This window comes from Enhydra lutris, unplaced genomic scaffold (assembly GCF_002288905.1).
Source record: "Enhydra lutris kenyoni isolate GAN:26980312 unplaced genomic scaffold, ASM228890v2 scaffoldscaffold12, whole genome shotgun sequence".
Classification (NCBI taxonomy): domain Eukaryota; kingdom Metazoa; phylum Chordata; class Mammalia; order Carnivora; family Mustelidae; genus Enhydra; species Enhydra lutris.
Window position 1 is genome coordinate 22,676,232 of NW_019154096.1, and position 144,179 is coordinate 22,820,410.

Here is a 144,179-nt window from a genome sequence, read left to right on the forward strand (position 1 = left end):
ATCTAGGAATATTTTACTCCAGAAATTTAAAAAACAAAAGAGAGGCATATTATAAACACTGTTTTGGAGACTGCTTTTTTTTTTTTTTTAATTTTACATATCACAATTATTTTTCCATGTTAAAAAATGTATGCTGGGGTGCCTGGGTGGCTCAGTGGGTTAAAGCCTCTGCTTTCGGCTCAGGTCATGATCCCAGGGTCTTGGTATCGAGCCCTGCATCGGGCTCTCTGTTCAGCAGGGAGCCTGCTTCCACCTCTTTCTCTCTCTCTCTCTGCCTGCTTGTGATCTCTGCCTGTCAAGTAAATAAGTAAATATCTTTAAAGAAAAAAAAAGTATGCTGTTTTTAATTTTTTACTATTACAAACAGTTATGAACATCCTTATAAATATATTGGAATGACAGTTCTTTTCTTAAGGTGCCTAAATTTACATACGTTAGTCATTGTGTGTTGATTTTCTATTTTAATGTTCAGAGTGTTAGAGGTGTTTGGCTGATGTCTCCATGTGTTTTTTATGATATAAAATTCTTTTTTAGCCCTTTTTTTTTTTTTTAACAGATTTTACTTATTTATTTGAGAGTGAGAGAGGGAAGAGGAGAAAGTGGGAGGGAGAAAGACAAGCAGACTCCGTGCTGAGCGTGGAGCCCCACACAGGTTCTATCTCACAATCCAGAAATCACGACCTGAGCCGAAACGGAGAGTCACCACTTAACCGAATGAGCCACACCAGTGTCCCAATATAAAATTCTATCATATTTATATATCACTTTTATTTTTTATTTATTTTTTAAAGATTATTTATTTATTTATTTGAGAGAGAGAGAGCACAAGAATGGGGTGAGGGGCAGAGGGAGAAGCAGACTCTCTGCTGAGAAGGGAGCCCAATGTGGGGCCCAGTCCTGGGACTCCAGAATCATGACCCCAGTGGAAGGCAGATAGATGCTTAACTGACTGAGCCACCCATGTGCCCAATATATCACTTTTAAAGATTTTTTTATTATCACATTTATTTTTTTTTAAGATTTTATTTATTTGAGAGAAAGAGAGGGGGTGAGAGAGAATGAGAGAGAGAGAGCATGAGAGGAGAGAGGTCAGCGGGAGAAGCAGATTTCCCGCCGAGCAGAGAACTGGATGAGGGACTCGATCCCAGGACTCCCAAGATCATGACCCCAGCTGAAGGCAGTCGCTTAATGAACTGAGCCACCCAGGTGCCCCTCACATTTAGATTTTAAACAGTTTGTATATTATATTCATAATCTCTTAAAACATTTTCCTCATTTTTCAGTAACTGAAAAGATAAATTAGCTGAATCATGCAGAATGATTTGCTCAAGGTCATATAGCTAGAGAGCTGGAGCCAGAACCTGATTTTTTCCTTAGGTCAGTGATTTTCAACTTGTGAGTAACAACCCTGGACAGTCATGAAGCAATTGTAAAGGGTTGACAATCCATGTGTACATCAAGCCTTGTCTGAAAACAGAATAAATATTTTATTTACAGGATAGTATTATAAGTAATAGAACATAAATTTGTTAAAAATAAGTATTAAATTAATGGTTGCTTTTTGTCCTTAAAATTTTTGAATCAATGGATTAAAAATTATATTTATCATCACTTAAGAAATCTACATTTTTTTTTAAAGATTATTTATTTATCTATATGAGAGAGAGAGAGCATGAGCAGGGGAAGGAGGGGAAAGTGGAGGGAGGGGTAGGGGCAGAAGCAGACTCCAGGCTGAGCAGTGAGACCCATACAGGGCTCAATCCCAGGACCCTGAAATCATGACCCAAGTGGAAGGCAGATGCTTAAGCAATGGAGCCACCCAGGTGCCCCAAGAGATCCACAACATTTTTTAATGTGTCCTTGTCCTTAAAAGAATTAGGAAACTGCTTTCAGCCTTGCTGTAGTTCACTGTGTTTTCTTTCAAGTATTATAAAATGGCTTAAACTCTTGGCAAAACCATGCTATAAAAATATAGCCAGCAGTATTTTATCACAAATAAAATTTCCCTTGTGATATGTAAATTGTGCTGTCCTAAGATAATCTTACTGGGGCTCATTCTTTAGCACATTCAAAGAAAATAAAAATATAAGTGGCTAGTAACCGTGTAAAGATGTAAGACATGAAAAGAGGTGAGACATGAAAGGCATGCCAGTAACTCTTTCTTACCATTGTTCGCAGAAGTGTCCTGGGCATTGGCAGGGCAGAAGTTCCAACCATAAACCACATCACAGATGGAGGTCCCGCCTCCATTCTGAAATATGAGCCATTTCACAACTCTACAAACTCTTGAGTACCTAGAATGTCCTCGAAGGAGGACCCCCAAAAGAGAACACTTTCTCTTTTGTAGACCCTCAAAGGAGAACCCTTACATTTCAGAATCTGATCAGAAAGAGCAATTTAAGGAATTTCCCTCCAAGCTCTCTTTAAAAACACACAAAAATTTTTTTGAATGTTCATAATGGGTTACCTGGAACTCCAAGTGGTCAAATTTGTAAGAAAAGAAAGTAAAACGGTTGCCAGGGGCTAGGTGTAGATGGGAATGGTACTTATTATTTAATGGGTCCAGAGTTTCAGTTTTGCAAGATGAAAAAGGTTCTGAAGATGGAAGGTGGTGATGATCGCGCAATGTAAATGTACTTAATGCCACAAAGCTATACACTTAAAAATGGTCAAAATGGTCAATTTTATCTGACGTATATTTTACCACAATTAATTTTAATTTAATTAATCTATATTTTTAAAATAAATACATTTTTAAAAGAAGAATATGTTACCTGGAGATGAGATTTCTAAATAGATTTTTGATGATGACCTTTTCTCAGAATTTGAAAATAGAACAGAATTAGACGTGTTATTTCTTTTTGTATGAATTTGATTCAGAGATGGGCAAAAGATGCTGACACTTTTTTTTAACCTTTATTTGAGAGAGAGAGAGAGCGAGCATGAGTGGGAGGGGCAAAGGGAGAGGGAGAAAATCTCAAGCAGACCCTGCGCCAAGTGCAGACCCTGACATGGGGCTCGATCTCATGACCCTGAGATGGGGACCTGAGCTGAAACCAAGTCAGATGCCCAACTGGCTGCACCACCCAGGCCCCACAAGATGTTGACCTCTAATAATTCCTAAATCCTACATATGTGGACACAGTTCATGAAAACTTGAAGATAAATAAAATAATAGTGATCTATGCCAATAATAACTCAACACTCAAATTTTTTTTCTAGTATTGGGTGGTTGTGTAACTAAGGTAATTATTCTTTCTATATATCAGTTTCCTCATATGGAAAACAAGAGTATTAAAAACATTTGCTGACAGGACTCTGATGAGAAATAACTAATAAAAAAACAACAAAACACACTTCAAATACAGTGTTAATACATAGAGCATTTAAATAATAAGATTTAAAACATCGCTTTTCTTTATATTTGACATCTCACTCTGTTCATCATCATTTCCATTCCGGCATTTACTTAATAGCTCTAAATCTGTTTTATCTTATTCTGCATGGTCTTTCTATGCATTCAACATTTGTCTATTAGATAATTTAGAATCATGGAAAGATTAAGATATTCCTCACTTCCCTAGCTTTCTCCTATCTAAATCACTTAACCTTAACAATTCTTTTGTTACCTAAGTTGAATACCAGTCTTGTGCTGACATCCTCTTTTAGATCAGATGAGAAATAAGATACTTACCAGTACCCTCAATTACTATTTTCTTGTCATAAAGCACATACCATAGAGTGGATATACGGCTCAGATATTTGTCACCACTCTACTTATTTAGCTAAAGAAGTTTCGTTTGATACCTGGGTTGTCAGATCAAATTATAATTTAAATCCTTTAGCTATGTTTAGACCCTTGGCAGTGGGTGAGTTGAGAATTTAGAATTCAGAAGCAGATGGCTGAGGAGCATGGTAACTAGATATGAAGCTTTTTACCTTTATTTCATTGGTTTGAATCTGAACTTGGTTGATCACTATTAGTGTTCCATACAAGAGGTAAGTGATCTGATTTGAATCTCTAATGAACAACACCCCGTGTTACAAAAACTCATCACTCTTGGCACTAATTAGCATTCTTGTTGTCAGTGTCAGGAGACAAGCCAAGGACTGAATCAGTCTGGAAACCTGAACTGCACTATGTCTGAGTCATCAGTCTAGGTGGCCCATTCAGCCCTTGGCCTTTCCTTAGGGTTTATAGCTTAGTGCAACTGCGTCTCCTTCATTCCCTAGGACTTCACAAAGCTAGATTAACAGATAAATACTTAAAATAATCTTTTGATAATAAAGATGGTAATAATGATGGCTAACATTTATGGGCCAGTTGCTAGAAGCCAGGCATTATTCTAAGAGTATTAATTCCCTTCATTCTTGCAGCAGTCCTATGATAGATACTATTATTTTCCGCATTTTTCAGAGATGAGGAAACTCAGATTAAATAACTTGCCTAGGCTTCTCACATAGGAAATGGTGGAGTTGGAAGCCAACTTTCCATACAATTATTCTCTGCTTAATTATAGCGCTTATTTGATTTTTTTTACCATATTACTATACCACTGACATAGTTTTTAAAATTCTGTGTTTAAACCAACCAACATATATTAATGTCTCAACTTTAAAATTGTTCATCTTTCTGAACTAGATATTATTATTATTGTTTATTTCTGAAAGAGGTGATGAATCTTTCTTAAATTCGATCCATGTGCATCATTATTCCGAGTTTAAGGGGGGGAAATCTTGATTTTTACAATGGCTTTTCTGCCCACCTATTTTTTCACTGTTTGAGCTAAATATTACCTGAACTTGGAAACATTCTCTCACCTTATCTTTCTAAATTAATAGAGAAGAGATAATCAAATAAAATAAAACTCTGCCAACCACTCCATCGCAATTGCAAATGTAGTAAATGATCATCCAAATCTCCCACTTACTATTCACACAAAATAAAAAGGCAGATAAGAATTTTTTTGAAAAGCTGGATCTCAGGTGCCTGGATGGCTCAGCCAGTTAAGCATCTGTTTTCAGCTCAGGTCATGATCCCCATGTCCTGGGATTGAATCCTGCATGGGGGCCCCTGCTCACTGGGGAGCCTGCTTCTCCCTCTACCCCATACTCTACTCACTCTCTCTCTCAAATAAATAAGTAAATAAAATCTTTAAAAAAGTAAAAAAGAAAATCTGGGCCTCTGTTTTGTGAGATTTCCCAGTAGTTAGGGAGAAAGGTTTTAGTACCTTGAAATGAATGACGATTAAATAAAATTCATAAGCAATTAGATCACTTTAATGAACAAAATAAATTCATTGGTTCTCACAACTAGTTTTCTTAAGACTTAATGAAATATTATTTGCTATAACTATCAGGTAGAAATAAAAAAGTATAATCACTTTTTTTTTTAAAGATTTTATTTATTTATTAGAGATCACAAGTAGGCAGAGAGGCAGGCAGAAAGAGAGAGGAAGGGAAGCAGGCTCGCCGCTGAGCAGAGAGCCCAATGCGGGGCTTGATCCCAGGACCCCGAGATCATGACCTGAGCCGAAGGCAGAGGCTTAACCCACTGAGCCACACAGGCACCCCTATAATCACTTTTTATGTTTCTTTTAGTTGTCATCTACAGTCAGTTACTCAAAGCATGTTGTCTCATTTAGCACATACTTATTGTTCCAATTTTGCTAACAGATAAAGCTTGGGGTATCCCCCAAAATAGCTGTTATTGAACTAAATTAAAAATGGAAACTTGGCAACTGGGGTTTTACTGCTAATATATATCTACATGTAGTATGGGTATCCTAGTGTGTAACGTTCCTCTGTACAAAATAATAATAATAAAGACTTCAAGCACAGTACTGTTGTTTTGTTTTTGTTGTTGTTTTTATTAAAGCCTAATAACCAGTATGCGATTGCAAATAACTTCAAAAAAGATGAAATGCTAAGTAAATGTCTTCTTAATATATAGTAAACATATGGTCTCTCATGCCTGATTTCACCATGTCTAGTAATTGGCAGATCGAGATGCACAGAGGGGATTGTCCATTATTTATTGTTGCTTCAATTCCTTTAAGTTTTTTCTGTGACTGGTTAGAGATAGTGAGTCATCCAAATGTCTAACAACTTGGAAGGACTTTGGAGCAAATCAGTAAATCAGCATAACCTCCAAATCACTGGAGGCCTCCTTCTTGTTACTCTGCATTGTCTGAGGGTTGTTTTTTTTTTTTTTTCCCCAAATTGATTCCTAAAGGCATTAGTAACAGCGTGGATTCCTCTGAAAGGTAGTGTAATACAATCGAGAAGAGCTTGGGCTTTGGCGTCATGTAGACCTGGGTGTGAATCACAGCTCTGAGTGGTCTTATGCAAATTTTTTCTCTGATCTTTAGTTTCCTCCTCTATAAAATTAGGATAATAATATAGTATACCTTAGACAATCTCCAGGTATACTTCCTGAGACTTTTTCAGATCCCTGAATTTGCAAAACCACAGTACCATATAATTTTTTCAGTTTCATCCTCCATAAAATGGGGGTAATGACCCATACTTCCTGGGTTGTTCTATTAAATTAAATTATATATTGAATATGAACAACAAAGCTTGGTTGATGTGGACACTGGGCTGGGTCAGCTAGGATCCCTCAGAGAGCTAAATAATTCATTCTGGCTTATCTGTCTTTCAGAAGTCCAATTTGGAGTCAGTCACAAAGAGATGAAATCTTAATCTAAATTAGAGAATATTATATGTATTTTAAGTGTATGGTTTATTTCTGTGAAAATAGGGAGCTCAGTCTGTGACTTGAGCTGGAATCCCAAAGACCAGGGCATGAGAGTGGACAGAACCACTCCTCAGTGATGGGCAGTTGGGTCCTGAAAACCCAAACTCAAAGAAGCAGTCTATGCTAGCAAAAAGAGAGTTTGATTTTATGGGGTGAACAGAAAGCAAGGACCTGATAGAAAGCAAAAGTTATGTAAAGGTTAAAAGGGGGGAAGGGGCAGCAAAAATAGTAGAAAGCCAGTTCAAAAAGATGCAAGGGTATGAAAGTGCCTCCAGGAAGCACCTACGGAAAAACTCTCAGGCAAGATTGGGCAAGCTCCAAGCCTTTTCCGAAAGCAAGGGTACCCCATATCAACTAACTCAGGAATTGAGAGCATCCACTGAGCCAAAGCACGTAGCTCCTTACTTGATGACTGGTGCACAATGAGCTCCCTTCCTCAATTGAATTGATTCTTTTTTTTTTAAACTTAAATTCAATTAGCCAACATATAGAATTGATTCTTTTTTTTTTTAATTTTTTTAAAACACTTTTTTTTTTTAAGATTTTTTATTTATTTATTTGTCAGAGAGAGAGAGGGAGAGAGAGCAAGCACAGGCAGACAGAATGGCAGGCAGAGGCCGAGGGAGAAGCAGGCTCCCTGATGAGCAAGGAGCCCGATGTGGGACTCGATCCCAGGACGCTGGGATCATGACCTGAGCTGAAGGCAGCTGCTTAACCAACTGAGCCACCCAGGCGTCCCTAGAATTGATTCTTAATAGTATTTCTATGTTAAACTAATGTCATAACCACCAATGACAAGTCATTTAATGCTGCTGAGAGCTTAGGTCATTTAATCGTTCCTGGAACACAATAAACGCTCAGTAAATATTTGTAGAATTGAGTGAGTAATTTAGGACAACTCAACAATTAATGCATCATCCTGCTATGGACAGATATTTGTGTCATACCATGAGATTAAAATCGATTGGCCTATAGAGAAAAAATTTTATGGCTCCAATTCTCAAGGAGTTGACCTAGTTAAATAGAAAAAGCATAAATACATACATGCAAAATTAGTTTAATTCAGCAATATGAGAAATGTTAGACCACTAGTTAATTATATAATAACGTGAAGAAACAGTGAACAAAGGCAGGGAGGAAAAGAAAAGGCAAGGAAATATTGGTGAAACTTTTTGGAGACAGGATTCTTGTAGAAAAGAAGCATGTATTTTATAGGATTAAAATGATCGCATTTCTGCTTATACTTTACTTGGCTGAAATTTGTACAAAATTGTGAGGCAAGTAGACTATCTACAAATAGATTTATCCCCAGCTCAGTTCACACAGTGGTAAATTTTTCTTGTTTAATTTCTCTATGACATTATATGTGTACTTATCCTTTTTATTGACATTATAACCCATATTTTGAATTAAAGCTTATTGTCTAGGCCAGAAATAAAAAGGAAAGTATGTCTAAGACATGAACAGACTAGGTTTTAACAATCCATTCTCAGTTTGGAATGAAGAGCAATTGGGTGGTGAGCAGAAATGAATAAAAAGGCAAAACAAAAAAAAGATTTCCCAGGTCTTCCTACATTAAAGTATGCTGCCTTTATTTGACAGAAAGTTTACTAAAGCAAGAAACACCAAATGGATAGATCCATATTCAGATAAAAATGTAAACTTGGTTAAGGATGTAAAATAAAAATTCCTTCTGAGTTTTTCATGGTTTGTATTTTCCACGCTCTTATGCTGTACTGTTTTCTACTTGCCAACAAGTTGCTTCCATTCAACATTTGCTAATTTCACGACAGATTTCATGTAATAAGAAGATAACTTCTCAGAAATATGTATCAGCCCTTGATATTTCAGTCAACCAATTTTACTGAATCTTTTTGAGAAAGTAGCCCTGGATGTAGTCACATGTGATTTTTCTGTTCTCCTCTTGCTTCTGTTAAGAAACGTCATAGTCCCAAAATCAAAGTCATAGCTTTAATAACCCTTTGCCCATCGATACATATTAATATAATGTGAATTTCTTCCTTTGGGTGATTTCTGATTCTTTAAATCATCTGCACAATTATTCTTCATGAGAAGGCAGTGGGGGGCCAATAAAAAGAGAATTTTTTTCCTTCAAATTTTTATTTACATTCTAATTAGTTAACAAATAGTGTAATATTAGTTTCAGGAGCAGAATTTAGTGATTCAACACTTAAGTATAACACCCAGTGCTCATCAAAACAAGTGCCCTCCTGACTACCCATCACCCATTTAACCCATCCCCCACCTACCTCCCTCCATCAATGCTTAGTCTGTTCTCTATAGGTAAGAGTTGGGGTGCTTGAGTAGCTCAGTCAGTTAAGCATCTGACTCTTGATTCCAGCTCAGGTCATGATCTCAGGGTTGTGATATCGAGCCCTGGGTCAGGTCCCCACTCAATGGGGAATCTGCTTGAGATTCTCTCTCACCCATCCCTACCCTGCCCCTACTCATGTGCACTCTCTTTCTCTCTTTCTAAAATAAATAAATCTAAAAAAAAAAAAAAGTTGCTTATGGTTTGCTTCCCTCTCTTTTCTTCCCCCTTCCCTGTGTTCATCCATTTTGTTCCCTAAATTCCACACAAGAGCGAAATCATATGGTATTCGTCTTTAAAAGAGAATTTGTCTTAAACTAAAATGCCTAGATTTGCATTTGCCCAGCTGTGCAGCTCACTGGTTAGGTAACTTTGGGAAAACTAAACTTTAAGTCTTAGTTTCCTCCTTGTAACTTGCAAGAAGCAATACCAACAAGAGTTGCTCTGAGTATTAAATAAGAAGTAACTTAGGCTACTCCTGGCTTAGAGTACACTTGGAAGAAATGTTAATTCCCATTTCCTTTCCTTCACATCATTAGTGTTAATGCGATTATTTGGGTCATGGGTAAGAACACCGAACTTTGTTTTTGGCTTTCTGAGATGTCGGTGCTATCCAAAAATAGAATCTGAGTGGAATCACCCAGAGCCTGGCATACTGGCATTTAAGATATTCAGTGCTAACATTATCAAGAGAGAGTTATTTCAACTGCTGTTTTCCTATCCCTAACTTGCAAAATATTTATTGACCCATATTGATGAGCTGAAAAGTAACACCAGAGCATTTAAATTTACTTCCCAAAGAGCAAAGCTCTTAAATTGTCTCAGCAAAATGACTATCATAAATAGAAATAAAAAAAAAATAGGTCTCTCAAAACATTCAGACTGTCTTCTAGTCTTTCAGCATTACTACCCAATGCTTCTTTCTACATAACAATTCATGTTCTCAGCCAAAATATTGCAGGTAGTGTATCTGAAAGCATTTGCTTTTTTCCTTCTGTATTTTCTCTTCTTTTTGTTAATTTGTTTAGTCATCCAAAAAAATCTCAGAGCTGGTTTCAGTCAGAAAAATTATAGACTTAAAATTCTATATAGCATTCCTCTAAAATACTCATTAAAAGAGAATATGTTTTTTGTTCATTTTTACCCTTAAATTTTTTCACAAAGGGGCACCTGGGTGGCTCAGTCATTAAGCGTCTGTCTTCAGCTCAGGTCGTCATCCCAGGGTTCTGTGATCGAGCCCCCACCTCAGGCTCCCTGCTCAGCGGGAAGCCTATTTCTCCCTCTCCCACTCCCCCTTCTTGTGTTCCCTCTCTCACTCTCTCTGTCAAATAAATAAATAAAATCTTAAAAAATTTTTTTCACAAATACTTTAGAAATGTGAACATTTAAATATTTGTGGTAGTTATGAGCACAGACTTAAAGTTAGCCTTATGTTTAATCCTGACTCAGTCACTCACTGGTGTGGCCTTGGGCAAATTTTTAACCTCTAAGTCTCAGGTTCTCATTGCTAGAATTCTAATAGTACCTACTTCATAGACCACTGGAGGAGTACATGAAATAAAACACAATGTCCATAAAGAGGTTAGCACAGTATGTAGCACACAACTAAGGAATGTTAACTTATTTCTACTGAGATGATATATTTATATGTGTGTTAATATAATCATACTAATGCGGTGAGAGGAGAGAATCAATTGTACACCTGAGGATTATGTACTTGATATTAATTGTTTTGAATATCTTCAGTAACTTAATGCTAAATACAGACACTCTTTTTAAAAATTCGGGGAAGCAGGTTTTCTCATTGGAAATAATACTTTCTAAAAAGTGGAAACACTGATACATTCTCCATATCAAAAAGCATAAGTAAAGAAAGTCCTATTGTGTCAGGTGCCTGGGTGGCTCAGTAGGTTAAACATCTCCCTGAGGCTCAGGTCATGATCCCAGGGTCTTGGGATGGAACCCCACATCAGGCTCCCTGCTCTTTTCTAAGGAAGGGCAGCCTGTCACACGTGGCAACGCATTACGAGCCTTGACCTTCTGTGGAGTGAAATAAGCCAGTAACAAAGGGACAAATACTGCAGAACTCCGCTTTAGAACTGCCACAGTAGAGACAGAGCAGAACCGTGGTTAGAGGGGAGTGCACACAGGCCGGGAGGGGGGAAGAGAGAACCTGCTTCGCCCTTTGCCTCTCACCTATGCCTTGTGCATGCCGCGCGCTCGCTCTCTCTCTTCTTCTCTCTCTCGCAAAAATAAATAAATAAATGAAGAAATACCTATTGTGTCTTCATGGAAACCATATAATAAAAGCTTTACTCTACCTTAAAATTGAAGGAGCTCACATTATTATAATAATTGATTGTTTTCCCATATTTATTTTAATAACTGTATTAACCATATTCTTAGTTTTATTCAAATAAAAAGTATTTACACATGTCATGTGCATCCTATGTATAGACATTTTGCCCATTCCTCTACTTTATTCTTAAAAATTCCATCCTTATTATCCTTTTTATCTAAGGAAAGATCAAGAAAAGTCTATTTCCTTAGTCATCTTAGTCATTATCCGCCTCCACCGTCCCTCCAGGCTAAGAACATCGTGCAGACTGAGTTATTAAAGTCGATCTGAAGGAGCAATCTGTTCTAAACGACTGTCCCTGGATCTGCCACAGAACCCTGTAAATACCCTTCATTACTCTGGCGGGGTAGTGTCACATTTCCTTCATGATACTTCTGTGGCTGACACCAGCGAGGCAGTGAGATTTGGGCTTTGGATGATCCTGACTGATTGATACAGGAATGGTGTTTCTCCTACAGGTAACCACAAATTGACTTCTCAGGATAATGTTTTAAAATAGGTCTTCTATGTATAGTTTTCAAAAAATGTTTTTAGTTTTTGAAACGAAGTGGGTTTTGGACGTAGAGCTTTTCTCATGTTTTTGGTTTTAGTTTTAGGTAACCATTTTCAATACCGTTTAGATGAAAAAGAAGTTCAGTAAGGATTTAATGGTATTTCTCAATTACATTGTATCATGGGGTTTGGATAAGACCCTTTATAATCTACCATACATATATCATTTTGGATGGACAAGAACTTTTCTTTGGTGTGAGTACTCTTCTCGTTAACAAAGGTTAGGAAACCCATACATGTCTTTATTCTTTAAAATAACATGTAGAGGAGTTTTTGTTCTTCTCATCTGATACTGGGGGAGGGGGGTCGTAAGTCAATATAAACCTGTGAACTTAAACAAAACTGACTGAAACTTTGGTTTATGTGAGCAATTTCTTTTCAAGAATTAAAATCTACAGCAATATGGAAAAAAAATAGGAAATCCAAAATTTTACGAATCTACTAGCACAGAATTCTTGCATGTTTATCCTCCAAGTGAAGACTTCCTCTGTCATAGATCTTCCAGATTCCTTGATATGCCTGTGGATCACCCTGACGTGAGTAAATTGTTTCTGTAGCTGAGTGACTGAATTAAGAAAACAGCTGAAGGCAAGCACAGGATCATGTTTAAACCACAATAAACACACGTGTTGGATGGGCCACTCAACTTTATGGGGAAGGCTTAAGGCATGTAATCTTGTGTTTACTTGTCACTTCTGAAATTTCTTTTTAACTATGTTGGAAATTTTTTTAAAGTTTAAAAAATTGTTCTTTGTATCAATAAACTCTGGTAAAATCTGAACTAATAGGTGTGTGGTACAATGTTTATATAAGTACTACAGTGATAACCAGAATAGAGGCTGTGGTTACTTGGGAGAAAAAAATGATTTAAAAAAAAAAAAAACAAAAACAGAGTTTAGAATACAAGTTTCCTATATTATAAGCAAGATGTCCACAATTGCTGAATATTATTTATTTTAAATATTTCCACCCAGCTTTTTTCCCCCAGTGTTCAAAAAATTTTGTATACTGTCTTATCACGGCATAATTTGTATGGAAGCTACACACTTATAGCATGTGTATACATTTCCCTTTGGAAAATCAAATTGTAGCACATCTATTTTTACCCAAAATAGAAGTTCCGCTTTCCCATATCCCTAATGAGGAACTAGTAGCAGTTATATTGATTAGGTCTCAAGATCTGAGTGGGATAGTGGGGGATGATGATCTTATATTTATTTATTTCGAAAGGGGACAATGGCTCTTTTCCTCCCTTTTAAGATGTATTTATTATTTATTTTAGAGGGAGGATCGGGGCAAGGGGCAGAGGGAGAAGGAGAGAGAATCTTGTGTGTGTGTGTGTCTGTGTTTTCAAGTTTACTAGTTTTCTATCCCAACTATAGCATTACTACATAATGTTATACCAATCTGCAAAATGTGCTCATTTTTATATATACATATACGTATATACATATATATATGCCCAGAGTGAAGCCCAATGTGGAACTTGAACAAGGAGAAAGAATCTTAAGCAGACCTCCTGCTAAGCACCGATCCCGATGTGAGGCTAGATTCCACAACCCCAAGATCATGACCTAAGCTGAAATCAAGAGTTGGACGCTTAACTGACTGAGCCACCAGGGTGCTCCCAGATCTTATCTTTAAAGAAAAAGAAATTATTGGAGCAACCATATAAACAGAAAGTGTATAAACACAATTAAGTAGTTTTGAGGTTAGTATCAACACAGAATTAGATAAGAGAGCAAAGAAATCCTTCGTTTAAAATCTGGGCTACTGTGGTAATAAAAACAGCCTATCCGCATAATTCAGTTCTTTTTGTACCTTTTTTCCCTCCTCAGTAACAGTACTTTAAACCTGGCTTATTTAAAAGTTTTCCTCAATTTTTTTTCACCTTGCCTGTTTAAATACAAAGCTCCATAAGAAGGGAATAGGGAAACCCCTGATGTGATCAAAATAAACAAAGAAATTTTATATCTATTCAACTTACAATAGGAGTCTCAAGATGCCTAAAAAGGGTAAAAAGATCTCTTAGTAAATTCCATAAGGTTAAGAATTTTGGTATATTTTGTGTACTGCTTTAAACCCAGTACCTGATACATAGTAGGAATCTGGTAAATATTTATTGATTAAATGAATGAATGAATGAGAAGAATTTCTACAAACTGTTGAGTGATTTAATTAAGAATCTAGATACAAGCCAATACATTATTTCATGCTATCTAAATCTGAGAATGACCCTTTTAAAAAATGACCAATGACATTTACCTGAATTTTCAAAATGCAGGCTTCTGCCAAGATTAATGACATTACAGCACACTTAATCTGTACCAAGCAATGGGATTGACTTCTTTTTCCCCAAATTTCTGTTCTGAAAAAGTATGAAATTAATATGAAAGAACCTATACTTTGACAAAGAAGGTTTTTGAGCAGATGGTGGTTTGGTTAAGCAGTCTTTTTTATTGATAATTGGTAATGCTTGTGAAAGAAGACATCTGGCATAGACTTTTTCAAATAATACACAAAAATGTTATTCCAGATACTAATACAAGAATAGGAGTTGTAATCTATTATGTTACAGAGTCATGTATTCTTTTGAACAGTGTCTGGTTGTTTGTTTTTTTTTCTGATGAAGTTTGTTCGAACTCATTTGTTGTTGGGTTTACTCTCAGGCTGATTTTCTTTTCTCTCCATTTTTGGGGGGGGTGTGATCTCTAATTAACAACTTTTAATGTTAGTTATCTTCTCTGCCTTTGCTTAGCCTTTGGTCCAAAACTCTCCACTTTTAAAATGTCAGACCTCAGCTTTGTATGCCTTTTCACAGCCAAATTTCCTAAAATGTATCAGTGCTTAAATGATAATAAATTTTTCCATTAAAATTAAAGTTCCTAAAAATTAAGAATTTTGATGAATTTCAAAAATAATACCATTCTCTTTGACAGGTGGAACATGGTGTCATGAATTTAGTAGTAATTCCAAACATAAATCAATAAACAACTTGGGCCTCCAGCTAGGAGTGAAATTCTGTAGGTAGAAAAACTGATTGACCCCCACCGCCCATAGGTGCTGTTTCGCTATGGAATCCCTTTGCTCAGTTTTCTCCTGTCCAATCAGGTGGAATGTTTCACAGGCACATGGTTTATGCAGCTCAAAATAACTTGGGACCTGTGAGCTGACAAATGCTCTGGCTCCGGTGGTGACAGGTTGTCCAGCTTCTTACAGCCATCTTCACTGAAACTAAGGTTAACTCCTCACTCTCTATGGACGGCTACTCTCGATTTCCAAGGGCGTGAAGAATTTTCTTTTTCTCCTGTGCTTTCATCTAAAATTTCTCCTTGGATAATTATCATCACAGTGGATTGCCTGGGTTGGACATCCTCATCTGGGTCAACTAAAAAAAGAAAGGTAATATCCAGATTTAAGTTCTCAAGTGTGTTTTGATAACAGGGCGTTGACAATGGGAAAAGGGATATTTCAGAGACCTAGTTACTGTGATTAAGAGGGAAACCTAGGATAGCTCCTAATTGTGTTTGATGGGACACAAAATTTTTACAAAAAATAAAGTTTTCTACATGTACAGATTTTGGAAGGGATTGGTGAGAGTCACAGAGATCACAGCCTCCTTGAGTCCTAAGGAAAAAATACCTCAACAGAGGAAGTTGTGACATGATACATACATCATAGGTATTTCCACATGTTCACTTATTAAAATAACAGTGCGTATAGAGAATTTGTGGTGCGATGCCTATTTCCTTTTTAAAGGAAGTCAAATCTAAAATAATATGACTCCGTAGCTAAAAGACTTTCATTTTAAATTTTTTTATCATGTAAAAGGATATGCTTGCTATATTTAGTGTTGGGAGATCTGCTCCCTGGATTAATGTACACAACAGCTGCAAAAAGTCTTGCTCAAAGGACATTGCTCTTTCTTTCTCCTTTCTCTCTCTCTCTCCCCCTCTCTCTCTTCAACTGCATCAAAAAGACACTTGACAGTCAGTGGCAAGTGTTTGGCCTGATACATTGTGCTATTAGCAGTAATTAGAGGCACATCTTGAATTATATTTTAAAAACCATGTAAGCAAAGAAAAAGAGAACTTGGATTAATCTGTATTTCCATTCCCCAAAAGTAAACATTACAGCAATGGTGCTAAGAAATTTTCTATTTCGTCAACCGATTTTTATTCATACTTGTTAAAGATACTAGAATCAATCAGTTTGAAAAAAAAACAAAACACCTATCCATTTTTGTTCTCAAAAAATTGTGGTTCAGTTACTTTCACATTGATAATGATAAAATGAATTCTACAAACTCCAATAAAGAATCTGTGACAACTTTTCAGTCTCTCCTTAATCATAACTCTTAAGTACATGTAAAATCCACAATCCTTTTCTAGGAAATTGAGACTGTTTATACTTAAAGGTGTAATAAACATATTTTTTAAACAAAGGTTAAGATATGCTGTCTGACACATGATTTGACAACAAACAAAATATTTTAAAATCAAGGCCATTCCAGGAAATCTGAAATATATGCACATTATATTTATTTTGTTGGTAGACAAAATTCTAGCCATTACAGAATCTTGTAATAATGGACTATGAAACAAACGGTTGGACACTATCCAAATTCTGGAAGTTTGTCTCTATTCCCAATTATAGAGTATAGCTAATGTTATTGGAACTCATACTAATGTGTTAAACCCCCAGTTCTATAGATCTGTGATTTAGAATACAAGCTCTCTATTACATGTTTCTATTACAGTGTGCTTAGTCCAATAAGTGGAATGGACTCAGAACCACAATTCATGGACATCAAAAATTGAATGAGTTTTTAATCCAGGCTGGGTTTTGTGATTCATAGAGATGGTTTATTCAAATTTACTTTTGACATAAGACAGCTGATAAATCACTTTTCATCATGAAAGGGCTTTAATGAACTAAGATGTCAGCTAAATTTTCAACAGTTAATGCCGTATATGTAATAGGAGTAATGAACTGAGCTTGCTAACCTGAAAATACAAGACAAATGATACTGGTAATCCCAGAATAATTACAATAGTTTCCTTCATTGACATTGAGATTTGACAAAGGCATTGCTTGTCACCCAGTGTCATTACCTATAACAAGACCAAAAACTGAATTTTTTCCTCTCTTAGGAGATACAGAAGAATCAAGCACCATGGAGATCTTTTCTTAAATTTCTACGGTGCTGCATACTTGACAAAGAGTTTTTAAAACTGCTAGGGAATTGCACTTTTGCCTAAAGGGAATAATTCAAGTACAGACAGAATAGTCTGTTTAAAAATTTAGGAGCCTTGGGGCGCCTGGATGGCTCTGTGGGTTAAGCCACTGCTTTTGGCTTGGGTCATGGTTTCAGGGCCCTGGGATCGAGCCCCAATCAGCCAGGGAGACTGCTTCTGCCTCTGTCTCTGCCTACTTGTGATCTCTGTCAAATAAATAAATAAAATCTTTAAAAAAAAAATTAAGAGCCTATATTCAGCAAATACATTTTTGGTGGACACAAAGGTTTGTATGACTGTTTACTTGCACTCACCAGAATTTGTAGAGTTCACGTATAACCAGAGTCACCTTGACCAGTTCTGCACAGGCTGCCTGTTGCCTCCGCTTGGGGTCACAATGCATTACACCCTCTGGGAGGGGCCCAGCACAGCCTTCCCACCAAGTCCTTGAACTAAAACTAGATCTTCAGATCTGGAGCCTCTTGGGGGCACATCTTCCTCTCCCAATCTAGCCAGCATGTTATGTCAGTGTAATTTGGGAAGTTACCTTTTTCAAATCCTTCATCACCTAAAGAAATCTGACAGGCTGAAGAGGGATGAAACTGTTCTACTGTTTTCTTATTTAAAATAATCTTTGAGTTAACGAGATTGACGTTTTCTCGTTTTTGATTTCCTGTTTGAGAGCTAAGTTCCCCACAAATGGTGAGATCTTGAGAGTGATATAAAACCTCATTTTTTTTATGACTACCACCAAGCTCTTCTTACATCCTAGAGGCCTGAGGTCTTTCTGTTTGCTTTTCATTAGCCTTTCCACGCATTGTGGAGTTTACTTTTACACAATTTCTTTGCTGTCAAGGTTAAATACTAACCTTGGGCTCTGGCTTCAGTATCCTTTACTTTCCTACATGTTTATCCTGTTCTATATTCAAAAAACATAGGAAAGTATGCTTCATAGAAGCCAATCTCTTTCCTCCCACTCAAGCTAAATCCTTACTTTCTTTCCCACCTTCCCCACTTTAGCAATTCAATTAAAACAATAGTAAGAGAAGGGAACAGCTTACACGCCCTTGGCCCATGATCTAAAAACCTTTTCCTTCCTTTAACCTCTGCCCTTTAAGGAATGTCCCTAATTTAACAGATTCCTACTCTTTCTCCTATATATTACCTCTGCTCTGTCTCTTTAGTTCAACATTCTCTTTTAATGTATACATTTGTTTCTATTTGTTTTTATCTGCTGTTTTTCCTGTTTCAAACTGAAAGAGGAATTGAGAGACTAGACCTTACACTATTTCCATAGTGTGGGTTATGACATAGGCTACTGACATATTTCTATATATTTCATGTCCTTATTCTGTTAATGCAACATATACTAACTTACTAAATGACTAATGTCATTCACACCAGAAATAGACTAGAGATAAAACTAAGATGGGGGTGATCCCTGTAATAGTAACAGGATGGGAAACTGTAACGGTGAAGAAAGATTTACCTCAAAATGCGTCCCATATGCAGCCAATGTCATTTCTTTTTTTAGTTAATGCCTCTTTGTTTTTGCTTTTAAGATATATATATATATATATATATATATATATATATATATATATATATTTATCTGAGAGAGATTACAAGCAGGGGGAGTTGTAGGCAGAGGGAGAAGCAGGCTCCCCGTTAAATAAGGTGCCTGATGTGGACTTCATCCCAGGGTACTGGGATCATGACCGGAGCCAGAGGCAGAAGCTTAATGAACTGAGCCACCCAGGGGTCCCTGCAGCCAAATATTTAAAAGATGATCTGTACCCACCTCTCCAGGACCAGTTCCTATGTCATGGGATTTGGTTCTTGGCCCAGCAAGTTTCTCCGAAAGTACTGAATTAGATACTTCTATTGTGTGGAACATCATAGGACAGAAAAGGCAAGACAAATGGATCAACACCAGTGAGAGGGAGGCAAATCCCAATTTTGTTGTTGATTCTTCTCCTAAAGAACATTCTGGGTATAATAATTACACATCAGCAGAAAATTATCACCTTCAATTTGTGTTTTTAAAGCACATTCTTAAAGTGCTTTCACAAACGAAACTATGAAGTAAGCAGAGTAGTTCTGCTTATCCTCAGTTTAGAGGTGAGTTACTTAAAGATGTCTTATCTTTTCCTATTCCAGCTCTCTACATGAATAATTATTAAATATTAAGCTATTTTTTGTGTTTACCTAGAAATGAGATTTGTTTTCTCATTTAGATATCAAAATTTGTTTAGGTATCTATCTCATTTAGATATCTTCAGTGTTTATGTTTGAGTCCAAGTTATTTCATATTAGGTTTTGCTAATTCGCTGGTCAATGCCCCAGTTTAAATATTTGTATTATAACCCAAAGATGGGTGTATACCAAATGATATTTCCAATAAGGCCTTCTTAGAGCTTGCAAAAAAACCTAGTTAACATGAGTTGAGAAATATACCCAAAGGTATCAACATCAAATTTTGTTATTATGAACCAGACCCTTAATTTTCAGCAAGTTCTCAGGGCAGATCCTCTCGTCAGGAGAAATCCCAGGGGAAAAAAATGGAGCTATTTAGCAAAGTAAAATAAAGAGCAGTCAATAAGCCATCTATGTCACTAAATTAGTTTATATGATTTACTAAAGTCTGTGTTGATTATTGATGTCGCCTTGTTTCATTTCCAACCTAGGAATCTCACCTTAACCATGATCTGTTTTTAAGGACAATTACTCATTCTTTTTTTTGTTTTGTTTTTAAACTTTTTTTAAAAAAGATTTTATTTGTTTATTTGAGACAGAGAAAGTGAGAGAGAGCATGAGAAGGGAGAAGGTCAGAGGAAGAAGGAGGCTCCCCATGGAGCTGGGAGCCTGATACAGGACTTGATCCCAGGACCTCAGGATCATGACCTAAGCCAAAGGCAGTCATTTAACCAACTGAGCCACCCAGTCACCCTTCACTCATTCTTATTCTGAAAGTGGCATTAAATCTGTTTCAATTTTGTAAGAAACAGAAAGAAGGAAACAAAGTCCAGTGTCACTCTGAACATCTCAGATGAAATGTCTTAGAGAATTCTTAATTTCCTTTCCTAAAACCTGCTCATCCAAGAAAATATTTAGGCCCTAAATATTTAGGGCCTAAGCAATGTACCTAGTTGCTTAGGCCCTAAATATTGGAGTCACCCTTGACTCTGCTCTTTCTCTCTTATCTTTCAGTCTACTAGCAAATTATACTGCCTCTACTTTTAAAAAAAATACCTCAAATCTGATCATTTCTCACCATTTTCCCACTGGTACCATTCATTGATCCAAGCCACCATCATCTCTTGCGTAGCATATGGCAAGTCTCCTAACTGATCTGCTTGTTTCCACACTTGCTCCCTTCAACTTGATTTTTTGCATAACAGCCATGATTAATTTTTTTCAAATACTGTGTCATCCACTTAAAATGTGTCCCCATTTACATGTATAATAAGATTCAAAGTCCTTCCCATGGCCTGCAAGACTTCACATGATCTAACTTTGTACTTTTCTGACTTCTTTTTCTTCTACTCTTCTTTTTCATTCACCTCCAGGCACAATGGGCTTGACTCACACACAGCAAACATTCACCTCCCTTCCCCAGAACACTTACTTCTTTCTCAGTTAGGAACATTCTCCACCCACCCCCACCTCAAGATGGTCGCACGACTAACTTCTCCACTGCATTAGAAGCTATGCCTGATCTTCTTACCTGAAATAGCATACCTTCTCCTTTCCCCCTTCATTCTCTATTCCTTTGTCTTATTTATTTTTCTTCTTAACACTTATGTCTTCTCCACCAGAATGTCGACTCCATAGGATAGGGACTTTGTCATTTGTTCACTGCTGAATCCATAGTGCCTAGAATGGTACCTGGCACAGAGTAGGTGCTCAATAGATATTTATTGGATGAATACATAAAAGCTACATTAGCCATAATAGCATTTGGGCTTTTTAAAAGTACAAATTTTTACAACAGATAGTTTTTACATTAATGCTTGAAAGAGAAAATGATACATTTTAAAATTTCCTATTATAGGTAATATTTATCAGCTTAACAATTTATATATGCATTTTCATTTGACAACCTCTTAAAAGAGAATTGCTATTATCCCATTGGAAAGATGGGAATAATTGAGACTCAGATACATTAACTGACTTGCTCAAGATAACACAGTTATTTAGTGTTGGAGCTGGGATTTAAACCCAGGTTTCTGATTATAACTAGATGTACTTTGATACTTATGCTATGAAAGAAAAGCATAATTCCAGTTATTTTATCCATCATAAATTTTCATTTGAAAGTCACCTTGAAGTGATTACTGTTTTTACCAGTTTATATTTTTCCTTTTTCTCTAGGTTTTTTTTTTACAAATATGATTTCTATTTATCTGTCTTACTTTATCCTGTAATTAGAATAAAAGATAAACAATAATTGATTTAGCAGGAAATTCTAATGAACTAAAGAATTCAACAGATATTGATTGATCCAATTCCATGTGCTGTGTGTGCACAGAGATGGTGGTGTACAAAAACAAACTGAGGTAGACAGAAAAGTAAACAGGCAAATTTAATGTGTTGTGGTAACTGCTGTATTTGGAGAGAAGGACAGAGAGGTTTGGGATCACATTGCAGAGGTACCCAACCCAGAACAAAGAAGAAATCCCACAGCGATGTCTCAGCTAAGAACTGCAGACCATGTAGATCTTGGCCCAGTAAGGCAGTGAGGGAGGTGGCGACAGGCAGGTGCCTAAACAAAGAAAATGTATCCAAGATCCACAGGCAACACAGTTCTTTCGTGAGACTACATTTTTTTTTTTAAAGACTACATGTATTTCAACAAAGTATAGATGATGCTGAATTAACTACAAATCAGAGCTCAGCTGCTTTTCAAACTTTGTCCTAGGGTCAACCACATCACTAGCTCTACTTCCATTTCTTATCATGCTATGTAACTATAGTTGCTATTTAATAATAATAATAATAATAATAGCAGCAACTACCATTTACTGAACATTTACTAAATGCCAAGCACATTTAATCATGACTTCAATCTATGAGATGGCTGTTTTGCAGATGTCTAAGCTGAACCTTATAGAGGTAAAGTGACCTTGTTGAGTTTATACAGCCAGGAAGTGTCAGAACTGGGATCTGAACCACATCTATCTAACTCCAAAGTTTTAGGTAATAAACACTACATTAAAGAACATTAAATAAATTAAGCATTAATTAAATTAAAAATTAAAGCAATTCTTTATTTTTAAAACTGAAAGTTTTTTATCATAATAATTTCTTATAACCATAAGCATCAGAATAGGCATGCATTTGCACCTCAATTGGCTTCCTGTCTTTAAAAAAGAAAAAAAAAAAAAGAAAATTATCCAGAGCAGTGATTACTTTTTACAAGTATTTTCTTTCCTATTTCCACCATAAATATAAAGTTCTTAAAAGTTTTTCAACATTAACATCACCTTTACCTAAATATTGTGTTTTTTAAAAAGATTTTATTCCTTTATTTGAGAGAGAGAGAATGAGCAGGGGTTAGGGGCAGAGAGAGAAAGAGAGAGAGAAGCAGACTCCCCACTGAGCAGGGAGCCCAATACAGGGCTCAATCCCAGGACTCCCAGATCATGACCTGAACTGAAGGCAGATGCTTAACCAACTGAACCACCCAGAAGCCCCTAAATACTGTTTTTTGCTAACATCATTTGAGTGTCTATTACAGGGTTTTGCATTCTGATGCATGTTTTAAAGGCTTTGCAGTCATGATGTTATCAACATCCCAGAAATTAGGTATTATCCATGTTTTACAAGATGAGGAATCCAAAGCTCAGAGAAGTAAGCAATTTCCTCAAAGTCACACAACTGCTAAGAGTTCATGAAACCAGAATTTGAAAACCGATCTGACTCTAAGACTAATAATTCCCATTCCATGTTGCCTCAAGATAAAAGCCATCTTAGAATACAGAGTTAGAGACAAAGTTACAATAAAACACAATATACAGTAATGTCCAACTAATAGAAGATCATTCTGATTTATATATTACTTAGTTTTCCTCTTACATTTTTAGATACAGTTGGCCCTTGAACAACATGGGTTTGAACTGTGTGTGAGTCCACTTATACATGGATTATTTTACATTTAAAAAAAAATACAGTACAGTGCTGTAAATGCATTTTTTCTTCCTTATGATTTTCTTAAACCATTTTCTTTTTTCTAGCATAGTTTATTGTGAGAATACAGTATATGATACATATAAAAACATGTTTTAATTGACTGCTTATGCTATTGATAAGGCTTCTAGTCAATTGTGTGTTATTAGTAGTTAAGTTTCCTAAGAATCAAAAGTTATATGTGGGTTTTTGACTGTGCAAGGGCTCGCGCTCCTAACTCCTGCATTGTTCAAGGGTCAATTGTATATGCAGAAATTCAAATGAGACTAATGAAATAGTTGATTTATAAATGAGAAGGATTTTTTCATCAGTATAGTAATTACATTTTAAAATAGCATTTTGCACCATATTGCATATTTTTAACTCTTCTTCTGTATGTTAATGCAGACATGAGACAAATTTTCAATTGATATATCAATTATACTTTCATATACTATTTGGTATATCATTATGGTCCTACCAGATTTAAAATAGCTGGATAGCTCTATTTAATGAGTATATTATAATTTAATTAACTAATTTCTTATTGAACATGGTTCCAATTTTTAATACTATCATCTATACTGTGATGAATATCTTTGTAGATAAATCTTTGCACTCATCCAGCACCTTTGCATTTTCAATTCATTTTTAAGGCACAGTAGACTTCACCCAAACAAATGACTCCAGTAGTGACAATTTCAGGCTGTAACAAGCATGTGGAAAAATATTTGGCTGTAGGCAATTATTTCAGCCATCTCTAATTGCCCTCTCAAGGTGACCGCTTACTTTGCCAATTTAGAGGTTGGTTTTGGATAGCACTCTAAAAGCTCAAGAATTAGAGCGGTTCCCAGGAAGTATTCTTTGTGATGTAAGTCAGGCTGTCTTATATGGGAAAGGAAAGGAGTGAACTGAAACAAGTTCGTCATAGAATCATAAAGCCTAAAAAGATTTAGATAACTTTCCTCTCCGTCTTCCCAGCACAGGGCCTAGCACATGGTAGCCAAGAATAGCAAGCAAATGGTCTTCACCTCTATGACCATCTTTGATTGGTGGAGACTGAAGGAGTAGAGTGTTAAGAAAGTCAAGATCCATGGGAAGAGCACTGTACTCTGTAAGCTGATCTTTTAAGGAAAGAGAGAAGTAACAGCCTACAGGTCACCAGTTTGCCATCCCTCTAGTAAATGTATGACTCAAAAAATGATAAAATGTTAGTAATATAAAGTTGCTTTGTATTACCAAGCTCTAGTTCAGGGGGGGCTTTGAACTAAAGTTACTGTAATATTTTCTTAATATTTTAAAAATTATTTACTTTTTGAATCAGTAATAGCCTCATATAATTGACACTCAAAAGTCAGGAAAGGGTATACAGTGAAATACAACTTAGGGGTGTCCTATATTGAACCTCATTTCCCTGTCTCCTATATCCCCTCTTCACCAATGTTAATAAAAGAGATTTTTAAAAATCTAGGTTCTAACTCATATCTTCGTAGAAATTAAATTAATTATACCTTATTTGAAAAGGCTAGATCATTACACTTTTCAAGAGCAGATTGAACCTCTAAACAACATTGAATTTAAACAACTTGTCTCCAGTCAAAAACCAAAGCATTATTTATTTTCATGAACTGGATCAAATTGATGTTTTCAGTAATTAAATGGATTATGTTACCTATATCTTTTTTTTCCCCATTTCAAAGAAGAATTTATTCATTAGTTTAACAATTATTTTTTGGGATCAAAGTCCTTGCATTGGTGGAAGTTGTATTTTAGTGGGAGGAAAATGACAAGCTGCTAAAAATGTGCATGCCAGGTATTTCTTATGAAGATAAGTGGTACTGGGAAAACCAAACTGTGTAAAAGGATAGGCTGGAAAGGTATTTCTGTCTTATGTTGGGCCATAAAGAAGGAACCACTGAGGAGAGAATAGGTAGATAATTGAGGGAAGTGAGAAGTGAGTCACATAGCATTGTCAGAAAGAACGCTCCAGGTACAGGCAAAAGCAAGCTAGTCAAATGTTCTGAGGCATTCAGATGTAACTTTAGAATATTTCAGAAATAATAAGAAACCAGTGTGGGTTAAGCTGAGTGAAAAAGTCTTGAAACCATAGGAGATAATGTCAGTTTATGTAGAGCTTTTGATGAATGAAACAGAAAACTGTTGTTGTCCGTATTTTTTAATGCCTATTATTTTATTGCATTCAAGGTAAAGGGGAGAGTATGGACAGCAAATCTCTGTGTAGGAAAGGTCTTTATAACTAAAAGCCCTTTATAGATATCATCAAAACTGTGCTCAGAAATTGTATTTCCTATCACTATGGTTACATCATAGCTTTCACAATTGAACTTGTATTAAAGAACTTAATAGAGTGGTTATTACCCATGTTTTTATTTTATATTTCAGGGCAGTCTCATTCAGTTCATTTTCATTTTACAATTTGAGGTTCATCTTTAAGTCTTTAATGTAATTTTTGTAGAAGTATCAAAATTAGGCAACTTTTTATTTTAAACTTTAAGATCTTAAAACTCCATCATGCTTGTAGACCTATTATTCTTTAGAAATGATCGAACTTTTTGTTATTATTATTATTATTTTGTGACAGCATGCAAGACGACAGCATAGAAGCTTCTACTTCCATATCTCAGCTTCTAAGAGAGAGCTATTTAGCAGAAACTAGACACCGGGGAAACAATGAGAGAAGTCGAGCAGAACCGTCCTCCAACCCTTTCCATTTTGGCAATCCTTCTGGAGCTGCTGAAGGAGGAGGAGGCCAAGATGACCTTCCAGATCTTTCAGCCTTCCTGAGCCAAGAAGAATTAGATGAAAGTGTCAATCTGGCAAGACTGGCCATCAATCACGACCCTTTGGAGAAAGCAGATGAAGCTCAAGCCAGAAAACGTCTTTCATCTGATCAAATGAAACACTCACCTAAATCAAGTTTTGACCCCAACTTCTGTCAGGATAACTCTCGAGGTCCTACCAGCTCTAAAGAGAGTCCCCATGAGGCAAAAAGGCCGCAGTATAGCTCTGAAACCCAGTCCAAAAAAGTATTCTTAAATAAAGCTGCCGATTTCATTGAAGAGCTGTCCTCCCTTTTCAAAGCCCATAGCTCCAAAAGGATTAGACCTCGTGCCTGCAAAAACCACAAGAGTAAACTGGAATCTCAAAACAAACTTACGCAGGAAAATAGCTCCAGTTTGTCAGATATCTCAGAAAGAAGAGAAAGATCTTCTATTCCCATCCCTATCCCTGCAGATACTAGGGATAATGAAGTGAATCACGCCCTTGAAAGGCAGGAAGCTAAGAGGCGCGAAGCTGAGCAGGCTGCCAGTGAGGCGGCTGGTGGAGACACCACTCCAGGCTCTTCACCTTCATCTTTGTATTATGAAGAACCTCTGGGGCAACCTCCTCGGTTCACTCAAAAGTTACGGAGCAGAGAAGTTCCAGAAGGAACCAGAGTACAGTTGGATTGCATAGTGGTAGGAATTCCACCACCCCAAGTAAGGTAAAAAATATCTCATTAGCAATGCTTGGTAACTGCTTTCCATCTACCCTGATCCTCTCACATATTTGTCTTTTAAGTATGTGGTTTCAAAAACTATGTACTCTTTTTGAGGAAAAAGTCAGAGTCTAATGTAGCACTCTCCAATAGAAATATAATATTACCCAAATTATGCAATTGAAATTTTTCAAGTAGACACATTATTTTAAGATTTTATTTATTTATTTGACAGAGAGAGAGATCACAAGCAGGCAGAGAGGCAGGCAGAAAGAGAGGGAGAAGCAGGCTCCCCGCTGAGCAGAGAGCCCGAAGTGGGGCTCGATTCCAGGACCCCGAGATCATGACCTGAGCCGAAGGCAGAGGCTTAACCCACTGAGCCATCCAGGCGCCCCTTCAAGTAGTCACATTTTCGAAAAGTAAAAAGAACTGGGTGAGATAAGCTTTTAAAATATGTATTATTTTATCAATATATTAAAATATTATTATTTCAACAGGTAATCAATATAAACTATTAATAAGATACCCAGTGTGAATCCTACATTTAGAACAGCACTTCTCAATTTGACTGCTTAATTTTCCTAGGAAATACTTAATCTGCATTTAGATTTCATAACGTTTACAGTTGAAAAAGTAGCTTAATATACTCAAGTTGTTCCAAACATACCTCAAAATTCCATAACAGCAAAATTATCAGTTTTTAAATGTAAATTAATTAAAATTAAATGTAATTTGAAATTCAGGACCTAGGTTGCACCAGCCACATTTCAAGTGCCCAATACCACATGTGGTCAGTGACTAAGGTACTGGACAGCATAAGTCTACAGCCTGAAGCTTAAAACAAGAAAGTATTTAAGACTTATACTCAATGAATACCTGAGGTATTTTTTCAATTTTAAAGAAAGCCAAATGATAGAATAAAGACTAATAGAATAAAGATAGAATAAGTTCATAGCTAAGTAAAATCAATTTAAAGATTCATTTTACATGTATTATATTTATTATAAATTTTTTCATAACAGCTTAATGAATACTATTCTCCCTAATGCCCAAGTCTTTCCCTAATATGACTAATGAGTAGAGAGGATATCAATCTTTTTCTTTTTTTAAGATCTTTTTGTTTATTCGACAGAGAGAGACACAGCGAGAAAAAGAGAGAGAGAGAGAGAGAGAACACAAGCAGGGGGACTGGGAAAGGGAGAAGGAGGCTTCCCACTGAGCAGGGAGCACAACACGGGGCTCCATCCCAGGACCCCTGGGTTCACAACCTGAGCCAAAGGCAGCCGCTTCACTATTGAGCCACCCAGGAGCCCCTGATATCAATTTTTTATGTGCCTACCAGTTAGCTTTTCTTTGAAGCAAATGAAGCTTAAGCCTCGGGGCTCCTCATTTGCCAAAATATGCCTAATTTTGTGGTCTTGTTTTATTTCATTTTTTAAAGGGGCCCTTCACATATCTGAGCTTCAGGTCCCACAACCTGGATCTGACCACAGCCCCAGGGTGACATTTGCAAACTCTAATATTACAATGTAATAATATGTGAATAAAGAGCTTTAAGTGTGTTGCTTTTGTAGAGAATTACTAGTATTTAGAGACTTGTAACAATCACTTTGCCTTCCTAACAATTTATTTACTAGTAGAATGACTTCATTACTATTTAACATTTATTCAAGGTGTGTAAATAGGGTCTCGTCTTTTTCTCACACAGTATTCATATTATAGGACAGTAATAGTATTAATAATAATAGTTTTATTTATATTTACCTATTGATTCAAGAGATTTTAACCCAAAGACATACTCATATATTGAATTTTGGTTTTCAAAGGCAACAGAATGCAATGTTAAATATTATTTCTACAATGTCATGTACACTACTATCCAGTTATGCAAATGAGCTCCTTGAGGGCAGGGGTTCTCCTTTGTATCCTGAACACCTTCATATCTCCTTTGTTTATTTCTGGCCCATAGTAATCACTAAGAAATGTTAAGTAAACTAATGCATAAAGAAACAGGAAAACAAGAAACTCAATCAGTTTAAATCAGGATTCGGTCATATGGCCTAAGATATGACAAAGGGGTGAAACTATATGACACAGATCAGTATCTAACCTTCTATTCTAAGCATGCCTGATGACACTCCCGGGAAGTATTGTTGGTAATACCGGTGAGATGTCATCACAGAACCATGATGGAAATCACTCAGTGACATTTGGTCAGGCTAAGTAAGCTGGTGAGTACTCAGTTATAATACACACACAACTTACTTAGATTAGTCTTGTCCAACCCACTAATTTCTAAACATAGAATGGACCCAAAAAACCCAGAAAAACTATACCAGATCGTTCAGGACTGATTCTCCCCATTTCTTGACTGTGACAATCTCAGATACAAAAAAGAATTCAGTATTCTTGTGAGAAAAATCAGCCAGGAAGAATTATAAGATACCCACCCCCCCAAAACAAAGTAATCTAGTGGTCCCTCAAAAACTACTTAATCAACCAGATACAAATTTACAAATTTTAAAGTGAAAAAAATGTACACAGCTTCTATGTAGCAATACTAATTTTACCTGGAAGAATTTCTTTCCTGATAGAATTCATGCCTGTATTCCAACCATTGGTTTGGTGCCAGAAAATTTCTAGGTGTTCATTAAATATTTTCTGAATGAACTAGTATTTAATTTATGGCAGCAATTATATTCCAAAAAGTTTAGAATTTTCTATTAGCTGTCATTATTGTCTTAAGCCCAGAGTTTACGAAACTAATTAATTGGACAGCAAATATATTTTTACTATGTGCTCTGCACTTTGATTATTGCAGTGACAGAGACAATATAAGACGGTGTTCCTGACCTCAAGGAGCTTGTGATTCAATTAAAGAAATCATCCAAGTTTGTATAGTACAAAACCATAAGAACTATCAGGCTTCAGAGAAGGGATGGAGGACTAGAAAGATCAAAGAAGACTTCCGACATGTAGGATGAGAAAGATTGAGAGGATTTAGGGTTTAGGATTTATTCATTCAATCATTCAACAAATACCTATTGAATTACTAAAGTGACTCACTGGGAGTACGAAACAACTGTGAGCTATTGGAGGTCAGGGACCTTGTTTTGAAACCAAGTCTAAAACTATTCTGAGAGGGTAGCTCACAATCGAAAAGGCAATCAGACAGGAATGTAGTAAAAAAGGTGCAACATTGTATAATAAAGGCTATAACAGAAGTATATATAGAACACAACAGCAGCTCAAAGGAGATGTGATTAGTGCAGGAGAAAGGAAGCATTCACAAAGGAGGTGCCTTCAGTTTGAAGAAACCAAGGGTGGAGGAGGAAGCAAGTGCAAAAGTCTAAAGACAAGTGTTTTTTTTTTTTTTTTTTTTCAAGGAACTGAGTTCCCTGGCTATGTGAAGAACATGGGGTAACAGGTGAGCCAAGACGAGAGAAAAGCTTTTGGGTCAGGTCAATTTAACATGTTCATATAAAGGCACAGACGCTGGGAGAGGAATATTTTTATATGACAGGGAGGAGACTGGCCTAACCTGAAAAGAGTAGAGCCAAATGATTTTGCAGAGCCTTGAAAGCAAAACAGAATCGTTCAGACTTGGTTTCAAAACCTCCTAGAAGCCATTACAAGGTTGTGTATCGAGAAGTACCAAGATGAAAGGGAGCATTTAAGTAGAATTAGCTTGAAAGGAGGAGTTCGACTTGAAAAGAATGAAGAGTGTAGGCCACTTAGGAAGCTGAGGGAGATATCCCAGGCATCAGATGCTCTGGTCAGATTTGAATGGGGGTGGGAGCAAGATTTAGAAGAAAAGAAATCAAGCCAAACTTGGTGGCTGACTGGATAGGAAGGATGAGTAAAAAAATGTTACTCCACACGTTTGAAGCCGGGTGCCTGAGAGAATATTGGGGTCACTGCCAAGGACTAAGAAAATGGAAGAGGTGACAGACGAATGGTGGAGTTGATGATTTGAGTCTGAGGAGACCAAGGGATGATTTCCAATAGGCAGTTGGAAATGCACGACTGAAGGTCAAATGAGAGGGTAGTGGAACTGGAGACATTCCAAGGAATGCCCTGGACACTAGGAAATCTGGACACAATATCTCTGTAATTACAAAGGGACTATATATAAACAGATAACACTTGGAACTAACTTCTACTAGTGCCAAAAGATGGTTTCCCAACCTTCTTTTAGCAGTAACTCACTCCCAGTTTTCTCCCGGCAATGAATCTGTTATACGTTGTCCCAACACTCTCTTTTTCTCTCTCTCTCTCTTTCTCTCTCTCTCTCACACACACACACACACACACATTTTTTTAAGGATAAAATTAGAGCTTTTGAGATTGAAGAGCGTTGGAGTGGAAGAAGCCCGAAACTCCTAAGGCATCCCCATAGAACCCAGGAGCACAGATTTTGATGCAGAGAATACCTTAAAAATACATTAAAATAATGAGACATTTTGGCTTGCAGTGTAGGAACGTGGCAGTCAATAAGAAACGTATCCTTTTCACTATTTTTGCAGGAAAATGCCATAAGCATACCTGGCAACTGAGGTCTAATCTTGGATCTGGGCGCCCCTCTGTGTAATCAGTATGTTATCCATGCTCTTGAACTCTGGTTTAGCAAATTGAAAAATTGTTTTTGGTGTATTTGTTGATTTCCAAGTTAATTGGGCAGAAATTGCTTTGTTTTGTAGAGGTGAGATCCCACGTCACTGAAGGTAGTAGCCTTTTGAAAAAGCTTGTTAATCTTGGACATAGCTTCATGGGAGGAGTGGCCTTAGAAAATGAAACACATTCATGCATCACCCACAGATGAAAGCGTCTGTTGGAATTCACAGCAAATGGCTGTGATCCCGTTTTGTATCCTGACTTCAAATTCTTTTCCCAGGAATGTGCAGCTGGGTCACACTAAGTATGTTTGCTTGTGCACAACCTTCTGAAGCAGCACAAATTTACCCTTTATGGCATCAATGCCAGCTTTGGCTGCTCGGTTTTGTTTTTGCTGCTTCTGGACAATAGCCTACAAGTGACATGATCAGGAAATAAATTAGTTACAAAAACAGAGGATATTTTAAATGACACAGGGGAATTATAAAAATATTATAAACAATTGTATTTGATGTATACATATTACACATATCGTGTATAATATGTTGTACAAATATTTGAAATATTACTTTATTTATGGGCTTTTTCTTCTACCTTTTGGGAAAATCTAGATGCCTTCATTCATTTATCCAACCAATACTAAGTGCCTACTATGTGCCATGTATTGTTATAGGCACTAAGATTAAAACAGCAAAAACAAGAAAAATTCCCTGCCTTCATGGAGCTTAGGGTCTAGTAAGGAACACAGATAATAAACAAAAATTCCCAAAATTATTACATAATTGTAATTGTGATAAATGTGATAAAGGAGGGTGCATGTAGTGAAGGCACCAAACCTTATAGGTAGGCTGAAGAAGGTTGTATTAAAAAGCAGTATTTAAGCTGAGAAATAAAAGATTTCTAGGAGTTAGCCTGGCAAAGTGGGGCTTAGGAAAAAGTGTTTCAGAGTGAGGGAACAGAAGATTCGAAGCTCTTAAGGCTACAAGATCATCGTTGACTTTAAGGAATTGAAAGAACTGATGTCACCAGAACATTCAGTGAGAAGGAAATGGTTTGAGATTAAGTCCAAAGAGGCAGAGGAGGCTACGTTTTGAGAGCCTCCTAGAACCCACTACTCAAAGTGGTTCCTGAACCAGCTGGTCAGCAGTAGTTCTACCTTATACCTACTGAATCGGGGTCTCTAAAAATGAGGCCCAAACACCTGTGTTTTAACAAACTGCTGTCTGCTGCTGTGCGGAGAATTTTTGCAATTTCTTCGGAAACTACCTCAGAGGGAGGGATTCCCCACACTCTGTTCCTTGACCCAGAGGCTGCAATCTCCAGGTAACACTTTAGGACCTGTTTCTCAGTCCTTACTCCAACAGAACACTTCTCACACTCTCTCTGTTGGAGTCACCTCAGCCTCGTAGGCGGTTCTTTGAAGCAAGTTCTGTTTTGAGGTGGAACGCCAGGCTAGTTTCTGTGGTGTCCACTGTGTCCATGGGAAAACCCACATCTTCCTCCCATAAAGTTTGGAAATCTAGGCTGCTTCCATTGAAGCTCTTCCTGTTGTCCTTCTCTCTTGGGAAATACTAAATATCCTGTCACCTTAAAAGTTTCTGAGGCTGGGGGCACTTGGGTGGCTCAGTGGGTTAAGCCTCTGCCTTCAGCTCAGGTCATGATCTCAAGGTCCTAGGATCGAGCCCCACATCAGGCTTTCTGCTCAGCAGGGAGCCTGTTTCCCCCTCTCTTTCTGCCTGCCTACTTGTGATCTCTGTCAAATAAATAAATAAATAAAATCTTTAAAAAATAAATAAAGAAAATAAAAGTTTCTGAGGTAAGAATTGGGTATAAACCTCTGTACCCCCACAGACTCCAGAGGCTATAAATCAAGCTCTCCAAGGGCCTCTACATAAGTTCCTGCGATTGCCTACCAACTTTCTTTAATCAGACTCTTGACTTCACATACACTCCCAAAATGGACACGGATCATCAGACTGAATTGCCTGAATTGTTTTCTAAAGTATATTTTGACTAGATACTAAAGAATGTGTGTGTGTGTGTGTGTGTGTGTGTGTGTGTGCATGTGCACACGCATATTTATGTTCATGGGATAAGAATGATAGCACAAACATCTGTGTGCCCACATTACCATTATTTTTAAGACTGTTGTCTTCCTAATCCTCTCCCTTCCTCCCCTTTCAGAAGTAATCACTAGTTCAAATCTTGTGTTTTCTCTTTAAATTTTTCTTAACAATCTTTCTTCATAGTTTTACAACATATTTTTATGTCCCTAAACAATATTGGTATGGAAGCATTTACATATGAAATAATACAAAATCCTGGACTTACATTAAAATAATTCAAGGTGGGAAAAAGTGGAGAACATAAAAGAAATACATATGCCACTTGTTGATAATTTATTGAAGCTAAGGGATATGTGCATGGTGGCCCATTATATAAGTCTCTACTTTGTATATGCTTGACAGTTTCCATAATAAAAAGTTTAAAAAAATAATATTAGTAAAATTTACATATTTAAAATTTTTTTATATAAGTAGGATCGTGATGTTTATATTCTTCTGCTGCTTGAATTTTTTTCTCGAAAAACTATATCCATGATGTTGCATGTAACTCTAATTCACTCATTTTCATCGCTATATAGGATTTCACTGTAAGGCTAGAGGATTGTATTTGTTGATGTACATTTGGGTTGTTTCTAGGTTTTTTTCTTAAGATGAACAATGTTGTTATAAGCATTCTAATATATTCTTCTGGTACATGAATATGTCTAGGCATGGAATTGCTGATGGAGTTAGTACAACTTCAACTTTATAATAATATCAAATTTTTCCAAAGAAATTATTTCAACTTGCATTCCCATGAACATTTATGAGAGCTCTGGTTGTCCTACATCATTGCCAATATTGATATTACCAGACTTCTAAATTTTTGTCAGTCAGATAGGTATGAGGTGTTAGCTTGTTGTAATTTTAATTTTTCATTTCTGTAATTACTGATGAATCTGAGAATTTTAAAAACGGTGTTTATTGGCCATTCAGCATTCACTTATATGAAGGACCTCTTTACATCTTTCATTCATTTTTCTGTCATTTTGTTCTTTTCTTATTGAATTGTAAGACTTCTAAAAAATATGATTAAGGTACTAATCATATGACATATTGACATATAGATTATGAAAATATCCTTTCTTACTTTGACTTGCCTTCTTATTTTTTCTATGGTATCTCTAATAATTAGATATTTTTAACTTCGGTATAAATTTTTTTTTGTAGTTTTGGTTTCTATAGTGTGTGTCTAGCTTAAGAAATTTTTCCTTACCTCAACATAAAATATTCTTATATATTGTCTTCTAAAAGTTTTGTAATTTTGTCTTTCACATTTAATTTCTTAATCCATTTAAAGCTGATTTTTGTGTATGGTGTAAAGCAGAGGATCCATTTATATTATTTTTAGATTGGGTAATCAACTATTTCAGCTCCAGTTTATTGAAAGTGTATCCCCCCTCAATTGATCTATAATGCCAGCTCCATCATAAGTCAGAATTCCATAAATATGTGGATCTAGCTCTGAGCTTTCTATTCCTTTCCTGTGGTTTATTTATCTCATTGCAATAGAGTTTTCATAATCCTCATTTCCAGCTTTTTCATTTTAAGGAATTTTAGTGCTTCTTGGCCTTTTGCTCTACAATATAAATTTTAGAATCATCTTATCAAATTTCATAAGAATTTTTTAATTTATTAAGATTTTGTAGATTGCATTGAATCTGTAGACCAATTTAGGGGGAATTTGACATCTTTAAAATATTGAGGCTTCAGGGCACCTGGATGGCTCCGTCAGTTGTGCATCTGACTCTTGATTTTGGCTCAGGTCATGACCTCAGGGTTGTGAGATCAAACTCCGAGTTGGGTTCTGCACTCAGCAGGGTGTCACCCTGAGATTCTCTCTTTCCTTCCCATCCCCTGCCCCATCCCCTACTCATTTTCTCGCTCGTTCTCAAAAAATATATCTTTTTAAAAATAAAATATTGAGGTTTCATATTCAGGATCATAATATGTTTCTCCATTTATTTAGATTACCTAAATAGTAAGCTTAAATAATTTTTTTATCTCAGTCATACAAATATTTGGCTAGATTTATCCAGCAGTATCTCCTTTTCACTCTGTATAAATGATAGCTTTTTAAAAAAAATTGCATCCTATGATTGTTACATAGAGAAATGCAATCAACTTTTGTATATTTTTTCTTTTTCTTTTTTTAATTTAAATTCAATTAGCCAACATAGAGTACATCATTAGTTTCAGATACAGTGTTCAATAATTTATCAGTTGCATGTAACACCCTGTGCTCATCACATCACATACCCTCCTTAATGCCCATCATCCAGTTATCCCATCCCCCCACCCACCTGTATATTGGTTTTTCTAACCAACAATGTTGCTACATTCTAGAGATTTTCTATATATTTTTGTATGGGTGATCTTCCTTTCCAGTCCCGTATCTTATATTTCATTTTCTTGACTTATTAAACTAGTTAAACCCTCCAGTACAGTGTTAAAAAGAAATGGTGACAGTGGGTATTCTAGTCTTATTTATAATCTTAAAGGGAATGCTTTCCATTTTTCACCCTTACATAAGATTTCGTTGTCGGTTTCTTTTGTTTAGGAAAATTAAGATTTTTTTAAATCATGAGTGGATGTTGAATTTTATAAAACATTTTTTTGTATCTGTTGAGATCATTGTATGAATTTCCCCTTAAATTTTTTGATATGGTGAAGAATATTGATTTTATAATGTTTAGTCAAACTTGAATTCTTGGGATAAACAAAATCAATACCATCAAAGTGGTTCCAAATTGAATGAATAGAAGAATTTATTCTGAAAGAAAATTAACATAGTATAACAGAAGAAAAAAATTATACTTTAAAATATCAATATTGCAAAGATTCAAGTACATTGCATCAACAAAACTAAAAAATTTAATATGTTGATTTGTTCATTCACTCAATAAAAATTTATTCAGCACTCACTATGCATCAGGAACTATTCGAGGCACTTGAAATTCATTAGCAAATAAGGCTAAGTTTCCTGCCATACTCTTTTCTAGTTGAGGTGAAGGAAATAGATGACAAACCATAAATTTAATAAATAAGTAAATTATGTAGTAATTTAGTAATAAGTACTATGTGAAAAAGAAAACGTAAGAGTTCTAGAAGGAGACAACAGAAAGTTTCTAGTCAGCCCTACCCAAAGTAATGTACTCCTTTAAAAAATTATTTAGGGGGCGCCTGGGTGGCTCAGTGGGTTAAAGCCTCTGTCTTCAGCTCAGGTCATGATCCCAGGGTCCTGCGAGCAAGCCCCGCATCAGGCTCTCTGCTCGGCAGGGAACCTGCTTCCTTCTCTCTCGCTGCCTGTCTCTCTGCCTACTTGTGATCTCTGTCTGTCAAATAAATAAATAAAATCTTTTAAAATAAATAAATAAATAAATAAATAAAAATTGTTTCGGAATTGTTTTCATTTTCACTTTATTAATCTTCACTCTAGCTAGATCTTGATATCTTGATATTAACCAAGTGCTTATTTATGTTTCTCTTAAGTTACCAAGAAGTTTCCACCTCGAAGAACTCAGTAAATTTTTTTTTAATATTTATTTATTCCTTTGACAGAGATCACAAGAAGGCAGAGAGGCAGGCAGAGAGAGGAAGGGAAGCAGGCTCCCCGCCGAGCAGAGAGCCCGACATGAGGCTCGATCCCAGGACCCTGAGATCATGACCTGAGCTGAAGGCAGAGGCTTTAACCCACTGAGCCACCCAGGCGCCCCGAACTCAGTAAATTTTAACCCACTTTTTTTTTTAAGATTTTATTTATTTATTCCACAGAGAAAGAGATCACAAGTAGTCAGAGAGGCAGGCAGGGGGTGGGGGGGAGCAGGCTCCCTGCTGAGCAGAGAGCCCGATGCAGGGCTCCATCCCAGAACCCTAAGATCATGACCTGATCCAAAGGCAGAGGCTTTAACCCACTGAGCCACCCAGGCACCACAGAGCTCAGTAAATTTTAATAAAATTTCAAGCATAGACCTATGCCCTTCCTTGTACTCCCACAGCCCCATGATTGAAATACAGCCACTGGTCATGAACACTTGAGTTTGTTAACTCAGTAGCAAACAGGACATACAAAACACCAAATTCTGTTGCGAAAATCCAACATAACTTTGAGTTTTGTTAGAAAATGTCTACTATTATCTTATTGTCCCATAGAGTCCAGAGTCCAGTGCACTCTGCCTAGGGAAGAGTCCCTCTGCGGAAGGGAGAGAGCTGAGGACTCACGAAGTAAACTACTTTCATCTATTTTAGGCCCTCCACCCTCCACATAAGAGATCAGGCATTGTTAGACAAAGCTGGTTAAAGGCAATTCAAGGAAAGTTCTTTTTTAGCCACCAAACCTTCTTGAAGAATGAAAACAAAACAGGCTTGAGGCGCTAATAATCCTAATATGAATTCATTCATTTACCATCCATACAGCAAACATTTTTTGGAGCAGCTCTGATGTGCCATACACTGTGCCAGGAACCAGATAAACAGGTGATAAACAAAACAAACATGATTATCTCCAACCAGTAGTGTTTGCTGTTCTGTCAGAGAGAGAAATACTAAACAAATAAACCTCCAAACCACTGTATAATTATAAGTGATAGATAGGTTTGTAAAGGAAACAAACATGGAGTGGCAATAATAGGAGGTAGGATAGGGACATTGGAAGGGCTGGGACAGGGCTAAAGAAACGCTCTGAGTAATCATTCTTTTAATGAGCATTATTGCTGGTGAGTCAGAATAACACATTCAAATTACATTTAGAAGTCGTTAATGTGCTAAAGCAATGAGTCATAACATTTATCCGAGCCATAGTTATGATAAAATAGTAACCTAACAGCAGTAACCAAAAATCCAGTTAAATCTGAAAAATGTGTTTCTTCAAGTGTCTTCATTCCCAGGCTTGGTAGCCAGCCAAATAAGCAGATCTGGCAAGCTGTCCTGAGCGCACAAAAGCCGGGTCCTTCTTTTTCATTTGGACCTGCCTTATTTTCCCAGATCACTGACTCATTTCTGCTGAGCCATGAATCATGTCTGGCACCACTGTCATTCTGTGTCATGAGGCTTTGGCGTCCTAAAACACACACCTTGGGCAGGGCGTTTCTGTGAAAGCATTCCCTAACATGGATAATGTTTGAAGAGAGTGTGTTTTCCTCCTTATCTTCAAAAGTCTTCAGGGAAGCTGGATAAAGTTTAATACTTTTTGAGAAGGCAGCCTGACCGGTGTGTTATTTCTGAGTGGGTCACGGTGTTAAAAGTCAGAGTGACGGTTACTGATTTTTTCTTTGGGACTGGCTGAAGCTATCCTTGCCATCTGAGTAGCAGCACAAAAACGCTTCTGACAGAGAGTTTGGGCATTTGAATCATTTCACTTATCGCCTTCTGGCTGTCCAATTGCTCTAGATGTTTCCACTCCCATTTTGGTAAGGAAGAAAAACATTAAAGAAATGAGGTAACCTCATAATGTTTATGTAAGGGAATGTACTTGTTTATTTGTCTTGAAATAGTTATTTCTATTTGTTTATTAAATTAATACAGGTACAGGGCTTAAAAAGTCAAGTAACATTAAAGAACAGACCAATTTCAACTCTTTTTTGCAGTTTCCTATCTATTTACCTCTGTATTTCCAAATCATACTCCAGCAGTTCTCATAATTTTTGTTCTCAGGACACTTTTACAGTTTTAAAAGTTATTGAGGCCCAAAAGAGGTCTTGTCTATGTGAATTACATCTGTAATTATCATATTAGAGATGAAAACTGAGAAATGTTTTAAATAGGCATTTCTTATTCATTTTTAAATAACAATAATGAACATGCTAATATAAATAATTTCATGAAAAATAACTATATTTTCAAAAAAATTTAGTGAGAAGAGTAGTACTCCTTTACATTTCTTTTTTTAAAATATTTTATTTATTTATTTAACAGAGAGAGAGAGAGAGACAGAGACAGGGAGAGAGATCACAAGTAGGCAGAGAGGCAGGCAGAGAGAGGGGGAAGCAGGCTCCCTGCTGAGCAGAGAGCCAGATGTAGGGCTCGATCACAGGACCCTGAGATCATGGCCTGAACTGAAGGCAGAGGTTTTACCCACTGAGCCACCCAGGTGCCCCCTCTTTTACATTTCTTATAAATCTCTTTAATGTCTGGCTAAATAGAAGACTGCTAGATTCTCATGTCTCTGCATTCAGTTTATTATAATATGTTGTTTGTGTTGAAGCAAATTTTAAAATTCTGGCCTTATAGATATGTAGTTGGAAAGAGGAATATTTCAGTAGCCTTTTCAGGTAATATGGCTATTCCTGTTTGGTACTACATCAAAATTCAGCTAGCAGTGCTTTCTTAAAGGTTAGTTGCAATGTGAAATCTGAAACCCTATCAATAAATTTCCATACTCTGCTATACTAAAACCCTTTGTCCGTCTTGGACTTTATGAGACCAAGGACCTTCCGTCTTGGACTTTATTTTTTATTTATTTATTTTTTTAAGATTTTATTTATTAATTTGACAGAGAGAGAGAGAGAGAGAGATCACAAGTAGGCAGAGAGGTAGGAAGAGAAAGGGCAGGGAGCAGGCTCCCTGCTGAGCAGATAGCCCCACGTGGGGTTCAATCCCAGGACCCTGAGATCATGACCTGAGCCAGAGGCAGAGGCTTAACCCTCTGAGCCACCCAGGTGCCCCTGTCTTGGACTTTAAGTGGATAATATCATGCATTGGTAATTTGAAAAATGAGTAATACGGATTTTCCGAAAGTTAACACATTTTATTACTTAATAGTAAAAGAACACGTGTTAATATCATCATTTGATTTTATCAAAAAATCTTTTAAGTATTGGGAAGCCCTAAATTCACAGTGGGGGATACAAATTCTCCAAAATTTTAACTTTTCCTTGAAAGCTCCAATTTTTTATTGACAACAAAGGTATCAGCTATTTTTACTTGAAACAAAAGGCTTATTTCTTTCATTTGTAAAAAAACATCTTCCAGACTCCCAAGTCTGAATAACCATAATTTGTTAGTTCTTTCAAGTTCAAATATTGTTCTATGCATTTAATGCTTAGTTCAACTAAAAAAAAAAAAAACACACACACACACACAAGTGCTCTTTCATATCCTATAGAAATGCTTTGTGCTACTTCCCATTTGACCACCCAGAATATGAAAAAGATATAGGCTCAAGGTTGAGGTTTAATAAAAGTAATGATTTGTACTGCTTCACTGAGGACATTTTTAAATGAAACTGAAAATTTTTTTAACTGTGAGCGTGGAGGTGAGGAACACAACGACCACAAGCCAATTTTTGACAATGCCTTAATTTGTCCGGCTAAAGCAGCTGTAACAGTTTTACCTCCTGTGGCTTCTGCACCAGCAGGGTGAATGTCAACATGGTGAAAAGGCAAATATTTTAATATTATATAAAAATAGCTCTGTCTTCACAGAAAGTGAACTATACTTTGAGAACTACTGTAATATACTAGTACTTCTATTGCTTGGCATATTGATGTTAACTATTTTCTTTTTTTAAAAAATATTTTATTTATTTTTTTTTTACAGAGAGAGACACAGCGAGAGAGGGAACAGAAGCAGGGGGAGTGGGAGAGGGAGAGGCAGGCTTCCCGCTGAGCAGGGAGCCCGATGCGGGGCTTGATCCCAGGACCCTGGAATCATGACCTGAGCTGAAGGCAGACACCCAATGACTGAGCCACCCAGGCGCCCCTGTGTTAACTATTTTCTATTGACTTTCTGTTCCAGAAGATGGGAGTTCAGCACCTCTTTAATAAACCAGCACTTCTGTTCCTTCACTGCCTCGCTATAATAATATCACAAAGTTGTTTAAAGAATATTCTATGTGGGGCATCTCAGAGGCTCAGTTGGTTAAGTGACTGATTCTTGAGATCAGGTCATGATCTCATCAGACCCACTCACGTTCTCGCTCTCTCTATCTCTCTATCAAAAAAAAAATATTAATGTTTACTTTCTTCTTAGTATGTATGTATTATTCACTGACAATCCAGGTAGGGTAAAATGAATGTTTCCTTGCGTGTACAACTATTCGTTTGTTTGTTTTGACCTGGAGTTGATTATTATCTTTTTTTTTAAACTTTTTTTTATTAACATATAATGTATTATTTGTTTCAGGGGTACAAGTCTGTGAATCACCAGTCTTACACAATTCACAGCACTAACCATAGCACATAGCTTCCCCAAAGTCCATAACCCAGCCAACCTATCCCTCCCCTCCTACCATCCAGCAACCCTCAGTTTGTTTTGTGAGATTAAGAGTCTCTTATGGTTTGTCTCCTTCCCGATCCCATCTTGTTTCATTTTTTCCCTCCCTACCCCTCACAAACCCCTGCCCTTCCTCTCAAATTCCTCATAATCAGAGCAATGATTGTCTGATAATTGTCTATAATGATAATTGTCTTTCTCTGACTTATTTCGCTCGGCATAATACCCTCTAGTTCCATCCACACCATTGCAAATGGCAAGATTTCATTTCTTGATGGCTGCATAGTATTCCATTGTATGCATATACCACCTCTTCTTTATCAATTCATCTGTTGATGGACATCCAGATTCTTTACATGGTTTGACTATTGTGTGCATTGCTGCTATAAACATTGGGGTACACATGCCTCTTCAGATCACTGTATTTGTATCTTTAGGGCAGATACTCAGTAGCGCAATTGCTGGGTCTTAGGGTAGCTTTATTTTAAACTTTTTGAGGAACCTCCATACCATTTTCCAGAGTGGCTGCACCAGCTTGCATTCCCACCAACAGGGTAGGAGGGTTCCCCTTTCTCCCCATCCACACTAACATCTGTCCTTTCCTGACTTGTTATTTTTAACCATTCTGACTGGTGTTAGGTCTCTCTGTGGTTTTTATTTGTATTCTCTGATGCCCAGTGATGGTGAGCACTTTTTCATGTGTCTGTTGGCCATTTAGATGTCTTCTCTGCAGAAATGTCTGTTCATGTCTTCTGCCCATTTCTTGATTGGATTCTTTGTTCTTTGGGTGTTGAGTTTGGTAAGTTCTTTATAGATTTTGGATGCTAGCCCTTTATCTGATATGTCTTTGCAAATATCTTCTCCCATTCTGTCAGTTGTCTTTTGGTTTTGTTGACTTTTCCTTTGCTGTGCAAAAGCTTTTGATCTTGATGAAGTCCCAGTAGTTCATTTTTGCCCTTGCTTCCCTTGCCTTTGGCGATGTGTCTAGGAAGAAGTTGCTGCATCTGAGGTCGAAGAGTTTGCTGCCTGTGTTCTCCTCAAGGATTTTGATGGATTCCTGTCTCACACTGAGGTCCTTCATCCATTTTGAGTCTATTTTTGTGTGTGGTGTAAGGAAATGGTCCAGTTTCTACATGTAACTGTCCAATTTTCCCAAGACCATTTGTTGAAGAGACTGTCTTTTTTTCCATTGGACAGTCTTTCCTGCTTTGTTGAAGATTAGTTGACCGTAGAGTTTAGGGTCTTTTTCTGGACTCTCTATTCTGTTCCATCAATCTATGTGTCTGTTTTTGTGCCAGAAGCATACTGTCTTGATGATTACAGCTTTGTAATAGAGCTTGAAGTCTGAAATTGTGATGTCGCCAGCTTTGGTTTTCTTTTTCAACATTCCTCTGGCTATTCAGGGTCTTTTCTGGTCCCATATAAATTTTAAGATTATTTGTTCCATTTCTTTGGAAAAAATTGATGGTTTTTTTAGGGATTGCATTAAATGTGTAGATTGTTTTAGGTAGCATAGAAATTTTCACAATATTTGTTCCTCCAATCCATGAGCATGGAACATCTTGCTCGTTCCATGGTTTCTTGGTGTCTTCCTCAATTTATTCCATGAGGACTTTACAGTTTTCTGAGTACAGATTCTTTGCCTCTTGATTAGGTTTATTCCTAGGTATCTTATAGTTTTGGGTGCAATTGTAAATGGGATCAACTCCTTAATTTCTCTTTCTTTTGTCCTGCTGTTGGTGTATAGAAATGCAACTGATTCCTGTGCATTGATTTTATGTCCTGACACTTTACTGAATTCTGGTATGAGTTCTAGCAGTTTTGGAATGGAGTCTTTTGGGTTTTCCACATAAATTATCATATCATCTGCAAAGAGTGAGAGTTTGACTTCCTCTTTGCTGAGTCAGATGCCTTTTATTTCCTTTTGTTGTCTGATTGCTGAGGCTAGGACATCTACTACTATGTGGAATGGCAGTGGTGATAGTGGACAGCCCTGCTGTGTTTCTGACCTTAGAGGAAAAGACCTCAGTTTTTCCCTATTGAGAATGATATTTGCATGGGTTTTTCATAGATGATTTGATGATATTGAGGTATGAACCTCCATTCCTACACTGTGAAGAGTTTTGATCAAGAAAGGATGCTGTACTCTGTCAAAAGCTTTTTCAGCATCTATTGAGAGTCTCATATGGTTCTTGTTCTTTCATTTATTAATGTATTGTATCACATTGATTGATTTGCAGATGTTGAACCAACCTTGCAGCCCAGGAATAAATCCCATTTGGTTGTGGTGAATAATCCTTTTAATGTACTGTTGGATCCTATTGGCTAGCATTTTGATGAGAATTTTTGCATCCATGTTCATCAAGGATATTGGTCTATAATTCTCCTTTTTGATGGTGTCTTTCTCTGGTTTTGGGATCAAGGTAATGCTGGCCTCATAAAATGTGTTTGGAAGTTTTCCTTCCATTTCTATTTTTTGAAACAGTTTCAGGAGAATAGGTATTAATTCTTCTTTAAATGTTTGGTAGAATTACCTTGGGAAGCCGTCTGGCTCTGGTCTCTTGTTTGTTGGGAGATTTTTGATGACTACTTCAATCTCCTTACTGGTTATGGGTCTCTTTAGGTTCCCTATTTCTTCCTGGTTCAGTTTTGGTAGTTTATATGTCCCCAAGAATGCATCCATTTCTTCTAGATTGTCAAGTTTGCTTGTGTGTAGTTTCTCTTACGTTCTTATAATTGTTTGTATTTCTTTGGTATTGATTGTGATCTCTCCTCTTTCATTCATGATTTTATTTATTTGGGTCCTCTCTCTCTCTCTCTCTCTTTTTTGATAAGTCTGGCCAGGGCTTTATCAATCTTATTAATTTTTCAAAGAACCAGTTCCTAGTTTCACTGATCTATTCTACTGTTCTTTTGGTTTCTATTTCATTGATTTCTGCTCTGATCTTTATTATTTCTCTTCTCCTGCTGGGTTTAGGCTTTCTTTGCTCTTCTTTCTCCAGCTCCTTTAGGTGTAGGGTTAGGTTGTGTTTGAGACCTTTCTTGTTTCTTGAGAAAGGCTTGTATTGCTATATACTTTCCTCTCAGAATCACCTTTGTTGTGTCCCAAAGATTTTGAACAGTTGTGTTTTCACTTTCATTTGTTTCCATGAATTTTTTCAATTCTTCTTTAATTTCCTGGTTGACCCATTCATTCTTTAGTAAGATTCTCTTTAGCCTCCAGGTATTTCAGTTCTTTCCAACTTTTCTCTTGTGGTTAGAGTTCTAGTTTCAAAGCATTGTGGTCTGAAAATATGCAGGGAATGATCCCAAACTTTTGGTTCTAGTTGAAACCTGATTTGTGACCCAGGATGTGATCTATTCTGGAGAATGTTCCATGTGCACTAGAGAAGAATGTGTATTCTGTTGCTGTGGGATGGAATGTTCTAAATATATCGGTGATGTCCATCTGGTCCAGTGTGTCATTTAAAGCCTTTGTTTCCTTACTGATCTTTTGTTTAGATGATCTGTCCATTTCAGTGAGGGGGGGTGTTAAAGTCCCCTACTATTATTGCATTATTGTTCTCGTGTTTCTTTGATTTTGTTATTAATTGGTTTCTATAATTGGCTGCTCCCATGTTAGGGGCATAGATATTTAAAATGTTAGATCTTCTTGTTGAACTGACCTTTAAGTATGATATAGTGTCCTTCCTCATCTCTTATTATAGTCTTTGGCTTAAAATCTAATTTTTCTGGTATAAGGATTGCCACCCCAGCTTTCTTTTGATGTCCATTAGCATGGTAAATGGTTTTCCACCCCCTGACTTTAAATCTGGAGGTGTCTTTGGGTCTATTTTTTTTTTAAGATTTTATTTATTTATTTGACAGAGAGAGAGATCACAAGCTGGCAGAGAGGCAGTCAGAGAGAGAGGGGGAAGCAGACTCCCTGCTGAGCAGAGAGCCTGATGTGGGACTCAATCCCAGGACCCTGAGACCGTGACCTGAGCCGAAGACAGAGGCTTTAACCCACCGAGCCACCCAGGTGCCCTGGAGGTGTCTTTGGGTCTAAAATTAGTTTCTTGCAAACAGCATGTCAATGGTTCTTGATTTTTAACCGTTCTGATACACTGTGTCTTTTGATTGGGGCATTTAGCCCATTTACATTCCTGAAAGACAGGAATTTAGTGCCATTGTATTGTCTGTAAGGTGGTTGTCACTGTATACTGTCTCTGTTCCTTTCTGGTCTGTTACTTTTAGGCTCTCTCTTTGCTTAGAGGACCCCTTTCAATATTTCCTGTAGGGCTCGTTTGGTGTTTGCAAATTCTTTTAGTTTTTGTTTGTCCTGAAACTTTTTATCTCCCCTTCTATTTTCAGTGACAGCCTAGCTGGATATAGTATTCTAGGCTGCATTTTCCTCGTTTAGTCTCTGAATATATCATGTCAGTCCTTTCTGGCCTGCCAGGTCTCTGTGGATAAGTCTGCTGCCAATCTAATATTTCTACCATTTTATGTTACAGACCTCTTGTCCCAAGCTGCTTTCAGGATTTTCTCTTTGTCACTAAGACTTGTCAGTTTTATTATTAGAGGAAAGGGTATGGACCTATTTTTATTGGTTTTGAGGGGGACTCTCTGTGTCTCCTGGATTTTGATGCTTATTCCCTTCACCAAATTAGGGAAATTCTCTGCTATAATTCATTCCAGTGCACCTTCGGTCCCTCTCTCTCTTTCTTTTTCTTCTGGGATCCCAATTATTCTAATATTGTTTCATCTTATGGTATCACTTATCTCTCAAATTCTCCCCTCATGGTCCAGTAGTTGTTTATCTCTCTTTTTCTCAGTTTCTTTATTCTCCATCATTTGGTCTTCTATATCACAAATTCTCTCTTCTTCCTCATTTATCCTGGCAGTTAGAGCTTCCATTTTTTATAGCATCTCATTAATAGATTTTTAAATTTCAACTTGGTTAGATTTTGGTTCTTTTATTACTCCAGAAAGGATTCTCTAGTATCTTCCATGCTTTTTTCAAGGCCAGCTAGCACCTTGATAATTGTCATTCTGAACTCTAGTTCTGACATCTTATTAATGTCTGTATTGATTAGGTCCCTAGCCATCAGTACTGCCTCTTGCTCTTTTTTTTGTGGTGAGTTTTTCCACCTTGTAATTTTATCCAGATAAGAATAGATGAATGAGAGAACAAAATACTAAGAGGGTAGCAACAACCCAAGAAAAATATACACTAACCAAATCGGAAGAGACCTGAAACCGGGGCAGAAGAAAGGAGGAAAAAAAGAAAAAAATATATATAGATATAGATATCTGGTGAATAGAACAGAGCCACACACTTGATTTTGGATGTATTTTGGTCTGTTAGAAGAAACTACCTCCCAAAATTAAAAAAAAAAGAAATATAGATATATAGATATAGATATAGATATAGATATAGAAATAAAGGTAAACATGATGAAGGAATGGAATATGACTGTAAAGATGAAAATTTAAAAATATTCTAAAAAAGGAATTGATAAGATAGGAAGTTGGTTGAAGAAAGAAAAAAAAAAAAAAGGAGGAAAGAATGTGATCAGGCTAGAGACTAGAACAAAGCCCTGCACTAGATTTAGGGTATATTTTGATCTATTAGAATAAACTGTATCCCAAAATTTTAAAGAGAGAAAAACCTTTATGTATACAAAAAATAAGGTCAAATAAGGAATAGAATATGACTATAACAATGAAAATTTAAAAAGATGTTTAAAAAGATATTGATAAGATAAAATAGTTAAAAAACATTAAGGTGGGGCGCCTGGGTGGCTCAGTGGGTTGAGCCGCTGCCTTCGGCTCAGGTCATGATCCCAGGTCCTGGGTTCGAGCCCCGCGTCGGGCTTTCTGCTCAGCGGGGAGCCTGCTTCCTCCTCTCTCTCTGCCTGCCTCTCTGCCTACTTGTGATTTCTCTCTGTCAAATAAATAAATAAAATCTTTAAAAAAAAAACATTAAGGTAAGAAAGTGGAAAAAAATTTTTAAATAGAATAAGAAAAAATAAAATTTAAAAAACTTAACTTTGAAAGACTAAAGAGTCATGGGAGGGGGAAGCCATTAATTTTATGTGTTGCTTTCCAATATCAGTGAACTTGATATTGGCTGGATGTTCTTGCTAATCTTCTGGGGAATGGGCATGTTGCTATGATTCTCAAATGTCTTTGCCCAAGGAGGATTTGCACTGCCCTTGCTGGGGGCCAGGCTAAGTAATCTGCTCAGTTTTGCTCTTGATAGCTTTTGTTCCCTGAATGCTTTCCATACAGCTTTGGAGGATGGGAATGAAAATGGCTCCAGCCCTGTAGGAGCCGAGAGCTCAGGGCCCCACTCCTCAGTGCGCCCTCAGGGAAAAGCCGTCAATCATTCCTGTCTCCCTTGTCTCCAGCTGTGCTCTGTGCTCACCAGGCCTGTGACTAAGCATTTCTATCTCCGGTGCACAGCCCCTTTTGTAGTCCCCAAACCCAAGAGATTCCTGCAGTGCAGTTCCGTACCAGTCTTCCCAGAGGAGGAAGGAGAGGATCTCCCCGGATCTGCCACTTGTGGGGTCCTTGCAAAGAGCAGGGGTCCGACTGTGTCTTGGATCATGGTTTAAGGTAACCCCGAGCTGAGAGCCCATTTCTCAGCTTCATCTCTGAGGCCGGCTTCCACTCTCTGACACCTGGCAGCTCTACCATCCTCAGACACCCCTGGACTTTTTGTAACCTCGTGGGTCCTGAGACCACACCACAAGGGCTCCACCATCCCCACCCCTCCACACCCCCACCCCCCACTTAGCCTCTGGAGTGACGTCCCTCAGTGGAGCAGACTTCTAAAAGTTCTGATTTTGTGCTCCACTGCCCCTCTCCCCGCAGTCTTTCTTCCCATGTATCGCCTCAGATTCACTTCTCCACATATCCTACCTTCCAGAAAGTGGTCGATTTTCTGTTCCAAGAATTGCTGCTCTTCTTCTCTTTGATCTCCTTTTGAGTTTGTAGATGTTCAGAATGGTTTGATAACTATCTAGCTGAACTCCTGGGACCTGATGATATTTAGATCTCCTATTCCTCTACCATCTTGCGCACACGCTCTCTCTCTCTCTCTCTCTCTCTCTCCCTCTCTCTCTCTTTATATGCTTAGTTATGTGGTTCTATCATAAATTTGTCTCAATTCTCCAATACATTTGTAAAGTGTTTCCTAAATATTCGGTTTCATTCAGGTGAGCCATCAGGCCCATTTGTTTCTCTCTAGAGAATCTCTCCAGAACCCTCTTCCTCTTGTTCTAATATGGAGCAGCTGCTTATACAGCCAGCAACTCAGTCTTCATCCCAGGGCATCCCCTAACTTTCAGAAGAAAGGATGCCCCCTACTGTGGGGATCTCTATGTGCATTTCCCAAACTTGAAATCAGGTACCCTATTTTAAGTTCTCTTCCCTGTTATTAGCGTGTTTCTACATCCAAACTTGTGTCTCCAAATTCTGAAACTTATAGGGTTGTACAGCACAAATTGGCTTCTTTCACTGACATCCACAGACACTTGATTTTCAGATTTCTTGACTCTCCTGGCTCCTCAATCTACTTTCCACCTTGTAAAAGTTTTCAAGATCTCAGTACTGCTCTCATCTCCCTTCTCAATCTTTTGGTTCTTGTACTTTTATACCTTTTAAAAATATCTTTATTCTCATTTTAGGGGCATTTCAGGAGGGGAGTAAAGGTAAACACACGTGCTTAATACATCATGTTTGACTGGATGTTCACTGTATTTAGAACCACATATGCTCTGAAGGTTTGTTCATATAAGCTCCTCAGGGACTTTTTCTTTTTAATGTTTTATTTATTTATCTGAGAGAGGGAGAGAGAGCGTGAGCAGGGGAGGGGCAAAGGGAGAGAGACAAGCAGATGTCCCACTGAGCGGGAAGCCCAATGCATGGCTTGATCCCAAGTCCTTGAGATCATAGCCTGAGCTGAAGGCAGACACTTAGCCAACTGAGCCACCAAGGTGCCCTGTAAACTCCTTGGGGTCTTATTGAGATTTATGCCTTGGAGATTTACAAACCCAGTTCAGTAGCTACATATAGCACTGTCACAACAGATCAAAAACTGGCATAGAATTTGGTGAATTTAATACCAAAATTCTTACAAAATATTAACTATCAATTCTTTCTATCATTTGGTCTTTCAACACATGCAACACATATTTCCTGAGTGTCTGCCATGTGTCAGGGCACTGTGGTAGTTGTTGGGATTACACTGATAAATAAAACTAATAATGTCCTGTCATGGACACTTTACAATTCAGTGGTGGGGGCCCTCACAAGAGCAAAGTGAACTGATTTCAGATAACAGGTTCTGTGAAGATCCCTGCCTCTGCCAAGACATGCCATTCCCTCTGTGTGTCTCTGTCTTCACATAGGGTTTTCCTCTTCTTAAAGAACCCCATTCATACTGGATTAGGACCCATCCTAGTAATTTCACTGTAACTTGATTGTGTCTGCAAAGACCCTTCTTCCAAGTAAGGTCATACTCCCAAGTACTTGCATTTAGGACTTCAACATATCCTTTGGAAAAAGAAAATTCAATCCCTAACAGCCCACATATTTTAGAAAAACACTCCAAGTTCACTATCCTGTACCTTTCTCTTAAAATTTTAACTATATATCTTGGGGTTCTTTCCATATTGATGCATAGTGATCTTTCTCAATCTCTTTCCACAGTTGCAAAGTGTTCCACTATGTGGCTGTACCATAGTTTATTTCATAGGACCCCTGGTGTTGGACACTCAAGTTCTTTCTAATATTTCACTGTTTAAATGAATAGCATGTACATTTGTCATTTTGTATGCATGCAAGTGGATCTGTGTGAGAGATTCCCGCAAGTGGGATTGTTGGGTCCAAAGATAAACTTGCCTGTAATTTCAGCAGATATTGTCATATTCCTTTCATAGGGGTTGCACCATTTTGCATTCCTACTAACTGTAGATGACACTCATCAAACTTTTAGAGTTTTGTTAGCATGTAACATGAGAAATTGCATTTCTGTGCAGTTTTGATGTCTTTTTCTCTTATTATGCACCTCCACATTTTAAACATTATTTTTTAAAAGATTTATTTGTTTATTAGAGAGAGATGGAGAGAAACAACACATGTGCATGAGCAACAGGGAGGTGCAGAAGGAGATGGAAGGGAAGAAAATCTCCAGCAGGCTCCTGGCTGATCACGGAGCCCATTGCAAGTTTCTATCTCACAACCCTGAGATCATGACCTAAGCCGAAATAAAGAGGTGGATGCTTGACTGGCTGAGCCACCCAGGCACCCCTAAACATTATTATATGTATTATTTTATGTAAATTTTTGGCCAAAAAACTATAATAAAAATTTCTAACTTCAAGTGTGTGGAATCAAAATAAAATACCATAACCTATGGAAACATACTTAGGTTATTTGCCAAAGTTGGGCCACTACTGAAGAATATGACCCATCTTCCTTACTCTGACGACTCAAGTAATCCAACAAAATAATTTTCATTTAGTAGGTCAGATGCAATTTCATAGTAGGGAATGATTGCACTCAACCTCATGAACTTTTAATATCCCTTAGATTGTCTCCAGATAACCAAAGGAGCACTTACTTAATGCATAGGATAGAAATCTGTACATCTTTTTAGGAGAAGCCAAGTTCCACTGCAAAGATCTAGTTCCTTGTGGTTGTCTGGATTTACTTTCTCATCCATATGCTTTTTTTTTTTTTTTAAAGATTTTATTTATTTATTTAACAGACAGAGATCATAAGTAGGCAGAAAGGGAGGCAGAGAGAGAAGGGGAAGCAGGCTCCCTGCCAAGCAGAGAGCCTGATGCGGGGCTTGATCCCAGGACCCTGGGATCATGACCTGAGCTGAAGGTAGAGGCTTAACCCACTGAGCCACCCAGGCGTCCCTCATCCATATGCTTTTAGTTGTATCATTCTTTTTTTTTTTTAAGATTTTATTTATTTATTTATTTTAGAGAAGGAGAGTACAAGAAGAGGGGGAGAAACAGAGCAAGAGGGACAAACAGACTTCCTGTTGAGCATAGAACCTGACTCAGGGCTTGATCTCACAAACTTGAGGTCATGACCTGAGCCAAACCAAGAGTCGGGCACTTGGGGCGCCTGGGTGGCTCAGAGGGTTAAAGCCTCTGCCTTCGGCTTGGGTCATGATCCCAGGGTGCTGGGATCGAGCCCTGCATCGGGCTCTCTCCTTGGTGGAGAGCCTGCTTCCTCCTCTCTCTCTCTCTCTGTCTGCCTCTCTGCCTACTTGTGATCTCTCTCTGTCAAATGAATAGATAAAATCTTTGAAAAAAAAAAAAAAAAAAGAGTCGGGCACTTAACCAACTGAGCCTCCCAGGCACCCCACTCAGTTGTATCATTCTTGATAGGAGCCATTTCTCAAATTTCTTGAATAAAGTGTCAATGTAGTTTGAATACTGCCAACTCTTCTTATTGTTACAATCAAATTAATACCATTTAATGTTCTGATTCTAAGTTGTCACAGTTTTCCTCTTAGGGAACATCTGGAGCATTTACGTTATTAATTTTCACACTTTGGTCATGTGTAATATTCCCTTCTTTGCAGGTGGTACTGTGAAGGAAAGGAGCTTGAAAATTCCCCAGACATTCATATTGTCCAGGCAGGAAATCTGCACTCATTGACCATTGCTGAAGCCTTTGAAGAAGACACAGGGCGCTATTCCTGCTTTGCTTCTAACATCTATGGGACAGATTCAACCTCTGCTGAGATTTATATAGAAGGTAAAACAAAATACTCTTACATCATGGCCCTTATTAGTAAGACATATTTATAATAAATATTTATCAAAGGACTACTATACCACGCATTCTTCTAGGTAGTGGGGACAATAGCAGTGAGCCAAACAGAAAAAAGATCATGGACAGGTGGAATTTGCACTGTAATGAGAGAGAAAAAAATAAATGAAATAAATAAATTAAATATATAATATGATAGGTATACAAAATGGTTCTGATCACCAATTCCAACCTCTGTGTGGTATGTGAGGTTGGGTGTCCTACAATTTAACTCAGTTCTAATATCACTTACCTGGATATAGTGTTAGATCCAACAGGCTAAAGGCTTAGTTCTACAAGATGGCTTCTACCTCACTTCAGATGCCAATCACAAGTATTAGGCCCCCAGATAACCCACAATTTCTGTCTCACTTGTTACAAATTGGAGGTTTCCACAACCCCCTCCTTGGGTTCAATTAATTTGCTAGAGTGGCTCACAGAACTCAGGGAAAAGGATATGATAAAGAATATAGATGAACAGCCAAATGAAGAGATACATAGAGTGAAGTCTTAGGTGGTCTGGGTGCACGAGCTTCTGTACCTGTAGAGTTGGGTTGTGTCACTCTCCCAATGTGAATGCAGTGGTGCATTTGCCAACCTGGAAGCTTTCCATGCTACTGGGATTTTACGGAGGCTTCCTCATGTAGGCATGATCAATTATTGTCTCCATTTCCTGCCCTTCTCCCCTCTTAGGAGGCTGGTGGGGGGGGGGGTGCTGAAAATTCCAAGCTTCTAATCATGGCTTGGTCTTTCTGGTGACCAGACCCCATTTAGGAGCCAACCAGAGTCACTTCATTAGAACAAAAGATGCTCCTGTGCTCTTATCACTTAGAAATTTGTAAGAGTTTTAGTTCTGTGGGGTTCAAAGACAAATGTTAGAACAAGATATGCTCATGACTTAGGAAATTATAAGAGTTTTAGCAGCTCTGTGCTGGGAACTGGGGGCAGAGACCAATAGATATATTTTCTGTATCTCACAGTGTATGTAACACTACATATAGAAGAAATAGAAAGCAATAAAAAGGGATAGGAAATACACATATGTGTGCATATTTGCTTGAGTGTGCACGTGCGTGAGTGTGTGGGTGGGGGAATGGGGGCTGTCGTTCTATAGATAGTGTAGTCAGGGAGGACCTCACTATCCAGGTGACATGAGTGAAGACCTGGAGGAAGGGAGGGAGTAAGCCACAATAATATTCAAGGGAAAACTACTCCAAATGGAAAATCAGTAGTACACTGACCCTGAGGTGGGAGTGACCCTGTGTTTAGGTATAAAGATGAACCAATGTGGCCTGGATGGAGGAAACAAGGAAAAAAGTAACAGATGAAGTCAGAAGTTCAAGATGGGGTAGAGGGAGGAAGAGGCAAGTAAACAGATCATGCTGGTCTTTGTAGGTCATTGTAAGGACTCTGGCTTTTACTCTAAGGGAGATGGGAAGCTGTAGAGGATTCTGAGCAGAAATGTGACATAATCTGACAGCTTTTAATGAGGTCACCCTGGCTTCTGATTGAGAATATACCTCAGGGAGTCGAGGGTAGAAGCAGGGAGACCATTTGGGAGCATTGGACAGGCATTTACATCAGCACCAAACTTATATGACTAACTTCAGGGAAGAAATCATTTCATGTTCCTTACATATTTACCAAATTTTTTTTCCATTTTATCTCATCTCTGAGTTTTTTCAGAGAATAGACAATAGAAAAGAATAAAGAACTATTCTTTAGCACTTTTATCATCTATAATACCTTATTATGCCTTGGTTTTAGCACTTAAATATTGTATTATTTTGGTATAAATGCTCATTCACCAACTAGATTATAAAGCTGGAACTGTCTCATTCCTTTTTATATCTTTAATACCTTATGTAATACCAAATATATAGTGAATATTTGAAAAACATTTATTGAATAGATGCATGAATAATGATAATAATGAGTAATGCATGATAGATATGTGTTGTATTTTTTTTTTTTAAAGATTTTATTTATTTATTTGACAGAGAGAGATCACAAGTAGGTAGAGAGGCAGGCAGAGAGAGAAAGAGGGAAGCAGGCTCCCTGCTGATCAGAGAGCCCGATGTGGGACTCGATCCCAGGACCCTGAGATCATGACCTGATTCGAAGGCAGCAGCTTAACCCACTGAGCCACCCAGGTGCCCCGTGTTGTATGTTTTTATCTGCAAATTTTTTTAAGTATAATAAATACCTCCAGATTTAGCTCAGTTATATGTTCCTGGAATTCACTGTCTTGAGAAGTAAATCCGAGATCAAAGCTTTGCTAGCCGTGCTGAGATTGGATTTTTTAAATTTGTGGCAACAGGGCTTCAAACACCCCCACTCCCAAGATGAAGTATGACTTGTTAATATTAGGGTTGGGCGGAAGAGCATCCACCTACACCTACAATATTCAGAATCCAATGTAATCCCTCCTTTTATTTAATCTGTGTAGGCCAAAAGCAAGAGGATTTATGGACAGCATAAAAGGTCTGCAAAAATGGCTCTGTTAGAGGCATAAGCAGGTGTTTTATATATAAGTACATTTGACATTTAGACCGGTTAATTTGAACTCTGTCACTAACTGGCCATGTGACCTTGAACAAGTCCTTCAACTACATAGGATCTGTATCTCATCTGTCAAATTGGGTGTTAGTGTAGGAAATCAACTGAGTTCATATCTAGGTCTGAAGTGCCTAGGAACTTGTTTAAGAAATTATCGTCTTTAAGATTTCATGTCTTGTTTTTACTTTTCCAGGGGTTTCTTCTTCTGACTCAGAAGGGGACCGTAACAAGGAAGAGATGAATCGGTAATTCTAATTTTCTATCTTATGGCTTTAGCATCCTCAGATCCTGAGAAAGTTGCTATTTGGTTTAGTAGAACTTGAAAAGGGTGGCTCCAGGGTCTGGCCTCAAAAAGTAAATATTGAGTGGATTTAGAGAACTCTACTTCTTTTGCTTTAAGTCTTTCCTAGAAGAAGAATTTTAATATTGCCAATATGTTAAAAATGAGGCATCACCTGTCATCATACTTATATCATCATGCTATATCATACTTATATCTACAGAGTAAAAAGCAAATAGTCCAGTGATTCAAAAAAAATTCATGTTTTGTGACTAGATATTAGCATTCATAAAGACACAAAACCTGGTTACCTTAAATTATATATGTGAGTGATGTAAGTAAGTCATAACCTTTTTGTTAAACAATTATACTTAGTACTGAACAAAGTTATATCTATCCATTCTTTACTTTCCCAACCATCAGTTAAGCACCTACTCTACACCAGGCACTTCATTAGACACAATGTGTAGTAAGAAAAATCAGATGCTTCCTACTTTTGAGAGGTTCACAGTCTACTAGAGGGAAATACATAGCAAATATAGCAAGAGATGTATACCAAGCATATAGAAAGCAAGAGTAATAACGTGTAATGATATAACCATGGGCAGGGTGTACTGGACTTGGCACAAAGGTCTCTTTATTGGTTGGGAAGGGTCCGGAAAGGCTTCACAGAGTTGGTGACCTTGAGCTGAGTCTTAAAAGAGCAGTAGGTGGACACCCCCAAACAAGGAAGGAAAGAGCATTTTCAGGCAGAGGAAACTGTAGACAGAAGGCATGGGACCTGAAACGGATGCAAATTCCATTCTCTGAGATTACCTGAAACAAACAACATTTGGAAGACTGGTTAGAGTTGTTGACTTGTGTTTGCAAATTCTGTCCTCCCCTGCAGAGGGGAAGCTCCTTCAGGGCAGAGATCATGTCTTAGTTTTTTTTTTTTTGTTTTTTTTTTTTTGTTTTTTTTTAAAGATTTCATTTATTTATTTATTTGACAGACAGAGATCACAAGTAGGCAGAGAGGCAGGCAGAGAGAGAGAGGAGGAAGCAGGCTCCCCCCCAAGCAAAGAGCCCGATGTGGGGCTCAATCCCAGGACCCTGGGATCATGACCTGAGCCGAAGGCAGAGGCTTTAACCCACTGAGCTACCCAGGTGCCCCATGTCTTAGTCTTTAAAATATCTTTGTGTATGCTTGCCTTGGAATAGAAATAATAATTTGCTTTTAGTTTTTTCACAGATATGAAAGTTCATAACCAGAGTAAATGACTTCTCCTTTTTAACTCTTCCTTATTGTTCTCGTGGCTTTTGGTCAATTCCTCCTTCTTTCCTGCCTCTTTATGCCAGCCACCTCCTTATGGTTGCTCCAGCCCTTTTCTCCCTCTCATGGCCTCCAAACTACAACCAGACATTTTCTAAAAGATAATTCTGATCCTCTCATTTCCCTAACTTTAAAAAAAAATGTATTATCAATGAGAAAATAAAAACCAAGCACAAGGGGCGCCTGGATGGCTCAGTCAGTTAAATGTCTGCCTTCAGCTCAGACCATGGTCCCAGGGTCCTCGGATGAACCCATATTGCACTGGGCTCCTTGTTCAGCAGGGAGCCTGCTTCTCCTTCTCCTTTTGCCTGCTGCTCCCCCTGCTTGTATTCCCTCTCTCTCTGTCAAATAAGTAAATAAAATCTCAAACAAACAAACAAACAAACACAACATGAACAACATTAAAAAAAGTTAACATGACATACAAAGCCTATTGAGTAGAGTATCAACCAGGCTTTCCTGCTTCCTCCTCCTTTCTGCCACCTCAGGTTCCCTACACTGCTCCTGTCTCATTCAAACAATGTATAGTTTATGTTCATCCCTTTGTTCAAGTCGTCACTTTGCTAGGAATGCCCTATCCCCTCTGCCTGGAAAACTATGTATCCTTCAAGACACAGTCAAGTTCTCTAATAAACTCTTCCTCCACCGCACATTCCTAACTTCTTCCTCAAGTCTCTCATAACATGGTTTACAAGCCTCATGGGTAGGAATTTTGATATACAAACTTGAATAAGTAAGAAATATCTTGGTTGATTATTTTCTTTAAATTTACTTTTGGTAGTTAGGATTTAGCTTCAGTTCTGTGTAATACATAGCCCAAATGACAGTAATGTAAATAAGAGAGATATTTATTTCTCATTCACATAAACATATGGATTTGGCTGGTAGAATGGCTCTACATTTCACTGGGTTCCAGTGGCTTCCAGCTTCATTTCATTCCTAAGGGATAGCCCCATCTTAGTCTTAGATTGCAAGTAATGAAGGGTATTCCCCACCCCCTTCTTAAGGTCATTTCCCTTAGATCAACATACATCACTATCCTTCATATCCCATGACTACAGAGTAGTCATGTGGCCATACCTAGATTAATAAAGGTCAAGAAATGCAGTCTTTATTTAGAATAGCCATATAAAGAAATCAGGAATTCTATTATTGTTGAAGAAGAAGATGGATGCTTTGGGGGCACAGATAGCCTCTGTATCACTACATAATTCTGTTGCTGAGACCCCACCCTTCTAGGCTGGAAAAAAATTCAATCACTCATTATTGGCCATCCCTTTCCTCCTCCACAGATGTACAAAGACAATAGATATATAAATAGACATAGACATTGTGTTTGATATTAAACACTGTTCTAATCATCTTACATGAATTACCTTTTTTAACCCTCACAAAAAACCTCTGAAGTAAGAATTATTTTTTCTACATTTTAGAGATAAAGGAGCTGAGGAAGAGGGAGGTAACAACTGGACAAAAGTGAAGCCCATCTTGTCATCAGTCATCTATCCCTATGGGATATGGGAGGGAGTCTTAATCTCCCAGACCTCAAGGTCCCTTCAAGTCCATCGCTTTGTTGCCTCCTGACATGCTGGGGGACTGATATCTTTAGTAAGACTGGGAGCCTTTTAATTAGAGGGGTTGCCATCCCCTCTGAACTCTGGTTCTCCCTCTTGTCAGGCTCTCTGACAAGATCCTCAGACGTCTCTCTTCTTCACAGCAAAACTAAAATAATCTCCCTTCCACAGTCTTCTTGTGACTACTTCCTGGCTCTCTTGCCCTTCAAATAATCTTTTTAATTTAATTTAATTCGCGTAAACTTGAGCTTGTTGACTCAGGCTACTTCTGCTTTATGCCACGCCAAAATGCCAGAAGCAAATGTTTATGAAACCTGGACTTTTACTTGGAATGGAAGGGGGAGGGAAAATACAGAGGAAAATAGAACGACAACAAAAATCTCAAGTAATTATCTTCTGCAATTGTCTTGCTTGAATCTCCGTTAGTTATGAATATTCTTAAGTCCCCAGCTGAGGGCAAGTAACTCAAGGACAGTAGTGGCAACTTATCATCTTCCTGTTGACATTGCCTATCAACATGTATAGTAAAAAGGGGCACCTGGGTGTCTCAGTTGGTTAAGCTTCTGCCTTTGGCTCAGGTCGTGATCTTGCGCTCCTAGGATGGAGTCTTGCATCCAGCTCTCTGCTCAGCAGGAAGTCTGCTTCTCCCTCTCCCTCTCACTCTCTCTCTTACCCTTCCTGTGCACTTTCTCAGATAAATAAATAAAAATATATTTTTTAAAGTGTATATTAAAAAAGTGTAAGCATTTGTTGAATATTGTTGAACAAAAATTTTTAGTACATCTAACTTGCAAGAAGTGATGACATTACTAGCTTTTCTGAAAGCATTTTCAAAAACAATGACAGGTCTGTTTTAAAATCTATATTTTAATCATTTCTCAGAATCCAGAAGCCAAAAGAAGTATCATCTACTCCCACTACTTCTGCAGCCATTCCTTCAGCAGCACCCCAAGCCCAGCATGTGGTGGCCCAGCCCAGGGTGTCAGCCATCCAACAGGTATAGAGTCTAAGTGAAACACAGGTGCCATGGACTGTGATGAGCAGGCACTGTGACCATGGCCATCTTGTACGACATGATTGTATTCTCCTCTGTGGCAACTTCATGACTTTGGGCAACACACTTCCACGATCATGATAACGGCGTTTCTTATTGTTGTGAGAACATATTCTCTAGCTTCATAGGCAGATTTCACGGGAAAAGTAGTTCTTTACTAAGTAGTCTTGATATTCCAGTTTAATGAAGGGCATTGGTTAGGTATACAAAGAGCTGCCAGCTCTCACACTGGCCCAGGCAGGATACTATCTCATGAAACTCAGTTTCATGGAGCTGCAAATAATTCTACTTCCTAAGATACAAAAACCAGGAAATGATTTTTTTAGAAAGCATTTAATGCTCTCATCCTTCAAGTTAATGATGATGATTGTGATAATGATGATGATTATAATGCATGCATATTGTAAAAACATTCAAAAGATATTAAGTATATTCAATAAAAACCTTGGTCAAGATATTACTCCCATGCCCCAACTCCTCAGAGGTACCTTTTGTTAATAGTTGCTAGCAGATAGTTCTAGGCATTTTCTGTGCATGTATATGAATATATATAATATTTTTAAAATATGAAGTCATACTAATCTAAGTATATTTGTAATATGTTATTGATATATTTATTTATGTATGAGTAAACATATTAATCTGCAACTTTAAAAAAGTTCAAACAGAGTTTCTTATTTAATCCATTTAATAATGTAGAGGGGTCACATTTTAGTTCTAACCCAGGAGTTTTCAAGCTGTGGTATGTGGAGACTCAGGTTTTATGGAACTTCCTCAGGGGTTTAGGGTTTATTATAACCAGTAGAGTTCTCTCTGTATGTTGAGGCTGTGGGGATAGACAGCACTTATTTATAACCACCATGACCTAGAAAGAAATACAATCAATTCAGTATCAAATTTGAAGTCTGTGGTTTACAGACTTAGAAAGGTCAGTCTTTTGGTTTTAGAATAATTGCATATACAAAATGCTATAGACTTGTTTTATCTATCATCTAGGTAGTAATCATGGTGACAATGAATCTATTGTTGGTTCCCTTCTAATAGTGTCAGAGCCCTACCAACTATCTGCAAGGATTGGATGGAAAACCTATCATTGCAGCTCCTGTGTTTACAAAGGTAATCAAAATATTCCTTCTTTCTGTCATGGCTTTTAAACAAAGCACAGTACCCACACAAAATTGTAGGATCCAAGATTTACTGACTTAGCTCAGGATTTTGGTCTTTAATAAGTACTATATAGGGTTTGGGGGGGGTTGGTAGTTGTTACCAGGTCATTTCAAGTCCCAGATTTTTAATACTGGTTTGCATAATGAGAGGAATGTCTTCCACCACTCACCACATTGATCTCTATATGGCCAACTTATTGCCGTTAAATGAAGTAGCCACTCCTAAGGGTCAGGTGATAAGTTTCTAGCCACTCCCTACTCCAAAGGTTTCTCTGAACTTTCAGAAGAATCAGGTTGCAGGCACATGTCTCTAGTGTTTAAGGCGATGGAGTTAAATAATCTTAGGAGGCTTAACATAAAGGAACACTCGAGGACAAAGAACTTTCTTCTTCTAGTCCACCATATCAACTATTGTGGTGGCATCAAATTTTGAGTCTCACAATCTTTGTATTCAGAACTGGAAAATTTACTCAAGCACTTCATTTACAAATGAAAACACAAGGGAGGCCAGGGACTCGAGGCAGTTTATCCAAGGTCAGAAAGCGAGTTAGTGGCAGAATCAGGACTAGAAACAAGTTCTCCCAATTCCCAGTCTATTATTCCTACCTTTAGATAACACGCTTTGTTTATGTATTGCCCGAGACAATAAATTTAAAGGTGAAAATTGAGTCACGTTTTTTTTGGTGTTATGAAGACCACATGGAGGAAATCCATACCTGGATTTACAGCTTATTGTTTATATGAATGCCAAAGGGAGGCCCAAAGAGATTTTGTCCTGTCAGAAGTATGCTTTAGTTTAGAGCAGTGGTTCTCAATCAGAGTTAACTTTGCCCCACAGGAAACGTTTGCAATGTTTGTGGATATTGTTGGTGGTCACCACCAGGAGATCATGCTGTTGGCATCCAGAGATGCTGCTAACCCTCCTGTGATGTACACAATGACAGCCTCTTTGGGGGTGTCCTGATTGGGTGGGGGCCAGTGGGTGTGTGTGGTAAAAAAAATTCAGCCAAGGCTGAGCAAAGGAGATGGAAGTTAATTGACTATCCTGCAAGGGAGCTGCGGGCAGGACAGCAAAGAAGAGACTGTCTACGAGGCAGTGGTAAGGAGCTATAGTTTTAGGGTGGAGTGAGGGTGTATGGAGATGTATGGAATTTTCCCTTTTTTGGTAATCTTAGGAAGTATGCCAGGTAGTAAGGAGCCCATTGGTCAGTTAGGAACTATGGTTTAATGAGCCTGTTTGCATTCAGCTAGGTAGGCCCTTCAACCATTGCTCAAGCCTGTGGCCTAAAAGCAGCTTCTACACCTCCCACAATAAAGAATCATCCAGCCCAAATTATCAATTGTCTTGAGGCTGAGAAATCATGGTTTAGAGCAAAATGGCAAAAATGGCATATTTTCCAAAGAGTATGAACCCCGAAGAAAGAGCTAAATGCACAACTTCCACGGAAACATCAGTTTTAGGAAAGTTCTATTGTATCACCTCATCTCAGATGGTTTTCCAAAGTCAAGCAGGGTCTAGAGTGACGTTTATCCATATCCATATCAGTTGGGCAGACATTCTTATGTGAAGCAAGATGCCTCGCCATGTATCAGGTTCATTTCTTGTAATCTGTTTTTGGAATTTCAGCCTTACTATTTTCAAAGACTTGAGGTAGGAAAGCAACATATCTGTGACTTAGAGAATACAAGATTTTGAAGAAGAGTTATAAGTAGACCTTTGTATAGATGTGTATGTGTGTGTGTGTGTGCGCGCACATGCAGACATATGGGCATGCACATGTGTGTAATACAGCCAACAGAGCTACCTCTAATTATCTCTTATTTCAATTCTAAGTCACCTAGCCTTAAAACAGAGCTTATGTGCCACAGAATCTGGACTTTTAAAGAAGATTTTATTTATTTATTTGAGAGAGAGCAAGAGAGCATGAAGAGGGGAGAGGGGCAGGAGAAGAGGGAGATGCAGACTCTCTGCTGAGCAGGGAGCCCAACACGGGCCCAATCCCAGGACCCTGAGATCAAGACCTGAGCCAAAGGCAGACGGTTAACTGACTGAGCCACCCACGCACCCCAAATCGGGACGTTTTAATTTTTCATGCCCTTTCGTCACACCCTAGAGACAGTGCTGACTCTTCAAAAGCAACTAAACCACAGAATAATTTATACCCAGTGCCAGCTTAAGTGTCCTCTCTCCTCTTCCTCACCACCACTTGCCTAGCCAGACACCAGACAGGTGTCCTTGTCTCCTGCTCACTTTCAAATCTTCTCAGGTGTTCTGTCTTCCCTGCATCTGAATCACCTGGTACATACCTTTGGAACAACAATTAGCACACTAATGAAGCTGTTTGCACACACACAAGCACCTTGAAGGTTATCTCCAATATCTAGATGGAAGTCCATGAAGGAAACAGTAGGTCCAAAGCCATATTATTCCAATAAATCCAATAGGACTTTAGCACTTCTTTACATTTAATTTTCATGGGCTGGTTAAATGAACAGGCTTAGGGGCTTTTGTGTGGTGACTCTGATACCTCCTTGCAATTAGATACTCTCATGGGCAGATTCATATTTGCTTTGACAAATAAAAATGGGAAAATAAATTACTCATTAGTTACATCCCAGTAAACCTAGTAAAACTTGAGAATATCATAGGTCCAAATGCATTGAGTACACCTAGCTTTGCCTAGCCTACTTTAAACATACTCAGAACACTTACATCAGCCTGCAACTGGGCAAAATCATCAATAGAAAGCCTATTCTACAGTAAGATGTTGAATATCTTGTAGAATTTGTTGAATACTGTACTGAAAGTGAAAAACAGAAAGGTTGGATGCTTGCAGAATGGTTGTCAGGGTATCAGTTGTTTGCCTTCGTGATGGCATGGCTGACGGGAGGCTGCCACTCAGCCCTCCTATCTGTCATCACAAGAGAGGAGCACACGGCATATCGCTAGGCCAGGAAAAGATAAAAAAAAAAAATTCAAAATCTTTTGCAGTTTCTGCTGAATGTGTATCCCTTGGGCATCATCGTAAATTTGAAAAATTGTAAGTTGAATAATATAAAGTCGGGGACCATCCGTGTATGGCGTTTGTTAGATAAATCTCCAAAAACATTAGGAAAACAGTCCTTGATACAAAGACCCAAACTCTGAATAGGCTTTCTCAGCCCTCAGGAGATGTGCTTTTGCCTCCATAAATGGGCTCAGGATTGCTCAGAGGTAGGGCACAGGGATAGGATTGGCTGTGGCTCAGATTCCAGACCGACTTATCAGCAACGGTGTGCTTGCGTTAGTTTCCACCAGTGAGGGCAGAATTGAGGTCATAGTCACTGCCAGTGTCAGAAAATTTCTGAGTCAGGGCCACCGATGATGGTAATCACATGGCATGAGCCATGAGAGCTGATCATACGCATCCGTTTGTTTGGGTTATTCCTGCTGTATTTACTTCTTTAGGGACTTCTGGCATTCCAACGCCTATGATTGATTTTCTATACTGCCCAACAAAGCATTTCTTTGCCAGTAATGGCAAGAAGCTATTTTTCTAAAGCAAAAATTAGAGAGTGGAGTTTTATTTAACTCCTTGTGCCTCCTTTGGTGATAGGGAAGTACTAGCATTATCTTCTTTTTAAAGAAGGTTGAAATGAAAAGGAGGGCTGCCCAGCAAAACAGTGGTAGCTTGAGAGACTACCATATCTGGTTCACTGCTCTACTTCTAGGTGATGCCTATATTTTTAAAATATTTTATGGAAATAGACTATCCTCCATCTTGTATACAGTATCAAAAGCACTCTCACTCTATTTATGGGGGAGAAAACAGAGCTCACACTTCTTGAGTGCGAAGGGAGGTAGATGATCAAATTAGATTAGAATCTTAACTGCTCCCGCTGCTCCCAGTCCGGCAGCAGCTGCCCTGGCCAGCTTTCAAGGCTCCAGCCGCCCTGGCTCCAGCTGCTTCAGCAGTAATTTGAAGAGTGCAAGGGGGCAGGGGAAGTGAGAATTTGAAGAGCACCTCATTATATAATAGCAGAAGCAGGAAAACCCTGAAATAACTGGGCCAGTGGCCGGATCCAGATTTCTAAATATTACATGCCCCCCCCAACCCTCCCCAGCCCAACAATGCCAGAAACTTTCTGGCTTAACTGTTGCTCTGGGCACCTGCGCCCACCAAGGGGTAAAAAGATCTTCCGTCAAACAGTTCTTTATCCATAAAAACTCCTTTGAACCAACTCCAGCCTAAAGCACTATACACGTTCACTTGCAGCCTCTCTCTCCCAAGGTACACAAATATCAACTGGATTAAAAAAGGAATAAACTGGGGTACCTGGGTGGCTCAGTCAGCTAGGCATCCAACTCTTGATTTTGGCTCAGGTCATGATCTCAGGGTTGTGAGATTAGACCCTGTGTGGGGCTCACACTGGGTGTGGAGCCTGCTTTAGATTTCCTCTCCCTCCCACCTGTATCCCCCCGACCAACTCTTTAAAAAAAATCAGGGGAGCATCTGGGTGGCTCAGTCAGTTAAACATCTGCCTTCGGCTCAGGTCATGATCCCAAGGTTCTGGGATCGAGCCCTTACACTGGGCTCATTTTTCAGTGGGAAGCCTGCTTCTCCCTCTCCCACTACCCCTGCCTGTGTTCCCTCTCTTATTGTCTCTCTCCGTCAAATAATAAATAAAATCTTTAAAAAAAAAGAATAAAATAACAGTATGAACCTTATAGCTGTTATCTTTTAACCAATAAGGGAGATGTCCTTTCTCAAGGTTATCCTTATATTATATTTTTGGGTATAAATCTAAGCACAAACTATCTCCTTTCAGCTCACATTTAAAGCACCTGGCACAGTACCTGGCACGTAGTGATATTGATCCAGTGGTGAATAACTTCCATTTCAACTAAATAAAGAATTATTGCTTTCATTGTTTTGTGGCTTCAGAGTATCTTTAGGAGGAATAGAGAAAAAAAAAAGTCCCATATCAAATGGTTATGGAAGAAATGCTTCTCAAGGCTTTGTGCTGTCAAATCACCCTACAAAGAATGTCTTTCCAGGTTATCAGTGGTGAACACAAGACAGATTTGCCCTTTGGATACTGTTTACCTCAGGAGGTTGTAAACCCTCAGTTTAAGAACTTTAGTCCAAATCCATAATTCCTAGTTTAGACTAATTAAATCTTTGTTAGTTGAGGAATGTTTCATTTATCTTATTCATTTTCAGTGGAGTCAAAATGATTCTTATCAGGTCTGGTGACATTATGCCATTAATAACACCCTAAGACCTACTCGCCTGTTGAATATCGCACCACCTGCACTATGTTCAAATGGTGTGATTGGTTTGGACCCTGGTGTGAGTCAATTCCTTCTCATGAGACTTTTGTAGAAAAGCGGTCTTCAACAGTAACAACTATCATCGTCCTTCAAACTGTGACTTTCAAAAACTTTTTTTGAGTGGCTTGTAAGATGACCCTTGGCACCTCTCCTACTGAGTATTGATGATGTATCAAATAGAATGAGTTTGCATCTCATATCACAGACACTTAGCAGGTATATTAATGTAGTATCTGAGGATCTTGGCTGGACTCTCAAATAGAACACAGGTCTTGACCTTCGATGTCAAGTGAGCAATTACAACCAATTAATGTTGGTCTCAACTGTGATCAACATATTCTCTCAAGTATATTCTTTTGGTGTAACCTCTGCAGATTGAGAATTGGCTGATGTATCTGAACTGCAAGCCATGTCAGAACATATAGAGTGACCTCTTTCTTCTTACATCCACTTAAAAAGGATGCCATATTTAATTTATTCAATCCCTTCTTCCACCACCACCACTTTTTTCCCCTTGGTCTGTTTTTCTAATTTGTTTGCCTCAAGGAATGAAACTCTATCTCGTATGAATCCCAGGGAGATGTCTGACTGCCGTTAAAATTTTCACTCAGCCTCAAAGCTTCCATGTTACACAGAATTTGATCAGATGTCAAGGTGGAGGGCATATCCACCAGCTTGCCAGGAGTACCCAAGACTCCTTGATGTTCTCTGCTTACTAAGAACATTCCTTTCTTGTCACTAGAAGTTGTTGTTTGGGGTAGATAAAGAATAAGAAGGTGTTTTGGGGGAGAGGGCTGTTATTGTTTTTGTTTATCAATAGTTCCTTATTAATTCAGAGACCCCTCTGTACAAATCTCACCTTGGATTACTTCAGCAAACAAATTTGGGAGTGCAAAAGAACTGAACACTAATGTTGAACTACAGCGCCCCCTGGCTTTCCCAATATCAACTTACACACCTCTGAGGTAAAAGTCATCTACTATACATAGCTAAGGCTGTGTGGTTATCCCCACCCCTATATTCCTTAGACAAATGTCATAAATATGATGGGGCCATGCCATGAACATACTATCATACATTGTTCAAAAAATACCTATAAATAATCACAGAATATTTATAAAACGTGAATGACAAAAGCAAAAAAGTAGCTAAATACCAGCTTTCCCTTTCTCTGATGCAGAAGCCAATATTTCCCTAATGCAGTTCTCCAAATAGTTATAATAGAAAGCCTTGCAGCATTTGTTACTAATAGAGCTTGTAGAGGAAGTTAATCATAATCTTTCCATGTTTATAATGTTTGCTCCAACATTAAAAACAATAATATGAAAAAAACAGTAATATGCCCACACACATGCCAAAGAAGAATTTCATAATCAAATAAAGTACAAGAGGCACCTGGGCTGCTCAGCAGGTTAAGCATTGGACTCTTGGCTTAGTCTCAGGTAGTGATCTCACAATCCTAGGTTCGAACCCTGCCTCAGACTCCATGCTTAGCTTGGAGTCGGCTTGAGAAATTCTCTCTCTCCCTCTATTCCCCCTCTCCCCCTCCCCTACTGGTACCCTTTATCTCTCTCTTTCCCTCCGTCTTTCTCTCTTTCTCAAGTCAAATGAAGTTCCAACTACACAAAAGAATGTGTGACTTTTTTTTTTAAAGATTTTTATTTATTAGAGAGAAAGAGAGAGAGGTGGAGGGCACAAGCAGTGGGAAGGAAGCAGGCTCCCCGCTGGGATCATGAACTGAGCCAAAGGCCACCCAAAAAAAGCCACCCAAGTGCCCCAGAATGTGTGCCTTTAAGCTCACAAATCATGAGTGAAAGACTGGCTGTGAATGGAAACTGTGAGTGCCATTTTCTGGTAGATTCTATTATAGAATATATTGATATGATACAGTTCAAAATGGTTTTGTAGGGGCATCTGGGTCGCTCAGTGAGTTAAGAGTCCGACTCTAGATCTCATCACAGATCTTGATCTCAGGATCGAGAGTTCAAGCCCCACGTTGGGCTCTGCACTTTCAAGAAACAAACAAACAAAAGCCAAGTGGTTTTATAAACCTTTTTTCATGGATGTGCACAAAAACATTTAATGATGCTTTCACAAAATTACAACATATTGTACCATGACATCAGACTCTATTTGTGTGATTTTATAGAGATTGTCATTGTTTATATCCCTCAAGAGATCATTGAAGCTATACTTTAAAAAGCACATAAAGAAAACAAGAAAACAAAACAAAAGTCAATTTCCAGGAATATTTGTTAATAACACAAAGCCAGGAAAATGGAGTCAGTTACTTGAGACACAGGGATGTTCCACCTCACCAACAGTGACGGTCTTATGTGGAGAAATACATTACTCTATTGACGATGCCTCATAAATCCTCTCACAGATTTCTTAAATTGTTATTGTTTCTGGAAACTAAACTCTACTTGGGCATTTAAGAACAGAAGTACTTTACCAAAAGCCAGGATTTTTCCAAAACTTCCAATGTGTCACCTAGTATTTAATAAAGTTGTCTGGCACTGCAACGGAGAAGAAAAAGAAGACGATCGTGAGGGAAAAGCTTCATATGGGCTCAGATGATTCTATCTTCAAAAATAATCCACAGAATTGAAACCACTGAAGATGTAGAAGATTTGGAGAGAATCCAAATATGAAGACGATACTATCTTTTTCTAAAATTTGGCACTGGAACTAAATTCCAAAAATGTATACTTCTAGGTTCTAACAATATTCTTCTCATTACAGATGTTACAGAATTTATCAGCCTCTGAAGGTCAGCTGGTGGTCTTTGAATGCAGAGTAAAAGGAGCTCCATCTCCTAAAGTTGAGTGGTATAGAGAAGGGACCTTGATAGAAGATTCTCCAGATTTCAGAATTTTACAGAAAAGTAAGTTGATGCTTTAAAGTTATTTTTCTGATAGTTCATTTTTATAAATATATTGTATTCATTTATTTCTGTAACTTTTAACAACCAAGTTAAAATTAATAAAAAATTAATAAAAAATAAAAAAGTAATAAAAATATAATTAAAAGAATTTAAAAATTACTTATATTCATAATGCTCCAAACTAAAGCCTAATAATACTGTGTTGTCTAGTCTCCAAAAATTTCTCCATGAATATTTTTCAAATATAAAAATAAATCTAACACTTTTTTGTAAATTGATTTTTTTACTCAGCAGGTCATGAACATCTTTTCGTGTTAATAAATACTTTAAAAACAAATCAATACAATCAACTTTATGTTTATTTAATCTCCTATTATTGAATATTTCAATTGTTCACAGATTCTTACTTTTGTAAATTGCTTCAATGCACATAAAAGAAAAATAATTTGTGAATATCTACAGGATAAAGAGTATCAGAGGTGCCTGGGTGGCTCAGTCAGTAGAGTATATGACTCTTGATCTCAAGGTTGTGGATTGGAGCCCCACACTGAGTGTAGGGATTACTTAAAAATAAATTCTCAAAGAAAAAAAAGGATAAAGAGCACTAGGATTGCTACTATAAATTCACCAATTTTTATGCTTTCAATATATATTGCCAAAATGCCAGCCCAAAAGTTTCAACTAAATTGAGGATAATCACATAATTGATCATCTAATTGGGGACATTTTGGGACTTTGGGAGTGAAAGAGATTGCCATTAATAATTACACAGAGATCCCAGGAATAAAACAGGACTATCCCAAATGAGGGGGAACACATGTTGTTCTAATTATATTTTATTAAAACCACCAGTGCATGGGACTGCCCTTTACTCCTACCTTCACTAATAAAAGATATGAAAGATTTTTAAAATTTTCACTAATTTTATAGGTCCAAAATTGGAACGCTTGTTTTAATCTGTACTTCACTAAGCAAATGGGGGGGTGGAATTTTTTTCATGTTTATTGGGTCTTTGTATTTCCTTATTTCTAAATTACCTGTTCACATCCTTTGCTCATTTTCATACTGAAGATTTTTTCTTTTTTACTGTAAGAATTATTTATATATTCAAGGGGTCAATTCTTCTTTTTCTTATCATGTATTACTTTCACCTTGACCCATTTCGGTCATAAAATACATTGTAATTTTTTTGTTGTTGTTGTTAATTTGTCTCTGCTTATCACTGATATATGAGTCAAACTGCTATCAGGTTTTAACAGTAGCAGCAACAATAACATAATCTGAATACTATTTAAACTTGAGAAAAAAAACTTGAGTAGTTCTAGCAGTGTGGAAGGTTGTAACTAAGTTCCACAACTCTTACTGAATGCCTGCCATTGAACACCTCTATTCTGTATTCAGTACCATGAAGGCACTTCCAGGAATGTCAGAGAATTTTAAGATAAAGAATCTGCTTCTGGGAACCTGGGTGGCTCAGTGGGTTGAAGCCTCTGCCTTTGGCTCAGGTCATGGTCCTGGGGTCCTGGGATCGAGTCCCACATCAAGCTCTCTGCTCGGCGGAGAGCCTGTTTCCTCTCTCTCTGTGCCTACCTCTCTGCCTACTTGTGATCTCTGTCTGTCAAATAAATAAATAAAATCTTAAAAAAAAAATCTGCTCCTTTGTTATCTACCCTGAGGCTCTCTGACTATGAAAACACTTCATAGCCAGAGAGTTCTTCCTCCATCTTGTATATGCAAATACCCTTTGGAGACAGAATTTTTTTTTTTTTTAAGATTTTATTTATTTATTTGTCAGAGAGAGAGAGAGAGAGAGAGAGCACAGGCAGACAGAGTGGTAGAGGGAGAAGCAGGCTCCCTGCAGAGCAAGGAGCCCGACGCGGGACTCGATCCCAGGACCCTGGGATCATGACCCGAGCCGAAGGCAGCTGCCCAACCAACTGAGCCACCCAGGCGTCCCTGGAGACAGAATATTTTATCAGGCAGGTACAGTGTAGTGTGAATCAACTAATCAGATCTAGAAACTTTAGAGCAAGGGGTAGAGTCTACATTTTATTAGGATGTGAGAACCCTTGCCAAGAATGAGTCTTAGTCTGCACAAACTTTGTTTCAGGTACAGCTGAAAGGGTACTAGTAAAAGCAAGCTGTCCCTGAATCCCTAACTCAGTCAATTTTCCTCACCTAAGGCTTTGTGTGTCCAAGTGGAATCCAGGTGTATCCCGAGATATGGCAACATCTGGTTAGCAACTCGCTTGCTGCCCTTCTGTGACAACTGTCCTGTCCCCGTCGAGGTCGTTGGTGCTTTACCTCCACACTTAGAGATTAACTTTATCAAATCACTCATGATTTTACAAGAGACTGAAATTCTATAGGAAGCTTCTGATGAAAATATGGCCTCTTGGTGAAAGAAATGCTTAGAATCTTTTAATTTTTTTTTTCTTTTAGAACCTCGATCCATGGCAGAACCAGGTAAGGATCATTTTAACTTTAATTTGTTAGCATGGTAACATGTTAACATGTTAGTGATTTCACGTATATATAAAAACATATATACATAAGTCAGTGATTTTATATATCTTACATAAATAGTAAAACACATTGATGTTACACTGGTGTCAAGGAAAAAATGAAAAATAAGGTTTTAGAAGCAGGATTCCAACCCACTCTAGCTATTACTGTAGGAAAAGGAAAAGAGGGGAGCACATGCAAATTTGGAATTTGTATCCAATACTGAACATGAATGCAGTTAGTTCCCGGTTTTTAAGGGATGTTTCTTAGAAATATTCTCCCTCCTTTTTTTTTTTAACCCCAACACGTGACTTCCCAAAACTGAGCAGAGCAATATCCATGATGCTAGATCAGTTCCAATTCCACGGTTTATGTGTCTTAAAACTTATCCATCAGATTTTGAAATTTGCAGAATCAATAAAACCTCCATGGTGTTATTAGATTTGGTTGGGAAGATACCAAGGTGACATGGGAATGATGGTAGATGAAGCTCTAACCTCTAGAAAATGCAAATTACTCACAAACCACAGTGTAAACAACAGAAAATTCTTCTCTGTGAGCACCCTGGAAAATTAGATTGTATTTGTGCCCCTGAGTAAGAATGATTATTTGGGATTTCATTATTATAATTCTCTCTTCTGAAAACTGAATGGAAAGGCATTCCAGAAGCAGACACGGACCATCCATACGGCACAGCCCTACCCTAGGGCCTTGGGGATACATAAGTAAAGAACAGAGCAGCCTTATTCTTGCATTGCTTATGGAGTGGTATTTTTCCCCTTGAAAATATTTCAGATTTTGACACTTTTGTCCAGAGCAGGCTCTTCCACTAGGCAATTTCATATACAGAATCATTTCAGAGGCACCCAAAAGGGGTCCCTTCCCAAAACAAGTACTGCCTTTCCCAGCTCTGTGATCTAAAATTTCATAGCCAGAGAGGTCTTCCTCTATCTTGTATATGCAAATACCCTTTGGAGACAGAATACTTTATTTCATCAGACAGGTACGGTGTCGTGTGAATCAATTAATTGGATCATTTTCTGAAAGTGGTTGTTGAAGATTGTGAGTAGAAATGTTTGGGAAGGGGAACAGAGAGAAGGAAGCACAGTCCAAGGGCTCAGAAAAGGTACAGAGAAGCACCAGACCAAACTTTGCCTCTCTGTCATTTAGGGTTCTTGGCAGCAATGAAGAAGACCTCACTAAAAGTAGCTTAAGTCTTAAGAAAAATGTATTTTCTCACGTAGCAAGATGTCCTGAGAAATGTCTTAAGATTGCGTGATTTTACATCTCCAAGATCATCGGGGGCCAAGCTTTTTCCCCATTTCCCATTCCACTGTCTTCAGGTTTAGTCTTGTTTTATTCATCTATCTACGACAGCTGCCACAGTTCTGAGTGTTGTACGCAGACAACACTGCAGAGGCAAAATTCAGGAGCAAAATTCTTTTTTTCTCTTCTAAGAGCAAAGAAATCTTTCTCATGGACTCCCCAAAAGACTTTCCTTCCTTCCTTCCAGAAAAGGAGAGAAGGCTTTCCCTCCTATTTCATTGACTGGAGTTGTATGGTGCATGCCATGAATTAGAAAGAACAGAATTTAGCGTGTCCAGTCAGGGTTTGCCACCTGAGACCGGGAGAGGGAGAGGCCAAGTTGCCTTGAAGCATGTGACCGCTCCAAGGAGGGTGAACCAAGCCAGAATTCTATTAGGAAGGAGGAAGGAGGGTGAAGAGCTCTGGAGCAGGTACTCAACACTGTCTGCTGTCGCCTCTGGTCCAGTTTGCCTAGAAGGTGGCCAGCTAATTCAATTCAGTTATCATGAAACAGTGAGATTCCCAAGTCCCTCCTAATAAAACAATGCCTTTGTTAATTTTGTTTTTCATGTCAGGTCCACTGAGTGATAATGCTACTGTCCTATACCTCTCTTCATGTCAAGGAATATCTAACTATAATAATTTTAGGCTATAATCACATGGTTTAATCTGGGAATCAATTCCATGATGATGGAATCATTATTTGAATAATGGCAAATAACCTTTTTCATTATTCAAAGGGGGGTTATGCTGTCTATTGAAATAATCCATAAGAATTACCATAGTATTGCAAAAGAGAAGATGCTTTTCACTCTTTTTTCACCTGGAATTTCAAATTACTCTATCAGCTAATTACTATTAGCACAGCAAAATATTTCTTGCCCAGTTTTAAATTGTGGCCTTCATTTAAAATTACCTCAGTGGAAAAGTTCCCCACAGACATAATGAAAGCCCTAGATTTTAAAATGTTTTATTAATCCTTTTATTTCACACAAATCTCCTTTTGCTTTAACTCCTAATTTATTTTTGTGATTTTTTTTTTTTTAAGTATACTGTTTCTCAGTTCTATTTTTATCATCTGGACTGATAACATAAAAACAGAAAATGATCCGGGAATTCACAATTTATTAAGATATTTTGTTATCGTAAGATCCTCTTGCCAATAGTCAATGTGGAGTTTTCTGTTGTACATCTTTGATTCATTGAGCCTGCTCATCAGCCAATCCAATCAGATAATAGTTTAGACTGATTACTTTCAGACAACTCATAGAATCAACTTCTTATATTGACTTTTATAGAATCCTCATCTGATATCAGTAAACTTTATAATTCCATTTCCACAATGAAGTCCGTAACTGTTCTGTTTTACTGGCATTTAGAGGAGATTTGTACTTTGGTCATTGCTGAGGTGTTTGCAGAAGACTCTGGGTGCTTCACATGTACAGCCAGCAACAAATACGGCACGGTGTCAAGCATTGCACAGCTCGATGTAAGAGGTAAGGGTCCTGGAAGGCCAGAACAGTCTAGACTATGGAACAATATCCAATTTTCATTTTCTTGTTGCATTTATGACCACTACCCATGACCCTGCTGCTATCTCTTGTATTCCTTAAGAAAACATCCCCTTGGTGTTTTACACACTTCTAATATTCTTTCCAAACCGGTACTTGGATTTTTAGTTAAGGGTTTTTTTCGTCCTGTATCCTCACCATTCTTTAATGCCCCAGATTATGGTCACTGTTTTTGACAAGCATTCTCCCATTAGCATACTCATCTGGTTGGCTGCATGGCCCAGCTCACAGTTATAATCCTGTCTCAGTCTTACTGGGTGAGGCTAACAGCTCAGGTCCTGTTATTGTCCTTTCAGGAAATGAAGACCTCAGAAATAATGGGTCTCTTCACTCGGCCAATTCCACCACCAACCTGGCTGTTACTGAGCAACAGCCATCCCCACCCAACCCAGAGCCCCCTTCTGTGGAACAAGCCCCTAAACCCAAACTTGAAGGAGTTCTGGTGAACCACAATGAGCCCCGGTCCAGCTCAAGGATTGGGCTCCGTGTGCACTTCAACCTGCCAGAAGATGACAAAGGAAGTGAAGCATCTTCTGAGGAGGGTGTGGTGACCACCAAGCAGACCAGGCCCGATTCTTTCCCGGAAAGATTCAATGGACAGGCAGCAAAAATCCCTGAGCCTTCTTCACCCATCAAAGAACCCCCTCCAGTTCTGGCCAAACCCAAACTGTAAGTAAAAATTAAAACAGGACCAGGGTGCCTCTGAGCCTCTCTGAATCTGCCCTTAAGAATAATGGGGCTGATTTGCGACGACGTGGATGGAACTAGAGGGTATTATGCTTAGCGAAATAAGTCAATCGAAGAAAGATAACTATCATATGATCTCCCTGATATGAGGAAGTTGAGAGGCAATATGGGAGGTTTGGGGAGTAGGAAAAGAATAAATGAAACAAGATGGGATCAGGAGGGAGACAAACCATAAGAGAATCTTAATCTCGCAAAACAAACTGAGGGTTGTGGGGTGGGGGGGGGTTAGGGAGAGGGTGGTTGGGTTATGGACATTGGGGAAGGTATGAGCTATGTTGAGTGCTGTGAAGTGTGTAAACCTGGTGATTCACAGACCTGTACCCCTGGGGCTAATAATACATTATATGTTTATAAAAAAATAAAAGAATTAAAAAAAAAATGGGGCTGAATGGGATACCTGATTGGCTCAGTTGGTTAAGAGTCCAGGTCTTGATCTCAGAGTTGTGAGTTCAAGTCCTGCAATGAGCTCCATGCTGGGTGTGGAGCCTACTTAAAAAAAAAGGGGGGGGGGTCTGAAACAGAATGAGAAGAAACAATTTAAATGCTTTGCAAACCATAAATCCTTGCACCAACATTAGTGTACTCTCACTACTATCCTTACTGTTAAATATTCTACCTCTGAAAAATGTTATACCTAATGTTATCCCTAAACTAGCGGATAAAGATGTTTGTCTAACATTAGAGGCTCTAAATGAAGCCCTTCTGCACTCTTCTTATAGAGCCCTTTCTTGAATCTAGTAATCCTTATAATCTATAATTTCATCCTTATGTTTCCCATTTCTGTTTCAGCTAAAGCTCTTGTAGTCATTATGGAAAAGATTTCTAGTACTTTTTTGACCATTCTTTGCTGTGGCTAGATATGCTATAATAACCACAGTAGGTTTCATATAATATAATGGGGATGAAAGAATGATGAGTCATAATTTTCAGACTCACCTTGGGGCCTGATGTGATGTCACCCTAACCCCTTAGGGAGCCTCCATCGGAGCCATGTTGCAATGTTTAAAGTTCATCCATAATAAAGCAAACACAGAATATGAAATTACTACTAATGTGTTATGTTGGATCAAAGTTATAAAAATTATATTTATAATTACATAAACCTTTAAAGGTCAAAATTAAAATCTATAGTAACAGTGATCCCATCATGCGTTTCTCAGTGCAGAACACAAGATGTTCAATGGAAGCAGGGGATGCCATTTAGTTTTTTTTTAATTATTTTTATTAACATATAATGTATTATTTGCCCCAGGGGTACAGGTCTGTGAATCATCAGTCTTACACATTTCACAGCACTTACCATAGCCCATACCCTCCCCAGTATCCATAACCCGACCACCCTATCCCTACTCCTCCACCCCCCAACAATCCTCAGGTCATTTAGTTTTATGTTTGTCTCACTATCACATCAGGCAAAATCCTGGGCATAAAATTAAATGTTATGAGGCATGCCTCTTGGAAAACCACATCCAAAAATGTCTCTGTCCCCTGAAATTTCTGCTGGTCACAGGAAATAGGAATCCACTAAAGTAAAAAAGTGGTTACTGTAGGGAAATACACAGGAATGGGAACCTGAAGGCAGCCAGGTCCTGCCTGGAGAAAGATACCCCAAGCCTCTGTCCCCCACTCACTCTCTGTCTGGAGCATCTCCTTGTTTCTTCTTTGCATATCCCCTCCACTCTTCCCTCTTTGAAGACTCATCACCTCACACCTGGCCCATCATGGCATGTCCCATTCTACAATTTGTGTCAAGTTCCACTGCTAATTAAATCATTCATAGCAGCTCAATTCCAAATACCAGCTGGTCAGATGCAGAGGATTTATGTTTGGAGGAAAGAAGAGTCAAATGGATCAAATCAGAACTATGAAGGACAGTGAGGTGGGGGTTAGGGGGTAGGGGGATTTCACAGAAAAGGGAGTTTTGGGAACAGGTAATCCAAAACAATTTCCTTGGGAACTGCCTTTTTTATAGAGCCTCCTCTTACCCAAGGACTGTTCAGGGATGATTAGGTATATCAGTTAGGATTCAGTTTAGCTTTGTGTTGCAGAAAACCCAAACAAATGGTGGGTTAAACACATGAGGGTTTTTCCTCTTAAATAAAGGAATTAGAGGGCAGTCTGAGGCCATTAGAGAGGCTCCACAGTCAGTTGACAAGAGACAACCCAGTCTCTTGTCTTTCCACTCTGCCTCCTTCAGCTCTGGCTTCCTCCCCAGGTCCCCTCTTGGTCCGGGATGGTTGATGGTGGTCTAGTCATCATGTCTGATTTCAAGCTGCTGGACAGGCAAATAGGTGGAAGGCCTGATGTCCGACTCCTTTTAAGGAGCCTTCTTGGGTCTTACCCAAAAATCTTGTGTTTGTACCTCATCAGCCAGAACTTAGTCACACGGTATAGTAGCTGCAAAGGAGACTAGGAAGTGTAGTCTTTGGCTGCAGATGTTGCCTCCATGAATAAAATCAAGTTCTTTCACAAAGGGAAGAATTAAGCAGTCAGCCAGCAGCATCTGCCACATCAGATTTTCAATGAATATAATTTTTTGTTATTAAACTACGCAGTGACACGCTCTACAAATCCAGCCCTCAGTGCTATATAATTCTTTAATCTCTTTTGCCTTCCTTAAGTTTTCTCTTAATTGTGTCTATAGGTTGTATTAGTAGAGGGATAAACATATATGTATGTGTGCACATGCACATACACACAACACATACAGCAGTCCTTTGTGAACCCATATGTCTAACAGCCTTTTCCTTTTTTTAAAAAAAGATTTTATTTATTTATTTGACAGACAGAGATCACAAGTAGGCAGAGAGAGAGGAAGGGAAGCAGGCTCCCTGCCGAGCAGAGAGCCCGACATGGGGCTCGATCCCTGGGATCATGACCCGAGCTGAAGGCAGAGGCTTTAACCCACTGAGCCACCCAGGCGCCCCTCTAACAGCCTTTTCTTGCTGGTTTTGACCTCATTGTTTTTAATCTTCTAGGTTTTGCATTACAATATATTGACTCTCTGAATAATCTTCTTGAGGGCACAATTTTCTGCTTATTCTCTCAACTTGCCACTCACATGGAAAATAGACATAATTCTTACAGATCTTAAAACTGCAACAGAAACAAAAACTGTCATTTTTAAACGTTGTATCATCAAAGCCTGGATAATTCAGACTTTGAGATTTTCAATTTGAATTCAAGCTGTCTAGAGCAGTGATTCTTCATCTGGCTACACTCTCTAATGAAAGGTAGAGCCTTTAAAAAAATATTTATGTCTTCTATCCCAACTGAATCAGAATCCCTCCACAGATATTTTAATATTCATCCACTTTGGAAACTACTGGTCTAAAGTTGGAAAGTCTGGGTTACCACGATTTATCATTCTGCCCCACCCCATACACACACCCCTCCACACCCAGGGGAACACAATAATTAACATTTAAAGTGGGGAAAATGTCAGACAAAAATCAGCATGTACTGGGAAAGCCTCGGTTTTGGGGACAAGTGTTTCTTTAGAGCAGTGGTTCTCAGTCCCAGGTGTATGCAAAAGCCACCTTGAGCCTTGCTATTCACGGTACTGGCATCCCCCCGGGAGCTTGATAGAAAATGCAGATTCTCAGGTTCCACTCCAGACTTGAAGCAGAAGCTGGGGGTCGGGGGCGGGGAGAGCAAAATCTGGGTTTCAATAAGCCCTCCAGAGGCTTCTGAGGCTCACTAAAGTTTAAGAACCACTGACCTACTTTTAAAAAGAATAATAACTAGGCCTGGATCTTTTCCCGGGCTGCTGGACTCTCTGGGCAATGGTGCCTAAATCATCGAGGTTTGTCTGTCTTTTATGCTCTGTGAGTGATTCTAGTGTGTAGCCAGCATGGTAGCCACTGCTAAAACCATGGCTAGAAGCCAATTGCAGAGACATATTTACTCAGAATTTGTTATTCTAATTAGTGATGTGCTAGCAGATGTTTTAAAAACGGATAAAGACAGGGAAGCCCTGATTTGTAGCATTTGCCAATTTTCTTCCACCGTGTTCTATTTCAAGCTACTAAAGAAAGGTCATTGAACTGGGAATTGGAATGAGATGTGCACAATCTGCTCTCCAGAGCAATCGAGAACTGGCTCCAGCACACACTGCCCAAAATTTGTGTTGCCAAAACAGCTTTCAAAAGGACTTGATACACTATCCCAAGTTTGTTTTGTTGTTTTTGTCACTAAGCTTTTTCATCTAAAACCCCTAAGAGATTCCTTTGTTCCCCAGAAACAAAAAGAAGCATCTTTATTATTCTGATACTCTCAATTTTCATTCTTATAAATCTTGAAATTGACATTTGTGGTTCACAAACTAAAAAATAAAAAGCCACCAGTTATTGAGTACTTACATGTTTTCCGTGATTTGATCAATTCTCACAACAATGTTGAGAGTGTACTTATTCCTATTTTATTTGTGAGGCTATCAGGGTCAGAAAAGGCCTAGAAACTACCCAAAGCCGCACAGACAATAAATGAGTGCCAGAGCCAGGATGAGGACCTAAGTCTGTCTGTCTGCAGAAACCATATTCTTGAGCATCATGGTTAAATTATGTGTTGTGGCAAAGGAGAAGATATATTCAGGTAACTCAAGAGCGCTGATAAATCTGCATGGGTAAAAGAAAGCTTGGTGTCTGCTTGAAAGCTGATAAAAGAAACTTGGATACAGACCTAACTTCAGAAATCCTCATGGCAACAAGAAAAGAGCAGCTGAGCTTGTAGCAATTTAAGACGTGCTGTTACTTTGTTTTAGAGATGTTACTTGGGATTTTAGAACTAGAATGCCTTTGTAATTTTCCCTTCCTTTATTCTTTCATTGTTCTTTGTACCTTCATTATTAAAGCAGCAAGTAAGTTCCACGTGTTCTCCTAAATAACCAGTGGTTATTTATGTTGTATGTATGTATAGTAAGATTTTGGAGCCCTGAATAGCTTGTGCTATCTCAGACATGTGTATCTCTCCTATAGTGCCTAGCAAAGTTAACACAGAAGATTTAAAAAAAGTTCGTCAAATAATGGCATTGACAACTGATGTAATGAATAAGCCAATCCAAACTGCTGCTTTAAATCCCTTGTGAAACAAGATTAATGAAATGAGAAACAAGAAAACAAACAAAAACCAATCTTGTTCAAACAAAAAGAGACATTATTCTCAAATGAATTCTTCCAGAATCTTAGATAAGCAAAACGATTTGACACTCTATCTCACATATCATTATGTTTAAGGTTTGTGACCCTCTCTAATCTGATACATTGCATTAAATGATAAGGGCTGACATGCTGTTGGAAATCTTACTTAAAATAAAAAGATAGTTCTTAGTTTTTATTCAATGGGAACTAAAGGAAAATAAGACTCAATCAGTACCAAATGACTTCCTGCCCCTTTCGATCATCCTTATCTTTCTGAGATTACTTACTTGTCATATACTACTTTTTCTATTTCTGTAGCCACGAGAAAAGGATTCTGGAAAATCGTTAGACTAAAATTTGTGTAGACTACTCTGTACAGAGATGTCCTGAAAACCATACAGCATTGTCTTCAGGCTATGGGAACCACAGAATGTGACCTGACAAATATGAAATCCATTAAAAAATCTAAAGATTTTTGTATTTTCATACCATTGGGAAAGTTAACACTAACAGAAACAATATTAATTGTATATATTTTATATTTTACTAAGGATAACCTAACAAAGATATTTCTGCTTCTCTTGATTGCTGAATCTTTCATCCATGATGAAACTAAAAGGTTTAATTAATCTGTAACTATATTACTTTATTCTCTAAGCTTAAATACTTCTAAAAAGTAGAGAGAGAAGAAAGTTACTGTACCAAGTGGTTAATGCTTCTGAATTCTTAGTTTAAGTCAAAACAAGAATTTTTATCGACAAACAAGGAAGGATTGCATATTATATAGCTATATGCCAACATACGGGGCTCTATTTTGTGAAGTTACTTTTCCATATATTGTAATTAGAAATGTTAATGAGGGGCACCTGGGTGGCTCAGTGGGGTAAATAAAGCCTCTGCCTTTGGCTCAGGTCATGATCTCAGGGTCCTGGGATCAAGCCCCACATGGGGCTCTCTGCTCAGCAGGGAGCCTGCTTTCCTCTCTCTCTCTCTGAGTGCCTCTCTGCCTACTTGTGATCTCTGTCTGTCAAATGAATAAATTAAAAATAAATTCTTAAAAAAAAAGAAATGTTAATGAAAGGAAGGAGAAAGGTCTTAAACTCCCAGAATTAAGAAAAATCAAGGTTTGGAGAACCTCCTGGTTCGACTTTATTACCATTGGTGTTGACTTTCCTAATGCTATGAAAATACTGAACATTTCATTTTTAATAGCTCTCATGTTCAGCAGATCACCTTCTATGTTCCAGAAGCAACCTATGTTTCCAAAGAACATAAAACCATGGCAGATTTGAAACACCACAGTCTTCCTTGTGGATCTTCCTGTAGTTACTCATTTGAGAGTAGATTCTTCTAAATAGCAATGTTTAGCAGCCCTTACAACTTTATGCGCATGAGATTTTTACAGATTTTCATTTTCCATTTTCTTTCTTAAAAAATAGGGGCACTTGGGTGGCTCAGTCCTTAAGTATCTGCCTTCGGCTCAGGTCATGATCCCAGGGTCCTGGGATCAGGCCCCACCTTGGGCTCCCTGCTCAGCAGGAAGTCTGCTTCTCCCTCTCCCACTCCCCCAGCTTGTGTTCCCTCTCTTGCTATCTCTCTCTCTCTCTCTCTCTCTCTGTGTCAAATAAATAAATAAAACCTTTAAAAAAATAACTGGGGACACCTGGGTGGCTCAGTCAGTTGAGCATCCAACTCTTGATTTTGGCTGAGGTCGAGATCTTGGGGTCACGGGATTGACCCCCTCATTGGGCTCGCTCTGTGCTTAGTAGAATCTGTTTCTCTCCCTCTTACCTTCTCCCTCTGCCTCTCCCCCCATGCTCGCTTGCTCTCTCTCTCTCTCTCAAATAAATAAATCTTTAAAAAAAATAATGACTAGCCATTTTGTTAAGATAAATAGACTGTGGGCAAATCATATAATGCTTCTGTGATTCAGTTTCCTACAAAAGAAGAAAGTATTTTCTGTTTGATCTTCTTCTCCTCTTAGGAACAAGAAAAGTCTAAGGCAATGTTTCTAATTAGGATGGCCATATAATCTACCATTCAAATCATGACATTTTCGAGAGTAAAAAAAGCACCAGGAAAGCAGTCATAAACCCAGACTGCCCAGAATGTATTGAGACATGTGGTCACCTTATCTATAACGTTTGTTGTCAAGAGGGGATGAGAAACACCAAGACACATCCAGTGGCTTTCTTAAGGTTTTAAACTGAGGCAAAATGAAGCATACAATGCATTCAGTTCCTTACAGCAATATGCAGCTCACCGCTTTCTGTCCCAAAGCTGAGATACAGTCTGCTCCAGTCAGAACTGTGGGCATTCCCAACAGAGGACCATTGTTTCTATTTCTTCTTTCTAATTTATAAACATCCTAAAATTGTGCTGCTGTGTTTCAAGGTCACCACACAAAGAATACAATGTGAGCGATGCCTTGCATTGTGGTGGCTTTTCCCCTTCTTGCCGACAATAAAACAGATTTAGGAAAGAAAAACCGCTCACGAGGAATTGATTAGCTCATTTCTGACAACTCTGGTTGTGTGTTCTGAATCAGCATAGAACTGTAAATAGACTGTCGCGACGTTTTCTGATGGGTGAGGCTGATAGTGACAGATTTCCCTTCTCTCTCCCCGTCTTTTGTGCAGTGATTCCAGTCAGCTACAACAGCTTCACAACCAAGTCCTACTGGAACAACAGCAGCTGCAAAACCCATCTCCTTCCTCTCCTAAGGAGTTTCCTTTCAACATGAGTGTTTTGAACTCCACTGCTTCCCAGGCGGTGACGATGCCCAGCAAGCAGGTGAAGGCTCCTTCATCACAGACATTCAGCTTGGCTCGGCCAAAGCATTTCTTCCCCTCTCCAAACACCACCGCAGCAACTGTGTCCCCTTCCAGCTCGCCAGTGTTCACCCTGAGCAGCGCTCCTCAAACCATTCAGAGGACAGTGAGCAAAGAGAGCCTCTTGGTTTCTCAGCCCTCCGTGCCAAACAAATCTCTAGGAGGAGTTTCCGTCCCAAATGAGCCACCCCCTCTAGCTCCAGTAGAGCCAGCACCAGCACCACTCACGTTTGCCATCTCCAGTGGAAACCAGTTTCAGCCCCGCTGTGTTTCCCCAGCTCCTGTCTCTCCCACCAGCCGGATTCAGAACCCCGTGGCTTTCCTCAGCTCTGTTCTGCCTTCTCTCCCTGCCATCCCTCCCACCAATGCCATGGGGCTGCCCAGAAGTGCACCATCTGTGTAAGTGTCATTTACATTTCTTGAGTAAAAGATGTCACTTAAGGGGTGCCTGGGTGGCTCAGTGGGTTAAGCCTCTGCCTTCGGCTCAGGTCATGGTTTCAGGGTCCTGGGATCGAGCCCCACATGGGGCTCTCTGCTCAGCAGGGAGCCTGCTTCCCTTCCTCTCTCTCTCTGCCTGCCTCTCTGCCTACTTGTGATCTCTGTCTGTCAAATAACTAAATAAAATCTTAAAAAAAAAAGATGTCACTTAAGAAAGGACATACATGGAATAGCTTGGTCTGGGACAGGACTCTCATTTAGTGGATCCCAGATAATCCTATCTCTGAGGCACTAAATGGATATTGAACACCTTACAGGTTTAATAATTTAAATATTGAAAACACCTCTACAGACACAGAGTCTCTGTGCAGTGCTCAACTTTGGTACCCGAGCTGACCTCCTAAGGGCCTGGTGACTCCTACTGTCTGACCGCCATTTCAGCCACTCCAATTTCTAGGCTTTCAGACACTGGCAAGGGTTTCTCATGGGTGTATCAGGTGTGAATTTATTTTACAGGCCATCCCAGGGACTAATGAAGAAAAACACAAAGTCTCCCCAACCGGTGAATGATGATTACGTTCGTGAAACTAAGAATGCGGTCATTCAAGACTTGGGGAAAAAAATGAATTTCAGTGATGCCAGATCAAACCAGCAGGTAAGATTGTTGCACACAATGGTTTTTTGGAATTTCATGATAAGAAATACCATTTCACTTAACTTAGTCCTTGGATGGTCAGGTCACCAGACCTCAGTGAACCTGACCCTGCACTCGTAGAAGTTAGAACATAGATTAACAGAGGGTCATATGGGAAACTCATCCACATGGATCTACAGTTCTTGATTACCTTGGTAGTTAATCAGTTTAACTATTTATATGTGTTTACACAGAATAGAATATGTTAAAGAAAGAGAAGGACTAGCTAGTTTGCTGGACATTCCAGCAATCCTCAACTCAGTATAGGCAAATACCATCACATCTTTGAAATATTGCAATATATGAGAAGATCTAGACTTTAAGGAACACTGGGATGCCACGGTGTCCTTTATCTGTCTCCTACAGTCTATTGTGCTAGAGGTCGGTTCACCAGTTCCTCTCACTCTTTACAATAGCTTGAATCATGTGAAATAGCCATCAATAGGCAATATCCTGTGGTTCAACCCATACAATTCCTTGCTTTCTAGTAAGTTCTCACACTGAAGGAGAAAAAGGAAAGCCATAGGTGAGCATCAAATAAAAGAAAAATAGACTGAGTATTTTGTTATTTGGGCCATTTATTTTTGCATTTCATAATGTGGTTATTTTTTAAATGTAAGTTTACATTTTAATAACCTAACTTTTGGTTAATTTCCCAAGGTGGGAACTGATAAAAATCTATTTTGAAACATAACATAAGATATCAGGCAAAACTGTATGCCAAATATTGTGGAAATTGTGGCGTAAGTGATCCCTGGAAACAAGGCTCCAGATTTCCCTGACCATATGCTGTTTTCCTTTGTTTCTATCTTTTACCTCCAGTGGAGCCATGGATATACAGTATTTTACAATTGCGTGATATGTTGGGCAATTTTTACTAAATAGGTTCTTTTGAAAATGTGCTGCTTGAACTGAAGAAGAACACTTAGGCTTGTTATAATTGAGTACACTTTTCATGTATTATTTCACCAAATTAGGTATGTTTCTGGGAGATAAATGCCAAGGCAACTATTTTTCTCCCTTCCTTCTTCTAGATCGAGAAACAGGGGGCACAGTTGTCAAACTGTCAGTGGTAGAACTAGAACTAGAGCCCTAGTCCCCAGGACACTTCACATGTTCCCTAAAACGGTGCAGCCTTTTTCAGTTTTATGACAATTACCTTTAAGCTGCCATAAATGTTGCTCTGTCTGATACAGATTTGCTTTCCTATAATATTGTCATCACATTTGTGGTTGTTAATCCTTCTAAATATCACTGAAATCAGAGCTGTAATCAGCCGATGTCTTTTGCAACTCAGAGAGGGAGCAATTGGGAACCCTGTAAAAATAATACCAGGTTAGCACACAAGCCGTGTGAGGTTACTTTCATAGTTACTCTGTAGGTAGATCCATGCTAATCCCCTGCCCAGTTCATGGCAAAGTAGGGTTTGTCTCCTGAAATACTGAAATGTGAGTATATGTGAACATGAACTTCTATGAATTGAGTGTCCTATACCTGATAGAGCTCGTTATTAACTCCAGGGCCAATAGCGGGGACTAGGAGTAGTTTCAAAAACATCCCAATCCTCTCCATTTGAATATCTGTGACATGCATCAGTGTTCCCCTGAGAATCATTATTCTGGGAATCGCTATGGTAGTTTACTTACAGAATTGATTCTAGACTAAGTTCTATGCCATGGGTAAGAAAACCAAGCTGCATAAATAAATTGCATAAATGCAATTCAGGAAACTAAGGATCTAAGATGGAAAATTTGCATTAGGTTGGTAGATGCTGATACTGATTCAGTTTTAAGGAATAAAATGATGACCACATTATAATACTGCCTCATCATTGTTGCCTTAGGAGATGATAGTGAAGATGTTGTAAAGAACTGTCTAAAATGTGTTGTGGCCTAAAGAAGAAAATTTGCTTGGGAAAGTGGAAAAGCAATCATAAAGAAACACTTGCCTGTTGATAGTCATCTATATCTGCAGACTGGGGACACACGAATCAAAATGATCAGTTTTCTTATTCCTATATTAGGATGCCCATATGAAGGGGAAGCAAATTATTTCTTCTGACAATATGCATTTGTTTTTGTTTTATTTTGTTTTGAAAACTTCTAAGTCCAAAAGCTGGATTCTTTGGCCCTATTTTATTCCTAGCCAACAAAGAATAGCAACCTCTTAGAACATGTGTGTGGTCTAGCCCTATCCAATTATGCTGAGCATGAAAATAAATCAGAGGTCCTTGAACAATGAATATTGACTATAGATAGTTTCCTCCCCAGAATGCAAACTCCTAAGTTAATGTTTTAGAAAATGGGTTTTCTTTGACATATCTACCACTTTGCATTTCCCTATTGTAGTATTTCAGCATTTACCTTCTAACTCATTTTATAAAACATTTCTAAGTAGCAATTAACATTTGCTTATTGATTCTTAGAACATTGTGTGACACAAAGGTATCATCTTTTCAGATGTTCATATTTATTAAAATGGTTAGCTTTAAAACTGACAGTGAAGTTTCTTTGAGTTAGGGACAAGCTAAGAGAGGTGCCCAGCCTCTAGATTTTAGGCTGTATCATTTCTTATTTTGAAGGGTATCATTCACCACCAGTGGAATTTTGGTGGATCAAAAAACATAAATGTTTAAGGACAGTAATGTGAATCTGAAAGGTCAAAGGAACCCAGGATCACAAAATATAATAATGAACTTTTCATGATGAATGATTGTTTTTAAGTAATTTTTTTATTAACATATAATGTATTAATAGCCCCAGGGGTACAGGTCTGTGAATCGCCAGGTTTACACACTTCACAGCACTCACCATAGCACATACCCTCCCCAATGTCCATAACCCCACCACCCTCTCCCTCCCCCCGGCAACCCTCAGTTTGTTTTGTGAGATTAAGAGTCTCTTATAGTTTGTCTCCCTCCCGATCCCATCTTGTTTCACTTATTCATTTCCTACCTCCCAAACCCCCCACATTGCATCTCCACTTCCTCATATCAGGGAGATCATATGATAGTTGCATGACCAATGATTTTAATTCACACATGAGTTAACATGATTTTCTGCACCCACTAAATATTTGGTACTGTTAATTTCTACACGTGTGCGTGCATACCCACACACACACACTGTCTTATTTCAGCTTTCCTCCTTGACCTCATTTCTCTGGAAACCTTCCCATCTCTTTATTCCTGCTCCTTCCCCCAACATACTTTTTCAAATTAATTCTTCTTTAAAACTGTCTGTGGTTCCCAGATACTGTCATGTATGACAAAAGAAAAAAATATGCACCTAATTATTGCTATGCTTTTTGTTCCTCTAATCTTCTCGAAGCTGTTGAGTTTTTTTCTTCTATCTAAAGCATACCTCTTTCATCCCTTACTATGAACTTTTATGAAAATCCTATTTTGTGAGTCTTGCCATCCATTCCTTTTCTAATAAGAACTCCACACAGCCAATGACCTTATTTTGCTTATCTTGAGCATAGTAGAACCTTGGGATAGTGAAGTGTCCCTATGTCATCTGCCGTGGACCCAACCAGGATGCACCAATCACAATCTCCCTGAGACCTCGGATTGGTGGATGTCTTAATCATCGCTGCACCCCTGTTGTGTCTGGCACAGCATGGGTACTCAGTAAATATTTGCTGAATTAGCACACGGCTATGGGATTTATATTAGTTTCAGATAAGATAGTGAAACTTTTGCCCAAATAGAAAATTTTGGATTTGTGGCCTATCTATGGAAAATACCTCACTTGACTATATAGATTCTGATTATGCCTAATTGTGGATACTACCATATGACAATAATCCATTTCGATCAATAGATTTAAAAGATGAAAACACTGAAATTAAGCAAAACTCTGGTGCTAACCGAATGTCAGCTTCACACAGAAAAACATTCTCTCCTTTGAGCACAAACATTACTTATAAGCAGCTAATACAGAAACTGCTGCTTTTACTCACAACGGGTTGAGGCAAGGGGAAATGGAGAATGCAACATAAATCCAGTCCTGGAAATTCAAAGCCTATGTCTACCAACAGTGGATCAGTAGTTCAAACTTTGTGCAGAACAGTACAGAAAGCACCTAAATTTAGGTTAAACACACCGCTTTTTTTTTGCAATTTTCTTTACAAAATCTGAGTCCCATCAGTCATAACTTGGAATGACAATCTTGATTTATGTGTATTCGGGGTAGTTATCCATGGGATAACCAACTCTTAGTTGCAAAGACATCAATTCCTGCTTTGGGGATGGTATACATCTTTGGTAACAGCGCAGAAGTAAAGATTCAGTGCTTTAGCAACAAACCACATACCCCTGGCTCACAACTTTATGGTTTCCTCATTCCTGTTTCCAATTTCCCAGATATTTTATGAAATCTTTCATGGAAATTCCTTGATCTACAGTATTCTTATCTTGTTGCTTATTTGCAGTTTATACATTGTATACCTAGTACCTTAAACAAATATGTCTTAAAAGAAAATTTTTTCTCCCGATATCCCTTTGAATTTATTCCATGGGACTATTTCTTTTCCTGTTCCTGGCAATCTCAAATATAAGACAATCTCAAAATAGTTTTGGTCACATTTAGTTCATTTAAGGTTTTATGGTAACTTTGTTGCAAAATATAGTTTTGATCCAGTAGTACAAAATTTCCAGTCCTTGTAGTAACCAACACTCCAACCCTTATTCAAAAATAAGATCCCAGGGGTGCCTGGGTGGCTCAGTGGGTTAAAGCCTCTGCCTTCAGCTCAGGTCATGATCTCAGGGTCCTGGGATCAAGCCCTGCATTGGGCTCTTTGCTGGGCGGGGAGCCTGCTTCCCCACTCTCTCTGCCTGCTGCTCTGTGATCTCTCTCACTCTGTCAAACACATAAATAAAACCTTTTAAAAAAAAAAATATCCCACACACAAACACCCCTATCCATACCCTACACCACAGGGACTGTTACAAGTGGTGAACCTAAAGCCAGGGAGGGAAGTATGGCCAGCTGCTCTCTTTTTTGCTCCCTCTTCCCCCACTTTACTAACTGCTGTTTCTCACTCCCTTTCCCAGCCATGGAGAGACGAAAGCTGACTCCACAATGGCTTTGTCTTGTATGGGGCCTAAGTGTGCATGACGGGACCCATCACAGGTCCTCTGCCCTGACACAATGCAGAAGTGAATGCTAGTCAAAGTAGTCTTTAGCTTTCCCACTGACAAGAAGCTGCCTCACTCCTCACTCTAGCTTTTTTAGGCAGGAATCAGAACCTAACCCACTGTAGAAAATGAAACAAGCTCTCCTATTGGGTCCATTTATTTTTTTTTAATTTTTATTTTATTAACATAATGTATTATTTGCTTCAGGGGTACAGGTGAATCATCAGTCTTACACAATTCACAGCATTCACCATAGAACATACTCTCCCCAGTGTCCATAACCCAGCCACCCTATCCCTCTCCTGCCACACCCAGTAACCCTTAGTTTGTTTCTGGAGATTAAGAATCTCTTATGGTCTGTCTCCCTCCTGATCCCACCTTGTTTCATTTTTTTCCTCCCTATCCCCCATGACCACCAGCCCTGCCTCTCAAATCCCTCATATCAAAGAGATCATATGATAATTGTCTTTCTCTGATTGATTTATTTAGCTCAGCATAATAGTCTCTAGTTCCATCCACATCGTTGCAAATGGTAAGATTTCATTTTTGATGGCTGCATAATATTCCATTTTACAGATATACCATATCTTCTTTATCCATTCATCTGTTGATGGACATCTAGGTTCTTTCCATAGTTTGACTATTGTGGACATTGCTGCTATAAACATTCGGGTGCACATGGCCTTTTGGATCCCTACATTTGTATCTTTAGGGTAAATACACAGTAGTGCGATTGCTGGGTCTTAGGGTAACTCTATTTTCAACTTTTTGAGGAACCTCCATACTGTTTTCCAAAGTGGCTGAACCATCTTGCATTCCTGCCAACAGTGTAGGAGGGTCCCCTTTCCTCTCAGGGCCACCTATGCTGCATCCCAAAGATTTTAAAAAGTTATGTTTTCATTTTCATTTGTTTCCATGAAATTTTTCAATTCTTCTTTAATTTCCTGGTTGACCCATTCATTCCTTAGTAGGATGTTCTTTAGCCTCCATGTATTTCAGTTCTTTCCAACCTTCCTCTTGTGGTTGAGTTCTAGTTTCAAAGCATTGTGGTTTGAAAATATGCGGGGAATGATCCCAATCTTTTGGTACTGGTTGAGACCTGATCTGTGACCCAGGATGTGTCTGTTCTGGAGAATGTTCCATGTACACTAGAGAAGAATGTGTTCTTTGGGATGGAATGTTGCTTTGGGATGGAATGTTCTGAATATATCTGAGTGATATATTCAGTCACTGGTCCAGTGTGTAATTTAAAGCCTTTATTTCCTTATTGATCTTTTGCTTAGATGATCTGTCCGTTTCAGTGGGGGGGGGGTGTTAAAGTCCCCTACAATTATTGTATTATTATTGATGTGTTTCTTTGATTTTGTTATTAGTTGGTTTATATAATTGGCTGCTCTCATGTTAGAGGCATAGATATTTAAAATTCTTAGATCTTCTTGTTGGACTGACCCTTTCAGTATGATATAGTGTCCTTTTTCTTTTCTTATTATAGTCTTTGGCTTTAAATCTAATTTGTCTGGTATAAGGATTGCCACCTCAGCTTTCTTTTGATGTCCATTAGCATGGTAAATGGTTTTCCTCTCCCTGACTTTAAATCTGGAGGTGTCTTTGGGTCTAAAATGAGTTTCTTACACATATATATATATATATTAGACTGGTGACTAGAACATAGCCACACACTTGATTTAGGGTGTATTTTGATCTGTTAGAAGAAACTGCCTTTCAAAAATTTAAAGAAAGAAAAATGTATATATATATACAAAAATAAGGGTAAACATGATGAAGGAATGGAATATGACTGTAAAAATGAAAATTAAAAAATATTCCAAAAAAGGAATTGATAAGAAGTTGGTTGAAAAAGAAAAGAGGAAAGAATGTGATCAGGCTGGAAACTAGAACAAAGCCATGTGCTAGATTTAGGGTAAATTTTGATCTGTTAGAAGAAAGTGTATCCCAAAATTTTAAAGAAAGAAAAACCTATATGTATACAAAAAATAAGGTTAAATACAATAAAGGGATGGAATATGACTATAACAATGAAAATTTTAAAAGATTTTTTAAAAAGGTATTGACAAGATAAGATAGTTAAAAATGGTAAAATAGGAAAGAGGAAAAATTAAAAGAAAATAGAATAAAAAATAAAATTTTAAAAATTTAACTTTGAAAAACTAAAGAATCATAGGAAAAGAGCCATGAATTCTATGTGTTGCATTCCCCTAGCTCTGGAGTTTTACAGTTCTCATTGATTAGTGAACTTGGTCTTGGCTGGATGTTCTTGCTAATCTTCTGGGGGAGGGGTCTGTTGCAGTGATTATCAAATGTCTTTGCCTGAGGTGGAATTGCACTGCCCTTTCCAGGGGCCAGGCTAAGTAATCTGCTCAGTTTTGCTGTTGGTAGCTTTTTTTCCCTGAACACTTTCTGTAGAGCTTTGGAGGACAAGAATGAACATCGTGGCCTCCCAATCTCCAGCCCCTTAGGAGCTGAGAGCTCAGGGCCCCACTCCTCAGTGCATCCTCAGAGAAAAGCAGTCAATCACTCCCATCTCCCTGGTCTCCGGCCCCACTCCATGCTCACCCAGCCTGTGACCAAGCATTTCTATCTCTGGCACACGGCCCCATTTCGAGTCTCCAAACCCAGCAGATTCCTGCAGCGTGCTCCTGTGCTGCTCCTCCCAGAGGGAGAAGAAGGGGGTCTCCTGGGATCTGTCACTTGTGGGGTCCCTGTTTGAAGAGCAGTGGCCCAACTGTGCCTGAGATCATGGTTTAAGGTAACCCCAAGCTAAAAGCCCACTCCTCAGCTCCACCTCCACAGCTAGCTTCCCCACTCTGATGCCTGGCAGCTCTGCCACACTCAAACACCCCTGGTCTTTTTGTGACACCGCAGATCCTAAGACCACACTGTCCCTGCAAGGGCTCCACCCTTAGCCTCTGGAGCAATGTCCCTCAGTGGAACAGACTTCTAAATTTCCAATTTTGTCCTCTGCTGCTCTATCACTTGCCACAAGCCAATCCCCCTCCCCACTGTCTATATACAGGAAGTATATCGCCTCAGATTCAGTTCTCCACACATCCTACCTTCCAGAAAGTGGTCACTTTTCTGTTCCTAGAATTGCTGCTCTTCTTCTCTTTGATGTCTGTTGAGTTTATAGGTGTTCAGAGTGGTTTGATAACTATCTAGCTGAACTCCTGGGACCCGAGGGTATTTAGGTCTCCTACTCCTCCACCATCTTGCTTGTAGCTCCTAATGGGCCCATTTAATCTCCCTCACTGAGCTTGAAGTGAAGGCAGGTACTCTTGGGGTAGAGGGGGAGGTAGGAGATGCAGAGATACAATAGCTCTCTCCAAAGTCCTCTCACTGGATCGTTTCCCCTCTGACTCCTTTGTTTCTCTGGTGGAGGTGGGGGGTTTAAATGGTCTACACTGTCCGTAAGCAACTGCTTTGAAATTGCTGAAGACTAGTTTGTCTGTCAGCTCACTTGTTTTCTGATACCTAGCCCATCTTGGGCTTCAATAAAAACTTCCAATTAAGAGGCACCTGGGTGGCTCAGTTGGTTGGGCATCTGCTTTCGTCTCAGGTCATGATCCCAGGGTCCTGGGATCGAGCCCCAAATAGGGCTCCTTGCTTGGTGGGAAGCCTGCTTCTCCCTCTCCTTCTCCCTCTGTCTGCCACTCTGCCTACTTCGTTCTCTCTCTCTCTCTTTGTGTCAAATAAATAAATAAAATCTTTAAATTTAAAAAAAAAGCTTCCAATTAAGATCTGGTTGCAACTGTATCCTCAGTACATAGTTATCAGTAGTATTTTTAAAATAACTCATTGAATGTTCTGTTTCTAATATCTCCCAATTCGTCATACTGATAAAATAATAAATATATAACCAATATGCATACATTTATAGTGAAACGAATTGTGCATATTTTCATCATATTGCTTCTGTAGTTCCTTGGATCAAATCAATTCAAACATTTATAAATTCTGTAAAATCAGACCCCAAGTTGGTAAAATCAAGTTTGGAATACACGGAGACAAAGTGATATTAATATTCTCAGGCAGGCACTTACAGCCTCGTATATATCACCCACTGTGTTCCTGGAGGTTAGGAGTAATCATAACTTAGAACTATGTACAAAACACTTCTTTGGGAAAATTACTTGATACTTTCAAAATAGAATTTCAGGAATTTATCTCTCCCTATAATAACTCTGACAATGTATTTAACCAGGAAGTTACCAGCCCTTATAGGTCAGGCAATAGGAGAAACATGAGGAAAGATTCTTTAATTTAGAGCAAGGACTCTGTTAGAACAATGGCTAGAGTTGGTATGGAATGACTAGGAGTTTGGGGCCTTAAATGAAATAAGATGAGAAGCTGTGAAAGGCTAAGACCTCCTGCCACCCTCACAAAAACTGCTGTTTCCTGAACCCTAGGATGTGTGTATGAGGTTTGAAAACTATGTGAATTATTCTGTTTGGATGTAATTTTTAAAATAATAAGACTTCTATTTAATACCTACCTCATATGGTAGGGGAATAAAATGACTCATTGGTTTTACTCCTAAATATCCCAGAAAATAAACAAATGTATTAAAAAGAAAAATAATATATATTCAGAATCATAAACGCAATTCAAGAATGAAGAAATATATATTCTTCATGTGATTTTTAAACTGGAAGACTAAGAGATATTTCAAACTTGGCAGAACATTTATTGTATTTATGGAAAATATAGTCATTGTGAAGTGTTAGATTGAATCTATGAAATTCTACAGTTTTGACCTACAAAAATGTCAGTTTCATATTATTCAACCTAATAGATAGAAAGTTGGAAGCTTTAATGATTAACTTTTTAAAAACTCTTATAATGTAGAAAATAGTCTTAATACTTTTAAACTAGGTTTCAAATTAATAGACGTGAACAATTTTTTGCTTTAACTGGTTTGAATTATCTGATTAAAAATTAATAAGCTAACTGGAGATTAATCATTTTCTCTACCATGAAAGAGCTGTGGATTTATTTTGCTTACCCAGTATGAGATGTGGCCAAGAGAGGAGGATTTAAAATTGGTTTCAAGAAATTGAAACCAAGGAACCTCTGATTTCCGTATTTCTGTGTTTCATAAGCTCCAATTCCACACAAATTTAGGTGATAATATGTATAAGACAATAACTAAAGGACAAGAGTAATGTGACTTGATAACTTGAGAATACAGCTTATGAGCCTTAAACTCAATCACTCTGCCTAAGACTGGGGGCAGATGTATATCAGTCATGTGCTTCCAAATTTTATTTCAGGAACATCCTAATGCCATCTCCATGGAGCTCACCTAAATTATGAAGTTGTGGTTAACTAGAGTCACAAGCTTACAGAAGGTCTTACCCTCAGCCCAAAGCCAGGGCTCTGGAGTCCTCAGAGATGCAGTTGGAACAAGGGATTGCCCCCATGTCATCCCTGCCTTTGCTCATTATTCAGATACTCATTGAGCACCTGCCATGAAACAGACACTATTCCAGATGCTGTTGATACAGTGAGAAGCAAGATAAATAAAATCTCTGCTCTTGTAGAGCTAACATTCTAATCCTTAGAGAGATATTCAATCACTCAATCAATAAACAAACAAGAAATATACTGGATAGCAACCAGTACTATGCAGAGTATTAGAATGGGGAGTTCATTTACATGAAGTGGACTGGGAAAGGCTGCTTTGGGAGGTGACATATAATCTTGATAGAATTCAGCAGGGAGAGGGAGTGACTGGAATTCAGAATAAGTCCTAGATTTAGGGTTTAACTTGGTAATTCCAAGTGTGGTCTGAAGACGTGTGGCAGTCTGCAGGCTATCACGTCTCTACCTTGGCATAAGCACAGAAACTGAGAGTAACCATTAAGAAATTTTTATAGCAATTTGACAGAAAAATTTTATGCCTATGAATATAATAATTTTGCATGCCTCCTAAATTTCATTTGCTACTCATTCATTTTTATTTCACTTTATAAAATCATGCATTGGACATTTTTTAAAACCTGGTTTTCAAAAGGAATATTATGCAGCCATCAAAAACCCAAAATCTTGCCATTTGCAACGACATGGATGGAATTAGAGGGTATTATGCTAAGCAAAGTAAGTCAATCAGAGAAAGACAATTATAATATGATTCCACTGATACAAGGAATTTGAGAAACAAGACAGAAGATCACAGGGAAAGGGAGGGAAAAAATGAAATAAGACAAAACCAGGGAGGGAGACAAACCATAAGAGACTCTTAATCTCAGGAAACAAGCTGAGGGTTGCTGGAATGGAGAGGGTGGGAAAGATGGGTGGCTGAGTGATGGACATTGGGAAGGGTTTGTGCTATGGTGAGTGCTAGGAATTGTGTAAGACTGATGAATCACAGACCTGTACCCCTGAAACAAATAATACATTATATGTTAATTTTTTAAAATCTGGTTTTCACCGAAGATAGTGCAAGAAACACTGGCTTAACTATTTAACCAGTAGATGAGTCATGGCACCATTTTCTGAGATGGGCAAGAGTAGGGTAGGAGCATCTCTGGGAGACAGAAATCAAGTATGTGTTGTTTGGATCATGCTAAGTTTGAGATGCCCCTTGAGTGCCCAAGCCATGATATAGAATCAATCGCTGGGTATATGACTCTTATGATGTACAATAGATCATCGGGTATATGAATTTTGTGGAAAGATCAGGCCAGAAGATATGGATTTGGACTCATCAGCATACAGAAGTGAGATAGGATGAGACCACCTACCTAGGTCTAGGAGCTAGCAAAGGAGACTGATAAGGAGCAACTAAAGAAAAAGAAGGAAAACCAATAATGTGTCATGAAAGCAAACAGAAGAAAATATTTCAAAAAGAAGAAAGTAGTCATCCTTGTCTAATGTTCCTGAGAGATCAGGCAAGGTAAGAACAGATAAGTGACAATTGGATTTGGTGAATTTGGAGACCTTGACAATAATAATCTCAGTGGAACAGTGAGAACGCAAGTTTAATTGGAGTGCATTAGTGAAAGACTGGGTGACAAGCAAATGATCCTGTAACAATATAAAATTATTTCAACTAGTTTTGTTGTGGTGAGAGTAGAGAGATGGATATGGAGTCAAGGGAGATTTATTCAAGACAGGTTTCATCAAGTATGCAGATGGGAGTGTCCAGTAGAGACAGGAAGCTGGTAATGCAGGCATGCATCAGAATGCAATTCACAATAGTTTTGCCATATTACCAAATAGGAAGTTCTACATATTGAAATGGACATTAATAGTAGTAATGGAAATTACATTCCATCTTCATTTCTCTACAGGATGCTACTGGGGCTCCATACTCAAGGTGAGGAATCAGGATTCACTAAGGCAGTTTGGGATTATAGTAGAGACACTGGCATCTCCTTTAGTGCTCTGTGGTGAGGAACTGGAAATGGAACATGCCTGGTTTATTGGGTTTCCATGATATATATTTACCATCTGAATCTAAAAAGTTCCATCCTCAAATTATATTGATAGACACCTTCTTTCTCACCCATAGAATTGAAACTGAAACATGTTTTCCATCTCGACAGGAGTACAAAATTTCAAGCTTTGAGCAGAGGCTGATGAATGAAATAGAGTTTCGCTTGGAACGTACCCCTGTTGATGAATCAGATGATGAAATCCAACATGACGAGATCCCCACGGGCAAGTGTATTGCTCCCATCTTTGACAAAAGACTCAAGCATTTCCGGGTTACAGAAGGCTCTCCAGTGACATTTACCTGCAAAATTGTTGGAATACCTGTTCCAAAGGTAGGAGAAGATGACCACCTTTTGGGCCAACCAACACAGAACCGCAGACAGTGCCTTCCAGAAAGTCTTACCAGATTCTAGGGAAGTATCTACAGAGGGAATAAAAACCACTACCAGAAAAACTAACAAAGCCCAGATAATTTCACTAAAAAGAGACAGTCAAGGATAAGATCGTTAAATAATTAGGCCCAAAATAAATCAGACTTATGGGTAAGTTAGAATTTAAATAAAAGTTTAAAATAAGCTTCTTAGTCATAATCCTCCACTTTGGGCTATTGATTCTTTCAACCACCAAACTCACTAAATTGATACTTTTCTTTTTATTTAATGCTTACTGAATACCCACAAAGAACCTGTTGTTGTCCTTTGTATTTGTATATATTTGTATATTTGTATATTTGTATCATTACTATCAGGTTGGTAAATGCTGAAAATGTTGTATCATTATCACTGACTGCAGAAAAATCTTATGAGTCACCAGATTTTTTTGGCAGTCAGCTGAAAGAAGGATTTACACCCGGTATGGCTGTGGTAGGGGATCTCTCTGCTCTACTTGCACAAACATTAGCATGGTGTTATCATGTATGGTTAGGTAACTAGGAAATGTGGAGGAGAACAGCTGCAGCCAGTACTCTAACCCACCTGTCTTTGAGAGATCTCCTTGATACATGCAGAACTCAACATGAAAAATTATTTATTTAAATGTTTGCCAGATGAGAAATTTAGCCAGTGAGTCCTGGCCTCCTTCCACTTGGTATAAAAAACCATACTATCCTTTCAGGTAGAGTGAGCTATTGTAGACCTGGAGATCTGTGACTGCAGAAGACTTGAGCTTTTAGATAGGATAAAAGCTATCCTATCTAAATTGGGGTGGGTGGAATTCATGCTCCTGGTTTTCATCATTTTGTTTATGAAGACGTGTCTATTCCTTGGGGTGACTTTTTAAGTAATTATGAAGTACAATAAAAAGAGTCAAAAGCTTTATCTCAATCCTAAATCATACAGAATTTTTAACTTAAGTATTGTATATGTATAAGTGCAGGAGCCTATTACACAGGCACTTTTTAAAATATTTTTTTAAGTGCTTTATAAGGGATGGGGCTCTTGCAGAGACGCCGTTGCCTCACCCTACTCCCTACTTCATTATCCTCAAAAGATGTGCAGAACAGTGTATGTTCTCCTCGATTATCTTTCATTGCAGGTTTACTGGTTCAAAGATGGGAAGCAGATTTCAAAGAGAAATGAGCACTGCAAAATGAGGCGAGAAGGAGATGGGACGTGCTCTCTGCACATCGACTCCACCACTGGTGATGATGACGGCAACTACACTATCATGGCTGCCAACCCCCAGGTGGAGAAGCAGGGTTCTGCGCTGTGCTGCACTGAGGAAGGAGCGCTTGATGTCATTGTGAATGAGACCTTGAGAAGTGCCAGTTACTAAGGATTGCTGAGGAAAATGAATGAGGAGCATTGTGATTGTGTGTAACTAGAGCACAGCTTAAAAGACCAGTTAGCCATGGATGGGTCACTCAAGCCCTGAGCCTTTGTCAAAGGACATTAGAAATATCCATTCACTATGTCCCAGATTTATTGGGCTAAATCTTTTGTTTATCAACTCATTGACTCTCTTAAAGAGTCTATAAATCATTCTATCAAAGAATGATTTTTTTTTTTTTTTTTGGTAAAAGTTAGAAAGTCATAATCTCTCACTTTTCTTTTCTGAATGTGATTTAGGATCAAGACTTAAAATTCCTCTAAAAGATATGACAGAATAAATATCTTCAGCTACTACTAGAATACAAAGTATAGAGCTATAATTTCTACTCACCCACTCTCCTTATTAAAATGTTAGTTTTGGGGCACCTGGGTAGCTCAGTGGTTTAAGCCTCTGCCTTTGGCTCAGGTCATGATCTCAGGGTCCTGGAATCGAGCCCCGCATCAGGCTCTCTGCTCAGCGGGGAGCCTGCTTCCCCCTCTCTCTCTGCCTGTCTCTCTGCTTATTTGTGATCTCTCTCTCTGTGTCAAATAAATAAATAAAATCTTTTAAAAAAATAAAATAAAATGTTAGTCTTGAGGATAAATCTCTATTAAGAAAAGTATAAAATACTTGGCCATAGTCTCTGCATGTGGCCGCAGATAATGTTCAGTGCACAAGAATTTGAATTTTTTTTACATTTGTGTTCTGTGAATTTCTCAGCTCAAAATAAAAGTCATCACAATGTTCTTTAAATTTCTTCCCTGGGCTATTTTTTAAAAATATTTTATTTATTTATTTGACAGAAAGAGAGATCACAAGTAGGCAGAACAGTAGGCAGAGAGAGAGGGAGAAACAGGTTCCCTGCTGAGCGGAGAGACCAATGCAGGGCTCGATCCCAGGACCCTGGGACCATGACCTGAGCTGAAGGCAGAGACTTAACCCTCTGAACCACCCAGGTGCCCCTCTTCCCTGGACTATTAACAGTGATTTAAGGAGTCATATTTTATTGTTTTCATCCCCCACCCCCAAGTTTTCTTGTTCATAATAGTTGGCCAAAAGGTTCAAAATGGTTCCAGTCCAGAAAAATTTATATAAATTGAAAAAAAAAAATGGTGAATTCTCTTATTTTAAATTCATTTTTGTTTCAGGGACGAATCAGCTGTTCTGGCCACTTGATGGTACAAAGTTTGCCCATTCGCAGTCGACTAACATCTGCTGGTCAGTCTCACAGGTAAAGACAGTAAGAATCTCCCTTCTCGAGCCCCTCCCAAGCACCCACCTACCACAATGAGCATCAAAGTGTTGGGTCTACAAATTGTTACTGAAAATGTAGTCCTGAACCTGCAGCATCAGCATCCCTTGGGAGACTGTTGCAAATGTGGAATCCCAGGCACCGCCCCCCCAGACCTACTGAATCAGAAACTACATTTTAATAAGATCCCTAGGTGACTTATAAGCACATTAACTTTGAGACCCACAGGTCTGTCACACACTCTTGATGGCTTAAAATTTGTGACCATCAGTAGCACTTGTGCAGATAATATATAAACCAGAGTCTTGAATTAAATTACCATATTTTCTTTTAAAAAAAGAAACTGCTAATGGTTATGTCTATAGATTGAATACTTTTGTTGTTGTTGTCCCCAGTATAACAATTGACTCTAACACAGCAATTGGCTTTCTCCCTCTTTGATTTTACTAACCACTAAGAATTAAGAGCCTGGCTTCCCCTTGAGTCTTATGGTGCCACAAAGTCTTAGCAAAACATTCCATAGTTGCTGACATGGATGAATTATATTTGACTTACCAAAGGAGCAAAAATAGTGACCCATGTTTCAGATACAGTATTTATCACCACTGCAACTATACCTTCTTCTTCGTTTTTGTTTTTTTTTCTCCCTTCAAGAACAGCTGTTACTGTTGGTCAGTCTTAACCAGTTTAAGTTCCTGATCATCTTTAATGGTCTGCCATAATTTATAGCCAGGTTAAATTTTATTACTCAGAGACACAGGGATTGCAGCTGCCTTGTTCTGGGTAATAAACAGGACTTGTCTGTTGGCTCTCATTTGAGATTCGGCTTGAATACTGATTTATTTGTTTATTTTGAAACTTTTGAACAACTGGTCAAAGCCCAGGCAAGGGGAGCTGAGCCATTTAACCCAGAATGACTTCAGAGAGAAAGAAGCTAAAGCCTGTTTATTTAATTACAGATCTCATAAGATAATCCTACAGGGTATGAGATGCTTACCACCTTGCTTTTTACATAAGCTTCACACCATTATTTATTATTTTATCATTTGTTTACAGTCCAGCAGCCTCCTTCCCTACCCCACGCCCAAAATATCTGTTCTCCACGGTCTATTGCCATGTATAAATGCTTGCTGTTGTAGGTTTATAGATTGGTTTCTATGTTTAATGCCTGACCTTGCTTGTTTTTGTAGAGGAAGGTCCCGAGCACAAGAGAGAGACAAAGAGCCCCTACAGGAACGCTTTTTCCGACCACATTTCCTGCAGGCTCCTGGGGATATGGTAGCTCATGAGGGGCGCCTCTGTCGGCTGGACTGTAAGGTAGACTCTAATCCTCATCCTTGGTTCCAGATCTGTTCACATTTTGCATTTGTTTGACTCATTTTTGTTTGTATTTGTTTTATGTTTTGTTTAGAGAAAGAGGGACTGGGGAAGCGAAAGAGATCACTTCTTTTCTCACAAAGCTTTTTCAGAACATTTAATCCCAGACAAAAAAAAATTTTTGATGAAATTTTTAAGTCTTTATACCTTAATAAAATTACATTGGTGTTGTATCAAGTTGACCCTGCATTTGTAAAAGACAACCAAGGAACTGATGTAATTCAGACATTTTCCATGTAGTGCTGGGAAAGTCTTCATTACTATAATGCCAAAAGTGTGATTTTTGCATCCTTGAAGTGAGTGTCTGTGACATATAGGCTTTGAAAAAATTATAGTCATGAAAAGATGGCTCTGAGGTGGTTTATGAAAACAGAAGTTGGTTTCTGATACTAACCAACATCCAGCAGCTTTAGCTGTTGCTAAATTGCATTCTAATTCTTCAGCCAGAAACTGTTCAGCTGAGCAGCGTGGATATCCCTTAGTATGAAGAGAAACTTAGGTCACCTCTTGCCCTCCAGACAAAGTTTCAGAATGCTATGGAATTTTTAGATGCTAAATGGTAAAGGCTTGAGGTTAATCATTCGTAGAGGTGGTTCTTACTCTGCCAACGGCTGCCTAAATAATATTCGGGATTGATTGTTACTTCTTCCACCCTAACCCCTGAAAGATTCCCATCCCGGTCCCATTTCTAGAGATTCTGACTTAAGATAGTAAGTGGACATTGGGATTTTCAAATGCTCCCCACATGATTGTAACACAGAGAAAGGTCTGAGAACTCTACTGTCTGCCCTTTCCTTGGTTGCCTCTCGCTGATTCTCAGGTATGTGAGCAACATATCGTCTGTGAAACTGACAGCAGACCTATTTTATCTATCCATTTAGTTTTTATTTCTTACTTATTCTAATCTAAAATATAATCATCCCCTGAATTTGGGGTCAAACTACTATACAATTTAAATTAATATGGCCACTCACCCAGCCCCTCTTGTCCTGATGCCCCTACAGAGAGGTTTCTCTCCACCCCATGTTTTTTCTCACTACTTGGTGCCAGACAAGGATGAAGAAGTCAGCCACCAAATAAATCTGCTTGTCATCAGTCTGTCATTTGCCTCAGCTGTCCTGTTATTTATTAGGTGAGTGGCTTACCGCCCCCAGAGCTGACGTGGCTGCTCAATGGCCAACCGGTGCTACCAGACGCCTCCCACAAGATGTTGGTCCGAGAGACTGGAGTCCACTCTCTGCTCATTGACCCGCTCACTCAACGTGACGCAGGGACCTATACATGCATTGCTACCAACAAAACCGGACAGAATTCCTTTAGTCTGGAGCTCACCGTAGTAGGTAAGGTTGGCTTCTGGGACCCCCAAGCATAACTCCCTTTTAAAGTTATTGCCCAAATAAGCACAACCTCTGACAGAATTCTTTAGTCCTTTGCCCTACCAAGTTTCATCTCCATTTCTCCTTCACTGTAGTAAGGTCCATACTTCCTACATTGCTTACAAAGACCTATCAGTAAAAACATAATATGGCATCTTATACATATATGCATGCAGTATATGGGAGCCATTGTAATAGTTAATCAGTTAATTAGTATATTGACTACACTAAATTCAAGTCACTTGCCCTACCGTTCATCACTACTGGAACACACCAGATTCTTGTCCCTACTCCAAGTTTCCATGCCTTTGCTTCACTGATCCTTCTACCTGGAATATACCTTTCTTTGCCTAGGAACCTCTCATCATTCTCTAAGGCTTAATTCAAATGTCACTACCAAGGCACATCCTCCTCCACTTCCTTAGCACTTAGAAAAGGAGAGACTCCTCAGAGAACTTGCAGCCTTCCATGTAACTATGATCTCCTAACTCGGACATTCTGACTTTTTCTGTGTCTCTTTAATGTCTGACTCAGTGCCGGGAACATGCACAGTGCTCAGCAAATGTTGAGTTGATAACTAAACAAATGAACCTTTACCTTGTAAGGCGATATGAACAAAACACTGTAATGCCTACAAAAAAGGACAACAAGTCATCACCACTTGCTTGATACCTGCTCTTGGGGCAGGAGTCCAACCAGAACTAGATTTTAGATACACGAATTCTAGTGCTGAGCTTTCGCCCATGTGTGGTCCTTACAGGAAATCAGGGGACGTCGGCATACTATCTTCTCTATAGGCTTGTAACTGCTCGCCCCATATATCTTTTTCTTTTTCTCACTCTTAATTTTCTCTTACCCAACAGAGTAGGAAAAGCTCTTCCTGCAAAGATATATTGATTGCAAGCTTTTACTTTTCCCCCTAATATTTTGCAAATATTGACTCTGGAATCCTGAAATATGAGGTATCTTTGCCTTATCTGGTTCTGGCCCTCCCCCCCACCAAAAAAAAGGCTTCCTTAGGAAGCATACTTGGTGGGGTTTTTTTGTTTTGTTTTTAAGTAGTGTACTTCTGAGGCCTGGCTGGCTCAGAGGAGAGTGCAACTCTTGATCTCAGATCTCAGAATTCAATCTCTTGAGTTTGAGCCCCATGTTGGGTGTAGAGATTACTTGAATAAATAAAACTTTAAAAAAAAGTAGTGTGCTTTTTTCCTGTAGCTATAAACTTCTTCAAAATAAAACTTGAGGGAAAATGAATATACTTTTTACAAAATCATCTCCTCTAGAAAAGAAAAAGGATAGATTCAGTACATAAAATCTGTTGTTTCTCAAAATTTACTGTTGGGAATAAAAGAGACTCCTTAAATTCCATACCCACCATTTGCGCCCCCCCCCCACACCTGCCCAGTGGGCCACCCAGATCCTGGAGTGTTGTCTCTCACACAATATGCAAAGAGAGTCCCTCCTTCCTTTTTTCATCCCTTCCAGAGCTTTTATAAAAGCAATGATATTCACTTCATATCCAAGTTTCCATGGGGTGTGAGAAGTTTGCTGAAGAGGAGGTGAGGTGGGTGGGGGCCCACTCTGCTAAGTTCCAGACATGTAATGAGTTTGAAGCATGAACCTCAAGGCACTTACTATTCAAACAAGAATGGCCCTTCTCTCATTCAGCCAAAGAAGTGAAGAAAGCACCTGTGATCCTGGAGAAATTGCAGAACAGTGGAGTTCCCGAAGGCCACCCAGTGAGGCTGGAGTGCCGGGTGATAGGCATGCCACCACCTGTGTTCTTCTGGAAGAAGGACAATGAGACCATCCCTTTCACCCGAGAAAGGATCAGGTACAGCCCGTTCCCGCGTTCAAAGGGACTTCTGAGCTTGGTGGGACATCCTGGGTACCCAAATAAGTCTGTCGTCTTTTGAATCTTGCTTCTTTCACTTAACATGATGCCTTTGAGTTTTGTTCATGTTTTTGTGCATATCAAGAATTTATTCTTTCTTGTTCCTGAAAGGCAGACCATGGTATAGTGGTCCCACAGTTTTAAACCTTAATTTTTTTCAGGATTAATTAGCAGGGCTTTTTTTTTTAAACTCACTTTTGTTAACATACAATGTTACATTAGTTTCAGGTGTACAATATAGTGATTCAACAATTCTGTATGTTACTAAGTGCTCACCACAATAAGTATACTCTTAATTCCCCTCACCTATTTCACCCATTCCCCCATCCACCTTCCCTCTTGTGACCATCTGTTTGTTCTCTATAGTTAAGAGTCTGGTTTTTGGATTGTCTCTTTTTTTCCCTTGTTCCTTTGTTTTTTCTTAAATTCCACATGTGGGTGAAATCATATGATATTTGTCTTTCTCTGACTGACTGACTTCTTTCAGCATTATAATCTCTAAATCCATCTGTGTTGTTGCAAATGTTAAGGTTTCATTCTTCTTTATTGCTAAGTAATATTCCTCTGTGTACACACCCGCACACGCGCACACATGCACATACACACACACACATGCATATACATACATTCTTTATCCATTCATCTATCAATGTATACTTGGGTTAATTCCATATCTTGGTTATTGTAAATATATTGTAAATATAAATATTGTAAATAATGCTGCACTACACATGAGGGAGCATGTATCTTTTTGGATTAGTATTTTTGTTTTCTTTGCATAAAAACCTAGTAGTGGAATTACTGGATCATATAGTGATTCTATTTTTAATTTTTTGAGGAGCCTCCATACTGTTTTACACAGTGGCCACACCAGTTTGCATTCCCACCAAAAGTGCATGAGGATTCCTTTTTCTCCACATCCTTGCAAACACTTGTTGTTTCTTGTGTTGATTTTAGCCATTCTGACAGGTGTGAGGTTGGCATCTCATTGTAGTTTTGCTTTGCATCTCCCTGATGGTGAGTGATGTCGAGCATCTTTTCATATACCTGTTGGCCATCTGTACGTCTTCTGTGGAGGAATGTCTGCTCATTTTAAAATTGGATTATTTCATTTTTGTGTGTTGAGTTATATTAAGTTCTTTATATATTTTGGATACTAACCTTTTATCAGCTATTTAATATGCAAATATCTTCTCCCAGTCAGTAGGTTGTCTTTTAGTTTTGTTGATTGTTTCCTTTGCTGTGCAGAAACCTTTTTATTTTGATGTCATACTAATAGTTTATTTTGGCTTTTATTTCTCTTGCCTCAGGAGATATATCTAGAAAAATGTTGCTACAGCTGATGTCAGAGAAGATACTGTCTGTGCTCTCTTCTAGGCTTTTTATGGTTTCAGGTCTAACATTGAGGTCTTTAATCCATTTTGAGTTTATTTTTGTAAGAAGGTGGTCCAGTTTCATTCTTTTGCATGTAGCTGTCTAGTTTTCCTAACACCATTTGTTGAAGAGACTGTCTTTCTCCCATTGCATATTCTTGCCTCCTGTGTCAAAGATTAATTACCATATAATTGTGGATTTATTTCTGGACTGTCTATTCTGTTCTGTTGATCTATTGGTCTGTTTTTGTGCCAGCATCACACTGTTTTTATTACTACAGCTTTGTAGTATAACTTTTAATCTGGGATTTGATACCTCCAGTTTTGTTTTTCTTTTCAAGATTGCTTCAGCTATTTGGGGTCTTTTGTGGTTCCATACAAATTTTAGGATCATTTGTTCTAGTTTGGTGAAAAATGCCATTGTTATTTGTTGATAGGGATTGCACTTAAATCCGTAGATTGCTTTGGGTAATATGGACATTTAAAAATATTGGTTCTTCCAACCCATGAGCACGGAATATTTTTCCACTTGTTTGTGTCATCTTCAATTTCTTTCATCATTGTTTTATCAGTTTCTTTCATCAGTGTTTTATAGTTTTCAGAATACAGATCTTTCATCTCCTTGATCAAGTTTATTCCTAGGTATTTTATTATTTTTGGTGCAACTGTAAATCAAACTGTTTTCTTAATTTGTCTTTCTGATGTTTCATTATTAATATATAGAAATACAATTATTAGTGTCTAGTAATGCAATTAATATATAGAAATGCCGGGCTGGCTTAGTCAGTGAGCATGCGACTTTTGATGTCAGGGTTGTGAGTTCAAGGCATACATTGGTCATAGAGCTTATTTTAAAAAGTGTTAAAAAAACGAAAAAGAAATGAAACAGATTTCTGTATATTGATTTTGAATACTGCAACCTTACTGAATTCATTTATCAGTTGTAGTAGAATCGAGGGTTTTCTATATATAGTATCATGTCATCTGCAAATAGTGAAAATTTTAGTTCTTCCTTACCAATCTGGATTTCTTTTATTCCTTTTTCTTGTCTGATTGCTATGGCTAGGACTTCCAGTACTATGCTGAATAAAGGTGGTGAGAGTGGACATCTTTGTCCTATTCCTAACCTTAGTGGAAAAGCTTTCAATTTTACACCATTGAGTATGCTGTCTGCTGTGGGTTTTTCACAAAAGGCCTTTATTATGTTGAGGTTTATTCACTCTAAACCTACTTTGTTGAGAACTTTTATCAGGAATTAATGTTTATTTTGTAAAATGCTTTTCCTGCACCTATTGAAATGATAATATGGTTATTGTCATTTCTCTTGTTTATGTGATACATCACGTTGATTGATGTACAAATATTAAATCACCCTTGCAACCCAGGAATGAACCCCACTTGATCATGGTGAATTTTTTTAATGTATTGTTGGATTCAGCTTGTTAATATTTTGTTGAGGATTTTTGTATATGTGTTCATTGGAGATATTGGCCTGCAGTTTGTTTGTTAGTTTCTTTCTTTCTTTCATGTCTTTATCTGGTTTTGGTATCAGGTTAATGGTGGCCTCATAGAATGAATTTGGAAGTCTTCCTTCCTCTTCTGGTTTTTGGAATATTTTGAAAAGAATAGGTATTACCTCTTCTTTAAAATTTTCTTAGAATTCACTTGCAAAGCCATTTGGTCCTGGACTTTTGTTTGTTGGCATATTTTTTATTACTGATTCTATTTCATTGCTGGTAATCAGTCTGTCCAAATTTTCCATTTCTTCCTGATTCAATATTGGGAGGTTATATGTTTCCAGGAATTTATCCATTTCTTCTAAGTTGTCCAATGTTGGCATTTAATATTTTATAATATTCCTTTATAATCCTTTGTATTTCTGTGGTATTGGTTGTTAGTTCTTCTCTCTCGTTTCTGATTTTGTTAAAACTTTAATTTTTAAGTTTAAAATGTATAAGGAATTTGTGAGGATCCTGCATATTTTTTGTTACATATCTTCAGTCATATTAGTATCCAGGAAATCCCTTTGACGGTAAAAAGCTAAAATAAAATAAAGCAAAACAAAACATTAAGGCAGTAACTCCTTTTCTATCCATCACAACATGGTTATTTTCAAAATAACTCAGGATCCGGTTTCCAAAAATGGGTCCCTTGCTAGATTTCCTCTAATCAACCTTATCTTTGCCATTTTGGTTTTATGCCACGAGGGGGCAAGCAAACAAAAGCAGCTTATGTACAAAAGTTTCTACTGAGATTTATTTCTTCACAGTAAACTGAATTTGTTCCAGAGGATGTTTAGCTGTCAAACTTTACAGGATTTTGGCATCTAAGAAGTCTACATATATATAGGTTGAGAATTTTTTTCTGGTAAAACTCATGCAAGCACAGAAAATATTCTTGAATTAATGCTTCCTTCTAAATTAATGTAACGTGTTAGGGTGCTTGGCTGGCTCAGTCAGTACAACATGCCACTCTTGATCTTGGGGTCATGATTTCAAACTCTATGTTGGGCATTAATAATAATAATAATTAACATAGCATGTTAAACCCAGCCTGAAGTTCTAGTGTAATTATCCAAGACTGCAATATGCAGCCAAGGGTAAGAACTACTGATGTAGATGAAACGGAAGGAATTTGCTCCTGAACTGTATTAAACTAAATCCTACACGTGCCCAATTGGTTATATTAAGAAATAACCCCTCCATGCTAACAATACATCTATGCCTGAGTGTCCAATCTGGTTTGGAAGAGAGATTTTTCTGGACTTTGGTTGTGACAAATGGGGGCCCTTCTGGTGAGGAGTACAATTCCAAGAGTAGTGGAGCAGTGGGGAGGGCAAGAATGGGTCTCTGGCTGTCAACCCTCCTCTGGGCCTCACTGGGTTAACTTCTGCTCTTTTGTAACTCCATTCCACTGTTCAGTTTGCCTTTGGTAATTGCTTTAAGCTGACTTGCCCATCCCTCCCCTTAGGGTCAGGGAGGAGAGGAGATGCTGTACTGCTGGATTTGCCCCAAGAGTTTCCCTGAACCCTGAACCACTCAAGGCCTTCTCTGCCCCCAGGTACAATGCAGATATGTTCTCTTTTTTCTCCAGTATGCACCAGGACACAACAGGGTATGTCTGCCTCCTCATTCAGCCAGCCAAGAAATCCGACGCTGGATGGTACACGTTGTCAGCCAAGAATGAAGCTGGCATTGTGTCGTGCACTGCGAGGCTGGATATATATGGTAGGTGTAATGTCCTCAGTTAAACATCTGTGTGTGATAGACAGCTTAAAGCAATTTTTTTAAGGATAGGTATGGTATTTTTCCATAACTGAACTCATTAGACTATATTTTAGTGCTTAAGCAATGGATTTTTAAAATCATTTCATCCTAGTCACCTCAGGGCTTTTGTACACTTTTGCAGTTTACTTTGAGCTTAAGCTTCTTCCAAAAAATGTCCTATAATGTTAGGAATTACAATTATTTCAGAGTTTAACTGTGTTTATGCTTTTGATCATCCAACATCTCCTGTTGTCTCCTTAATACCGTAGGCCACCCACTGGAACTCCATCCCCACTGCCTGTCACTCCTCCCAAGCATACCTCCACCCAGCAGAATTTTCCTGTCCCCATTCATCTGTTAATTCATTCCACAAATACTTATGGTGCCAATCCCACAACCAGACTAATAATAGAGAGCTGTCCCAATAATATCAAATGATGTTTGTATAATGACTTGTAATTTACAAAATGGTATCCTTAGACCCTCCCAATTATTGCAACTGTTGTCACCCTCCTCTAAATGCTGAAGAAACTGAGACTCAGGGAGGTTATGTGTCTATAGCCAGGAGACAAATGCCGGCTTTTGTATCATTCCTTTGAGCTATGTTTCTAATTTTCAAAAGAATTTAACAAGCTAATCTTTATTAATGTAATGTAATGTACTCTGCTTTTCTTCTCTATACTTTTGACATTAACTGGTATTTTTTTGGAGGCACACTCCTTAATCCAAAAGGGTGATTCTTTTTCTTCCTCTCCTTTAAAAAATTTTTTAAAGTAATTTAATAATTAATAAATTTCTTAATCATTACTGGTTCAACATGAGCAACCAGAATAACAAGTAAGTCACTGTGTCTAGAACCTGAGGTCCCAACTATTCATAGGTACATACTAGGAATTCCCTTTTCTTAGTACCATACAGGAAAAGCCTTGGCCTGCTATTTTTTCCCTAGGTCTAATATTTGGTGGCAATATATAGTCCTTCGATTATTTTCCCTTATCTTTGGACTTGAAAAGAAATTCAACTGTGAGGGACGCTGACTCTAACGTACTTTCCCCTGGTGAGGGGGTGGGGAGAGAGAGGCCATCGATATATTTAACCTAGGCTAAGTCCCCTATCCATTTCATCCACTTCCCCATTTCAGAGGGAGATAGCTCTCCAACTAAGAAACTCAGTACCAATAAGTCCTGAAACTGATAAATCTTGTCCCAATCCTGCTCTCCACCTCCCAGTTCAGTTTTCCAGACTCACCTCTCCCAGGCTCCTGTCTTGATTGAGCAGCACCAACAACAGGGGGTGCTGTTTCCTTGATTAGGACTTGGGAATGGAGGAGGGGATAGAGGACTTGGGCTGAAATCAATCCCCTACCCTTTCACCACCACCATCACCACCATTTCCTGCCTGTCTAAGGAATGGGAACAGCAGGTAGGCTCCCCTCTCTCACCCAAAGTAGAGCTTCTGATAGAAGCAACTGTAATAGTCTGGTTAAAAGGTTTGGAGCAGAGACTTGACTATTCACCGTGGCCTCATTGAGGGCCTGCTCTTCAGTGGAATCACTGTAAGTTTTGTCCTCACTTCGGTTGCTTTCAAAACTTGAATTTATCCACCCATTCAGAGGTATTTCTAAAAAACTGATAATCTGAGTATTATCTAAAAACTGATTATTATCTAAAAAACTGATTCAAAATAATGAAATCAACAAAGGTCCAGTTTGTAAAAGAATGCTCAATAGGTCCATAGCTTTCTAGGATCCAGAGTACCCAGTTTCCCCAGCTGGTGCTCCCCCTTCTCCACACCAAGGTCCCTGGAAACCTAATGAGAAGACTGCTTCGAAATTTCTGGATCAGACACAACAGGAGGGACAAAGCAATTTGGATGGATATTTCATTCAGGCATGTTCAAGCCTAAGGATCATCTCCTTTAGACAATGTTTGCTGAACACGGAAATTCTAATACATTCTCTTTTGTCCCTGAATCATGGTTGATTGCACATAAGTTACTTTTCAGTCTTCTTGCTATAAACTCATTAGAACCTGAATAAGGGGGTGGATGGGTAGTGGCTGATTAGTGATTAGGGTGTGGGACAGGTACTTTTGGAGGTCTGGACCTGTCTTTTGGCTTCCATTACCTCAGGTTTCTTGTCTCTGCCTTCTAAGGTACCTGCCCTTGAGAGCCTACAGCTCTTTCTACACTGCCCCTGGGAGACTCCATGCTAGATCAGTGAGAGGGGACGTAAGAGGAGATATTTTGATAAATCACCCTATACATCTACTCTTTTTATTTTTTAAGATTACTTATTTATTTATTTGAGAGAAAGAGTGAGGCAGAGAGAGAACACAGGCAGGGGGAGCAGCAGAGGGAGAAGCAGGTTCCCCACTGAGCTGGAAGCCTGATACGGGGCTCAATCCTAGGACCCTGAGATCATGACCTGAGCCAAAGACAGATGTTTAACTGACTGAGCCATCCACGTGCCCCTCTTTTTTTTTTTAAGATTTTATTTATTTATTTGTCAGAGAGAGAGAGAAAGGGCACAAGCAGGGGGAGGGGCAGGCAGAGGAAGAAGCAGGCTTCCTGCTGAGCAGGGAGCCTGACACGGGAGTTGATCCCAGGACCAGATCCCAGGACCCTGGCATCATGACCCAAGCTGAAGGCAGATGTTTAACCAACTGAGCCACCCAGGCGTTCCCCGTACAGCTACTCTTATAGTCCCAGATTGTGGGTTTTGGAATTAGGAGCATAAGAGGTTCACCAGCCCAGTTTGCCTATTCCTGGCAGAGAAGGAGAGATTTTTGTTGTTGTTGTTCTTTGCAAATGACGCATTTCAGACCCAGATATATTTCACAGAAAGTGTTTGAATGAGAACAGAATACACCCCTGGCCTGTACCCACTCGACTGCATTCCCTTGATTGTAACATGTTATTCGGTCCATTTTCCAGCTCAGTGGCACCAGCAGATCCCACCGCCCATGTCGGTCCGGCCCACTGGCAGTCGCTACGGATCTCTCACCAGCAAAGGACTTGACATTTTCTCTGCCTTCTCCTCCACGGAAAGCACAATGGTGTATTCATGTTCTTCTCGGAGTGTAGTGGAGAGTGACGAACTTTAGGAATGTCTGGGTGCCGGCTGTGTAAGGGGGCAGACTGTGGAGGGGGAAGGAGGACAAGCCAGACACAGCGGTTTCCAAGCAACTGGATTTGAGTGAGTTCCCATGCTGCTGGACCCGTGGCAAGAAGTGCTTCAAATAAGTCAGCTGGGGACTCTTGCTGTCTCAGCTAGGGGAAAGATGTAGGGCTGTGCCTTTTAAAGATTCCAACAAAAATGTGAGAAGACGATAACAGATGAACCAAAGATGTCATGAAGTCATCCACTGCTTTGGGAGAAAGCTAGCATGCTCCCCTGTCCCCTGCTATGTTAGGGATATTTAGGCCCTATTAGGAGTAATGAGGGGCCATATGTTTGGGCTGAAAGGAGTTAGACAGTAGTGACCTTAGGAATCACTAACTCACCAAACAATGTAAAGGAAAAAGGTGGGGAGGTCTCCATTACCTTTCATCAGTTAAATCCATAGCAGTAGTTTTGATGGATTCATTTAATCAGCTTCTACTTAGCCTTAAGAGATTGTGCCATACAACTCACAGATGTGGAGAAGCACTTTTGATTTACTTATCCTGAGTGTACTGAGCCACGTATTAAGGTGCCAAAATGTGCTTGAGATACCAAAAAATTCACTGAAACCCTCAATATTGCACAACGCACTTGTTCGATAGCCAAAACAAGGCCCCATTAGCCTGTCTGCATCATTTTCTTTTGGATATAATGGCAAGTGGTTTTGCTTTCTGACTTTATACATCCCCAAATTCTAGAACTAAAAGGTTGCTAAAGCTTCTATGGGGTCACTTTTAAAGCTACTAGCTTCAATTGCCGCTTGCAAAATATGCGAAAGTCATCATCATCTGCCCCTCTTGTCTCCCCAAAAGGCTGGAAGTGTATGAGGCAGTGAGGGAGGAAGGGATGCCAACAAGGAAAGGAAGTGATGGGAGAGTGTTGTTTTTCACTTGCCCTAGAAGAGCAGTGGGTGTGGAAGGAGACATCTTTAATAGGTATGAACTGTGTTTCAGATAATTTGCATTTTCTATATGGAAAACATCATGCTAAAAAAAAATCATGCTAACCAGGAAAGTGGGAGGAAAGGGGAATATGCATCTTTGTTCTAACCCACCTATTCAAAACCTGCTTCTTAAGCAATTTTTAGAAATAAATTCACTACGATTATCCCCAGTGCCTAGAAGAGTGCTTAGCACCGCGTAGACATTCAATAGATATTTGTTGGATAAATGAATCTTATATTAGATAGAGAAATCTGCAATTCACACAGCAATCCAAAAACTGCCCTGGGAATGGTCATCACAGCACAGCTTGCTCCAGACTCCCCTGTGAAATGAATTGGAGGTGTCTGTTACCAATTCCTGGTGCGCAGGGTGTCTGGTGTTCTCTGAGCCAGGCACCCTCAGCTAGTATCTAACTCCAATGAACAAATAGTAGTTGTTTAGAAAGGTTTGAAATTTTCTCCACTTCAAGGCAAGGACTACCAGTATAAAAATAAATTCATTCACTCAAAAAAAGCATTTGTGTGTCTACTCTGTATAAGATGCTATGCTAGAGACTTTTATGAATAAGACACAGTCCCTGACCTCAGGGAGCTTACAATCTAGTAGGGGAGGTAAGATGTAAGGCATAAAGAGTGCTGCTTTGGGGGGGAAAAAAATCTATTCTTTATCAAATAGAAGTTTCTAGTTCTCTTCACCCTATATTTTTTATGACTCTAAAATCATCTTAATATTTTCAATCTTTATTTCTTAATGAAACAAATGCCACAGGTTACATCATTAAGAAATAAAGGTTTCAGTCAATTATTCAGTGAAATTATTAGATTTTTGTTTTCTTTTTTCATGTATTCAGGAGCAATACTAAAAATACAGGCAACTGTAATGACAGCATACGTTTCATGCAGAATGCATCCTATAAAATATTGTTTCCGGGTTGGCTTCTATTATGAAATCTTTTCTACCCAAAGAGGACTTTCTAACTCCAGGATTGTTCCTTCTCGGTCATTCACCTGACCTTCCTATCACATCTACTTCTGTAAACCCTAAGGAGTTCTCCTATGAAAGGATATTTTTCACCTCTCTATGTCTTAGCTTTCTAAATACTTTTTATCTGTTGCCTTTTAGTGTTCACCAGAGAATTAGGATGAGTATTATACTTGACCACTGGATGGCGCTGTCTTACCTAAAATATAAGAAACCTAAAAATTCCTGAAATTGGAGACACTGGATTATGTCAATGCAGGGTTTCTGAACCTCGGAATTATTGACCTTGTGGGGTGGATTGTTCTTCATTGCAGGGGCTGTCCTGCAAAGTGCAGGATGTTTGGTAACATCACTGGCCTCTAACTGGATGTCAGTAGAATTAGCAGCTGATCCCCACGTGTGGCTATCCAAAATGTCTCCAGACAATGCCATATGCTTCCTACGAGGCAGAGTCCTTCACTGTGTTGAACAAATCAGTTCCCTGCTTTGAGAATTCCATTAGAAGTCAATTATAATGAGGGATATGTATATAAGAAATTTTGGTTCGGCTGGATATGTTTGGACTCAAATGTCCCAAATCAGATTCATCATCTTCCCTTTCATAAATCATTCTTCAGCCTCGCTTAATGATTTCTACTAATGGCACCATCACATTCCTAGCAATCCAGATAAAAAGCATCCAAGTCATTTTTTGCTTCCTCTCACCAATCGATCAACAGCTCCCATTAATTCTATTATTTCTTCTACATTCAGCCCTTCCTTTCCATCCCCCTGCAGTTCTCCAGTTCAGACTTGCATTACTTTATTAATTTCCCTCAATATTTCTGATTTCAACCATAACAAAGGACTTCTAAGTGGCCTTTCTGCCTCTGTTCCTGACATTTCTCCCATTCAAATCCAGCCCAGATCTCAGTGTCAGCTCTTTCTTCCTGAAGTACTGCTCTACTCATACTCTTCCCCAATTTCAAACCCCCAGTGGCTCCCTGGAGCCAATCAGGTACCCCCTCTTCTGCCCTGTTGTATTCAAGGCTTGTTCCAATATGATGCCAAAACTTTTCAACCCGTTCCTCAGAAAACACACCCAATATGGCAGCAAACCTAACATAGGCCCCTGCTTTCCTGCACAATGCCTCTCTGTCACTTCTGCCTTGGAAGACTCTCTCTCCCCAGCCTCTACCCATGGCAATCTTATCTGTTCCTTAAAGCCCATCTAAAAATGCCACTGCCTCTGGGAACTATTTTCTGATCCCCCAGGCCCCACCCAAATACATTGTACTTTCTTTGAAAACTTATAGCAAGTTTCTTGAATCTGGAAGAAGAAAAGATGGCCTTGTGTCGTATTTTATATAAAATATAGCCTCTCTATACCTGCCTGTCCCCTCTGCTTGCACTAGCCAGTCTTGCCCACACTAGGTTTTAGCTACTGTTGGTATGGACTGTGTCAAAGTTTGTCATGTACCTTATACAGAGTAGGCACTCGATAAATATTCATTGACCTAAACTGAACTTCAAATTTCTAGGTATGTCAGTATGTTCCCATATAAAGCGAACTGAGACTAGAGCAGTGGTTCTTAACCTGGGCTGCATATTGGAATCTCCTGAAGAGCTTTTAAAAATCTTGATACCCAGGCCACAACCCCAAATCAGTTAAGTCATAAGCTCCGGAATTGTGGCATAAGCATCAGGATTTATGAAAGCTTCCCAGGTGATTCCAAAGAGCAGCCGCATCTACGGAGAGTAATTTCAGAACTTACCCAGAAAGGTCCAAGGGGATGCAGAGAGCAGAAAGCTGTAGTTTGGGCACCTGGTGAAGAATATACTCCCCTTTGTGGTACATGCAATGCATGCCTAGAAAGTAGAAATAAACACACACTTTGGCCTTATTGGACCCTCCTATTTTGTGCAACACTCATTAGACATGTAGCATTCATAAAGCCCCCAGAGGAAGCTCAAAACCTGCAAAAACGGACCAGGGAAGGAGAGAAAGTTGATGCAATTTGTCTGGTCCTTTGTTTCTAAAAGTCACACAGGTCCCATAAGCACTCTCCTCTCCAAATAATTTGAAGGGCTTTTAGCAATTTGATTAGTTGTGGAAATGGGGATCAATGCACCCTTCTCTTTTTATTCCTCACTTAATTTTTGTAAGCATTCAATGAGAAATTGAATAGTTGAGAGACCAGCAGTAGATAGAGCTAGAGCTCTGGATGAAACGAACCACGGAGAAGAATGCCTATAGGAGTCAAAAGCTGACTTTTATAGGGACAGGTTAGTTTGAATAATCCTCAAATGACAAATGGGTTGCTTTCCAGATGTTCACTTGTAAACTGGTTGTTTAAAACTCAGAATATATTTCCTTACACCCAAAACACAATGCTAGATTCCCAAGTGAACTCAGTAAACCCAATTTAATTCATTACTGAGTTACAATATCTATTACACCTGATTGGGTGATGGTCCCAAGAACAGGATCCAGGCAAAGCAGCTCATAACATAAGAGGAGAAGAGAGACTACTTCCTCCTTTTTTGTGTCTATCATGTGGTCTAAGGTTCTTTGCATCTATCCCCCATTCTGTGTTTTTCTCCCCAGATGCCCTGTGCTCCATGTCCTATAACCCCCCTCTGTGGTAACCCATCCCATCTCAGCCTGTCGGCATGCTGCATGCTCCAAAATGACCTAACTCCAGTTCCAGGCATCTCAGGCCGATGGTCAGAAGAAAGCAGTCCAACTGAACGAATTCTGATTACCTGAGGGTCTTTTAACTTCATAGAGGGGCTGCATTCTTTTTAAGCAGTTGCCTTCTTACTCCCATCAACTTCTAATTGACAGAATTGCTGACAAAGTAAAAAAAAAACAAAAAACAAACAAACAAAAAAAACTCAGGTTGGGAGGGGAGGTCTAGAATACTAACTGGGTCAGACATCCAAATTCTTGTTGATCAAAACCTCCTCCTGTCTTCTTCCTCCCCACACACTCCCAAAGTACCTTCCAAGCTGAGATCCTGGCCTGAGTCTGTATTTAGGCTATTTATGAATTGGTTGTAAACTCAAAGGCAAAGTTCCTAATAATGACCTTTATTCAAGGTCCCTTCCAGGGTCCTTGGGTAACCTGGCCTCAAAGTATTTCTGCTGATGGTTGAGTAGAAAATCAATGTGCCTTACCAGTAAGACTAAGAGTTACTTCAATTACAAGAAGCTTTTTGAAGTCCTTTTCACCACTAATCGCCTTTTCTTGTTTTACGTGGATCAAGATTTTAGAAAGTTAATTACTGAAACACTGCTTGAAGAATGCCAAACATCTTCTAAACTTTGACAATGCAGTGGTCATCACTATGCTAAAAAAAAGTTGCTAATACCATGTTTTTAAAAATCTGTACAGTGCAAAAAAAATGCATATTTGTTGAAATTATGTTTGCCTCCTATTTCTAATTATATTAGCTAGCACACTTGGTATTATAGAATGATAAACAGGCTGCTTTTTGTTAATATGTAAACAATGGCCACCTCAAACTCCAAAAAGCAGTAGCCTTGAAATTGCAAGAAATAGAGAAAGAACACACTTTCAGTCCTCTGAGAATTGGGCCAAAAATGCTGAGAGTAAGCATAAAGAGAATGGCTGTAGTGTAGAGGCATAAAAATACTACTTTACTGGAAGATTTTATCACATGAATAAATAGAAAATGTTTCCCTAACAATAAAAACTAAAAGAGTTCAACACTATTTGACAACAAATATTCTAAGGTCAAAGTAAATGTATATTTTTCTTTAAAATGAAGAAAACAGTTCTAGTTTCCAGGTTTAAACTTTGTGATGGTGATTCAACCAATTTTTTAATGTATAAGTATATTTGACACTTGGAAGTGATTTTGTAAAAATATTCTTTTTCAAATTGTATGTTACAACATGAATTACAAGCTGATTAAATATCAACAGAGCAACAGAAAGATAACTAGGTTTTAATCTTCTTAAAATATCCAGCAAATCCAGTAGACTTCTTATAGAATGTTAAATCTCTTAGATAAAAATTCATTCTGCCTTCTAACTGAAAACAGACACATTAAAAAATGAGACTTAAAGATGGGAAAGATGGGGGTGGAGAAGCTTGACCAGTATAGACTGAAAATTAATGGAGATACAATAAAAAGGGGTTTGGGGGTACATGGCTGGCTCAGGTGGTGGCAAATGAAACTCTTGATCTCAGAGTTGTGACTGTGAGCCCAACATTGGTTGTGGAGATTACTTAAAAGTAAAGTCTTTAAAAAAAAAAAAAAGAAGTGTTTTTATAACCATAAGAAACATGAGTTATTTTCATATAGTATGGTAAGAGTGAATTGTTCAACGTTCCGAAATTCCAAAGAACGTGATGCTTTTCACAGATTCAGTGAGTTATCTGCAAACTAGCAGATTCTTGTAATTTTCCCACAATTAATAGTGCAAGAATTCAGTGAATTATATGCTAATATTGACTACAGCATTTACTACCAAAAGATTACTAAATGTGTATGTGTACAGAGTATAAACAGTTTTACTGTGTTAAGGGAGAGTTAAACCTCTCAAATAATACAAATGAAATCATTTGCATGCAACTGCATTTTTTTAATGCACATGGGTAAATTAAATTTTACTTTTTCAGTATTGTTATTTCAGAGACACTTTATCTTCTTTTCTGATTCTCACTTACTTTTCCAATCTTCAGCATTAAATTTCTTAACCTACTCTTCTCCATTTGTTACCTTTCTGTTGAGATTGAAAAATCTGTAAAATACTTAGCAGTATTAGGGAAGTTCTTTATTTCTAGGCATTCTTAGGTGAATTCCTAGGAATTCAAGAGGGATTTTAATAATTCAGATGAATATCAGACACATTCTCTGATTTTTCTGTAACTCTGAGGTCTCTTGTTTCTTTATCTGTAAACAAAATACTTGATTTCACCTTTTCCAGGATGGAGGCTAGGATAAACAAACAATTATGAAGAATTTACTTGGAGACCCTAAAAAAAAGTAATAGCGGTTTTTTTATTCCAAAGGAAACATTTAAAATATTTTTCTCCAAAGTAAGTAGTTAAATTTGCTTTAAAGGTTCGCATTTCTTTCCTGCCCCATGACTTTGTTTCTCTTTAGAAGGGTAGTACATAATGGTGGAATCTTCTTCTAGATGGTATGCAGTTAAAAGAAGAATCTAGAGAAAAACCAGATGAATTCAAAAAATATTCTATCAGCTTTCTGCAGGCAGATTCCAGGAAAATTCATTTTGGCATAGGTAGAATAGCCAACAGGAACTCTGACTCCTGTGTCCCCGAATGAGGTTAGTGGAAATGACTCTGCAGACCACAGAGAAAGAGCAAAAGAGTTTCTGTATTCCTTTCTGGCTTAAGCAGTTCAGGACAACTTCACTGTACTATTCCAGACCCCAGTGAAAAAACGTTCCATGCTAGCATGTCAATGACCTTATGTTGAAATGAATCAACTTAGGGTAACAGACAGATAAAGACCCACAAAAATGAGCGTAGCCTTTGGCCACTGTTTTTGCATTCTCAGCTACATCAAGTCTGAATTTAACCCCAGTGATTCATTTCAGCCATGAGGACTGACAAGGGATGCACATATATCCACAAGAATGTACACACATGCGCATATATCCACAAGCATGTACACACATGCACATGAACACACACACACAGACTTCAGTTGAGGCACGGAGCACCCACAGCTAACATAATTCAATCACAATCAAGAGTTGCCTCTAACAAACATGGTACGCTTCCATCTTAGGAAGCTCGAGTCAACTTATTTTCTAAAGTACTTTTTTGCTTATTGAAATCCTAATGGAAAAACCATTATAGCAGCCATTTTGAAATGTGCGAATTACATAAAACTGTATGTTTTGCTTCCATTACTAAAAAGCAATTAATGGATCTTGGCTTTTATTCCTGTTCTTCTGGATCATGCATGTTAGATAACCTGTGGAACTGAAAACAAGTGATCACTTACGCCCAAATGTCTGTGAGCATAAACTGTGTCTTTCTTCAAAAGGTATGTGGTACTGTATTCCAGTAGACCAGTCATCTCCATGATATTGTTACTGTTTCTTAGTCGTGCTTTCTTAAAGATTTGTTAGGGGTTGTGCTTTGTTTGGAAACTTTGCAGTTAGAAGAAAAAATAAAAATTAAGAACCAGTATTTAATTCAACCTGGATATTTTAAAAAAGAAATTTAGAGGATGTGATGGACTGTTTATGCATTAAATAAAATTTTATTTATCCTCAATTAATTGTTGGGTTTGTTTTGCTTTGTAGCTTGGTTCCAGACTATGTATGTGAGATAGGTAAATTCTTGCTTTCAGTGGTTTTCTTTCAGCTCAGGTATTTTTTGGATACACTGCCAGTTTAAAATAGCAACCTTAAAGACCAGTGTTACTTCTACACAACAATTATTAAAGCTTGTACCCACTTGTATTCATGACCCTAGAAGGGAATTGGTGTATACCCATGTAAAAGGACAAGTCATATATTTATGGTTTTATGTGCACTTTGAAGTTGTTTTCACTGTAGTTAGCAAAAAGAGGTATCTCTAAGCAGAGCAGGGGGTAGTCAAATTCAGTCCAAAACAGCACTTTGCTTTTACTGGAAGATGGCAAAATTTAAGTTTAACTGAGCCTTAATTGTTGAATCCTACAGTTCTACCAACCACAACCCAAATACATTCTATCTGGCTCATATCTAACAAAAATTTTAGATCCTCATTAATATAAAGGCCACCTCATTAACTAAGAAACTGGCTGTATTGGATGTTAAAAAAGATAGTCAGATTCTCTTAACATCTGCAAATACCCAAAGTTGGAAGTCAATATAATCAGTTTTGGGTAATGAGCTTAATGGTGTCATTGGACATATTGTTCAGTTAAGTGGTTCTTAATCCTGACAGTCCATTAGAATCACCTGGGGAGAATTTCAAACTATGCCCAAGCCTCACCTTGGAGAAGTTAAATCAATTCTTGAGCTGGGGACCCCAGACTTTGGTATTTTTTCAAGACTCCTAGGTGTGATTCTAATGAGCAGTGAGGGTTGAAAACCACTGGCTTGGATGGTCTTTCCCCTCATGATAGGCCTGCTCGTTTGTATATGGTTCTTTAAGACTTCTGACCCTGGTGTTTGGGGATACGGCCTCCAGTTAGCACCTAGGAAGAGCCCAGATATAATAACTAATCAAACTGAAAACCTGCCCAGGGGAGTCTTCTTTTATTTTAATGCTCCCTCTTAAAGGGTTCTTTTTGCGTATGTTACTGGAGCTACACCACTGAAGTATTCAGCAATACTCAGTTTAGGACTGCTTATTCATTAGTACGTGTGTTCATCCTGGCTGCATATCCAAGGACAAGGGTGGTGTTGAGTAAGCCTGGGTGTGGGTAGGTGCTTGATAATATTTGATTTTTTTTAAAAGGGAGCCCAGGTAAAAGAATATTTTTGAATTTCAATATGCCTTATTGTCAAACTAGAAAGAACACAGATTTTTCAAATGTGTACAGTATAGAATATTGTAGCAACTCTTAAGTGTTTTGATAATCTACAATCTATTATGTAAAATAATATATGAATCTTAACTTCAAAAAGATATTATACTTGTGCTATCCAAGCTCCTATTCCATAAATCATAACGGATTTCCCAATGTACAGTTTTTGGAGTTTTATCCAAGACTGGATTTGATCACTAAGACCCATTTACTTTTCCCTCAAATGTCTCCCAGGAAAAAATAGTACATCAAGTGGGGTGGATAGCTTAGGGATTTGGTAAGAGCTAAATTGCTTCCAGAGATTTCAAAAACACAGAAAAGGAAGCTATAGGCAAAATATTTAACAGACAGATTACCATTCTTTTCAGAGAATGGGATGGGGAAGAAGAGACATGGGATTAGGATCTTCTCTATTTAATTAATTTATTCAATCTCATTAAGAAACTACTGTTTATAATAAAAAAAGAAATATTTATTGAGAGTTTATTCTGTTTATCCCTCTATACTAAAAGCCATTAGAGATAAAATGAAAAGCACAGCTCTCTTTTACAAGGTAATTTACTGTCTAGAGAGTGGGATATGAAGCCTACTGGGAGAAGGACTCCATCTTAACACATTTTTGAGACCTTCCTTAATTAACACATTTTTTAGTACTGATTTTATTCATTCTTAAACTCTACAAACTTACTGGGGTCATTAATGAAGCTTTCTGAGTCTAAATAATAAAATATCGTGCCCAAATAGTAAGAAAGACAAAGGCCCAGAGCCTTGTCATTAGTTCAAGTACACACTGCAGCGTGGAGTGTGGCCAGAAAGAGGACATGGTATCGTCTCTTCTAGAGTTGTGTAGTGTAAACTATAGTATCTTCTAAGCCTAAACATTTTACCCTCTAATTTGCAGTGAGGAAGCAAAGTCCTGAGCCCTCCTCAGTTTCTTATTAACCGGTATCAGAAGGAAAGAGAAATTCAGCAATTGTTTCTCCAAGCTTTCTAGAGATTAACTTGCGATTTTGTAAGTTTAAGTTTATGCCCTGGGGAAGACACTTTCATTCCTTATATACCAAAGGGATTTTGCTAATTAGGGGTAATTAAGAAAGTAAAAATTCTATGGAGACTTTCTATAGAAATAATATAAATTGCAAGTAGGTGGCTGCATCTGATGTTAGGCGTTGGAATCCATAATATGTTTGGGGGATGGCATTGTTGTTTCTGTTGACTTGTGAAAAATGCCAAATGCACACATAACTTAGAGTCCTGTTTTTTCTAGTTATTATTTCTAATTGCTATTTCTAATAATGCATGCAGTGCTGTTGATCACCAAGTCACTATTTACATTAAGGGTTTGGTTTACGCATCCAGTGGTTAAGCAAATTTATGAAAGTAATTCAAACAAATACCATGCATATTATTTTGCTCTAATCTTGATTAGCCTTGATGGTAGTGATGCCCTTTTTGCTTGCTTGTACTGATTAAAAGGAAATAACTTACAAAAGCAACATTTTAAAATTTCTCAGTGCTAGTTATATTTATATATGTAATATTAAGATATATATATTCCTATATAGGAACAAATATATATATTTGGGTACTTGTAAGAATTAGTAGTAATTGGCCTCAATAAAATATTGAGGAATTGTATATCTACTTAAAAGCTAAATGTTATTTCGATTAATTTAACCTTTAAAAAAACCACGAAAAATAATACATCTATAGTTCCAAGTTACAGAGAAAGCTTTCAGATTAATTATTTGTATTCTCATCAGCTTGCCTTTTTTAGTATTAGAAAAGAGCACATCTGCCAATTGGTGCAATTAGATTTAAACATTTCACATCTTCACTCAGGGAAGCACTCAATATCATCGCCCCCAAATAGGCCTTTATTGCCATCAGGAAACTAGCAGGGCACTTAGCATAAAAAACAAACTCACATTGTTATTTCTATATTACAAAATCTATATTTTAATAATGTATACATTTAAAAATACAGAGCACTCACGCCATTCACTCTAGAAAAAAAAAAAAAAAAGTATGACTACTTCATGCATACACACACAATGCAGTAAGCATAAATGTATATTTACACGACGGGTAGGTAGCTGTTTTAAGCATACACACGTAATGAATACTGTAACTTCACCCGAACAGGTCAAACTTACAAAGTTTAAGAAAGTGATTGTTTCTCTGAGGACTAAAACTGCAGTATAGCCTAATCCTATTCTTTCTTAAGATTGTTTTCCCTTAAAGTCGTCCCCCAAAAGGGAGAGGGGGCATTATTTTCACAAGAATCAAAACCATTCACAAGTTCCATTAATGTAGTCTACAAAATACTGATAAGGAGGAAGAGAAAGGCAATAAAATCGTGTCCATAAAACCGGTGACGTGAATAAAAGTGACCTGAAGGTTTGCTATTTTAATCTAAGAACGCATCCTCGGCCACCTCCTGGGGAAAGGGCTACGGCTCCGGAACTCGATCACTGGGCATCTCCCCCTGGCAGGGAGCGCGCCCTAACTGGCCATCTGGAAGGGCTCCGGCTGGAAGCCGAAGAGCCTCTGGCCGTAGGGCTCGCTCTCACCCGGCAGCTTCGCGCTCGCAAACGGAAGGTAGTGGTCGCGGCCAAAGTGCTCACAGTGGAGGCTGACCCAGTCCCGCTCCGAGCCGAATCGCTCGGCCTCGGCCAGGATACGGGTCAGCGCCATGATGTAGCTCAGTGCCATCTGCAGGGTCTCATACTTGGACAACTTTTTATCCTGGCCCCACTGGGGAACCACCCTACGCAGGCGGTCGAACGCGGTATTGAGCCCCTGCATTCGTCGGCGCTCGCGCGCGTTAGCCGCCAGGCGCCTGCGCGCCGCGCTCTCCAGCCGCCCAGTCCCGGCGCACGCACCCGCGCACTCGGCGCCGCCTGCGCACGCGCACGCGGCGCGCGCTCCCGCCGCGGGGTTGCTAGGCTTGCAGGACTTCATCCCAGGCCGGAAGGAGGGAGACTCTGAGCTCACTCGCCCGCTCAGGACCTGCGCGCGAGCGGGTCTATCGAGCCGCTCACCAACGTGGCTCTTCTGAGCGAGTAAGTCATACACAAAGCAACTCGCGTGGAATCAGAGTTTACAGTGGGGAGTATGGGATCCCGCCTTCTGTCCTACTGGATAACCAGACTGCTGTCTCTTCACTTGCTCAAATTTAGGGGAAACTGAGGTGCTGAAGAGAAAGTCATTTTCCCAACGTGAGGTTGGAAAAGAGAAGGGAACCTCCTTGCTGCAGAATTTGGTGTGGCTGGTTTGGGGAAGATCTTTCAAATCCTCCGGGAAAGCCCGAGACTTCTTTTTCAGGAAGACGAAATCTTTCCAGATGCTCAGAGAGAGAAGGAGCGCTTTTTCCGCAGTAGCTGTCGGAGAGTGCTGGATGAATCTTTGAAGGAGGAGAATTTATAGCAGAGGGCTGAGGGAGTGAACAGGTGGTGGCAGGTGGGCGGGCGTCCCTCAGCTTCCATCTCAGCACCTTCCTACCCTGGGAACTGCAGGGGGGGGGGGGGGGGGGACGACTCACAGCAAAATCCTGACATTACAGCCTTCGTCTGTTGAAGTTTCTCCAAAGCTATGTCCAACAGTAACACACCATCTGGAGTGGCCTGGCTGTCCCCAAAAGAATAACAGGGTGGGGGTGGGGAAGGAGCTTGGTCCATCTTTTCCCATATCAAGTAGCAGCTTACGTATCAAAAACTTAACCGAGGTTTTACATTTATTAGAAATTATTTGTGTGAACATGTTGGTCTTGGAATTAAGAGATATGTTAGAAGTTTAAGGAGATTTAGCTTTGTCAAGATGTATGACATTTTTGGTTAATGCCGATCTGACATACTGACATTTTTATCTTAGCTATTAAGTAAGTTGGGACAAATTAGTAGGTCCTAATATTACAGACCTGAAATTCTATTGTCCAAATAATTTGGCTGTTTTCTGCAGAATAATTTATTGTAACATATCAAAAGATATTAATGGTATATCAAAAATATTCTAGCTACATAGCTGGATTGCATGAGTTTGGCTACTTAGGCAAATTAACTCAGAATTTATACTCTATTTCCCCTGAAAAAGGTTCATAAATGTTTTGGGAACATATATCGAGATGATAATTATTTAATTTGACATTTAAATCTAATAAAACTAATCATAATGCGCATATATGTGCAAAATGGAAACATCTAAGTAATTTGTGAGATTTTTAAAAATAATTCCTAATGGAAGTTTTTTCCCCCCATCTCATAAAGCCATAAATATTTCATACTACGTGGATGTTTCAGTTGTATCAGCTGTCCTCAGGAACAATAACGAAGCACCATTTCCACTATTGATAATGATATGATTTATACAGAGAACCCGTTAATTTGATTCTCTCATCACAGCTTCTTTCTAGCTCTTAAGGAAGAGTAAAGTGGCAAAGAAACCAGCTCTGAATAGATTCAAGCCAGGATCATTTCTGGATTCTTCAGGAATACCAAGTACGTTCTTTCTTCTTTTGAAATATGAATGATGTCAGCATTATACTCAGATATTTTTGTTTAATTCAGTTTTCAACAAACTCTAACAAAGCAGGAGTCTTTTTACGATAACTTTCTTCCCCCACCGTAGCCTCAGACTGAAACCCCATTGTGAATGTCCTGACTCCCCAAGTCCAGTCTTCCCATAAATAGTTGATTAATCCCCAGCTGAAGCAATGACAGTGAAATGAAGTTGAGTAGCAGGAAGACAATAGGATGCAATTGAACTTTAATGATCTCCAGCGTGACAGATGTTGAACACAGACTTTTGCACAGAGCCACTCAGCTCTGTTACTCTGAGTCCTAATAGTCTTGGTCAGGAATGGTAATTCTGTGACAGGAAAGACCACAGTATTTCATCATCAAAATGTCAAATATATTTTTTGAATTCTTATGGAAATCTGCCCTATTAATCCTATTATTTGTCATGTTCACATATCTCATCCCTTTCCCCAAGAAGCCTCCTCTGTGACACTCTTGGGAATGTTGCCCCACAAAACATACTGTGTGCTTCTTCTGGACTCTACTGATCAAAGTGCTAATAAGATGTGTGATTTTGCAGGCCATATATTCATGTTTGGAGAGGTTATAGCCTGTGTACTAAGAGAAGCAAAAGCACAACTTTTCCAAAAAGGAAAAATAGCAGTATGCACACAGCACATAAGAACATAAACTAGCAGATATCTATGACATGAAATTGATCTAAGATAGAGATACATAGAGAACATTGCTATAATAAAGGGCCTTAGGAGTATACAGTGTGTAAAGTAAGACATTTCCTAAATGTATTCTGAAGGACAATTTATTAGTACTACAGAGAGGCCTTAGGGGAAAAGGATTTCATTGTCAAGCAAGTTTGGGAAACATATTTGCTATCTCCTGCTTGGAGAGACCTGAAGCAAAATTAGTACAGTAAAGTTTCTGAGAAGTCCTAAGATAAAGAAACCTTCTGACTCCAGCATTTCTTAGACCTTTTTGAACACAGACCTTTTTTCCCTAGAAAAGCCTGTTCACAAAGATCCTTGGAATACACATTTTCAAGCCTGCTCTAGAACCTCCCATTTATTTTATAGAGGAGAAGGTGTGTCATAGAAGCTAAACAGTATGCTCAGAGGTATTGAGCAACTTTATGACTGTATTAAAATATCCTGTGTCCTTTGATTTTAGAGGCTTTCAAATTATAAGATCACTTAATATGAGCCACTCAGTTTATGGTAGGCAACTGAGATCCACCAGTGACTTCCCAAAGTCAGACAAGTCACTAGTGAAAGTTTCAGAAATAAAGTTAGAAATTGTGTACTGGGGCACCTGGGTGGCTCGGTGGGTTGGGCCTCTGCTTTCAGCTCAGGTCATGATCTCAGGGTCCTGGGATCGAGCCCCGCGTCGGGCTCTCTGCTCGGCGGGGAGCCTGCTTCCCCCTCTCTCTCTGCCTGCCTCTCTGCCTACCTGTGATCTTTCTCTCTGTCGAATAAATAAATAAAATCTTTAAAAAAAAAAAAGAAATTGTGTACTTAAAGGACAGTGTTACTTATTTTATAACTCTAATGTCTAGCAGAGCACTTAGACAATGAAGGGTAATACACAAACTGAATGGCTAGAAAAATAAATTAGGTAAATGAGAGATAGATGCTACAGAATGAGTGCATTCCTAGTGAATAACCCATATGAATGATTTGCATTCCTTCACCTTATAAAGAACATACACATTAGCTCCACATTTTGAATGCAAAATTAATTCTTACCAGAAAATACCACCATTTGAGCCAGAAGAACATGCATCTCAGAAATTCCCACTTTGTTTCTGTACTGAAGGTATGATCTTACCAAGGGAACTGGCAGTTACTTTATATCTCAGGATTGGCCAGAAATCAAAACTAGCAGATGGAGATGGGGGAGAGGGAGACATAGAAGGAGTTTACACCTGTAGGAGTAGAAAAATAGGAGCAATATTATTTTAAAGATAGTTGACAAGGATGCAGGGGTTCCCATCCCAGGCCCCAGAAGTGATCACTTATCTCCAGAAAGTATGGGCTTACCACAGTGCCCTAGGTGATTCTCCAACCCCCATCGCTTCATACACTGCTTGAAAATTCTGACTTGACAGTCTGATTTAGTTTCTCCTCACCATGAGCCAGACTGACTTGCATGGTTTAGACTCTGCATTCATTCTTCTCCATAGTGGATCTTAGCCTCCTCTTAGTGTCTGGGTTAAGCACCATCTTTGGAGTCAGTTTTGAGTCCTGTATCTCCTGTCAGCTAGCTGTGTGCCCTTACACAGATCACTTCTATTTTTCCATCTGCAAAGTGGAATCATAATACCTACCTCAAAGGGCAGTAGAGAGTATTAGATGAGACTGTAGCTGTAAAGAACCTGCCTGGTCCCTAAGGAAGTCACTCTTTAAATGACAACTAATACTTCAGGTTGTGAGTAGATTTTACAAATGATAATGAAAATGAACTTAATGAATCATTGTTTGAATCTTTTATACATAAAGCTAAGGTTAGTCATGATGTGAATCCCAGCTGTGCAATCTTAGGCAATTTACTTAACTTCTCTATGCCTCTTAACTTAATCTGTTAAAGAGAGGGGTAATAATAGAACCAATTTACAGATTTGGTATGAGGATTAGATAGTTAATCTTTGTAAACACTTAGGTATGTGTTTGGCATACAGTTAAACGGTACAAGTGCTTATTTGGGTAAATAAAATGACCTGTGGCAATTGTTCAAGATGTAGATTAGCCTCCCCTCCTTTCTGTTCATTTTTGCTTTATTTTCCTTCTCTTCCATAGGTGCAGGAACAGGGAGAGAAGAGTAAATTGAAAGGAGTTCCTTTTCCCTTTTGCTTTTCAGGGACTTACTGGCTAGTAAATTTGGGGATTGTATTATAGTTTGAGGTTTAATTTTGTAGTTACAGACACATATTTTAAAGTGTTAATTTTCGGGGCACCTGGGTGGCTCAGTGGGTTAAAGCCTCTGCCTTCGGCTCAGGTCATGATCCCAGGGTCCTGGGATCGAGCCCCGCTTCGGGCTCTCTGCTCAGCGGGGAGCCTGCTTCCTCCTCTCTCTCTGCCTGTCTCTCTGCCTACTTGTGATCTCTATCTGTCAAATGAATAAATAAAAAAAAAATCTTAAAGTGTTAATTTTCAGGGGATGCTCTATTTTTCCAGTGACTGGAATATTTGCATTCACCATCCAGGGCCTTCCCTTCCTGGTACTGAGGTCTTTTTGAGAAAACAAATCAGTTATGATTTCTTTTCATGAGTCTAGAAGCAGAACAAAGGGAATCAATCCAAGGGATGGGCTGCACTGTTCTATGGTAAATTTGGACCAGAAGCTATGTTTTTCAGAATGCCTTTCCCTGTGTCATTCTGGATTTGAGGTGGGCAAAAGGAAGTTACATGAGCTTTGGGAAGCAGAAGTGAAGTCAACATGTTCTGAACATTATTGCAGGTTAGGGCCATGAAAAACAGACATAAGGGTGCACCTAGATTCCCGTTTGTTCTTGAACTTTTTCACTGTGTTTCTACTCCTCCCTCCTGACTGCCGGCTCTACCGCACAACACCTCCCCACCTAGTCTTTTTTCAGCCCTTGGAAATACATGCCTCCCAGACCCAACTGCAGGCTCTTCCTCATTCACCCAAGCCAGGGTTGCTTAGTGACTATTCCTTGATGCTTCAACAACCCCTTCTAGACCCTTGCACTCTTAGCCCCTTGCCCTATTGTGTAAGTCATCATCCTTACAATAAATTCCTTCTTCCATCGTCCACACAGTGGCCCCATTTTACTGGTTGAACCCTGGATTGGTACAAGGAATCTTTTCTCCGGGCAACAGCAAAATCACAGGACCCATCCCTGCCTCCCAGCGAAGACCCTATACAAAGGTGTCTCCTTGTCTGTGTGTCCACCAGTAATTACTGTTTCCATCTGTTCAACCCTGTGCCAGACAACATCAGGGATGACAGCCTTTAGCCTAATGGAATTCACAATCCAGTTGTGGAGATAAGACCCAACACCCATCAAAAAACTAACCCTGAGTCATAAACCAGTGTTATAGTCCCCAAACAGCACACAAGACAGTCCATTAGAGTATGTGAGAAGATTAGAAATTCTGCTGATAGGGTCCCTGGGTGGCTCAGATGGTTAGACGTCTGCCTTCGGCTCAGGTCATGATCCCAGGGTCCTGGGATCGAGTCCTGCATCGGGCTCCCTGCTCTGCGGGGAGCCTGCTTCTCCTTCTCCCTCTGCCATTCCCCCTGCTTGTGCTCTTATACTCCCTCTCTCAAATAAATACATAAAATCTTTAAAAAAGAAAGAAAGAAAGAAAGAAAAAGAAATTCTGCTGATATTTATTTTATCTCATTTTTAAAATTTCTATCTTGGGGCGTATTTATGGCACACAAAATATAAAAACGTATATTTATATATGAGTATATACCAATGTTGTTGTTTTTTTTTCTCTGATAGGAGCGTATGATCAGAAAAGCTGGGACCACTGTCCTAGGCATGAAACAGTATGTGATTAGTACCATTAGGGGCTCAGAGTGGAGAGATTTTACTGTGCTCTGGAGGAAGAAGGATTTTGGCTGGTGACCCCAACCCTCTGACATCCTCTCTTACTGCTGCCCTCTCAAAAGGCTGCTCCTCCTCCACATCCTATGCTTTCCCCCACCTTGGAGCTTCTTCCCTGGTTGCTCCCTTGGCCTCAAATACAGTTTCCCCAGATGTCCTCCAGATCTCTCCCCACTCCCAGGTGGCTTCGTTGTGTCATTCAACTCCTATTCTATCTGATGCTTTATGTCCTTCGCTCTTTGGCAAATCCAGGAATTCAGGGGTTTCGTCTGTACTATTCCTAGCTGTATCTTTAGTACATAGAATTGTGTCTAGCTCATAACAGATGCTCAAGAAATTTGGTTGAGGGACGCCTGGGTGGCTCAGTTGGTTAAGCCGCTGCCTTCGGCTCAGGTCATGATCCCAGGGTCCTGGGATCGAGTCCCGCCTCGGGTTCCTTGCTCAGCAGGGAGCCTGCTTCTCTCTCTGCCTCTGCCTGCCACTCTGCCTACTTGTGTTCTCCCTCTCTCTCTCTGACAAATAAATAAATAAAATCTTTAAAAAAAAAAAAAAAAGAAATTTGGTTGAAAAAAAAAGAAAGGAGGAGGAAAAGATAAATGAAGGGACCCCACACACAAGGGGAGAGTAGACACTGTTCCACTAGGAACACAGCTCTTTTTCTTCCTGCTCAAATGGACTCTTTTGGGGGAAATTGTGCCCTCCAAAGCAGTGGCAGCAGAACTGCTGCTTTTGTTTCTGCTCTGAAATTGTGGTATTCGCGGTTCCACAGTGAGCAGGTGGCTTACTTCCCCAAAGGGTGGCTCTCATTACAATCCAGGTTTCAGGCAGTACCTGAGTCAGCTCAGAGTTAAAGCCCAGAGGCCTTGCTGGCCCAGGCCAGCCGCTGATACCCACTCCCTGCCCCAGGGGGGAGTGGTTTTCTCTCTATTTTAGTTGATGTTGCTTTTTAGTTTCTTTGTGCAATTTCAGCAGCTTGGCTGAACAAGTTTTTCTAAATGTCCGAAGACTTGGGTCTTTTAATTCCTGTGTTCCTGTTCCGCCTCGCCATCATGTTTGAGTCTTACTTTCCTGTCTGTGCCCCAGCCTCCTACTGACCTTCACTGAGCAGGGAGCAAAAAGAAGTCATGCCTAGCTCACTAGATATCTATACCAGTCAGATTCCTGGCTGTCTCCAAGTGGTATCCAGCATTGGTAGCCATAGGAGTATATGTGCTTTCCTATTCCTTTGGCAACCATATACCAATTTGTTTCATTGTTTCAAACTTTCATTTATTCAAATATTTAGTGAAATTACTATGTGCCAGGTGCTAGAAATAGAGTTGACCACAGTGCAAAAATCTCTACCCTCAAACTGGTATTGTTGGTATCTTCTTATGAATTCATTTCCTATTTCTCCAAATAAGTTATAAGTTCTTTGAAGGAAGGGGCAAATTTCAGATACCTGGGTCTTGCTAGAGTGTTTGATAAATATGTGTTAGCTGCTTGGTTGACTGAAGTTTTTATTCAGGCTGACCTTAAGCTAAAGAAACCAATGTCATCACCATAAATAAAGTAATGCCTTCGGGAAACACTAAATGGTTACCAGGCATTAATTCCTATCTTCACAATACCCTTTGCGTAGGGGTTGTTAGAATCTTCATTTTGTGACCAAGACAATTCAAAGCCCTGATTAAACCAAACTGCATAGCCAGTGAGTAGATTTGAAACCCAGTTCTCTTTCTCCCTAGAGCGCATGCTCTGTGCTGCACTAGGTCTTGTGATGTTAGGGACAGGGCCTTAGTGTACTCCCAGTGCCTAGTATTATGGCCGGCACATAGCAGATGTTCATTAAAGGTGCTGAAACTTATGTGCACCACTGTGTCAGTTCCAACCTGTCTTAGCCCTGCTTAACAGTAGGCAGTGGGACGGGTACCTTGCAGGCACAGATTAGCCTATTTCTGTGAACCAAATCTTAGGTTTCCTTGGAGCTCCATCTCCTACTAAAATTTAGAATTAGTACCTAGCCCTGAGCTTGGTATCTGATGTACCTGGGAGAGAATCAAAGGTTCCTGAGGACTTACTGAGTTTAACCTTCCTCTTCAGACCCTCCTGCAATTACATCTTTTCACATACACACACACACACAGTATGCCCTCCTCCTTAGATTCCTAAAGGCCTGTCCTGACCCTCAGTGTGGTTAATGAGATTCCTCATTTACCATGAGCTCTCTCTTCCCAGGACCTGGACACTTGCTGTTCTCACAGCAGAGGACTCATGGCCTGCTTCAACCCATATACACCTCCCTAGCCCCAGGACTTGTCATCTCCACATCTCACCATACCTATGGCTTCTTGCTTCTGCATCTCCTCACATATCAGATTCTTGGATGTCAATACCAAAAGGGAGAGAGCCTAAGTTTTCAATACCCCTCTGACCCTGGGCTTCTGACCATCCCCCTCATAAGCCAAGTTCACCAGAGTCAGCTCTTCCAACCCTGGTCTTCCATCGCTTGCTGTTTACCTCTCACCACTGCCTCTTCTTGAGGCTTCAGGGACCCAGACAGCTGAGCACCTTGTGCTTTACCAGTTATGCAACCACTGCCGGCTGCATTGCTCTGATGCCAAGTGATGCCCATAGCCCCCTTCCTCCAGCACATCCATCCTATTCCCCAGGAGCTAAAGCCCACTTTCCATATAATCTGTCACTCTAAGTCACGTGAATCACTAAGCAGATTTGCTTTGCTACTAACTGATGAATGTTGATTTGGGGCCCATGAAACATAGGTTTGTGCCTCCATGCCCCATGATGGTATGCAGGATACAGGTAAGTCATCTCAGATGGAAGCCAAAAGTTTACTTTAATACTTGATGACTTTAGGCCAAGAAATACCCCTAGAACAACTTTTCTACAGAAGCCCATTATGAGAACCTCTTATCAATTCAATCTCCTCAGTATCCCCAGACTCGAGTGGGTCAAAGAAATTCGAAAGTGCTGATTCTAGCCCCCAGTGCCCTCTTTCTCTCATGCCTCACTTTACCTAGAAGATCAGGTTTTGGTTTCCCAAAGAGTATTGGTATTGGTTTCCCAAAGAGTATTCTGAAACTGTTACCCTTCAACAAAGAAAAGAAAATTCTGGTTTTAACAAAGCTATACAGGCTTTTTACTGTAGGACTTTTCAGACCTTTTACTATGATCATGGTCCTTCTCAGGATGAGATATATGGAGTTTCCCAAATTATGTGGCCATAGAAACTCTTCATCTTGGAGGATATCCAGAGAGCAGTATCCAAGCACAAAAATTTTGGAAAATGCAAGCTGAATCCATAATCTTACATTTCAGGAAGAGACTATCTTAAAATATTTTAGCATTTGATTTTTTTTTAAATATCTGTATATTTTGGGGTACCTGGGTGGCTCAGTCAGTTAAGCATCTGCCTTCAGCTCAGGTCATGATCTCAGAGTCCCTGCTCAGTGGGAAGTCTGCTTCTCCCTCTCCCTCTGGTCCTCCCCCAGCTTGTATACTCATATGCTTTCTCCATCTCTCTCAAATAAACAAAAGTCTTTTAAAAATATGTATATCTTTACACTCAAAAGTCTAACTTGCAGTTCTGAAATTAATGAACTAATTCCTTCTCCACTGCATTCTAGTCATTCTTTTGAGTCCTGAAGATATCTCTTACAAAGTTACTTGAAGCATGCAAATTCTCTGGTAATTCCAATGGTTAGATGGATGTGCTGGGAGATGTTGAGGCTGGGAAAATTTTCAGGGCAAAAAACTAGCTGTCAAGGAGGATGATCAGAGGTTCGCTGCTCAGTCAGGACAGAATTTGAATGAATATAAAGGGACCCAGAAAGGAAGGAAGTGCCAGTAGAGAGAAGGGCATTGGTGGCAGGGTCAGATTCAAACTGTCCCAACCCACAGTTTATTGCCCAAGGCCTGCTGGTGGACCTGTGCCTGCGAATAACCCACCTCTGTTATTTGAGTGCTTCAAATTATTGTTCAGTTAACCCACTAGAAAGAGTTAAGAGACAGAAGCAGATACTGTACCTCCTGATGGAAAAACACAACATTACTAGTATACCTACTAAAAATTTGTACCTGAATGTTATTAGTCCTCTATATCTAACAATTTGCCTAACATTTAGAAGACAAACATGTTAAGAGATACCGTAGGGAGGCAATCAGCAGAATCCAGAACTGAAAATCTCAATAGGACAAAAAGTCGTTTGTCAACAAATATACTGTCTGAGAAAAAAGAAAAATTGAAGTGGGAACCTATGGAATTATAATAAGAGACTAGAACCATATTAGCCATATGCAATGTATGGATCTTGTCTGGATCCTGAATCTAATAAACCAATATTATAAATATGTATGAGGCAATCGGGGAAATTTGGACACTGATTGCGTACTTAATAGTAAGGAATTAATAATAATTTATTAATTGTTGGCAAGTTATTTTAGATAAATAGATATCATGGTTACATTAAGCCCTTATATTTTAGAGATACATACTGAAATATTCACAAATGAAATTATAAAATTTGTGGAATTTATTTCAAAATAATCTGGGACAGAGAGAAATAGGTAGAAGTATAGGTAAAACAAGATTGCCTATGACTTAATAATTGTTGAAGCTGGGTGATGGGCATATTGTGGCTCATTATACTATTCTTCCTGTCTGAAATTCTGCCAAATACAAAGTAAAAAAGGAGGGGGCTGCCACAAGTTGATCACACAATATGAGCTCCTGAAATGAGAAAGAAATTAGTCAGTAGAAAATTTCCATTTCAGGGTTCTATTGGGTAATGCTTCGGAAATGGAGACAGAACAGGAGCAGTGTGTGTCTTTAGGTGCTGGTGGTCAGCATCAGTGCTTTGGGGTCAAGGAGGTGACCCTCTTTGTACTTCAGTCAAACCACAGAGTCTGCTTCTGGATTCCCAGAAGTTAATCCAACTCTTTTCTGATTTTACCCAAGATTTGCCTGGTGATGCACCTAGTTGCTTCCCCCTGGTCTGTTCCAAGTCCTTTTATCTACCATGTGGGTAGGAAAGGGAGGGTGGGAGACAGAGAAACAAATGGAAGGCTCAAGAGTCATCAGGTGGGGAGTTCCATAAGAGGGCTCTAACTGCTAACTCATGACATGGAAACATGAAAACTCCAGTAAGCGTGGAGAAAGTTTCGGTGAATCAGGTGGTCTATGGGAAGCTAAAACAGTACCACTGATATTCTGAGTGGCTCTTACAGAAGTGAAGATGGATTGTGCCAAAGGTAGCCATCTGGAAGCAACCTAATCATGGCCATGGGGAGAGGATGAACTCCATTGCCAGAAAAGAGAAGAAATTGAAGGGGACTTGTGTCTTTAGCTGTGCTGCGGAGTTAACCAACCCTTGGTGATATCATATGGAAAGTCTCCCTATTTGAGGGAGCTGGGAGACTTTGATCTCTTGCTCTGGGATATTACCTATCTTCAGAGTTATCATTGATAAAAGGACCCAACCTCACATTTGGATCCTCAGAGGAAGCTCTTCGGAGAAGATGGGGCTAGAGCCTTCCCAGTCTGAATCAGCATCCAAACATGGACTAGAAGGATGGATCCTTTGGAAGAAGCCATTTCTAGTAGTAATGGAAGGAAACCCTTGGCCTGCTCACTAGATGATTGGCATAGCTGAGGCTGTTCCAATTAATCACTGAAGGTAATATTGTAGTTCATAAAGAATAAAATGGGGGCACCTAGCTGGCTCAGTCAAAGAGCATGCAACTCTTGAGCTCAGGGTCGTGAGTTTGGGTCCCATGTGGGGTATAGAGATTACTTAAATAAAACTTTTTTAAAAATTGTAGGGATGCCTGGGTGGCTTAGTTGTTAAGCGTCTGCCTTCAGCTTAGGTCATGATACCACGGTCCTGGGATCAAGCCCCACATTAGGCCCCTGCTCTGCGGGCAGTCTGCTTCTCCTTCTCCCATTCCCCTTGCTTGTGTTCCCTCTCTTGCTCTCTCTCTCTCTCTCTCTCTCTCTGTGAAGTAAATAAAATTAAAAAAAAATTTTTTTAGTGTACTTGGCTTCATGCATTTGTGTGGCTTAGATGAGCCCAAGACCCTTTTTCAGAGACCTTTGACATTTGAAGGAATAGCACTCTAATGTCACCTATTCTTGAGGAAGCCAACTTGGTCATTTTGTGGAGGCCTAGACTTCCAGACATAGATGTAAATCACTTAGCCAAGGAACAACTCCAGCTGGCTAGCCACCTGCTACATGCATCTCCAGGTAGTCTTATAGGTCTCATGGTTGAAGATGACTTTTATGAGGGAAATTTTAAGTTAAGAATGATATTCTCAAGGTTGGAAAACCCAAAAGTTTTACATTAGACCACTTGCAAACATCATAAGCCTACTGTATAAAATTCACCTCTCTCTACCTCTTTTTAAAAAGTTTTCAGTAGGAAACAGTATCACTTAAGGTTATTGCAGAAGAAAAAAGGAAAACAGAACCAGTCTTTAAGCAAAATGGAGACAAGAAATGATATGAGGAGTAGCTGACCAAATCAAAGGAAGCTTAATGTATTCTCTGGCAGGTGAATGAATGAAGGTGACCTGGGACCTGAGGAGCCCTTGCTCTTGGTCCTAGAGCACTATCATGAGATGACTGCCCAGCCCACTTGTCTATTCCAGTCAAGTTTTCAAATACCCGGGAGACAGAATTGGACTGACCAGCCTGTCAAGTGTCTCTAGCTGTGGCTAGGGAACAACAATGGAGTCATCAGGGGCTTGGTTGTGACCAGAAGCCACTGCAGTTTGTGTCTGTTAGAGAAAGGGGTACCCTTTCATCCTGCCCCAGTGATGGGGATTCAGCTGAAGCTTCAGATAAAGGAGAAAGTAACCAAGCGTCTCAGGGAAGCTGCAGTTTGGGCTGTAGCACAGTTTCTTTGACCGCCGCTGCTCTCTGTTCATCTGGGAGAACTGGCCCTTCTTCCCCTGTCCTCTTCCCCCAGCCGCACCCAGAAGCGGGGCTCCTTGCCCCTGTTCCCTTGGTGTCCATTGCAATGAAACAGTCTTTGAAAGGAAACAGTCTTTGCAATGAAACAGTCTTTGAAAGGGGAAAGGAAGCCTTGGGGGTACATATGGCTAGGCAGGCCCTCCTCCAGCAGAGTTTTGGCCCTGAAGAAAGCAACCCCATCCCCAGCTACACAAAAGTTTTTCTCCCTTAAGTCATCACTAAATCCTGATTACCCAGCTCTCTCGGGGGAGTGACCTACCTAAGGAATGTGACAGAAGCTGTTACATGACTACTGCTGGGTTCCCTGGAGTTCTGGTTCTGATTGGACCAGAGACTGGCATGAAGTCCTCCTAACACAAGAACCCATTCATTACAGGGTAAATCAAAATATGTGCCTGGATCTTCATCTCTTTGTTGAAAAACAAGAAAAACTAGTGAGTCCAAACAGGGGAGAAATGAGCAACTTGAAGACTTCCCATACAGCTTTAAGACTATGGACTTCCATTGTAAAAATGTTAACATTCCAAAAAAAAAAAAAAATGTTAACATTCAAGATTTTAAAACCAGCACTACTCACTTGGTTCCTGCGTATTTATTTAACATGTCTATCTTACTCATATTTGGCTAGAATTTTCATTATTGTCTTTTTTGCCATTTTTAGTATCTGAGGTTTATGAGGAAAATGAGGCTTAAAGGGGTTAGAAACTTGTCCCAAGTTCCTTCTGCTGGTGAGTGATGGAACCTGAATTTGTCTGACTGCAGAACATAGCGTCTTAACCACTCTAAAACCTATGTCAGCCCGGGGCGCATGGGTGGCTCAGTGGGTTAAAGCCTCCCAGGGTCCTGGGATCGAGCCCTGCATCGGTCTCTCTCCTCTGCAGGGAGCCTGCTTCCTCCTCTCTCTCTCTCTGCCTGCCTCTCTGCCTACTTGTGATCTCTGTCTGCCAAATAAATAAATAAAAATAAGATCTTTAAATAAAATAAAATCTATGTCAGTCCAGAGAATACTGGCCTGCTTAACATGGCATCAGAACATTGAACATAATGATCCAATTTTGCCACATGCAGAGGAGCCCACATGTCTCCCTCAGGCTGGAGATGATGTGGTAGGCTTTGGGAGCTTACATGTATTGCATTTGTGGTCAGACCTCCAGGCCTTGGATAAATAGTGGCTAACCCCACCATTACTATAGTCTGGCTTAGCCTGAAACCAGGCTCCAACCCTAGCCTCTACTAAACAAAACTCTTTAATTCAATTTATCGATGGGCGGTGAAGACATCAGACTCCATTGGAACAATCCTGGGAGGCTGCTCTGAGCTCTGCCCTTCCCATTAGGGGCTGTAAGTTTGTGCAAACAACCATAAAATTAAACCCACCCAGGGAGGGACATTGATTTCCAATTGGCATAGTTCGCCAGATGCTGTTTGGTCTAAGAACTGCTTGACCTCTACTAGTGACGCCACCTGCCCTTGGCTTTACAGGGTGTGTTCCCAGCAGGGAAGGCCTCTCCACTAATGCTTGCCACTGGAACTTGGGCTGAAGGCATGGTGGGTTCCCCATATGTTGCAGGGGAGAGGCCAGCCACACCGGGGTTTGGATTCACCCTCTTATCCAACCCTGGGACTAAAGCTGCCCCCAGGAGATTACAGACGCTCCCACCCCCAACTAATTAAATAGGTGGCCTCCTGCTGCTGAAAGGGAATGAGGGCGGAAAGACAGAGGATGCCTGATTTAACTACGACCTGGGTAAGTAGCTCAGCCGCTGGACCCAGAAATCACCCATGCGTGCCTAAACGGTCTCTAATGGGTTAGGGTGGTTCCTATGCCTGAGACCTGGAGTTCTGTTTATTCTCAGCCTGCTTTGTAGTTTTCAAATCTCATAGTCCAAAACGTTAATTACAGAAGCTTTCCACGTTATTAAAAACAAAATTATCTATTAATGAGTGTATCTTACAATTGATATTATACACTAATCCTTGTGTTAAAGCACTGGAATAAAAGTGACTATACAAAGACACTATTTTTTTCTCCTGGGACAACCTGAAGATGATTCTTCCACTTCATACCCACACACACGCATGCGTGCACACACATGTACGCAAAGAGCAGGCTTCTGGGTTCAAAGCTAACTGTCTACCTAAATTACTAGTGCTACATCTAAATGTCCATGCAATTATGTTTATTTAGAAGCTAAAATCATGGCTTGGATTAAGGAAAGAAACCTTTTAGAGTTTCTCGGGAGTTCAGCCTACAAGTGAGTTGTTAGTTGCTCTGTTTTCCATTCTGTTTTTGCTACAAATCAGTTAAAAGGAAAGAGGACCTGAGAGGCAAAGAGGAAGACAGTTGTGATAATAGGAAATTGGTCTAAATTAAAATGATACTAAGTCACAGCACAACTTGGCCTCTTAGCCACCAACTTTTGACATTCTAATTAGGGTAAATGGTTATGCAAATCTAGTCTGTCACTCATGTCCCCCCTAGTCAGAGTGCCTGTGATTGTTTAAGTGAGGACTGCTGATGGCATAATTAAAGCTCTCCTAAAAATTAATTGGGAATTGGAGGACAACCTCCAAAGATGCCCTAATTTGTGATCAGCCCGGCACAGCTGTCCTTTTGTCCTGCCCGCCACCAGGACGCCTCGAGTTTCCCCATCAAATATAATAGAATGTGACACTCGAGGTGTTCTCAAGCCTTGGTCCACAAGACGGAGTGGAAGACAGACCAACAGGAGTCTGCAGCACCCAGGGTCACCTCCTGGATAGGTTCAACTGGGGAAACAGGGTTTCAGGTGAATCCAAACACAGAACACAAAACATTTGGGGTTGGGGGTGTATATGAAACAAAATTGGTCATGAATTGATAAACATCAAAGCTGCATAATGAATATAGAGTGGAAGGGACTGGGAGGAATAATTATGGTATTTCTTTGCTTTTGTGCACTTTTTAAATTTTCCATAATACAAAAAATTTAATGCATACACTACTTTTAAATTACTTAAACAAGGAGGCTACAAGACTGAGGTGGTTCTAATGCCTTAGCCCCTGTATAAGCAAACCAAGACCTAAGCCTGTAAATGCCTGGAGGTTAAGAAACCAAAACCTAAGGACAACCAGTCATAAACAGCCAACTAGGCTTTCACAAATAATGCAGCTCCTTAAGCTATAGCCAATCAAATAATTTACTTGCTCTGCTTCCAAGTCTTTTCTACAAACGTTTGGCCCATAGCTCCTGTTGGTGGAGCATTTCTAATCACTTTCTGGTTTAGCACTGCCAGATTGGAATTGATTTTTGCTCAAACTCTTGAAATTTTTAATATGCCTCAGTTTATCTTTTAAATATCATGTGTAAATGCCATCATGAGGAGGAAGTTCCTGGGAGCCAAAATCAACTTCTGGTTTTACTCTTAAAGGAGAAGAGTCAAAGTAACGAATCCTAAAAATGGGTATGCTGTTCTAGTACTTTTTTTTTTCAAGATTTTACTTATTTATTAAGAGACAGAGAGGGAGAGTGGGGGGAGGACCAGAGAAAGAGGGAAAGAGAGAATCTCAGGCAGACTCAGGGCTCAATCTCATGACCCTGAGGTCATGACATGAGCTGCCACCCAGGTGCCCCTGTTCTGGTATTTCTTATCAAATCCAGCACATCTCTACATCCAGTCCTGACTCTTCCTAGCTTTGCCTTAGCTGGGAATGAAGAGCAAAGACTGAGGAAAGACTAGGAGAGAAATGGGGCCGGGTGAGAGATAGACAAGGGGAAACTGGCTGAGTGGGTGTCAAGAGTGAGATCCCCAGGGGAGCCTGGGTGGCACAGTAGGTTAGGTGTCTTGCTCTTGATTTTGGCTCGGGTCATAGTCTCAGGGTCCTGAGATTGAGCTCCACTTCAGTCTACATGCCCTGCTTAAGATCCTCTCCCTTTAAAAAAGAAAGAAAGAAAGGGAGGGGCACCTGGGTGGCTCATTAAGCATCTGCCTTCGGCTAAGGTCATGATCCTAGGGTCCTGGGATCCAATCCCATATCGCTCCCCTGCTTAGCGGGAAGCCTGCTGCTTCTTCTCCCGCTCCCCCTGCTTGTGTTCCCTCTCTTGCTGTCTCTCTCTCTCTCTCTCTGTCAAATCTTTTTAAAAAGGGGTGGGGGGGAGTGAGATCCCCAGATAATCTACCCAAAGGAGAATTGAGAGTTGATTATGAATTAATTGTGTCATAAAAAAAAAAAAAAAACACAATCCCATTTGACTTTAAAAAAAAAAACAAAAACAAAAACTAAAAACAAAAACTTGGAGTGCCTGGGTGGCTCAGTCAGTTGAGCATCTGACTCTTGGTTTTGGCTCAGGTCATGATCTCAGGGTTGTGAGATTGAGCCCCACAAAGGGCTCTGCACTTACCAAGAGTCTGCTTGGGATTCTCTCTGTCCCTTTTCCTCTGCCTCTCCTCCCCCCAAATAAATGAATAAATCTTAAAAAAAAAAAAAGAAAGAAAGAAAGAAAGAAAAGGAAAATAAGGAAATTTAAAAAATAAAAAGTGCCTCATAGTCAAGGGCAAATTCTCTCATGATTAACAAGCCTGCCTTGGCTTCCATGACTTAAGATGCAACGGGAAAAGCAGTTGGTAGCTTCAGTCCTAACAGTGGAGGTTTCTGAAAGACAAGAGCCCCTTGGCTACAGGAATTATGTGCAGGATAGCTACAGGCTTTGGAGATCCCCCATCTTCCCCCATACAAAATGATGCTCTTTTCCTTATCTTTTAAAAGTATCCACGTCTGGGGTGACAGTAATTAATGAGCTAGTAAAAAGTTGCCCCAGCCAGTGTTTCCTAGCTTTGTTAGGAAAACTGGAGAGAATCAGCTTTGTTAGGAAAACTGGAGAGAACCAGTGTGGGCTAATTAATTGGTCTTCAGGTAGTAACTAAATCAAAGGTGTCTTGGGTACCCTGGGAAGCCGGAGTCTCCTCTTGCCTGAAAATCAATCAGGGAAAGATTGATGAAGGGCTGCTAAGGTCAGGCTTAGAAACACAAAACCATCTGCCAACTCTCTAGGGCTGGTACCTGCAGTAGAGCAATTTTAGAAGAACAGGTGTTCACATTTAACTTACCTCTTCTTTTCTTTTATGCTGAAATCATGATTTTAGCTAGAAAGAGCCTCCAGTTGGTTAGTGAAATTCACAAACTGTCTATTGTAACTTAAAATAACCTGGCCCAAAGGTATTGTGATAACCTCAACTGCCTCCTGCACAAAGTCATAAACCACTCAACTCGACAGTAGCTGCTCTGGCCTCTCTAAAAGCATTTGAGAGTATCAAGAAACAGTGACTTCAAGGTATTGCCTTAAAAGGGCTGCTATAGCCACTCTGGAAAACAGTATGGAGGTTCCTCAGAAAGTTGAAAGTAGAGCTACCCTATGACCCAGCAATTGCACTACTGGATATTTACTCCAAAGATACAACTGTAGTGATCCGAAGGGGCATGTGCAGCCCAATATTTATAGCAGTAATGTCCACAATAGCTAAATGATGGAAAGAGCCCAGATGTCTATCAACAGATGAATGAATTAAGAAGATGTGGCGCATATATACAATGGAATATTATGCAGCCATCAAAAAACCAAAATCTTGCCATTTGCAACGACATGGATAGAACTAGAGGTTATCATGCTAAGCGAAATAAGTCAATCAGAGAAAGACAATTATCACATGATCTCACTGATATGAGGAATTTGAGAAACAAGACAGAGGATCATAAAGGAAGTGAAGGAAAACTCAAACAAGATGAAACCAGAGAGGGAGACAAACCATAAGAGACTCTTTTTTTTTTTTAAAGATTTATTTTATTTATTTATTTGACAGACAGAGATCACAAGTCGGCGAGAGGCAGGCAGAGAGGAGGAAGCAGGCTCCTCACAGAGCAGAGAGCCCGAAGCGGGGCTCGATCCCAGGACTCTGGGATCATGACCTGAGCTGAAGGCAGCAGCTTAATCCACTGAGCCACCCAGGCGCCCCCCATAAGAGACTCTTAATCTCGGGAAACAATCTGAGGGTTGCTGGAGTAGAAGGGGGTGGGAGGGATGAGATGGCTGGGTGATGGACATTGGGGAGTGCTATGGTGAGTGCTGGGAATTGTGTAAGACTGATGAATCACAGACCTGTACCCCTGAAACAAATAATACATTATATGTTAATTTTTTTAAAGGGCTGCTATAGACTGAATATTTGTGTCTCCCCAAAATTTATATGTTGAAACTTAATCTCAAATATGATAGTATTTGGAGATGAGGACTTTGGGAGATAATTAAACCATGAGGACAGAGCCCTCATGAATGAGATTAGTGCCTTTATAAAAGAGACGTTAAAGATCTCCCTTGCTCTTCCCACCATGTGAGGACACAGTGAGAAGACTGCCATCCATGAACCAGGAAGCAGGCTCTTAGCAGACATCAAATCTACCTTCATCTTGGACTCCAGAACTATGAGAAATAAATGTTTGCTGTTTGTAAGCCTCCTAATCTATGGCATTTTGTTGCAGCAGTCCAAACAAA

General features: G+C 39.1%; 2 protein-coding genes across 2 annotated transcripts; one reads left to right on the forward strand and one right to left on the reverse strand.

The window, feature by feature from the left end:
* The first annotated feature begins 15,183 nt into the window (after positions 1-15,183).
* On the forward strand, positions 15,184-112,694 carry LOC111145080 (myopalladin). The gene is made up of 20 exons (XM_022499705.1): positions 15,184-15,405; positions 26,011-26,913; positions 52,432-52,607; positions 55,414-55,465; positions 59,269-59,383; positions 60,485-60,556; positions 68,666-68,807; positions 71,250-71,273; positions 73,997-74,113; positions 74,485-74,857; positions 82,713-83,303; positions 83,859-83,997; positions 96,742-96,963; positions 98,165-98,314; positions 99,589-99,671; positions 100,883-101,009; positions 102,202-102,409; positions 104,114-104,279; positions 108,806-108,939; positions 111,913-112,694. Exons 2-20 carry the CDS (start codon positions 26,012-26,014, stop codon positions 112,080-112,082), a joined length of 3,963 nt encoding a protein of 1,320 aa, XP_022355413.1. The 5' UTR covers positions 15,184-15,405; position 26,011; the 3' UTR covers positions 112,083-112,694.
* Positions 112,695-124,076: 11,382 nt separating this feature from the next.
* Positions 124,077-124,535, reverse strand: LOC111144684 (atonal bHLH transcription factor 7). The gene has a single exon (XM_022499089.1). The coding sequence runs from the start codon at positions 124,533-124,535 to the stop codon at positions 124,077-124,079; it is 459 nt and encodes a 152-aa protein (XP_022354797.1).
* Between the last annotated feature and the right edge of the window lie 19,644 nt (positions 124,536-144,179).

What these genes read in the sequence shown, in the direction of transcription:
- LOC111145080 (XM_022499705.1), top strand. Translation starts at nt 26,012, where the DNA reads ATGCAAGACGACAGCATAGAAGCTTCTACTTCCATATCTCAGCTTCTA. An exon ending in ATTCCACCACCCCAAGTAAG is followed by an intron (nt 26,914 to 52,431) that starts GTAAAAAATATC and finishes CCTTCTTTGCAG; the next exon opens with GTGGTACTGTGAAGGAAAGG. An exon ending in TCTGTCGGCTGGACTGTAAG is followed by an intron (nt 101,010 to 102,201) that starts GTAGACTCTAAT and finishes GTTATTTATTAG; the next exon opens with GTGAGTGGCTTACCGCCCCC.
- LOC111144684 (XM_022499089.1), bottom strand. Translation starts at nt 124,535, where the DNA reads ATGAAGTCCTGCAAGCCTAGCAACCCCGCGGCGGGAGCGCGCGCCGCG.